The sequence below is a fragment of the Eublepharis macularius genome, chromosome 12 (assembly GCF_028583425.1).
Source record: "Eublepharis macularius isolate TG4126 chromosome 12, MPM_Emac_v1.0, whole genome shotgun sequence".
NCBI lineage: Eukaryota > Metazoa > Chordata > Lepidosauria > Squamata > Eublepharidae > Eublepharis > Eublepharis macularius.
The window spans coordinates 14,281,904-14,425,266 of NC_072801.1; the positions used below are offsets into that span (position 1 = coordinate 14,281,904).

At 47.3% G+C, this 143,363-nt stretch overlaps 1 protein-coding gene across 1 annotated transcript; it reads left to right on the forward strand.

Annotated features, from left to right (window-relative positions):
- The first annotated feature begins 3,822 nt into the window (after nucleotides 1–3,822).
- On the forward strand, nucleotides 3,823–114,332 carry CAPN15 (calpain 15). The gene is made up of 12 exons (XM_054994942.1): nucleotides 3,823–3,880; nucleotides 77,878–79,327; nucleotides 85,268–85,476; nucleotides 89,004–89,187; nucleotides 91,597–91,820; nucleotides 93,876–94,001; nucleotides 94,188–94,340; nucleotides 103,761–103,922; nucleotides 104,724–104,953; nucleotides 106,042–106,208; nucleotides 107,715–107,893; nucleotides 110,295–114,332. The coding sequence occupies exons 2-12, from the start codon at nucleotides 77,900–77,902 to the stop codon at nucleotides 110,470–110,472; spliced, it is 3,240 nt and encodes a 1,079-aa protein (XP_054850917.1). The 5' UTR covers nucleotides 3,823–3,880; nucleotides 77,878–77,899; the 3' UTR covers nucleotides 110,473–114,332.
- Nucleotides 114,333–143,363: the final 29,031 nt, after the last annotated feature.

Here is a 143,363-nt window from a genome sequence, read left to right on the forward strand (position 1 = left end):
CTAGCTGGACAGATTGGGCTATATTCTGTAGATGGAGAGTGGTAGAGTGGTAAGCACTACAGCAGTTGGTAGAGTGGTAAGCACTACAGCAGTTGGGGCAATTCTGTTTTTGGGATCGAAGAGAGAGAATGTAGCATTGGTTCCAACATTCTGGCACTGAGTAGGCAGGAGCACTTGAATGCTGGCACCTGGGTTTGTTGCAGAAAGAAGAGGAAAAACCTGCTTCCTATCTGGTGCCCAAGTTCTGCAAGCCTTTTCCCACCCCAGCACATGTGATAAATGAGTAGTATGTGCAAATAATATGTGCCTAAGTATTTATGTGTGAGTAACGTGAATGGGGCTGTGCAGGTATATGCTGGAATGTTGGAGAGCTTGAATTTGTCGATTTACATGTGGAATGCCCTTTGTTTTAACCATGGTTTTTTTCTTCAAATGTGTACTGAAGGTGCTGCCCTAAGCTCCTACCACTTAATTGCATTTACTGGAAGACTCAAGTTTTCTGAAGTGCTCTAATTAATTTTGGGGTCATATAGCAAAAGAACATACCAACATTATAACAGAGGCAAACCCATCAAGAAATGCATGGAGTTGACTTGGGGATCTCCAGGAGATAAAACACTATGGTGAGATAATTTTACAGCAGCTTTCCACATTAAAATTCAGTTATGTTTTCTGTTTTCTCTTTGGCTGAACCAGTGCTGTGGAATGAATAGGCTGCTCAAGGATGTGATGTTTTGGAGGCTCTGGAAAGATCTCTTTTGTTAGGTCCTGGAGTAAAAGTTCTGACTTGCTTCCTTTTCTTTGTATTTCTGTTGATGGGGGAACATTGGATTTGTTTCTAATTTAATGTATGTCACTTGAGTTTTGTTGATCAGAAGAAAAGCAAGATACAAACTTTTAAAACAAATTTAGATCCTCTGTTGCAATTTTTAAAATTGTATTTTATATGTCACAATGCTGATGGAGCTTGAAATTGTTAATTATTGGAAGTCATATCCTCTTCCCAAAATATTGTCTAAAAAATTTGTAATAAATGTATAGTTTTATGCAGGGCTTTTTTTCAGAGGGAACGTGGTGGAATGGAGTTCTGGCACCTCTTGAAAATGGTCACATGGCTGGTGGCCCCGCCCCTTGAATTCCAGACTAAGGGGAGTTTAGATTGCTCTCTGCGCCAGTGCGGAGGGCAATCGAAACTCCCCTCTGTCTGGAGATCAGGGGGCGGGGCCACCGGCCATGTGACCATTTTTGCTGAGGGTGATTTAAACTTTTAAAAACTCCCTTGTTCCAGCTGACCCAAAGTGACGTCATTGTACAGTCCTGAGTTCCACTACTGAGTTCCACCACCTCTTTTCCCAGAAAAAAGCTCTGGTTTTATATATGGTGTGTATTGTTTAGGGGGGAGGTCCTCAAATGCAGTTTAGTACATAAACATGATGGATTAATTGGTTAAATGCCAAGGTGGATGGATGCTGTAATCAGTTGACAGCCTGGGGAACTGCCACTTTAAAGGCTGATTGAGCGCCATTATTTCAGCATCCCAACACTTTGCAGCTTTCCCTCTGATCAGGCACATCAAAAGCTTTTTCTTCATTAAAGCTATTTAAACAACGTTGTTGGCAACTGTGATAAACAGATTGAAAGTTGCAAACTCGGAGCTGTTTGAAATCAAAGGAAAGCTCCTAGTAGGAATCCTCTAGCCTTCCTGGATTAACTGGGATCAGAAGATGAACAAACATTAAGGCAAACCTTGCAAATATACTGGAACGTGCAAGAAGACAGTAGTCTGCTGCCTTAATTTAAGACAGTAGCTAGCAATCCCCAAATCCTTGGATGTATTCTTGTTGGCTTTTAATGCTTTTTTGTTAGGAGCACAATATGATATGGATGAATCCAGACCATTAGAATAACTAGATGACTTTTAGCATGCTGATGTTGGGAAAATAAGACAAAGTGGGTAAACATCTGCCCCTTTGGATTTTCCAGTATTGTCAGAATGTATTATGATAACTTCTTCTCCCTGGGGGGAACAAGGTTAGCATTTCTGTTCCCCCCTCCATTACTGCATGATTTGGTGCTGTCCAAAAAGTATTGCGGGGGGAGGGGGGCGTAGTTTGGCATAGATCAGGTTGAGGGATGCATAGAACTTAGGACTGTAAGTTGTTTACACATTGCATTGAAAAGTGTTCAAAATCCTTCACCCAGAGTACCCAGTATTCTTCACAACATTCATTTAAAGGAGACTGGTAAAATTGTCCCTGTATCCCAGAGCCCTTGTAGCAGAGGAACTCCTTCAAGTTTTTTCTCCTAAAGTCACTTGTTCCGATGGTTGTGGAAGAGAAACAATGTCAGATTTAACTTAATGGAGTGTGCCTCGCTCCAGCCCCTTGAGAAGGCAGCATCAGATGCTGCTAGGCTCTGTCCATTTTTTTTTTTAGCTCAGCACAAGTGATACAGTGGGCTGCACATGCTAGGTAAGAGCATACCCAGTGGGACTCTGCTACTTGTGCAGACCAGGCCACATTGCAGAAAGATTTAAGTGTTGTAAAGGACAAATAATGTGGGTAACGTGTCAGTTACACAAGTAGGGCACTCTGAGACTCTCCCTCACCTGGATTACATAGCTTCTTTAAAAGGACAACCAGACAGCTACCGAATGTGCTGTGCCAAAAGAACATTAGTGCAGCTCCTGCGTGCCGGTGGTTTTGCAGTTCTTATCTCCGAGGATTTTCTCACACTGCTCATAGGCTTGTAACAGTGCGTCCTATGCAGATAGGTTTCAATGGACTGGACTTGTTTTTTCATTCTTTCATGAGCTGGCTCCTCTGAAGGCGCCTGTACATTTTCCAGAAGGCAACTCTGAGCAACAAAGCATGTGCACGCACCTAAGGAGACTGCACAGGTGTGGTGTAGCACCACATCCAGCGCAGTTCCACATTTCCCTTCCAGCCAAACCTTGCCTGATTCCACCCGCGCCCTTTTTATCTCCTGCCTGTCGTTCCGGTTCTGCCCTTCTGGGTTGTCATCGTGGGTTTGACAGCTGCCCGTGGCCGTAGCGCTGATTTGCACGGGTCTGCCCCTTGCCCTGCTACCTTCGCAACGAACGTGGTTTTGGCCCCTGGGGGCGGGGGAGGCGACTGCACCAAGCGCGAGCGCAGCCCGCAGCTCGCCCCTCGCTTGGCACCAGGCAGAGCCCCGCCCCCGCCTCCAGCTGCGCCCCAGGTGAGCCCTGCCCCCGCTCCACAGCAGCCGGGCGAGTTGGAAGCGCAAAGGGTCATGGGGACTGTAGTGCCACACGTACCGCCCTTTCCCCTGGAAAGACGCCACTGACACGCTCCTGGCGAGCACCGCAGAAGTCCCCGCTTCATTCTTCCCCCACCACCGACCCCCTCCGCCAGCACCCGCAAACTGATCTTTATGATCCCAATCAGGCCTCGAGGAGCGGAAGACCCTCTCCCCCAATAAAACCACAACTCCCAAGATGCTTCTCTCCCCCTTCTGAGCCACATCCGCTTTTTTTTCCTCTCACCCTCGCCGGGCCGTCTGGTCCTTGTAGTCTCCTTGAGGTATTCACGACGGCCTTTACGCTGTCGGAGGCGGCTGCTGCAGAGGAGGCTATGCTACGTGAATGGCGTAAGGCGGCCGGTTTCTGGACTCTGGACGGAACGGATCGACTCCGCTTTGGGGGGGCTGAGGCAGAAAGAGGAAACGGTTTCCTCGAGCAGTCGGGAACCGGGCGGGGAGGGAGGCGGGAGGGTGGGGGTCAAAGTTAGTCAGCCGCCCGAGGCGGGGCGACGGGGAAGAAGTGTCGGCGCTGAGGCGAGAGAGGGAGCGCGCGCGCGCCCGCCTCAGTCAATCAACCGCCGCCGCTGCCTCAGCAACGGTCAGTGAGCGCGCGACCCGCGGGGGGTGGGGAAGGAACGTTGGCGAGTGCGGCGGGGGGGGGGGCGGAGGGCGAGAGCGCGCGCCCGGGGAGTGGAAGGGCGCGCGGGGCTGTGCGCGCGCCGCTCTGAAGGGGGCGGCGGGGTCTCCGGATCCCGCCCAAGGAGGGGGCCGCGTAGGGAGGGGGCGGTGTGGGGGGCGGACCGGGCGAGGGAAGAGGGCGCAGCCCGGCCTCGGGGCCAGGAGCTCGGGGGGTCCCCTTCAGCGCAGCGGGGAGCTAAGGTGGATCTCCCGGCCCCGCTTTGGGGCTGCCCCCGAGCCCTGGACGGCGGGGCGCCTCAGCCTCTGCCTCAGGGCTAGAGCTCAGGGGCGGGCCTTTCGAGCCTTCCCCGCTTTGCCCCCGGGGCAACTTTCAGCCCTGAAGTAGGGCTGGGGGCGGCCTGGGTCCCCTCTGCTCCGCCTGCCCCCAATGCCTTCGCCTCCCTTCGCCTGCGATCCCTAGATTGCCTCCTACAGCCCCCCCTCCCCACTGCTGGTTTGGGGACGGTTTCGTTTTTCTTTCCAGCATGGCATGACTTACCTTGGTGGTTCTTCTGTCATGGAACGGGACTGGGAGTGTGTGGGATTCCCCTGGTGGTCTCCCGTTCTGTCCAGTCAACTGGGCACACCTCGGCTGGCTTCGATCCAGGAGGTGGCAATATGGGTGCCTTTCAGCAATACTTGGGTATTACAGCTGTACCTCACCTTTTTCCATTATAGAATTCAAGGTGATTCATGGTGGGGGGATTCCAATCCAGGGGCCAGCCTTCGCCAGACCACGTAACTTCAGTGGGGTGGGTTTGCAAGGTGCCACCAACCACCCCTGGATGATTATGCTCATACCCGCTTTTCTTCCATTGGGGAGCTTACGGCTTCCCACAGGGTTCCATCTAAGTGCTCATCCGAGCCTGATCTCTTTGGCTCCAGCAAGGGGACAGTATTCCAATTGTGTCTGGGTGGTGGAGTTCGTACCTGCCTTTTCCCGTAAAGGCAGCATGAGACCAAGTCCTATGAGGAAAGGTTGAAGGAGCACCGCATGTTTAGCCTGGAGAGGAGATGACTGAGATGTGATATAACCATCTTCAAGTACTTGAAGGGCTGTTATTTAGAGGATGGCGTGGAGTTATTTTCTGTTGCCCCAGAAGGTCGGACCAGAACCAACGGGTTGAAATTAAATCAAAAGAGTTTACTGCTAAACATTAGGAAGAATTTCCTGACGGTTAGAGTGATCCCTCAGTGGAATGGGCTTCCTTGGGAGATGGTGGGCTCTCCTTCTTTGGAGGTTTTTAAGCAGAGGCTAGATGGCCACCTGGCAGCAGCGCTGATTCTGTGAACCTAGGCAGATCATGAGAGTGGGGGGCAGGAAGGGTTACATCAGTGCTTAGTTCTCGTGGCCCCTTCGTACACACCCAGGGTAATGCTGATTGCTACTTTGGGATCAGGAAGCAATTTTCCTCAGGCCAGTTTGGCTTGGGATCCTGATGGTGTTTACCCATTTCCTGGGCATGGAGCAGGGGCCACTGGGAGTGTGTGTATGTGGGAAATTCTTAATTTCCTGCATTGTGCTGGGGGTTTGACTAGATGACCCTAGATGTTTCTTCCAAACCTATGATTCTATAGGATTCCCAGAGATCCCATCCAAGCTCTGCAAGGACCCAGATTTCCTTAGCTTCCGCAAGGTGGAATTCTAAAGTGCCCTGCAACTGTATCTAGATGATTACATTGGTATCTTGCTGGTTGTCAAACATGGTGCTGAAAGTAGCATATGGAGGATTCCCAGAAGTCTCATGCACGTGTTTACCAGACCTTCCTGTCACAGGTATCCTCCAGCTGTATTCTGGGTTGTGCATGGAGATCTGTTCATGGAGATGAAGACTCTTTTGGGGGTTTGCTGTAAGCATTTGCAGGCACCATTGAATGGTGGCAGGAACAGAAGAGTGCAGTCCAAGAGAGCGCCCCAGAGTTTTGACAGGCGGTGTCTCACTTTATATGGGCTAGCGTATGCATTGATGCAATCTGAGAGAGCTGTGTTGGGTAGACTTCAAAAGAGTTCAATTTCTTTTCTGCTTTCCTCTCTTTAACATGCTGTGGGCTAGTCATCGCTGTTTTATACTCCTTTATGCTCCAGCACTTGACCTCTCCCACTGCTTCCATCCTTCTGGAGTGTCCTGCATGAATTGTGGCATAGAACCATGTAAACAACTTTGAGGGTCCCCATTGGCAAGGAGGAGACAGGGTATAAAGGAAGTAAATAGATCCTTTCCTGGAGTATTTTCTATGCCCCTTTTTGCAAGGAGGTGGGTGGGTGGGAATCCTGGAGAATCTTGGAGAGAGAAACTTTGCTGACAGCCTTTCCTGGACACCTGCATGAAGTGTGAGCAAAGAAGAGTCCCCTTCCTGGCATTTGAGCCTTGGCAAATGCCTGATCCTGCCAACCACTAGATCCACCTGTGCCTTGGAGCCAAACCCCTTTGCACATTTTTGCACAACTGCTCTTTCACTTGCTCAGATAAGTAGAGTTGAGAAACAGTGCGGAAATAGATCCAGAGGAGTTAGCCGTGTTAGTCTGTAGTAACAAAATCAAAAAGAGTCCAGTAGCACCTTTAAGACTAACCAATTTTATTGTAGGTTCTCGAAAGCTTACGCTACAATAAAATTGGTTAGTCTTAAAGGTGCTACTGGACTCTCTTTGAGTGAGGAAATAGAATGTCCTGACGGCCCCGATAAACCCCAGTAAGAGGAAAAGAAAGCTTAGAAGCAGCAAGTCCTGCTAAATATGCTGCTGTCTGCTCGGCATTGGTGCGCCTGCGTGTAATGCGTTCTTGTCAAGTTGAGACTTCACACCTGCCCTTTTAAAGACTGGGGGAGATGTGGACAGTATTTATATTGTGCATGACGTTACCAAACATTGTATACATTAAAAGGCAAAGATAAACAGTTCTTTTTTTAAAAATAACCTTTCAATAAGTCATTGTACTACCCTGTAACAAACATTATTGTTGTACCACAGCAGAATTGAGTGTTGTTATTACTTTGGATGAGTGTGGCTGTTCCCAAGCAGGGCTGAACAGAGCCCCTTAAACCTTGCTTGGAGGTTCGGAAGTGTTATTGGCACCAATAGAACAGGGAGAAACAGGAATGCCAAAATGAAGCAGAGCTCATAGTCGCAAGCAGAGCCAAGAACACTCTGGTTCCTGGCTGCCTGATCTGGATTCTCCTGCTTAGATTCTTTGGGCTGTATGAGGGCAGATTTAGGCCCTCAAGTTGGATTTAATGGTTATACGTGTTTTTTTCCTTTTTTTTACTCTTAAGCTTTGTTAGCTGTGGTAGCTGTTTTTCATATCTTTACATGCTACTGCAGAATAAATAATAGTAAAAAAAAAACGACTTCTGTGAGGAAGTTAACAGTTGAGATGTGTGATAACAGTACTTTGTAAGAGCGTATGGTTTCTTTTTCAAGGTTTCAAGTGATGCAAACCCTCATATTTCATTCGGTGTGCGTGTGCACATGTGCCCACACACACACACACCTATATGCAGAGCTGCTTTTGCATCCAGGCTTGTTGAAATTAAACACACGTAGAGTATGTGTTCACGTCGAACTGTGTTCTTAACGTGCTTTTGTTGTACTTGCGACAATTAAAAGCTACGCTGTTCATGTTTTTTACAGTTTATTTTACAGGCAGCTGTTGTCTGGGATGTAGCCAGTCAGTGACTTTTTGAAAATATGCTTGTGCCGCTTCTATCATGAGTGTCTTTTTGCGAATGTTGGGAAATCATGAGGGACTACTTGAAATCAAACTGCTTGCAGATCAAGAAGCGCACACAGTCTCTCTCAATCATTTCTCCCCTTATCCAGGCAGTTGTGTGTTCCCTGAAGATTACGCTTCTCAGAAAGCATTGCTTTCCACCTTTCTGAGGGGCCAACTCTTACCAATTTATTGTGCTCTTTTGAGGTTTTACTTGTGTTAAGGTACGTTACTGTATTTTTCTTTTTCTGTGTGGTGATTTTCTGTAAATAATGCCCTTAAGACTATAAGTAACATAAAGTAAGTTATGGACATGATTGGTCTCGTTGACAAATATTGTGAAACGGTGGTTCTGCCAGTAAAATTTCTGTTGCTCATTGGTATAATCCATTTATTTATAGTTGTTTTACTTGATTGAGAGAATCAAGAGTCCTGGACTGCTGTGAATTAGTGGACAATAATATCTTGTTTCTCAACACTGTACTTTCTTTGTGCACTTATAAGAATATGGTGACGTGTGTCTTCCAAGTGTATTTGGAAGGAGCAATTTACCGTATACCAGTGATTTGTTGATTCACTGTAGAGTAATGGATGCTGTTGACTTGGGACCCAAGGGACCTGGGTTTCAATCCCTGCTCCTTGACGAAGCCCACTGGGTGGGCTGACCTTCTGTTGATTACTCTGTCTCAGCTAGACCTATCCCGCAGTATTTATTGTGAGGGCAAAGCAGTTGCCTTCATGTATGTTACCTCAAAAGAAGGACGGCTGACCAATGTGACAAATAATAAGCTTATGTAAGGGAACACAGCGTGTCTCTGGTCTGTCCAAAATCAAAACAGGAGGGGTTGGCCGTACTGAGACTTCACCTGTGGGAAGTGGCTGAGGTGCACGACTGACTTAGGATGCTACCCACATGTAGTTGGCATGGGAACAGGTGCCTTAAATGCTGCATTGTGTTTGCTATTCTAGTATAGCGTGGTTATCTCCTCTGCCAACTGTGGTTCTTGTCCTGGAGCAGGTTTTAAATCTGACCCCCGCAATGTTATTTGTGCTTCATGTTGTACTATATATTTCCTAATGGGAATACTCTTGTTTTTTGTCTTCTAAAAAGGGCTTGGGTTTAGCTAACCTTTCCCCCCATCTCTCATAATTCTTTTTTGGTTCCTTCCACAGCTCTTCCCACTAGGTATCTTTCTTTTATGTCTCTTATCTAGCTGCAGTCCTATGAGACCCAGTGAGCCAATCCGCTGGGTTTTGTGTGTGATTTTTTTTTTATAACAAACCAGAGACGTTTCTGCCAGGTTGTTTTTGGCCAGAGTCTGTGTTCTCCCAAATTCTTTAATCATCCATGTTGCTCCTCGACGAGTAATTTGGGAGCTATGTTCTAAACGTGATTCATTCTTCTTTTCTTTTTCAAAGACTTCCTTATAAGAACCTAGATGTAGAAAAGTTCTGTGTCTGGCCCATATTTTAAACTGGTCAAAAAGCGGTTCATGACCTAGAACACAGTGGCTTATAAGGAGTGTTTAAGCGTAAAGCATATTGCTAATTTGTGGAGGCCTGCTTGTTTTTTTTTTAAAGGGGCTGCAAACCCTATGTTTCCTTTTCTTGGAAGTAAATTCTGTCAAGCACAGTGGAACTTCCAAATGAACTAGCATAGGAGAGGAGCTTTTAAAGCTCAGCTCTTCCTCCAAGGAGAGCAAGTTGAAATACGCAAGGGACCATTTATTGAAGGAAAGAGCTCCAGCTGTTTGGGCTAACTTCCTCTTCCCATTAAATAACAAGTGATGCCCACCTGAAGCTGCTTTAGATTAAATCAGGCCATTGGTCCATCATGGTCAGCATTGCCTGCTCAGACTGGCAGCGGCTCTCCGGTGCCTCAGGTGGAGTTCTTTCCCATCACCTTCCACCTGCTCTTTTTAGCTGGAGATGTCGGGGATTGAACCTGGGAGCTTCTGCATGCCTCGCAGATGTTCTGCCATTGAGTCACAGCCGCTCCTTTTGTTGTGAGTTCCAGAGCAACATGAGATGGAGTTAAAGAATGTTTTAGCACACAAGGTTAAAGTGGTTCCTGTCATGGTTGTAAAACCTACTTTGATTGCCATATATGTTTTATTTCTCTTCTGAATTCTTTCTTCCACACAAACAGAACCCTTAATGTGATGCAAAGGATGTTGACATGTTTGTAAAACTCTTGTGTGGTGCTTAGATCTGGTGCTGAAAAGAGCTTGTACCTGTCTCCTGATAAGTGTACAAGTGTAGGATGGCTAGGGGGTGAAAGAGACAAAAATTTCATTCCAATCCTGTCTCTCTTGTGGGATGGGGGAGGGATAGAAGAACAGAGGTGCCTCTCTGGCCTGTTTCTAATCACTGCCCTGTACTGACTTTCTTTAACCAGGTAGCCCTTCTTGGGAGTAAATTAAACTTGCTTTCAGATAGCTATGTTTGTTTCCTTGGCTGCCCTTAACCAGCTCTTCTCACTGAGATCCCAGTAAGCCTCCCCTGTGTTGTTCTAATGCGCGCGCGTGCGTGTATGTGATTTGCAACTTTTGAGTCACATTAGAAGTGTTTAAGCTGTCTGCGTGTGTCTCTTTTTATCAGATCGCAAGGGGACCAGTTCCTGATATTTAGCCCCATGTATAACAAGAATATTTGTGTCTTGTCTGCTTTCATAATGGCTTGCTTGATGTTAGGCCATTGTTGAAGAGACAAAGGGGAAAGAGGATGTAGTCTTCTCCCCCTTCTCAGTGCTGCCATTTATTGGAAGCAGGTTGAAGGGAAAATGCCAAATGCTAAAAGAATTCTTTATTGCCATGGGGAAGGGATGTGCGAAGTGCTGCTGCAGCTTTTCTTAAACCAACATAAGATGGTAGGTGAGGGGAGATGAGTCAAGACCAGATTACATTACAACTCCTTATTTCTCCCCATGCCCCCATGAGCCTTGCCCAATGCAAGACTGCTGTCCTTTCAGTGGAGTGCCAGGACTTGACAGCTCAGATAATTCATTTTTAGCAAAGTAATTAGGAGGACTGCGGATTTGATGTCTGGCTCAGGGGGCAGCATGTGCTTTCTGCTTTAAATCCAGCTAACATCACAGTAGGGGTTGAGGAGCTGCTTCAGTTTGGCAGAAGGGAGGCTGTGTGGTTTTCCCAGGGTGCTCTGGGCTCACAGACATCTTTCCTGTGTTATTCCGCCTTATTGCTTAGGGTCTTGGGCACATGCCAGTTATTGCTGCTTGTTGACTTTAACCAGAATTATGAAGCTATTCTAGTTATGCTAAGGTTCTTCTATGTATATGTGTGTGTGTGTATGTGTGCCTGTCTATCTCTTGATAGTTAATTTTTGAAACAGGAAGCTTCATATTTTTAATGCATTGTCATCCAGATGGCTCCAAAGCATTTTTGCAGAAATAGGAGTTTGTGTGTATTTGGCTACTTAGTGAAACATCACCTTCTGAATGCGTGAAGCTGCTTGATTTTGGACCATTGCTGTTTCTAGCCAATGCTGTCTCCTCCTGTGACTGGTGGCTTCTCTCCAGCGTCTCAGTCAGTGATATTTACATACAACCTCTGATCCTTTAACGGGAGGAGCTAGGGATAAATCCCTAGCTTTGGTATGCAAAAACTAGTCTTTTAAGTTTTAGGTGCCGGATGAAAATGCCTTGGCTCTTTGCCAGGGCATCTTATTAATTGGTTTTGTGCAATATGTGTTCTGCCTGGCATAACTTCTGTTAGTTTTTAGACTGCCTTGCTGTGCTGTATCTGTCTGCTGAAGTTGTTTGACCTTGTTTTTTATGCTTCTGTGTTACTCTTTCTGTTATATTGGGTATTTTTTGTTGATTGTAAAATATTTTTGTGTTGTAATCCACTTCAAACATAGTTTATGGAGAAGCAGCTAAGAAATAATTAAAATAAATAAAGTACATGCTCTGCCACTGGACAATGGCCATAGCAGATGGAACTGCTTACAAAGAAACCCAAGCATCAGTGCATGTTTTCTAGTAAATACATTTTATGTTAAAAACAAGTCGTGTTTTTGGCCTAGGAAAATGCTCTGATAGCACTTGAAGTAGTCCTGTCTCTGAAACTTAAGTAGGTCTGCCAAGACCAGGGTGGAGTGATGGTTGATTAGCCCCATGTTCCCTGGACTGAGATCAGAAGAGAAAAGATACAATGGTAATTATTCCGTGCTAGACTTGGAGAATCTTGGACAGAGCTTTCAGGCATCAGAAACAAGCCAGAGTTTGTTTGGCAGGCAAGAACCTAGTTAATTGCTAGGCTCACACACTGCCTCTATTGCCTCCCCCCCCCCATCCCATGTGCCAAAACTAAAACCTCCTAATCATTCCAATGAGTTGTGACATCTGAAAACCGGTGCCTTAATAAACCAAGGTTAGTAAGAGTTCTATCTCCATATAAGGGAAGGAGAGTAGGAACGTGCAAGTCTGGAAAGGGTTTGGTTTGTTCATAATGTCTGAATTAAGTTTGAGTCAAATTATAGCATTCAGACAATGACCAACCAAATTTTATGGCTTACTCTTTTCATGTTTTTTGTATCCAGGACCTTTCAAAACCACTATAGTATAATCCTTAACAAAAACCCTGTAAAGTCATTGATACTAAATAAATGTTGAGGTTTGGAGGGAGATGGATAGTCTGGGACTGCCCAGTGAATTTCTGGCTAGTTTGAGCACAGATTTGCAATGGGGGCTCATGTTCTGTGCTGCTGCACCACATCCTCTCTTTAGACGGCAGGCGATCAGAAGCTTCATCTTGTCCAGAGAGCTTCATTCTCGCTAAAGCCGTCTCCCACACCACTGCCTTTCCCCACGGAGGTCTCCCTTCTAATTACTAGCCTGGCCCCAACCTTATCTCTGAAAAAGATAGCAGTGGGCTTCACCGCACCATTTTCCGGCTGTAGAAAAGAGTGTCTGTCCTCATAAAATAAGGCTCACTGTGAAGGTAAATCTTTAGAATACTCTGCCAGGTGACACATTAACTAACTGATGTGTGTTTAAGAGCTCTGACGATATGAATCTGTATGTACAGGCTAAATATTATTCCTCTCAAGGGGAGGGGGGGAGGATGCAATGGAGAGAAATTGCTTGTGCTTGCAGACACAGTTTTCTCTCCAAGCAATAAGTGGATCGAAATGGTCAGGGATCTCGCTCTCGACCCTTGTCTGTGTCAGTCTTTTGCTGCTTATAGGTTGGAATAGTGCATCCTGGCCGGTAAATTGAGAGTGTGCCGAGACATGTTCTGCTGAGTCATGAGAGATGGGGCTAATGTTACTTTTAGGGTTCTTTTCGGCAAGCTGAAAATGAATCTACCTTAGACTGACTCAGACTATTGGTCCGTCAAAATCAGTGTTGTTGACTCAGACTAGCAGGAGCTCTCCAGGGTCTCAGGCAGAGGTCTATTGCATCACTTGATCCTTTTCGCTGGAGATACCATGCCCCCCCCCATGCCTGTTTGTACCTTGAGACAAGCAGTTTCTATTGGGGGAAGATGGGTGGGTTCATTATAATTGCATGTTTGGACTTACAGTGCTTACTGAAGACCCCCCAAACGCATCTTCGACTAAGGAATAAAGTTCTGAACCTTTTTGAGATGGGGCTGGTAACCAGAGCATACAACAGAAAATGGGACCGTTCACTTCCTGAGAGAGATGCCAAAATGTAAGGGAATTCTAGAACAAAGCCGTTGACATCCAGTAGAAATCAAAGCATTATAGTATAAAGTGTCGAATACCACGTGTTGTCTTGATTATTAGGTAACATTAAGCAAGGGGAAATCAATATAAAATGCAATACGACAGTATAAAATATGTTGTTTCTAGCCCAGAGATTTAAAAACAGTGAAATAAAAGTGACATGAAAAGGCCCTCAAATAGCCAGTCTTCCCTGCCCCGGATGGGTTTATGTATGTTCCTGCGCTGCTGTCATATCTCCAACAGCTGGGAGTTGCTATATTACATCTATCCCGATAAGACTTTAAGGGGTGTGTGTGTCATATTTCTTGAATCCCAACAGTGCAGCAGTGACAAGAAAAAAAACCCACACCTGTTGTGTAGTGTCCTCCTCCTGAGATCTTGAAAGAAGCAAAAGGCATGATCTGGGCGGATTCTGGCATAGCGGTTATTCTAAGGACCAGCAGTCCTTTGGGCCAGCTGCTCGTGTGCTGGCATTCCCCCCATATATGCACACACAACCTCTTGTTGTTTTAAATCGTCAGTGCCTTGTGAGCAGCTGCAGGCATGTTTGACTGCATACAAATTTGGCTGTGAGGAAGTTGATACTCCTCCTTTCTTTTAGGATGGGACCCTCTTGGGAACAAGGAACCGTGCTGTAGTGAGCTGCCTAAAATGGAACAGGGATTACCACTCGTTCGGATTTCTAGTGGTTCTTGCTCATTAAGACCCCATGAATTCTTTCAACTGAACATAATGTGTCTTGTTCACCATTAAACCCTTTAATTGGTTTCAAAATCTGATCTTCCGCCATTTGTTTGCATTGTGACACTTTTCCACGGATATTTTAAACATATGCACGAAATGTACAGCGGCACAACCAGAGCCACCTTTTAAAGTTATGATAAGAGTTTAGATAGGAAGGCTGAAAGTTTTTGTTTGGGTCTCAAGCAGCAGCCCACTAATCTGTTCATGGCCAGAAACATTCCTTAGAATGTATGAAATGCTTAAAAGGACACTTTTTATTGATCCAGTCGTTGATGATGGTGAAAAGCCAGCCCAGTTAGTCTGGGAGAGCTGAAAATGTGAGGGGAAGCATCATGGTCTGGTAGAGTGTCTGCTTGGCTTGCCCAAGGTCCCAGGTTCAATCCCCAGCATTGCCAGTGACAGGACTCAGATAGCAGCTGATATGAAAGACTTCTGCCTGAGCTCCCTGAGAGGTGCTGCTGCTCAGAGCGGACAGTACTGACTGTGATAGACCAGCGTGTGGCACAGCTTCATGGGTGAGGAGAAAACTCTCCATAGGTGACCAGAAGCAAAACTCCGTGGCTAGCCTGAACCTCACCAAAGAAAACTGAAATGTCTTTCAGGATTTTGCAGTCAGGCCAGGATTTCCTTCATAGCCTGTGCATTTAGGCTGAAATCTTTCCCAGAGAGGAGACAGAAGTCATCCTTAACCACTGTCTCAAAATACCTGGCTTCATCTTTGTGGCTTCTGTGAAATCCCACACTGGGACTGCACACATGCAGGCCAGCCACAGAGATCTCTCACAGGACAGCTGCTTCTGTGACATCCTGTCTTCCTCCTGTAGGTGTACCTGTTCTCCGCTTTGCTTTTCACCACAATTCTCTGCTGACTGGCGTGTGGTGACTGACTACAGCTCTACTCCTTGTGCTGCTGTCAAGACCAGAGTGTTGCTATGGGAGCAAATTAGAGCCTTAGGGAGCAACCAACCCATGCAAGAAACCTCCAGTTTTGTAAGTTTGAAATAACTGGTCATGTAAAGGGAGGAGCGGCGAGTTCTGCTTGCAGCTTTTCTTCTCTTAGGTGGAAAGGTTTGTGATGTGATCTTAAAATGAAATTCTGGAATTCACTGCCAGTGGACGTAATTATGGCCACCACCACAGTTGGCTTTAAAAGGGGACTAGACAGATTCATGGAAGACGCATCCATTGGGTGCTGCTAAAGGGAACCTGCACATCCCAAAGTAATTAATTCTGAATCCCAGTGCTAGGAGATAGCATCAGGGAAAAGCCTTGGCTCCTGTGCCCCATTTTTTGGTCCTCTTGGGCAGCTGGTCGGCTGTTGGGAGAAACAGAAGCTGGTCTGATCCAGCAAGGCTCTTTACATTCTCATAAGAGAGAAGAAAAGCAGCTGAATGGCTCTGTTACTTTTGCCGTACCTCCTAGCCAAACGTGGGCCCTTCCATCACCTGGCAGCTTAACTCCCTCAATGAAAGCTGACATGCTGAGTTAGTGATGATTTGGGACTTGTTCACTGTGATCTTGTGCTGTCGGGAACAGTCCTGGATTTTAGGAAATGTCCCTTTTCTGCTCGCTTTGCTTTCCAGAGTAATGAGTGTAAATTTGCTGGGCGTGAGCTCTCCCGTTGCAGTGAGTTTGGTACACCTCTGGGCCTTGCGTTTGGAAGACTTTGCCCTTCAAGCTGCCCTCCAGCCACCACTCATCTTGGCTGTCATGGAAGCAAGCCGAGTCTTGTGGATGAAACCCAGAGCTTTGAGAACAAGAGCCACAACTGAACGGGGAACTAATGGAGCATGAGGGAGCTCTGAACCAAGTTCATTCGCCTGAAAGAGCTCGTGGCCTGTGGGGAGAATCTTATGTGTGACCTTGGCTTCCAGCCTCGGATGAAGAAGGAAGGTGTTGGTGGCAGGTCCTTTTCTAGCAGCCATGGTGGGAATCTGCTACATTCTGAATTTCATGGGGAACTGGCTACTGCTGGCGTCTTCATGAATGTTCTCGAAGGAGAAAGCAATGGACTTCCTTCAGTGTCTTTGTTGCTCACACTTAGTGACGTGATCTAGTGTTGGTGTGTTTGTCTGGTCCCTGCCACCGTTTTCTTTGATGAATGTGGTTTGCATTTTGCAACTTTCAAACCTATCTGGGAGTAATTTGGTTGGGCAAGAGCAACCCATTGCTCTCCTTGATGCCTGTAACTGCCACCCAAAAGAATGCACGATTGATTTGTTCAAAATATCGGTATCCTGCCCTTGCACAATGCCCAAGGCAGCTTACAAAATATAAATGTACACAATGAGTGACATAGTTAAATACATTAATTAAAATACATCAAATTAAACATGCAACATTGTCCCTACCGGCTGCTGTTAGTTATTTCTTCTAAAGGCGCTTTCTGAATAGTTCTGCCTTGCACCTTTTATGGAGTGTAGAAGCTTTCTATAAATCTGGCAGGTTGTTCCAAAGTGTTGGCGAAGCCATTAAAAATGACCATGCTTGGCCTGTAGCTGAAAAACCAGCCTCTCAAATAGAGGGGACCATGAAAAGTGATTGTGGTGTTTTCTTGGCCAAGTATGCGTCAGGCAGTCAGGTACAGCATTCAGGGATTGAGACTCCTACTACACCTGTCTCATGGAATAGTGGTTACCCCACTTTGTTTTTCTAGAATCCCATACAGACTTCTGGGCATGGAGGGACATGTGAGCAACCTATCTAAGAACTCTGTGGTTAGATCTCTCCGATGGTGGACTGGACAGTGCACTTATTGCAGTCTGGGACTTGGATGGTGAGGCGGAGGGGCTGAGGCTCAAGGGCAGAGCATCTGCTTTGCATTCCAGAGCTCCCAGGTTCAATCCCCCGACATCTCCAGTTGAAAGGATCAGGTGTAAGTGATGAGAAAGATGTTTACTGGAGACCCTGCTGCCAGTTGAAATGGACAAGAATGACTTTGGTGGACCGTGTTCTGACCCCGTATAAGGCAGCTTCTTGTGTTCTCTTAAATACGGGATCCAGCTCCTGCTGTTTGCCCTTCTCTTGTTATAGACTGGGGCGGGGGGGGGGGGGATTTTTCACTGGCAAGGGCGCCCCTGGCTGATGGGGGCTGCATTCGCTTATCTGGCTTTGCCATAGACTTGGTTGTTTCAGTGAGGGGGAATTGAGTATCTTTTCAGCTGACTCTTGCCACACTGTGGTTGTAGACTCATTCTTCCAGCCTTCCGGTAGTGGGAGTGGTAAAGTGTAGCATACATTGGATCACTTAGTAGTTTGTATAGGCTCTGCTGCTCTGATGATGTCTTGGAGGCATGAGGGTTGCTCAAGATACGTCTCTTGTGTGGCAGCAGGTACGGCAAGTTGCTCAGGAGCTTGACCTTGCATCAGGCATCAGAAGAGCGATAATGCCAGCAGTGGTGCTTGTGGAATTTGACTTCCCTGCACTGAAGGGCACCGATGAAGGTGTGACAGCAGAATTTCTTTTTGCAATTGAAGTTTGGCTGAGCTGTGAAGTCTGGGCTGCAGTTCTTGCCAACCTTTCTATATATTCTTAGATTCAAAACGAAGTATCACACACCCTGGCATTGGCTTTAACTCCTGTTTTTGCTTGTCCCTCTGACTTTTGGGAGGGTCGGGGTGGGGAGCAGTTCCCAGCACATTCACAGCTGCATCCTTCTGAGCTACAATGCCCCTGTGATGGGGAGGAAAAGAGACAGGGCCAGGGGTGGGGTGGGGGCTCCTCTGTTGCACCTCCCGCTTCTCATATCTGTTTTTGATGAAAATGCTGTCTCCCTGTGACATTCGTTCATGCTGCCTCTCTGCCAGCCGCAGGCCACCTTGGAGATGCCAGTTCTCTCAAATCTAGGACAGCAGGTAGGAAATCAGGACAAAGTAAATGATTTGAGCAGGGAAATGGCAAATGATGTTGAAACCCTTGGGGCCAGAAGGAAGGCTGCTGCATGTTGCCAATTATCTCCTAGAACCTACTTTAAAATCGACAGGGTCTCTCCACCAAATGGATGCAAAGGTACCGGTGAACCAGCGTGGTCCAGCAGATCTAGGTTTGTTGTGAGTCTGCCTTTCAGCCTCTGTGTTGGCATCTGTGAAATGGGAGTTTTTTGTGGCCTGTTTGATAGGATAGTTGAAGTCAAGATGACAAAGCACAGAATGCAGAAATGCTAATGAAGGATTTATGTGAACCATGGTATTTGCTTTGTAAACAGGCCAAAAGTACATTACTATCTCTTTCCTGGTCTTGCTTCATTTGTACAAATTTAAGAGACTACCAGACGCCAAATGCTGACAAACTACCGGGAAGGATGGTGCTTGATTTTTGTGTAATTTGTGTTGTGAATCCAGCGCTACAAAATTAAGGTCTTGTTTTTTGTGGCAGCCTGTGCTTTCGGACTGCTTTCTTGGTACGTGGTTAATACACTTTTGGAAAAATTGGCATTGCCTGTCTCTTCTCTGTATCTGCTTTAGGTGTTGGCATGCTGGTCAGTCGACAGACCAAATATTCCACCGAGACAAGAATGTTGATGGCACCTTACATTTACATTTCATTTCATTATTTTATATATAGCACAGCTACTACTTTTAATAACAGGCTTTTGTTTTGTTTTTTTAGAATTTGCTGTTTATTTCTGTTTTTAATTTCATTTTCTTAAAAAAAAATCTCACTGTACGCTGACCCTGGTGGTCCAGGATAAAAGCCAAGAGGAACAGGCCAATGAATTGCTTATTGAAATCTTACTTGACATTGTTTGAAGTCTTAATACCGTGATTAAAAAGATGTTAATTTCATGGCTTCATGATAACTGATTTTTATAATTATCCTAAGTCTCAGAGTCGTTGATGATTAAAGTATCTTTTTGTTCTAATAAAGATGTTTTAAAAATGTGTTCAGCAGTGTTTGACTAGTCCACTGGCTTGTAGCTGTTTCCCCTAAGCATGCCACCCCCCAACCCACGAGCCAGTAAAATTCAATTTAAACATATAGCTCGTCCCTGGCTTTGGGTTGAACAATAATAGATTTTGTAGGGCGAGGTAAGGGGAGTGAATGTGCAAGTCAGGAGTCAGGAAGGTAGCAGCAAATGAAATGATCCGTTTGGTAGAGTATTTGCATTGCAAGATCTCTAGTTCCACTCCAGCATCTCCAATTAAAAGGCACAGGTTGTAGGAGGTGTGAAAAAAACCTAGAGAACCCTTGCCAATACTGACCTTGATAGGCCAGTGGCGTGACTCAGTATAAGGTAAATCCTTGTAGTCATGTTATTGGCTCTGAAGAGGGAATTGATCGTGTGCGTGTCTGTGTTTGGGGCAGGTGGTGAAAAGCTGTTTCGAGGTCTTCATGCCACCCTTGCCTAAGAGCAGGGCATATCCTAGTAAGCACGCAGGTAGACACCTGGATGCAAGACATTCTGAAGAGGACGTTTTTAGCCGTTGCACTGGCCAAGGTTCCCATCTAGTGTGTCTTTTTAAAATTTTCTTTTCTCATATGAATTTGGCATGTTGCTATTCTATCAGTGGGTTAGCGTTGTCCTCAAGAGATGCCCACTGCTTCCCTGTCAGGCCCCTACTCTGTAACATTGGCTCCTCACAGCAAATCTGAACAAACCTGGCACAGAACTTGGGTCCAAACTTCCTTGGCCACTGTAGAACAATGCATTGTGATTCATGTGCTGCTGCAGCAGGGGTTTTGTATTATGGTTGCCAACGCCTGGTAGAGCTTAAATGAATTCTGGGGAAGAAATTCTCGCATCACATTTAACACTGCATATAATAGAAAGCGGCTGAGCCCTGTGCCAATGGAAAAAGTAGCAAAACCAGCCCCTTCCCAGGCTCAGATGGGATCTCTACGAGCAGAACCACAAGTGACAAAAGGCACAGGTTGGACACTTGCCAGCTTCCCTCAAGTTTTGATGGGAAATGTAGGCAGCTTGGCGGAATGTTGGACAAGTGACAGTTGAAAAGTCCATTGGACAGCAGACGGAGAGCCAAGCTGCGAGACCAGGACGCCTACATTTCCCATCAAAACTTGAGGGAAGCTGACAAGTGTCCAGTCTGTGCCTTTTGTCACTTGTAGTTCCGCTCTACATCCTCAGGACTAGAGTTCTCCATTCCCTCCCAGGTCTGCAAAGAAACATAATTTTGTAAAATAACTGAAAGAAAAGATTCCTTCCCCTACTAAAAAAACCCTAGCTGGTCCAAATGAGGACGGAGTCTGCTTCAGGAGCGGAGAACGTAAAGAGCCGTCAAGTTTGTTAAAGGAAGAATAAATGGCAGTGATCCAGAATTTAAAAAACTACATGAACAGAACAAACTGTATGTGAAGGAGATTAATAATAGTAAATAGTCAATCAGATATATGAAACTACTAAATGATAATTTGTTTAAATACAATGAAAATGGAAAGTCACAAAAACCAGTCAAAGACGTGTTCAAAGCATACATTCATACAAATAAAGCCGTTCCAAGAAATCAAAAGTGAAGTCTAATCCAGCAAAAGCAAGTCCAGGAGTAAACAGCACAATAAGAGAAAATCTCAATCAATGTAAATCAACACAAATAGGTCTTTCTGTTTCTTCAACAGGTGTGAGGAGTGTTGCAGAAAGCAAACGTCCCAAAGATGTATCTGTGTGGCACAGAAACCTCTTATACATTGTAGTGATCCAGAATTAGCCTTCTGAAGCTCTTGTGTATCTTATAACATCTTAGAGAGGGAGATTTGGGGGGGGGGTGCTAAATTGTCCCCTCCCCTTGCCATGATTCTTCATGGGCCTCTCTTAATTCGGAATATTTTTCAGCATTCCTAATTATGGATATTTTTGGCTTTGGGAGATTTGCGTGGTTGGTGGGTGTGTACTGAATACCTGGCAAGTCGATTTTGAACGTGCCCTGAACTCTTCCTTTCCTATTAGCATTTAGGCAGCAACCATAGTGGCTCTTTTTGGGAAAAGGTTTGCGATCCCTTGCTGGGCATTACAGCTGCTGCTTGTGGTATGTGGATTTGGTTTATATTTTGGTTCTTGGTTGACTTTTTCTAAGCTACCGAGAAGATTTCAGTTGAAAGGTGGAGAATAAATATTTTAATAAAATATACCTTCAAGTCCTCTTGCAAGATTGATTTTTTATTGTTAAAATATGAATCCCTGTTCAAATGTCAAAAGCAATATTTGACGTAAAGTTTAATGTTTTAATTCTGACTCCCCCCACCTTTGTTAGATTTTGAGTTTGTGGAGGATTTCTTTTTCACCCACAGCCTCTCTTTCTAAAGAGGTTTTCTACGAAGTTGGCCTCTGAGCAGTTAAGTTACGTGGCCAGTTAAGTTTTCAAGTCTTGCTCTTTGAGCTTGTGCTTCACAATAATAACGCTTGTGATTCATTGCATTCTTATCCTGCCTTTGCTCCAAGAAGCAAAGGGCAGCGTGCCTCTTGATTCTCACAAAGATAGGCCAAGAAGTACTGGCTGACCCAAGGCAATCTAATTTGCTTCCACAAAAGAAGCTAGCATTTCTGAGAAAGGGGGTTCTAGCCTAGAGATCTCCCTGATAACTAGCTTTCTGTGTGCAGGGAATGTTTCCACTTGGAGGAGCACTTACTCCTGTGGGCACCACCTGCACTCTGAACTGACATAGGCCATGCACAGGTCGGCCACCTTATTGAGGCCTGCAGGTGGCCACCTTATTGAGGCCTCATTGAGACTACAGCGCGAGGCTCTCCTTGCTTTAGAAATACTGTGCAAGTTAAGTTCTGCCAATCACTGTACGACTGAGGACCAAACCGCGGAGCTGAATTGCCTATCTGTGTTCGTAAGACTGAAAAGTAGCTCCAGGTAGGGACATCATATCTTCACTGGGATTGGCACTAGAGAGGGACGATGAATCCTTCTCCGATCACATTTCTTTTTTTATCTTTTCACGTTTATTCCACTCCTCCTCCAAGAAACTCAGGACAAGAGTAACCCATTCCCCATTTTTTGTCTTCCACAACCTCCCTGTGAAGGAGGCTAGGCTGAAAGGGAGGGAGTGGTCCAAGATTGCCTTCTTGGCACAGCAGGAATTTGGATCTAGGTATTCCCAGTTCTAGTCTGACACTTTGAACCACGATGCTATATGCTATCTCCTGCACCATCTCCCCAAGAGAAATCATCCCCCTAGCTGTTGGTGACCACTGAAAGGGGAAAAGACAGATACTGAACATATCCATTCAGTTTTTCCCCTGTGAATAATAGCGATCACTTTGCCTTCAAAGCTGGTACTGGGGAAAGGATACAGATCATCTCCCCCCTCCCCCCCCCCGCAATGTGAGAGATCCAATCCAACCTCCTTCCTCTTTAAGACTCTCCCCAGACCAACTTCATAGATCTCTTAAGTAACAAGGAGCGGGATGCTGAGACAGGGCATTCTTCTTTTCTTAGATCTGCTTGGTTCCGCTCACCAGGCTAACCCCAAAGTGTACAAACTTCAGCCGTCAACATCAATTTTGGTCACACTTGCCCTTGGTGTATGTCTCACATTTCTGATTTGACTGTCGTAGTGTACTGAGCATCAGAAACAATCCTCGAGTGCTGAATCATGAGTGCCCTGTGGAGCAGATACTAGCAGGAGCAACTGTGCCACTGCCTTGCTTTTAGTCATGCTTTATCTCTTGGCTGGAAACATGCAGGAACAACAATGCCTCTCTGAACAGGCTGGCACAGCCTCGCACAGGAAGATCTGTGGCTTGCCCAACTGACTCCCAGCTGTGGCAGAAAGGGGGAACTTGCGCTCTTGCTGGAGAGCAGAGCAGGCCTGCTTGTTTGAAGATTGTTGTCAAACCTGAAAACGTTGATGAAAACATGAATAAGCAAACTGAAATGGCTCAATACTTGCTCACCGTTGGCTTCCCCTAGGAGGAATGTGTTGTGAGACATTTCTGGAAGATGCTCAAGTCGCAGGGAAAGGAGTTCCACAGTTGGTTGCACATCCCTGGGGTTATGTTACGCTGACACTCTACACAAGAGGCAAGTTGGCCAATATTTGGGTGGAAAATGTGATAGAACAGAAGGCAGAAAAGGGTAGCCATAACTTAGTTAGAAAGAAAAAATTGGAAACATGACAGTAGGTGTACAAATGTCTCCCTGTTACCTTCCCTTCCACATCTCCAGAGGGATTTCCCCACAGCCAACCTATGCCTTGTAACCTGGACCTGACCAGGTGCAATTATGTCTCATCTGTCTGCAGTTGTGTGGGGAAGGATGGCACAGCTTTCCCCCTCAAGGCAGTGGCCTGTTCTCCCTTATCTCTTTTATACTGCTTCCAGACTTTCAGGCATGTTCTTCTTCGTCACAGTCTCTGACATGGAGCTCTGTATCTTGTTTAGCTGAGTTCTTGTGTCTTATCATCACAAATGAGTGTGTGCGTGCACACACAGCTGTCAACCTTCAGCTGGTTACCATTTGGTTGCCTAGATTACTGGCTGGTCACCGCCTGATATTTCATTCTTTACATATTGCGCATTACACTGTGTTAGGCTTCTCAATACCCTGGTGGGGGCAAAGGATCCACAGCCTCTGCCCCCCCCCATCTGTCATCTGGATGTTGGGGGTGAAAAGCCACGGGAATACAGTGGTAAGGGTGAAGTTGTGCTCCTCTGTGCTCCGGAGCACTCCTGTGTTGCATTGGAATGACATCATTCCTGGCGCATTGCAGAAGTAATGAGTCATGCCGGGGGGCCAATTGAGTAAAAATCAGTACCCAGTTTAGTGTTTGGGGCCAATTTTTACTTAATTGATCCCTGGAATAACCCATTACTCCCCCTGGCCGACCCACTCCCCACTTTTGCCCCCCAGTGTAGGCACTCCTGCACTGTGTTCAGATAAACATATTGTAGTAGGGTAGCCACAGGGTTTTTTTTCAGCTGGAACGCGGTGGAACGGCAATCTAAACTCCCCTCTGCCTGGAGATCAGGGGGCGGGGCCACCGGCCATGTGACCATTTTCGACAAGGGCGATTTAAACTTTAAAAAACTCCCCCCTTGTTCCCGCTGACCCAAAGTGATGTCATCGTGCGGTCCTGAGTTCCACCACTGAGTTTCACCACCTCTTTTCCCAGAAAAAAAGCCCTAGGTAGCCACAATAATCTGTAGCAAAAAAAAGTATAAAAATTTAAAAGATTGATTGTGGCATTTGTGAGCTAGAGTCTATTTCAGCAGATGCATGAAGTGAAACCTCAGACTATATGTATGTGAGTGTGAGTCTCTATCTCCTTATACCTATATCTACCTGTCTGTCTGTCTGTATTAGGGGGGGTTACTAGTCACAAAATGGTAAAAGTATAATTGTGACATTTCTGTGGAAACCAACAGATGACAGACAAGCTTTTATTTATTTTTTAGTGTTTATAAGTTGTATTTTTTTCTTCTGCAGCCTGTAAACAAAGATAAGAACAGTTGCGATTCCCAGCGGCTGTAATTGACTGTAACACAAGTCTCCTGTGTCCAATTAAGCAGTGGTGGCTTAAAAAGGTGGTGTTACAAGTTTAAGCCCAGGTTAATGCATTTAAATCCATCAATAAATTCTTCCGAAATTTAGTGACGCAGTTACCTGTTGATACCAATCTGTGGGCAAGTAGTGAACCAAAGCTTGTCAGAACACCAGATGCCCCAACAAATTGTGTTTCGACTGAAGGCCCCTCTTAACTAAGGACGTGTTCAGTCTTTGTCCTGGGCACAAGGGGTAGTGACGGAAGGGGTGAATCTGGAAACCTGAGAATAAAGTCAACATGCTCTTGTAATGAACAAACTCTGGGTCTGTGTTTAATGCCTAAATCGGGCCCAAGGGGCTGCTGCACCTTGAGAATTAAAGTGGGGAACGCTGCCAAGGTGGAACTCCGATTTGATTGCAGTGAACAAAGGGGCAGAGACAGCAAGACTTCTGCTGCCCGCTGTTCTATTTGGGGCAATTCCTGGCTAGCTGAGGGGCACATTAACCTCAGCTTAATGTGTTCAGTTTTAGAATTGTGCGTTTGATTTTGACAGCTTAAGAAACAGTAATGGCTGCAGAAGTTATTTTGGGCCTTTTGCCTCTTTGGGCACAGAGAGATGGTAACGGACCTTAAGAGAGGAAAGCCTGAAAGGTCTTGGGGGTGGGGAGCTGATGCCAAATGTTTGATGAGTCTATACAACATGGCCCTCTCCGGTTTCATCACACACACACACTTTGTGTGTGTATCGTTTGGGGGAGAAGCTGCTTATGTTGTTGCGATGTTGCTAATGAGCCAGAGCCGGCCCACATACGTTTTGGTTCACACTTCCCAACCAGAAATCCATTCACAATTGGCTAATAAAGTGGAAAATATGAATAGCTTCCTTGCACCTCATTGAAACAACATTAATTGGCTCAGCAGGCTTATAAATCAGTCGGAGGGGGATATCTGCTTTGAAATGAGTTGTAATTATATATGTAAAAAAAAATCAACTCTTCCCCCAACAACGGATTTTCTATAGATTTTAATTGGGATTTCTTTTTTTATTGCTATTTGAAACAGTTTTATTGCTATTTGAAACAGTTAGGCAATCTAAGTTGGAAGGGTGCTGAAACCCCTTCCTGCCCAACTGTTGGGTTTTGAGGGGCATCACTGAGTGTGGACTAGAATTTCATGCCTGTGTCAGCCATGGAGCTGTCCCAGCTGTCAAGCATACTTGAACAGTAGATGTTTCCTTTCTTTTGTGAGGTGTAATTTTGTGAGGTTGTAATTCTCCTTGTTGAAGACGGATACCGCTCCTCCTGAATGTTTGTAAAGCATAAGTGGTGATTCACAGGGCTCTTAATAGTTCTTGAGGTTTTTTCCCTCCCTTGGTTTGCGATGATACCACATACAGCTCCCCAGAGAATTCTGAAGTGCTGCCAGCGATTGGCAGAGTATCTAGAAATTGGTGCTAAAGAACCTCAATTCAGCTTCCTCGGCTCTCTCAGGCTGTCACCCGGACGTTTCTCAACGGTGTCTGTTATGGGCCCGTCTCTCCAGCAGATTGCCTTTTCTTTCAGACTAACAGTAATTGACTCCTACAGCCAGCCCTGAAGTGTGGGCTACCCTTGAGCCGAAGCCTTAGCCGAAACAAAGTGGCGGATACCACATAATGGATCCCAAGGGTTTTTTGAAAAAGAGGCTAAGTCTCATTTATTTCTCAAAGTCACGCTGTCTGCTCTTGAGCTCTATCTGTTTTTATCCCATGTTTCCTTCAAGGAGCTTTGGGAGGCGCATGTGGTTTTCGTCACAACAATCCTGTTGTTTAAGATAGGTCAAGAGGGGTAGCCATGTTAGTCAGTTTGTAGCAGTAGAAAAGAGCAGGAATCCAGTAGCACCTATAAGATTAACAAAATTAGTGGTAGGGTAGGAGCTTTTGTGAGCCACAGCTCACTTCTTCAGAGACAGCTAGAGTGTGAGTCCATCTTTCCTTACATCTTGGAGAGTGGAGTGATTGCAGAAGCAGACTGATAAGAGCTGGTGAATGACAATGGCAGGCGTGATTGAATAGGGTGGGGTATGCGGAGGGGAAGTGGGTGTGGATAAATCAGCATTGGTAATGAGATAGGAAGCCTTTGTCTCGATTCAGTCCAGGTGGATGCATTGTCTTGAGCTTTGTTATCAGTTGCAGTTCAGCCGTCTCTCTTTCTAATCGCCCTGTTGTTTAAATTAGGTTGAGCGAGGACTTCATGGCTGAGTGAACATTCAAACCTGGAACTCTTTTGTATAAGTCCAACTCTGGGCACCATATTGGCTCCATAATAGGTCCTGATCCATATCCTCTAGTAGGCCACAAGAAGCAGCACAGGCTCAACTGTACCTTCACCCCGGTTCTGCACCCCAAGAGAGCAGTTTACATCACCAGAGGGAACCAGCAATCCCTCTAGCTTTTAGAGGACGAACAGAAAGCAGATTTTAACCGATCTCAGTTGCATTTTCCATTTGCAACAGGAAGGGATGTGACTTGGGTGAAATACACCGCCCTGCTGTGTGTGATTGGCTGGTGTGCTGGGGCTAGGCTGTGAGATGCCCCTCCCGTTTTTGCCATGCACTGTAAAGGCAAACTGCTTTCTCTTCACTTGGTCTTCGTCTCTGCAACTACAAGGCAAGCAAATCAGGCAATGCATTTTGTTCAACAAGTGCTTTTTAAGCTGATGCAGTGTGAATCCCAGCAGAATTGGAGCCTTGCGGGGTTTGTTTCCTGTTCAGTCTTGATGGCTCATTGAAGGGGTGGCTGCTGCCCCCTGGTTTTTGGAAGAGGGGAGGTCCGGCAGGAGGGACCCGGTATGTTCCCACTGTGGATACTGTCTTGGATCTAGGAAGAAAGAAGGGGAGAAATACCTGCATGGGTCCAGGGAACGTTCCTCTTGACCTCCTGTCTCTGACGGCTGTAAGTGCTTTGAGGGGGAAGGGAGGGAGGGAGGGTGGAAATGGATTGGAGAATAGGAAGGAGTAAATTGCTTCATAATACAATTGGTTTATTTGTTCCAGAAACACTGTTGCAGGCATAATTAACTGTAACACTTGAAATGTAGTAATTATGCGTTTGAAAACCAGAAAAGGAAGTTTAAAAAGGTACTTCGCTATTTGTTTCTATTAGTTAAATTCCCCATTTGTCTTCTCTCCACTTTATTGCTGTGGTGCTGGACCTCCCCAATTAGATTAAATCCAAGCAGCAGTTTGTTTATTTATGATGTGGGGGGAGAGTTAATTGTGTCCCTTTCCCCATTTCCAAGCGTGGGGGAGTAGCTGGTTTAATAATAACAAAAAGCAGGTTTTCTGTAGTTCCCGTTAGCTCTGCTTTAGTATTTGGCAAATGACGTTTGCCACACACGCACCCTGCGAATTTCACAAGCCACTGAACTCAGGACTTTGAATAATGCTCAGCACTCTTTGGGCACTTTTCATCTTTGCGGCCCCGAGCAAATGATAAATCAACAGACAAACTCCAGCGAGACAAGCATGTAATTACCTAGAGCGTCTATTACTTTACCTGTTGTTCTTTTCTTCAGCCAAAGATAAGTTGTGATTAAAACGTCACCTGGGCGGACACAACCCTAATTTTGCGTTTGCAGGCTGGCACAGAATCTGTGAATGGCAGTGATGGTGAATTCTCTAGTGTGCCCTCCATTTTTAAGGACTGTTAGTGGTACCTATATATGTTTTCCTACCAGCCAGTCAGGGAAGGGCAGACTTCTCTCTCTCTCTCTCTCTCTCTCTCTCTCTCTCTCTCTCTCTCTCTCTCACGCACACGCACACGCACACGCACATGCACACGCATGCACGCACAGACACACACACCATGATTCTGTATGCAAAGTGGGAAATCCATCCAGGGTCTCATTTCCTTGGGGTCTACTTATGCAGGAGGAAATTGGCTGCTGTTCCCATTTTACAGGGAGGGAATGCAGCCATGCAGATGGACATCGATGATCCGGTCCCTTTTTAACTACACTTAAGGGGTGAAGCCATGAACCAGCATGCTCCCTTCCCCCTTCATCAGCCTTGATCGTGACCAAGGATTATTTTATTTGCTAGTGATGCTGAATTGCACGCCACAGGGTTTTTAACCAGCTTAACACCCTGGTTAATTTCTAGTTAGTGATAACTGTTAGCAGAAGCAGCAACTTAATTCTGCTAGGATTCACACCCGTCTCCCACCCACCCCCTTCCACCTTTGGATTCTCCCAATCCTATGCTAGCCTTTTTTCTTTACAATGGAATTCAACTTAAAACTGACTGCTGCCTTGAAGCTTTTCTCATGAGTTAAACGCTGTAAATAAGTTTGTATTCTTTAATCATTTTAATCAGTAGAGGGCCATCTTTTTAGAGATGACTCTTGAAGCTGTCAAAGGGGGCCGAGAACTTAACATTTTAATAAGCTCGAATTAATTTCTGTTTAGGAGAAGCCCACAGAGAGAAGGTCAGATACTAAGATGAAGGCCTGGCCTTCCTCTGCCTTCCTCCAGTGTTGAGTTAGATCAGCTATTCTTGAAACTGCAAGGTTTGACCTGTGGATTAGGCGCATCTGCCGGGTGGAGGGAGAGAGAACTTCTTCCTGACCTTCAGAGCTGCTTCTCGCTTTCGTTTTCAGCAGGGCTTTTTTTCTGGGAAAAGAGGTGGTGGAACTCAGTGGGTTGCCAGCACAGGGAGCAACTCCTGGCAGGAGGTGGTGCCCCTGGTACTACATGCGCGTGCGCAAAGTGTGTGCACGCTCCCAGGACCGCACAATGACATCACTTTGGGTCAACTGGAACAAGGAGGGAAATTTTAAAAAGTTTAAACCGCACTTGGCGAAAATGGTCACATGGCCAGTGGCCCCGCTGCCTGATCTCCAGACAGAGGGGAGTTTAGATTGCACCAGTGGCGCAGAGGGCAATCTCAACTCCCCTCTGTCTGGAGATCGGGGGGCGGGGCCACTGGCCATGTGACCATTTTCAGGAGGTGCCGGAACTCCATTCCACTGCGTTCCAGCTGAAAAAAGCCCTGGCTTTCAGTATTCTTTTATTTATTTACTTCATTTATAGCCTACCTTTTTCACTGAAAGTCAAGGTAGTTTACAAAATAACTTAAAGTATCATCAGGACACTGAGAGATCTCTGTCTTTTGGTGCTACACCTCTGAAGATGCCAGCCACAGCTGCTGGCGAAACGTCAGGAACTACAATGCCAAGACCACGGCAATACAGCCCGGAAAACCCACAACAACCTATCATCAGGTCATTTGCTGAGTAGCTACAGTTTGCTTCCTGTTGAGTGCATATTCCGGGGCCAGCCCTGATTGGACACAATGTAGTGGGGCTAGCTCCGAATATGTTTTTTCACTGAGTGAGCCTTTGTTTCTGCTCCAAATCCACCAAGAAAAGCAAAATTTTCACTACATGTGGTAACTGAAAGTAAGCAGATTGGCCAGCTGCATTCCTTGTATTGGAAGGCACATGACAGATCAAAACAATCCTTTGGCCCGCTTGGAAATTAAGCTTGGGGTAAGCTTGAGCTTTTCCCCCCAGACAAGCAGTCATTTCATTAATCTTCTCCTGACGCCCGTTGGGAGAGATTTCCAGCACATTACCCTAATGTAGAGGCCTGCAGTGTCACAGCTTGAAGGACTCCCCCCTCTCCCGTCAGTGCAGTTCCTCAGATGCCAACACTTTTTGGTTTCCACTAGGTTCCTGGTCTAGAAAGTAGTCCTGTGTGACTTGAAGAGTATTTGGATTTGGTTTTGACCTATAAAGCCCTTAGCGGACTGGGACCAGCATACCTCCGGGACCGCCTCTTGCCGTATGTACCCCAGAGAGTGCTTAGATCAGCTGATAAACATCTACTGGTGGTCCCTGGCCACAGGGAGGCTCGACTGGCCTCGACCAGAGCCAGGGCTTTTTTGGTCCTGGCTCCACCCTGGTGGAACTCTCTGTCTGTAGATACTCAGGCCCGCCAAGATCTTTTACCCTTTTGGCAGGCCTGTAAGACAGAGATGTTCCACCGGTCATATGGTTGAGGCCAGTCTTGTATCCATCTAATGAGCCTCCCTACCGGTCTCCTGTCAGTGGGGGGGGGGGACTGTATAGTCATCTTGCCCCCCCCCCCACATCAGTTATAGTGTGATCAAGAAGGCTGTTCCTGCCTCTTCCCTTCCACCCTGTGCATCATTGGCAGGGGTGGATGGTATGGGCTGCTATCTGAAGAACTGCATTTTATTGTAATGTATGGTTATGATGATGATGTGGTTTTATTCTGGTTTTAAATGTATTTTATATCCTGTTGTAACCCGCCCTGAGCCCGCTTGCAGGGCGGGCGGGCGGGCTAGAAGTTGAATAAATAAAATTTGAGACTCAGCTTAGCAGGTAGTTTCAGGTGGGTTCATGATGTTCTGCCATCAAAGAGCAAGATCCAGGTCCAATAGCACCTTAAAGACCTGCTTGATTTCCAAGGTAGAGTCAAAGCTAGCCTCTGCTTATTTGTAGATCTCCTCTCGCACCCAGGTCTCTCATTCCTGGAGCTTTTTCTGAGTAACGTGCTGTCAGGTTTGACTCTGCAGCAGAATCCAATTTGTGTTTCACGGATGGGGGAAGTCCAGCAGCCCTAGCCTCGAAGGACTATGTGTACCATTTCTGTCTTAGTCAAATCCACAACGCACCAACTGGCACAGCTGCTTGGTTCTTTTTTTAAAAAAAAGAAGACGGGTGAATTGCTTTGTCTTTTCAGCTCCGGTGGAGTGCCCAGGGAATTGTGAAAGTGTCTCCAAAGAGTTAGTTGGGACTATTTTTACCTGGCTGAACATCTCTGAGCTTGGAGAGGCTTTTAAACATGGTTCAGACTGTCTCTTCTCCCTTTAGCTTGCTAAATATTGAGTGGCTGCCTTCCTGGGCATTCTATTCTTCCTTTGTTTTTTAGAAGGGGTGGGGGCATCTCGGTGCTTGGCAAATCCTCTGTTAGCCCAGTGGTTAAAAAAAAACCCAAATCTGAAGGCTATTTTCAACAGTAGATAAGGGGCAAAAAACTGTACAGTCCGCTCTGGGCTACATTCATAAAATCGCAAAACAACGCCCCCCCCCCCCAGTGCACTGAGTATATTTGGTAGTTATTTTCTTCTCTTCATAATTACAGCAGTGTTAGGAATAAGAATCCCCCACCCCCATTTTTGAAAGAATTTGTGCTTTTGGCATATGTTTCTAGGACATAGGTCTGTTCAGGGCTTTTTTTCTGGGAAAAGTGGTGGTGGAACTCAGTGATGGAACTCAGGACCGCACAATGACATCACTTTGGGTCAGCTGGAACAAGGGGGGAGTTTTTTAAAGTTTCAATAGCCCTCGGTGAAAATGGTCACATGGCCGGTGGCCCCGCCCCCTGATCTCCAGACAAAGGGAAGTTTAGATTGCCCACTGCGCCACTGGCGCGGAGGGCAATCTCAACTCCCCTCTGTCTGGAGATCGGGGTGGGGCCACTGGCTATGTGACCGTTTTCAAGAGGCGCCGGAACTCCGTTCCACCGCGTTCCAGCTGAAAAAAAGCCCTGGATCTGTTTAATAGTTTGTAGTCATGGCAGTAGTAAGTTGATTAGAAATAGGTTCCTAAGGAATAATCACTTGCAATCTGAAACCCAAGAAGGGATGGGTACGCCACTGACTCTCCCCATAGCTTTAAATGAAATCACACCCCTGCTTGCTTTGCAGTGCAGTTGGGCTAGGATCTGAGAGACCTGGGTTCGAATCCCCACTCTGCCATGGAAGCTTGCTGGGTGTCTTTGGGCCACTCACACCTTTCAGCCTAAACTGCCTCACGGGGGGGATGTTGTGAGGATAAAATAGCGGTGGGGAGAGTACTGTTGTAAATTGCTTTGGGGAGAACAGCGGGCTATAAATATCTGCACAAATAAATAAGTTCAGCTTAGTGGTATTGCTGGGCTATGCCATACAATCCATTTATTCACTATATTTTTATCTTCCATTTTGGTCCAAATTAGCTGCATTTTTCCAAAATCCTACATGTCACAGGATGAAACACTCAGTACAAATGGCATTAACATGGCAATCCAGGTTACTTGAGGAGGGGGTTCAGACATGGAACCAGGCAAGATGGACAGGGCAGCTGCTCTCCACTTTCCTTCCAGTAATACCATTGATAACAACTAGGAGGAGGAGGAAAGTGAGTGCCCTGGACTGCGCTGTGTGCAGGCCAGTGGATGGCTTAGGCCTGGGGTTGCCTGCCCGTTTCCTCTTCCATCTGGCAACTGTAGTGTGTGTGTGTGGGGGGGGGGATGTCACAGGAGCAACTGCCAGGTGCTGACTTGTAGAGTCCCAGTGTGTTTAAATAAGGAGTGGTTTTTTACTTCGCAGTCGTCCTGCCTCCTATAATGATTCTTGCCCAGTGAGCGGGATGGTAAAGAAATGAGCTCACTGCTCTTGTTTATGTAAAGATCCAGAGGAGTTAGCCGTGTTAGTCTGTAGTAGCAAAATCAAAAAGAGTCCAGTAGCACCTTTAAGACTAACCAATTTTATTGTAGCATAAGCTTTCGAGAATCAAGTTCTCTTCTTCAGATGCATGATCCGAACTGGTCAAATACAGAAGAGGAGGGATGAGAGGGGAGAAAGAAGGGGACATATATCACAAGGAGACAGAATGCAATTAGCGTGGAGGCAGTCAAAACATTCCTTTGCTTGGAAATGTAAACATCTCCTTTTGGTGTGCAGTCCTCTTCTGTATTTGACCAGTTCGGATCATGCATCTGACGAAGAGAACTTGATTCTCGAAAGCTTATGCTACAATAAAATTGGTTAGTCTTAAAGTTGCTACTGGACTCTTTTTGTTTATGTAAAGAAATCAGTGAAAATGTATCCCCTCCCCTATAGTGGGCACAATAGCCACGCTGCCCTTCTGCTCCATTGGTTTTCTTGCTGTACGCTTGTTACCGTCCTTCCCATATGAAAATTTTTCTTAGTTATAAAACTTTTAAGCTGATTCTCTCTCTCTGTCTCTCTGTGATTTAAGAAATCACCAAGTAAAGGTCAAGGTAGTCCCATGTGCAAGCACCGAGTCATTACTGACCTATGGGGGGACGTCACATCACGACGTTTTCTTGGCAGACTTGTTACGGGGTGGTTTGGCATTGCCTTCCCCAGTCATCTACACCTTACCCCAGGAAACTGGGTACTCAATTTACCGACCTCGGAAGGATGGAAGGCTGAGTCAACCTTGAGTCAGCTACCTGAACCCAGCTTCTGCTGGGATCGAACTCAGGTCGTGAGCAGAGCTTGGGCTGCAGTACTGCAGCTTACCACTCTGCGCCACAGGGCAGTATGCAGAAATTAAAAACCTGTGAGTTAATAAAATAAATTTTGGTGGCAGAATCTTGTTACAGAGCTGGTTGGCAGGTATTTTAACGCAGGTTCACAAAGCCAGGACCAGTATTTTGGCTGGGCTACTGGGGCTGTCACATCTAAGGCCATATTTGTCGTGTTCATGAGCACCCTCCGCTGATAAGTAGGCTGTGTGTCATAGACATGTTTGCGTTCTTATGGGTCAGGGAACAGGAGCAGCCGGATTGTTACCGATCTTATATTATGGGCAGACAGAGAAAACGCTCTTAACTTCTTTTTATCTGTTTAGTGTATTTTAAACCCACATATTCTCCAAGGAGCTCAAAAGTGGCACGCGTCGTTTCCGCCTCTGCAGCAACGATAGGAGGGGGGGTTAGAAAGAGCAAGAGTGTGTAACTGGCCCAAGGTCACCCAGCAAGCTTCATGGCAGCTTGGGGGATTTGAACCCATGATCTCCTGGATCCCAATCTGAATCCCTAACCACTGTACCACACTGGATTGCATTAAATGAAGTCTGTTCATTGCAAGCTACAGCGATGTCCACTGCACCACCTATGGAATTTGACTCACTATAGAACTGAACTGCTTGCTTGATTCCTTTCCACAGGGGTCTCTTTGAAGGCCCTCAGGAGCTGTCTTGGAGTTCAGATTGCTTGTTTGAGTCATTCTTCCAGCCACTTTTCTTGCATTAACTTGCTGTATTCCCCCCCCCCTTTTTTTTTTTTACAGTTCATTTCTCTTGCTCTCCAAAGCCTGGTAGGTAATTGAATAAGTCCAACGGTGGCAATTTCTTTTTCTCCTCCTTTGCTCCTTTATTTTTACTGTGCTAATTGCTCCCTTGATCTTTCTGCTGGTCCAGCACAAATCCAGACAGTAAGAGGTGTATCTCCCTCTCCTCCATTTAAACAAAGGCATGTGCTTTTTCTCACACACCTGTCTAATCCCTAAAGTCAACCTTATTTTGGATTTTACCCTGAGGGATGTGCTTCAGGCAACTGGAAGCTACCCAGAAGCTGTTTTGAAAAGCTTCCTGCAAGGTGCTTGTAGCAAAGAGTGTAGGGGTGTGGGAAGGCTTGTTTAAAAACCCCTGCTGTGCTGCCAATATTAGGAGAAGGGGACTTTTATGAAAATCCCGCCTCTGCTGTTCCCCTGTGCTCAAGAATTATCTTCCTGGACAAAAAAAAAAAATCACTATTAAAAATAATTTTGTTTATATAGGTAACCTCTGTATTAGATGCAGCCTTATATTCTGTTGCCGCTATTTACCCTGGAAGGGGTGTGTATGTTATGTGCCATCAAGTCGCTTCCGAATGAATTAGTCGGAATCCTATGAATTAATGATCTCCAAACCGTCCCATCATTAACAGCCTTGCTCAGGTCTTGCAAACTGAAGGCTGTGGCTTCTTCTATTCAGTCAACCCATCCCCTGTTGGGTTTCCTCTTTTCTGGTAGCTTGTTATGTGTTAGGGCTATAATAGACAGAGGCCAGGGATAACAGTCTGTCCACTACATCACACTGGCTCTCATATAAGCATGTGGATTCAATCATTAATTGCTCAATTAGTAACGAAAGATTGAATAATGTGGTTGCTTAACTGGGCATTTGTAATGCAGATGCACCTTCTTGCTCATCTTTTTTAAAGTTACTGGCTTGTCCCACTGCTCTGCTCAGTCAGATTGGAAGCCTTCATCCCCTCAAAGAGGCTCTTATGCAGAAGGAGCAGCATGTTGAAAGCCATTTTTAATCAAGGCAGATGGCAGTCCTTGTGCTAATTCATACCAATTAAATTCCAATAGCCAGTCTGCTGTAGGGGTTGATTTGGGGGGATGTATGGCTGTGCATGAGAGAGTAGGGGAAAGATGCCACCCCAATCCTTTTCTCATCAGCATATTAATTCTAGAATGATTCTTTGTTCAGGCTTTTATGATGTTAGATTGACTAAAATACTTTAGAAGCTAATAGATTAACAAGATAAAAGCCTTTCCACATTGGAATTTATTTTTTCCGTTGAGGAAGCCCTGCTGATTTACTGTGGGAATCCCTGGATGTTATAGAGCACTGTGGGATTTTTTATGGAACATGAGCCTGGCTGACACAATACACTTGCCTGGTGTGTTGTGGGTGTGCATGAGCTAAATGTGATGATGTTCCACAACGTACCCTGAAACAGCAGTATTTCAGGGGAGGTTCAGATGCCGTTAGCAAGCAGTTATGCAGGCAAAGTTTCCGTGCTGTTTAAAATTCTTCTCCTACAATCTTTGAGACGTTCTGGGGTCCCTCTGAACACAGTCTGGAAAACTTCTGAATTTCCTTGTTCTTGCATGCCTATCCCCAGCACTGCTCAACTGAACTGCAGTGTGACAAGAGGAGCTAAAATCTAACCCCTCTATAACTTGGAAACTGGCCATTTTACACTCTGTGACTGTTCTCCCTCATCTAAAATTGAATAATTTAAGTGAAGTGTAACACACTGGTAATCTCTGGCACCATCCCCATCTTAGAAATGTCACTTCATTGTTTTTTTTTTTAAAAAAAAACATCTTATTTCTTTCTTTTGTCTTTCCTCTTCCCCTTTGCCTCTTGTCTCTCTCTCTCTTTTTTGGTGTGTGTGTTTTTCCCCCCAATCAGCATCCGCCTCTCTTTCGCCAGTGTTGGAAACCTTTACGCCAATCCATGCTGCAGTTCTGCACCTTTTCTGACCGACCACTCGTGCCGCTGGCTTGGACCTAACTGAGGATAAATCTCAGCCCAGCCAGGGTTGGGGGGAGCAATGGGCAGCTCGGCCTCCTCGCTGGCCGCTGAGACAGAGTCGGACCGTGGCTTCAGCGGGCCAGCCTATCCAGGGCACTTGGCTGCCAGTTGGTGTAGAAGTAGCCACGGTGGCCCGGTTTGGGAAAGTGCCCTTATAACACGGCAGCAGCAGCACGTGAATCCCCGGGCACGAAGGTAAGAAAGCGGGGGGAGGAGCTTGCTCTCATACCTCTCAGCTCTGTCCTAGACACACATCCACCCACCGTAGAGGCTGAATTGCTAACCTTTGTCCTTGCATGTTGGAGCCACAGTCCTGTGGAAGACAGCGACACATGTTTGTTTCCTCGTAGCCAGCTGTGCTTTAGGAAAGAGCTTCCTCCACCCAAATTCACTCGTCCCATTCCGATCAGCAACAGATTACAATCACCCACTTGAAGTCTGAGGTCTCAGAAAGGCTAGATTAGTATTTCAACCACTTTAGAAGCCAGCATCCATTTTTAGGAGCCATTATCAAACTTCTTGGTGCCTCTTTGGGGCAAGGATGGAGACGAGTATTTCAGAGTCCTAGGTGACAGCAAGCCTGAATTTTTCCAACCAGGAGTTCCAGTGCCTCTTAAATAGATCACTCTTTATTTGCTTTTATAGGAACTTATTTGCAAGCTTCTGACTTCTTGCTATAAAATCAGTCACTATCCCTCACATAGGGTTTTCCGTAGTAGGGCTAGACCTTGCATTCAGATGGGATGACAAACCTTAGACTGCCTTGGACTTGCACAAACAGGGGATGACTGAGAGGAAAAAACAGCCCTGGAAAAGGAGGGAGAAAAGAGCCTGCCCAGCCAGCTCTGTGCCACGCGTGGCTTGGCCTGGTTCCTCGTTCACCTTGCAGGGCAAGGCAAGGGGCACCATCTTAGGGCAGATTGCGCCTGCCCTATGGGGCGAGGGCTGCCCCTTGCTTGAGATTGGGGTGGTCCCTGGGAGGGGGCAGTCCCCCAAGCCAACAGCCCACCTGGACTTTCCCAGTGGCCTTAAGTCCCCTGCACAGCTCGTTCTTGCGCTTCTGCCTCCCCTCAGGCACAGATGGCAATGGAAAAGCTTCCAAGTTGGGAACCCTTCAGTCCAACTCCAGTTTGCTAGAACACCTGAATGCAGGCAACTTTGCCAAATTACTAAGGGTTTTGTCTTCTCCCCATCGGCTGGAGTTGTAAAAGCATAGGTTGATCCCAGTTTAGAATAGTAGCTTGTGAGGATGAAAAGATCCACCAGGCACCTGCATTCCTTGATATCTCCATTCCTAGCATCTTAGGTAACAAGTATTGGGAAATCTCTCTCTGCAGCTCTCTGAGCTGCAGAACATGCTGGCTGCCATCTAGGTTTGGGTACAGCCGCTCATGGCTCTGCTTTAACCCTGAACTGATTTCCGCTTCACGGTAGGCAAGGAATGCGTCTCCTGGCTTCTCTCCATTAGAGATGCCTGCTTACAAGGGACTGTATGTGGCAATAGAGGACGGAAGCATTTCTACCCGAAGTAGGCCTCAAGATCAATTGTCATGGAGAGAATTTTTGCTACACCTTGTCGTGATTTCCTCTCCGATGAAACGTCCCACTCAGACAGCTGGTTAATTAATGTGCAGCCCTGTTCAGCCCCCTCCCTCATCCCGCCCACCTGCACATTGCTTCGCCCCACAGTTGAAATCAGCCTCCCCGAGGATGTTGGTATCCTGCCTTGGGTCTCTGGCAGGTTGAGAGGTATGTCGAAAGCAGCTAAGAATGTGCTATCCGGGAGTGTGTGCGTGGCGGGGGGGCACCTTGGCTTTGGAAAGCTTGCCGTGTTGAGCGCTAAGAATATTGAAGCCTCTGATTAGTGCTGCTTTTTATAGCTTTATGTGTGTGTGCGCGCGCACGTGTGCACGCCTGTGCCCTTCTTAGCCTGTATGGAAATTGCTGCTTGTCTAAAAACAGCAGTTTGTCTGCAAACCGGCTTGGACTGTGTTCGCTGTGTATATATTTGTGGTACACGCTTTCCCCCTCTTGCCTGTTGCTGTGAGCCCCAAGGGGTTTATCGCTTGCAGCTTCTACAGCCTGGGCTTTGGGGGGGGGGCCTCACCCCGTGGCAAATTAATCTGCTTTTTGTTTCTCTCTTTCAGCTTGCCCTTGAATTTCTGATCAGATTTTTCAGTGGTGGCAACCCGAGTGGTTTTTGTGTCTTGTGATCAGGCCGTCGGAAATGCTGAAAAGGAAGTTTCATATCCCTTCTGGGAGTTTTGTATAAGCCCTGCCACTTCGGGGTCACGTGCCCCTGTTTTTGAGTTGCATTCCCCCCCTCCCCCACACCTTTTCCTTTTGACTGAGTTTTCAGAAACTTCCCATGACAAAGAGGAAGTGGCATAACGCAGATAAAGGGATGTCTCCTGCAGATCAAATTGTGGGTATTGGGGCTCGGGAAGCAGAGTGTATGGATTGCAGGCGGTTGGCTAACAGGCTTGCAAGGAGTGATATGCATGTAGCAAGATTCTGGGAGATTAGCTCTTCCTGCGCCCCACAACCATTTTGGCATCTGCTGATTGGCGCCTGCTAACAATTTCCACATATCTAGTCTTTTTGTGCATTAAAAAAGGGGGAAAAAACCTTGGTAGAGAAGTGGTGCATCGTGGGATGGCAGAGCTTGGACTTTGAAGGAGAGTGAGGAGGTAGGTAGTGATCTACTTGTCGGTGGGCTGCGGGTACCAGGAAGGCTGAAATCTGGTGAAGAAGGTTTGTTTGGGGATGTGTGCGGTAGAGAGAGAGAGAGGAGCCAGGGCTCATTTCGAGGGGGAACACGCAGGAACGCAGTTCCGGCAGTTCCCCAAAGAGGTCACATGTCAGGTGGCCCTGCCCACCTGACTCTCGGCCATTTTGGGCCCATTTCGTCCTGGATTGGGGACAAAACGGCCCGGATCGGGCCTCTGACGGATGGTGGATTACTCTCCTGTTCAGCAGTGGCCCAATTTCAGTCCTGAATGGCCAGGATTGGGTCCAAAACAGCCAGGATAGGTGATGTCAGGGGGTGTGGCATATGCAAATCAGTTACGCTAATGACACATTTCTAGTGCTCTTAAGGGGCGTGGGCATATGCTAATGAGTTATGCTAATGAGCTCCTCCAGCTCTTTTTCTACAAAATGACCCCTGGAGAGAGCTATTCTGCAGTAGCGGCTCACCAAAGCACTGCTGCTGAAGGCAACATGAATTTTATCTGCACATGGAATTGCTTGGGTATCACAGCCCTGGTCGCTACCATTTTGACTCCTCCTCTGAAGGAGCTGGGGAGGGAAGGGTAGGTCCTATCATATTTCTCCTTGCACCAATTCTGTCCAGCCACTTAGCCTAGGACTCAGCTGCTTATCCCAAGGCCATTCAGAGAGCTTTGTGGATCTTCTGCAGAGATTTGAACTTGGGCCTCCTTGATGCAATAACTTCCAGTTGATGTGAGCAGAGCTGAGCTGAGCCGTGTCTGGGTGGCTGCCGGTCCCTCTGTTTGGGGCAAGCCTGTGTCCTGGTCTGCACATGGTTTGCAGTTTGGCTTGTGTTCCTGTTTGCTTGACAGAGGGGCAGCCCTGCGAGTTTGCTTATGCAACCTTTTTGAAGCTTTCCTGAAAACTCTTTTTTGCAAGAAGTTCCCCCTCCCCCTAAGAAGCTGACATTGAAAAATGGCAGATGTAACTAGCCAGCAGGGCCGGCCTGGTTGTAACCTGAATACTTTCCAACGGATCAAAAAAAGAAAAGAAAAGTGTGTGTTAAAAGTAAAGGAAGGAGCCCAGATAAAAGGGAAAATGCATTCCCCACCTGCTCTATGTATACTTGCAGAGTTTTTGATCTGGAGACATGTTGCATAGGAAATGTGTAAGGGCCTTGAAGAAAGAGCCATTTGAGGTCTGCCAAGAAAAATCGAATGGGACGACAGTGTCTCTTTTAAGGCATCGGCAGAGAGGAATAATTCAGAAGTCTCAGTAGAGCTGCTGGCACCTTTTCAATCAGAAGAGTGCTTTACAGTTTGCATTTCAAGGCAGATGGCATGACGGCGTGGGGCAAAGGCTGTGGAATCAGTATCCTGATCAAGGTGTATAAACAGTGTTGAGTTTTCTTTCTCTTCTTTTTTCCTTAACTTAATAGCAGAGCAAACAAACTTGAGCGCAGGGAGTTTGCCTTCTGCCAGCTTTTGTTAGCCCGGCTTTTGAATGCACTGTTTCAAAGAGCCGTCGCCCGATAGGAAGCAAATCTGGCGCTGCACCGAGAATCTGAGGCTGGCAGTCAACTTGGCTTTCCCTCTTATCAGTAAAGCCAGCCTGTGAATTCAATCAGTAGGCCTGCAAAAGGCATCTCTGCTGATTGTGTTTCGCCGGACCAGCACGGGGCCAAGGTTTTTCCAGGCCGAGCCTGCGAAAGCGAGGCAGGCGCCTTCCATTTTGTGTTTGTCCAGGAGAATGCAGGAGCTGTTGAGAGACTCTTGGGAAGGCGGCAGAGGAAGCATGCGGCCAAGAGGGTTGTGGCCGATTTGCTTTTGTGTTGCAACGTGATTTGCGTAGATTGTCTGTAATTGCAAACACACACACAAACACACCAGCAGGGCCCCTTGTGTTGGCTTGATTCATGCTATGTGTCTGACGATGTGGCCTCCTTAGACTGTGTATTTGATAGGATGTGTCTTCCAGACAGCTCTTACTTTACTTCAAACCTTGTGGCACAGGTTTATTGTGGAATACGCTGTTTTGGTACAATCTGCTTCATCAGCCTGCATGAGGTGGTAGATGGAGAGGGGGGGAGGATTGTAAATGTCAGGATCAAAGAGTCCTAGATTTGGAAGCGGCCATCCAGTCCAATCTCCTGCTTGGTGCAGGAAATCCATGGCCCGAGCATCCTCAACAGATGGACCTCCAACCCCTCCTTGAAAACATCCAGTGGGAGAGAGCCTTTCCCACCCCGTGGGAGGAACTTCCCTCCAATGTTCCATTGAGATGTATCTTAAGTCCATTAAATCTAGTCTTCTCCTCTGGAGCAGCCGACAGCAAGTCAAACCGTGAAACACGAGAATTGCAAGACCGTGCCATTTTGATGTAAAAATCAAAGGAGTGGGATTTAATTTGTTAAGCATACAATCATATTTGTGCCCTGACCCAACTTGATTTATGTTATTGCTTTTGTACTCCCCCTTCCTGCCACTGTGGAACTCAAAACTGCATACGTGGCGTTCCTGGGAGGCCATCCTAGATCCAGTCCTGTTTAGCTTCAGCAAAGGTTGCTTGGTCAAACTCCATTGAGTTGTGTCATTTGAATGCAGATCACGACCACCAAACCAACTACGCTTTGGAGCTAGCTGGTGATTGACAATATGCACTATTTATTTATTGCATTTCTAGACTGCCCTACCCGTCAGATGGGCTCAGGGCGGTGTGACAACATACAATTAATAACATAGTTTAAAAACAATAAAAACATTAAAACACTATTCCATATACAATAAAAATTTCTCAATTGGCGGATATAAATATTAAAATACAGCATTTTAGGCGCAGGGCTTGGCTCTTACATCAAGCCCTGCGTCACACTTATGAGCTCCTGCATGAGCTCATGAGCTCCACTAATTGTGGTTGGCTGTGACTTCTGCATTTATTAGCCACAGTTGAACTTGCACCTCCCTTTGTGGCTGCCTGATCTCAGAGGTGGCAGTTACGGTACTTTGCAGGGAGCAGGAAAATTGTAGTGTCCTCACAACCCAGGATTTGGTACTCACGGGATGGGTTAAGGCTCAGCGGCAGAGCATCTGCTTTGCCTACAGAGGTTCCCTGGTGCCAGCCCGGCATTTCCACTTTAGAGGATTAGATGGTAGGTGGTGTGAAAGACCTTTCATGTAGACCCTGGATAGCAACCGCCAGTCAAAGTAGACAAGACTGACCATGATAGAGCAATGGTCTTAATATAAAGCACTTCATGTGTTCGTCGGCTGGCTGAACAGTATTGGCACAAGGCCCAGGTTATTCTGTTGTCTGAATTCAGCCTTGTTCTGAAACTAGACAATGGGAAAACATGAGACAGGCTTGGAAAATATTTATTATGTATGTTTTGAAAACGGTGATGGAAAAAATGTGGGCTTTTCTCCTTGTTTATGTATGTATGTATGTATAGACAGCCTTTCTCACTGAGACTCAAGGCGGATTACATAGTGAGATTAGTGCAATCATTATTGGGGACATTTCCATAAACAATGCATAGGGTAAATAAATACAAGTTTACAAAGACATAGCATTAGCAAGGATCCAATAGAGAATTGAAGAAATGCTGAAACAGAACATAATCAATTCTAGGACATGAAGTACATGGAGTATATAGGTTTTGCACCTATAAGGACTAGAAAGCTGTTTTTTTTTTAAATGAAAGATACAGTTCTCAGGTGTCTTTTCTCCCACCCCTACACCTCTGAGTGCTAAGAGGAAAAAGGCTAGATGGAATGCTCTATTGCAGGGGTGGGCAAATTGCAGCCCGCGGGCCACATGCAGCCCGCTACAGAGATTTTTGTGGCCCGCCAAGACAGTCAGAAAAATCCATCTTGAACCGAGATTTCCTTCCCGTGCACGATATGAAATTAGCACAATAAATAAATTGAATAAAACTACCACTATTTTATTTAATTTATATTTATTGATTTTTATGATACAATTTATACCTTTTCTGAAATGCAAAGTTAACTAATGAATGCAATCATTTTAAAAGGTGCGGCCCTCCGCTAACCTCCGCTCCCACAAAGTGGCCCCCGAGCCAAAACAATTGCCCACCCCTGCTCTATTGGAGAGAGGAAATGTGTGTGTGGGTGGGGGGGGAGTGGTTTATTCCCCTGAACATTTATCATCTGCCTTACTCCTGGTCCTCCTCACACATGGCTAAATATCCGACTTCTGCAAAGGTGCTTTGCCCAGGGCCTTATTCTCCTCAAGTAAATTGTATTGTGCCCTTATCTGCTTTAGTAATCCATTTGTTTTAAACAGCACATAGCCCAGTACGTGCTCCAACTCAGGAAATGCTGTTGCTGACTCTGTCGGGAAAGGATTTCCTTCCATCCCAAATTTCTGAATACTTGAGTGAATCTGTCCACATCTTTACAAATGCCAACTGCAACACAGGCACGTGCAAGGGGATTTTGCAAATCTCTGGGGATGTGCTGTAATTGGCACATCGCTTCTACCTCTCCCAGCAAAGAGTCGGACAAATGCAGGGATGGAGGATGATCTGAATTGAGTTTGACACACTCCACACCCGAGCGGCGCTGAGTAATGCTGCTACTTTTTGATGTGCTAAATGTGAAGAAAAATGGCCTGGAAGTTTTCCTCCTTCGATAACGCAAAGAGATGGTTGGGCTGTGTACAGTAGATCACAAGTGGAGCCACTGGTAACCTGGCTGTCGTTATTTGGAGACTGGAGGTGAAAATCTCTGGGTGGTTCTCCTACAATACGTTTCAGCCTGCCCCGGCCGACCCAAGGCAGAGCTCCCTTGTAGAATGCAAACTTTTGATACCCTTCAAAAATTAAAAAATAGAGTGTGGCTGTTGTTCAAAAAGCTTTTACAAAGATGATCAGTTATGTGATTCATGCAATAATGTTTCATGTTCATCTCCCTCCAAACAAGGCTGCATCCACACATTAATGAATATAGTGCCATTGATTAAATATAGTAGTTATTCTCTTCCTGGACTGGCTTGCCTTCACAGGAAAATCCAGTTGGAAATGATTGTTATCGGGCCGCAGTAGCACAATACCCAAGCATGCGCCAATGCACACTGAGTGGATGCTTACAGCCACAGCTTAGAGTTACTCACCGGTCAGTGTCTTCCTCCCTTCTCCTGGCGGTGTGCTGCTCTTCACTCTTTGGAGAAGAGGGCAACATTCATGTTACTTTTCTGCATGCTGAGTTCCCAGAGGGGAGGGCAGGACGATGCCCTAAACTCCACAGTGTGCAACCAGTCTTAAAACATTTCGTGCTTGGGATTCTGTCAAGTTGGAGGGGGGAAGTCAGGCAGGTGTGAGCGTGGCTTCTCAAAGGGGCTGTAGCAGCAGAACCCTCAGGTTACCGAATGTGTGCTGCAGGATGCGCTTGACCGAGAGGTTCTTTTTGCCTTGTTTTGGAGAAAACAGGTTGCATTCCCCTCCTGACTCCTCCTGGTTTGGGATTTGCTGCAGACTTGCTGGGCAAAGTTGAGACGCCCAGCTGGTTCATGCAACTGACATGAGACACTTTAGGAGCCCTAAGATGCTGCGGCATTTATCTGGCTTTTGCTTTCAGGCTTCAGGTGTCCTGGGAAAACTAGTCTCTCTCTTTTTCTTCTCCACGGAGGCTTTCTATGCTCCTGCTATGGTACTGCACCAGGTTTGTGTGACACATTCTGGCCACTGCAGATGTGGCAGTTGAGCAGGGGGGATTAGGGTGGGATAGACCGAAGTTGCACTTGTTATTTTTGAGCATGCCTTGGGGGTGAACATTAAGGAGATGCTCCAGGTGGTTCTGGTGTTTGAAGGAACCCCTTAGGCGCCTCTGCCTTCTCCTCTTCATAAGTAATGAATTATATCTCTCGTTGTTGTCATGTGTGTCTATATATGTATGTATGTGTGTGCGTGTGTGTGTAAAACTGACCTTCCAGCTTGTGAAGTTTGAATGCTGCAGGCAGAGCAACTGAGACATACAGGAAGGTCAAGAATCTTATGCTAAATTTTCATTATGGCTCTTTTTGTCTTTGATCTATGCCAGCAGCCTCGACTGCCGTGTATCCACCCAACTAAAGGTCAAGTCTGTTTGTGTTAGTAATGAGAAAAAGGATCCAAAAGCAGCTCCACTTGTGTTTAAACATACATATGTATGTATATCTATATCTGTATTTATATCTATATCGCTGTAGGCGAGCAGTCAGGCCACATGGGGTTCACTGGGTGTGGATGTTCCACACCGGATTAAAGCACAGCTAATTTTTCCGTTCATTTGTACAGCCCGAGGTGCCCGGCCGCTCTGTGACTCTGCTGTTCCTGGGCAAGGCCATTAACTGGATTGCAAACGGTTCGGTTTGCTCAATGAAAGGTGCTGTATTTTTTGTCCTGTGTGTCTTCTGCATTACAGTGGAAGCAGCCTCCTGGTTGCCTTAAGTAATGATTACTTCAGATTTCTTTCCTGCCCTAGTGTAGGATGTCGGAGTGAATGATTTTGTTCTCCAAACAGCCTCCGTGGCGAGGGTCTGTGGGCTCAGTAACATGCTCAAGAGATTCCAAGTGTGCTTTCCCGGGGTTGCTCGCTGCAGATAAGCAGTTCCAGATTGCTTTGACCTGTGTGTCGCCCATCTTCACAGATCACAGTGGTTTCTCAGTGGCATCATGAACTCCCATCTGGCAGGCTCAATCTGGCTGCTGTTTGTGATCATTCAGGCCAATGACAAAGATAAGGAGGTCTTGAGGGTCTCTGCTCTTGCCAAGGGGTGTTGGTTTTCCTCCTGAAGCCTCAGGAACTGATGATTGCAAGGAATTAATATCTGGGAGCTGGTCTGCACAGGCCTCCAGCTCAGTGCTGCAAGCGCCAGGCAGGGGAAAGAAATCCAGCTGAATTCTGGATCTTTCCCCTTTATTTATGCCCCATTTTTATCTCCATTTTGGGTCCCAAAGTCGTTTACAACATTGTTCTCCCCTCCTCCTTGCAACAACAAACCTGTGAGGCAGGTCAGGTAGAGAGAGTGAATCTGGCCCAAGGACACCCACCTAGCTCCAGTGATCGAGGAGAGGTTTAAACTGGAGTCTCCCAGATCCTAGTCCAACACTCTTAACACAATGACCCCACTGTGGCACCCATGGGTGCTATAGCATCCGCCAGCACCTTTGCTGGCACCTGCAAATGGGTAGAGCCTAACGGGGCTTTTGCCCAGCCGGGCTTCCGATTGACCTTTGGAGATCTGATTGGCTGTGCAGATTTTTAAAATGTTGCTTTGGCAGCAGACGCCACTGCAGCTTCCCTGCGTGACTGAAGGTAAGCTGTTTGCATGCAAGAATATATTGTAAAACAGTATGTTTGTTTTAAAAGGCATCCTATTAAGCAGAGCTTCTGTCTGAAACGTTGAAGACTTACTATTAGAGCAATGCATAACCCTCACATTTTGTGGTTGGTTCTGCCTTCTGCAGCAGCTGTTTGGTGGCAACCACCACCATCCTGTGCCTGAATTCCAAAAGTCCCCACAGCCTCAAAAAGGTTGGGGACCCCTGCTCTAACCATTGTACCTCAACGGCTTTGTTTTGGAAGATTATGGAGAAGTGCTTGGTTTGGCTGTGATTCATCCAGGGACCCCCAGACCCCATAAATGAAGCACTGCCTGTAGATCGTACATATAACCTCCAGACTGAGCTGCAGTAATGTGCTCAACTTGCTTTTGAGGACATCTCTGAAGATTCAGTTGGTACAATGCAGCGGTGAGTTTCCTGTCTGGATGGGATGAGTCGCTTGGAACACACAACTCTGGTGCTGCATTGACTGCACCGGTTACCTGTTTGCACCTGGGCCCAATTCAAAGTACTGGTTATTAATCCGAAAACCTTTCATGGCCTCAGGCCCTTGTGCTTATGGACCCACGTCTCCTGTGCCAGCTGTGCCCTTTGAACAGCCGTCTTCTAGTGGTGTGCTCTCTTCGGACTGTCTGTTGAGCAACGGTTGGGTCACAAACTCTTGCTTTGATGGTGCAGAGAGTGCTTAACATTTTCTGCATTCAGGAAGGTGCGTAAAGCAGCTTTATTCCAAAGGGCTTTGGTGAAGGATAAATAGCTTTCCTGATCTGGATTGTGCTTTTAAAAAATCTTGTGTGTTGTTATCTAGATTGTTTTTTACGTGTTTGCATCTTGTTGCTTTCTTAGCCGCCTTGAGTCTAAGAAGATGCAGTGAGATAGAAATATTTTAATTAACTAAATAAATGTGGTGGAGCTGGCTTTCCGCTTGCACACACAGACCTCGGTCTGTATGAAAGGCTTTAACATGTTTGGGAGGCTGTTGAAGCCTAGGGATTCCTCCGCACCCCGTGGAGTGTGTGACGATGTGAAAGAGAATCCCCCAAAGCCCCTTGTGGAATTTGAACTGGGGGCCTCCTGTGGAGAGCACTTGCCCATCAGACAGTGTCTAGAAAGAGGTGCAGATCTCTAGGGATTTGTCCAGGGGACATGTATGACTGGTGCAGGATGGTGGCACGCCCTACGGAGGGATCTCTTGCACATGTTATGTTTGCTTCCTGGGTCATTCCATTCTAGAGCAGAGACTTTCAAACTGGAATCTGCAATGTCTGTTGAGTATTCCTTGTTGAGGAGCTCCCTAACGCTGAACTTGCCTATTGCTGTCTGAGCGTGCGTCTTGCTGTCTGTTTTCCCCTGCTGTTTGCAGTCAGCGGTTTGGGTATGAGTCGGGTCACAGCTTTAACTTCAAGTGAGGCAGTGGTGAAGCCCAACCGGTGCCTCACATGAACTCAGTGCGCGCGTGTGTGCGTGCCATAGAATGTGCCGTAGAATCCTTTGTAGCATCTGTGGCAAGATGTTCCGTGGTAGCTGACTTTCTGCAGAAAGAATTCTCCAAAGATGGAAAGTTTGAGAGCAGTTTCTCTGTTGGGAGTGGGGAGAGCTCAGTCGAATGGCTTTCTTGGCAGGGTGAGCAATTTATTTCTGCCTGCAGGCTTATTTCGGCCTGCCCGTTGCATTGCTAAATGTGTGCACTGGAAGCAAAACCGGGGATGTTTCAGAGCGGCATTGCCAAAGCAGTCAGATTTTAGTCCCCTCCTTTCCCCCCTCCCCCCAATCAAAGCTATATGCAACTTCTGCCGGGTGTCAGGCCGAGTCCAACCCTCCTCTTCCCCCTCTGGCCCTTTTCCTTACTGGAACACCCACCAAGTCAAAGGCAGATTGTGTTGTTTTTCACCTCTCGAGCCCAAAAAAGTTACCTACCCCTTGGTGGAAGGCTATGAGGAATAAACCCAAATGCCTAAAAGCGTGGGGATATTTGGGTGGGGGGCTGTAACCGTCAATGTGTCCCCAACGTGTGTGGCAAGGAGCACAGAATGCTTAGAAAGAACCTCTCTGCCGTGCCAAAAGGAAACTCTGTTTTGAACACAGCACTGTTGCCATTGGTTGGCATGTAAACAACTTGCCTCTGTTGGAAGCCTTTTGAGCCGTTTCAGTTAAAGCTCTTTTCCAGGCAGTTGTAAGCTAGGATGGGAGATAATCTTATTTTTTTAATTCATTTATTTAGGTGTTTATTCAGTGGAGGATCCAACGTAGTTTATAGCATTACCCCCCACTCCTGAATTTTATCCTTGCAACAAGAGCCAGTTTGGTGTAGTGGTTAAGACCGCGGGGCTCTAATATGGAGAGCCGGGTTTGATTCCCCACTCCTCCACTTGAAGCCAGCTGGGTGGCCTTGGGCTAGTCACAGCTCTCTCAGAGCTCTCTCAGCCCCACCCACCTCACAGAGTGTTTTGTTGTGGGGATAATAATGACATACTTTGTAAACTGCTCTGAGAGGGCATTAAGTTGTCCTGAAGGGGGGTATATAAATCGAATGTTGTTGTTGTTGTTGTTGTTGTTGTTGTTGTTATTAACAGTCCTGTGAGATAGGTTAGGCTGAGAGAGTGTGACTGGCCCAGGAACACCCAGGGAGCTTTCATGGCACAGATGGGATTTGAACCCAGGACTCCCAGACCCTAGTCCAGCGCTCTAACCAATACACAACACTGCCTCTGTTAAAGATGGTGCCATCTTCAAATGCTCCCCGACTCCAGAATCATTCTGATGGGAATCAGAGAAAGGGAGTGTTTCTCAGTGGCTAGAGTGTTAACCGAGGTCTGGGTTCAGATCCTCACTCTGCCAGGAAACTCATGGGGTGACAATGGGCCAGTGGTGCAGCCTACCTCAGAGGGTTGTTGTGAAGGTAAAACAAAGAAAGGGAGAAGCATGTCAGCCACCCTGAGCTCCTTGGAAAGAAAGGCAGGATAAAAACATACTAACCAGACAGAAAGGGAGTTCAGGAGATGATGCCTCTGTGGCATTCTTTAGTGGGCGCCTGTTTCTGTCCAACACACATCAATTTCTTCTGGGCTGAAACAATATTGCTAGGCATGAGCAGTAGATTTTTGGGTAGCTGGCGTCAGATTTCTTGGCTGCTGGGTGCCTTGGTCTTTTCCCAGCAAAACCGTCTCCTCTCCTTGGTCTCTTCGATCTCCAGGCTTTTATTTGCATAATGTTCATATGGAGGGTGGGGGTTGCCCTCATCCCAGGAGTATACTTTAAAAATATTGACACCAGTTCCCATCACCACCCCTGCATAATTTGCGTAATTCATGCCGCTGGTGAAGCCAGGCCAGCTGTGACACCTCCTGGCCTCATCCTACTCTCCCCTGCCAGTGAAATTAATGTGCCGCCCCATTCAGCCAGCACTGAAATCAACACTCGGAGTGAAGTAAAATCTGTTATGCTGAAACTGCTGGAAAGAGTTTGCAGGCCCTTAGCTTTGCAAGCAAACGTCACATGGTGCATGCCTGTGACTGGGCAGTGGGCACCCCAGTGAAGCCTTTGGCATTTGTAGAGCAAGAGGCTGAGCGGAGCGTTTACCTGGCATTGAAGGGGCAACATCTGCCTGACCCCAGATTGAGAGAGTGTGCTGGGCTGCTTTTGCCAGTAGCATAAAAAAGAGAGCCCAGCTCTCAGCCTGTAGCGCTTCAGCCAGCGGTGCACACTGCAGCAGCCGATGTGGCTCCCCCGAGCAAAGCTGCCGTGTTAATTGCCGTCTTGTCACTGAAGGTGATGAAAATTCATTCTGAGCAAATGTATCGCCCTCCTCCTAAGCAGATTTGCTTCGTGAGAGGCCCAGAACGATAATCATGTGCGTAGCATGGTGTGGTGGATAGAGTGTCAGATTAGGAGCTGGGCCAAGCTTGTGCCATCTTAAAATAGACTGCGAAGGGATCCTCTCCCCCCAGTATAAACATGATTGCCTACAGCAGGTTTATATGGAGGTCTTTGAGTATGGTAAGGCAATTATCAGTCAGAAATGCCTCGGGTCCAGGCATGTTGTGGCATGGATGCAAGGTGGCTTCAGGCAAACCTGTCGAGGTTTTTTTCATTCTTAGACTGCATGCACAGTTAGATGCTGGTTTGCCCAGAGATTGAGTCCGGTGCCCATTACTTACAGGCACCAGTGCCTGTGATAAGGTGGCATAAAGGTCACCCTGGCTAATCCGCCCATCCATCCAGTGCAGCACTAAGCCTCATGCTGGCAGAACACTGGCTCTCCTTCATCTGTCACCCATTGGCCTGGCTGCACGTGGCTGGGCTCTGCCTTCCTGTCCCCGAGCAGGTGTGCTGGCTAGTGCCAAGGTGTCTAACAAGGGGGTTTGTTTGCAAGACCCTTTTCCTGGGACCTGAGCTTTGGCCCGCCTCTGATCTTTACTGCTACTGCATTGCTGACCTTGTCTGTATCCCAGGAATGCAGAGAGTGAAGGAAATTATGCGGCTAATGGTCGATGGGAAAGAATTAGAACAGGTTGAGTGGACAAGGATCCCTCAGTGTAAATGGGGAATGCAGAAGATAGCTGGAAGGGAAGGACAGGGGGGAAACAAACCTGCCTGCCCATGGGGGTGGGGGCTAGCAGCAGAACCTGGGGACTTCTTAGTGTGGAATTCCAGGTGCCAGGGCAACAGGTTGCAGGCGACATATCCCATGTCCATAAAATGATCTTTTCTCTGCAAAGAATTTTCTCAAGACTGGCGAGCAACGGGGCAGATCAGATTTCCTGCGCTAATTTCAGTGCCTTGAGCTCTTTGCACAGCTTTGGCCAGAGGAGGATTTGCAAATCCAAGCTGCGTTTCCATTTCTCCTTGCTCGAATGGCGGTTTAGCATCCCTTGGCTGAATGGATGAGGTTGGGTCTGTTTATTTTTGCACTGGCCATGCTGGCCCTTAAAGTATCTGATCACCGAGCTATTCTGGGAGCTACTGTGAAAGGACGTTGAATGGACACTGGGAAGAGACACTATGGAGGAAAGAGGCTGCCACTTGGAAGCTGTGCATAAGCTACTCTAAGAAATGGCTTTTGAAGGTTATTTGCTTTATAGAATTTTCAGAACTGAAATGGGAGTAAAAAGAGACATTCCCCCAGTCCAAAGAGAGCTCAATAAATAACCTGTATAGGACAGCTGTGGACTTCCTGTATCTAAAGCTTCTCTGCAGATAGGTTATTTTCTGACCTTGCAAGCTTAAGTCGGATTTTCCTGGAGCACCAGAGCTTCCTGTTTTCTCCGGAACGGAGATGTAAAGCCTGTCCCCTACCTAATAGGACTTACAGCTCTCGGCAAGAGTTCATAGATGTGAACAAAACCACCTGGGTCATAATGTTGGTTCTCAGGCAAGTGTGCTTGAGAATATTTAAAGCAGATTAATGACCCCCCACACACACACACACACACACTGTCGCTCCTTACTTGGGGTGGTTAAAGGATGATAAAAGCGTGCAAACCCCCCCCCCCCCAAATTGCGGAATGTGGATTCTAACTGATCTTTTTGATCTCGTGCCTGAAACTAAATCGATTAAGTAATGATGGCATGCGAGGTATGAGCTTGTGTCTACCCACTGACCTGGTTCGTTTGGTCATGTGCTTTTTATACGGCAATGGCATCAGTCACTCTAGAGCTTACGAGTCCCCGGCCGGTAACTCAGTGAGCCACCAGAAGGTCTTCGGCTAGGGTAGTTTGTGCAACTCCTAGAAAACCCAGGAAAAGATCGCAATGCAAATGCTGTAGGCTCCACCCCCTCCACACACCCCAACAAAGATTTTGTTTCAGAGGACTTTTCTCTGTGCTGCTTAGCTGATAGCTTCATTTGTGGTGCTCTTTTTAGGATGAAACCAAACTTCTGTAGCTTGTGTGTGTGTGTGGGGGGGGGGGGGTGGCTCACAATATTTTGAAGTAGCTCTTATTTAAAAGGGAGGGAGGTGGCAACCTCTGGCATAGATCATCAGTGGATTAGCTGTTGTACATTCTCTTCCTTTTTGGAGTTTTAAAGAGGTGAGGGAATCCTTGTTTCTGCATTATGTACCAAACCTGCTGCGGAATTAATCTTCTTTCTTTTGTCTTCTCCCCCACCCCCACTTCTCTGTCTGGTATGCAGAGATCCTGTGTAAAGATTATGGGGCAAGAACCTGATTGGTTTGTCTAATCTCCCCTCCTGGATAAGTGCTAAATCCCCCCCTTACATTGTGGTCTCCAGGGATTTTCAACATGAGAAGCGGGGCCTCTGAGAGTTGTATCCTGCCAACTTTTTCAGCAAGTGTGGCCAAATTTCCCCTTCCCATCCCACATGGCCTTTGCACAGGCAGGTTCCATGATCAGAGGCCTGCCTCCTGGGACTCTGGAGCTATATGTGGTTCAATACAGAACCATATATGGGTCTTTAAAAAGGAAAATGACCTCTTTTGAGATATATTGATGGGGGGTAGGTACAATGCCAGAATAACCAGTATGTGAAGGGAATGGCTAGCAAAGATTTTTTTTAATAGCACTTAAAGGGCTTTGTAGAGATGCTTCACCAAAAAGCAAAGGAGAGAAGTAAAGAGATAGCAGGAATCCAAAGGTGAACCGTGCACAGATTTATTATCCCCTTGGACTCAAGCGAGTCCCACCCATGGCGGCAACAAGGCGGCTTCCAAGATAAGTGATAGGTGCATGTCTTGCACATGAGAGTGCATTGAGCATGGGAGGCTGGAGTGCAGCAGTTGGCAATACCCTGATGATGTATGCAACGGAAATGTGAATGATCCAAGCAGACAGCTTCTCTGACCCGTTTCCCCCTCCGCCCTTTTTCTCTCGACTTTATTTACTGGCGCTACAGATTGCTGTGTAAAGCCCTGCTGAATTGCAATCAAGGTATATAGTTGCTAGCAAAACTCTACTTTACTTCCCTTGCAAGCCAGGGTTGTTGGGCAAAGAGTATACAAAGCTGCCTTCTATCTTGTTCAATACTCAGTTATTCCAGTATGACTCTCAGGAGTGAGAATGGATGGATTGAGAAATTGCCTGTTGGCTGAGTCTTTTGTGGAGATAGCAAGGCTTGAACCCAGATCCTTCTGGTCGAGAAACGCGATCAACCACTGAGCTGTCACCCAGCAACTTCTTTGGGCAGCCAGGATGTTTGTTTCATGTGCCGATTTGTGGGCCATGCCACTTCCATGGGAGACCCTTCCCCCCCCGTCATGTACTTTTTGCACCAAAATTCTAGCTCCTTTGTGTGGAAGCAGTTTTTATGTTGGGGGTAAGATCCTGGCCACAGATCACACTCATCTTACGAAGCAGCTTCGTGAAAGACAGGCTGTGATTGTGGAGAATTCTGAAATCTCTCCCGGTGAGAGAGAGACAGTTGAAGGAGATTGTGCAGGCTCCGGCTGCCTTCCTCCGCCTGCATCCATGCTTGTCTGTCTGATTTATATAAGGATTGAGATGATCCCTTTGTCACTTCTCTGTCAACATTGAAAGGCATTTAAAAGCAGTAAGCCCATCATCTGAATAAACAAGGCAGAGCTAGAATGGCAGCATTAAGAATACAGAGAGAATACTCAACAGTGTACTTCCATGGCAATAAATGTGACACAACTGGTGCAGAAAACCTGAAGCAGAAAAACCCGGGTGTGTGAAAACGTTTCCATCTAGTGCTTAAGATGACTAAGAGGCAGGCAAGTCTTCGTGGGGAAAGCTCCCCAGTCTCTGAGAAAACCGACCCGTCTCAGGTCACCCCTTCAAAAACTGGCGGTGCACGGAGCAGAACAGGAGGTGGTAACCTTAAGTGGCTGGTAGGGCAATATGAGAAAACCCTGGGGGGAAAGTAGCACTTTGAATTGTGCCCAGCAAACCAATTGGCAGCCAGGGTGGCTCTTTCAAGGCTGGCTTGATGGATTCTCTCCAGCTAACACCGGCTGATAACTTCATTCCGTGTTTTATACCATTTGATATTTCTGGATGGTCTTCAAAGGCATTTTCTTCTCTATCTCCTTTCGCAGCCAGTCACCCCTGAATATTGAGTAGCCAAGAGCTCCCCCCTCCTGCAAATGAAAAGAAATATGTAAAACATGTCCGGCCCCAGCTACAGTTCTGTAAATCTAGGGTTAAGAACTGGCATTCCAATACATCCATTTGGTAAACTCTCTCTCTCTCTCTCTCTCTCTCTGTGTGTGTGTGTGTGTGTGTGTGTGAGAGAGAGAGAGAGAGAGAGAGAGAGAACCTCCATAACCTTAATGTTGTGCAGACGTTCCTCCCCCATCTGAAAGAATTTGCGCAAGTGTTGAAGGAGAGAGGGCAGCATAGGTGGGCAGATTTCCCCTCTCCCCAAATCTTTGCAGGTGATCATGTTAGTTTTAATAGTAGGCAGAGTGGCTTATGCCGACCACATAGGCAAGATAGGGTTTCTAATGCCCTGAGGCCTCTCTAGGTTTGCAGAAGCAATATGACCTTGCTAATAAATGGAAAACTCCCTACGACCTCCACCGTGATCTGATCTGATGAGGACTGAGCAGGCTCCTGGAAGCATGAGTAAAAGAGGTGGTGCAGAGGAAAGGAAACGAGGCCTCTTGATCTTCAGAGAGCTGGCAGAACTCAGAAAGTATCCATTTCCATATTATCTTATCTTCCAGGCAATTCCTTATGGACACCCAACTTGTCTTTCCTTAACAGCATACTTGGTGACGCGCTGCTGACGCAGCAGTCCTGAAATGGGGTCATCCCTGGACAAAGGAACTGCCTTCCTTCTTGAGGGATTCCTCAGATACACACAAGAAACCCCCCAAGTGTTCCAGCAAGGGCTGCACATGCAGAAAGGCCTCTTTTGGCCGCAAGACTTTCATAAAGCTGTGATGATACCAAGGTGGTGGGGTCTGGCTTCTCACCTGGTGGGCCTTGTGCTGAATTGGAAAAGAGATGCAAACTGCTGCTTCAGAGATTGTTCCATGGAGCTAAGAGGTGCCTTTTGTGCTCTGGAACAGAGTTGAAAACATATTATTTTTTTCTTTTCCATGGTGAGTGTGGCCTTATTTGTGTTCCATAGAAAGGGACTGCTTTGTGGCAGTGCTGCTGCCACACTAAGAGGGAGTCAGCAGGGAGTTTTCTGTACTGACAGGTGCCCACCCTGCTGTTTGCAGGGAGGTCCTCTGAAAGAGCTGCCAGCTTTCTCTTCTAGGTGCCTCTAACTCAATGTCTTTCTATGCTGCAAGAGGCTGACTGGTTCGTGGCGCAGGATTTCTTAGGGAGGGCTGGAAGGTATCTAAAACCTCTAGCGGGATGTGTGCAAATCAAAGCCCCTCGGCTGCTGTCCAGGAGGATGCTCGGAGGTGATGCCAGCTCCTTGAACAAAGTGGTTCACTCTTCCGCTCCTTGAAGACTCTTTCTTCCTTTAATTGCTGTAATAAACCATATGCCAGGATGGGTTAAATGAAATAAGTAAGAGTTAGGGAGGCTGCTCGGAAGCATTTGGAACGTTGCAGCCTGCGGAAAAACAAGCAATCTGCAGAGTGCTTTGAGGAGGGAAGCGAATGGAAGCTGCTCTGGTGGATCTTAGAATGCACCCACCAAAGCATCTTCCGTCTTCCGGCCTTTTTTTTTTTTTGAGCTGTCCTAGAGTTTGTGGCCATCTCAGTTCCCTCGTGTTCATGCCTGGAGTTCAGGATGTGTCTAGATTTGGTGGAGTTGTCAATTGGAGCCTTCAGCCATGCACTCCCAGTTTGACCCTTGGCCAAACAATGCTGTTTCAGTAGCATTGAAAGATTTCTCTTGCATTGAGCCATCACCAACTGATGCTCCATCAAGAAGGTCTACCATATGGCATGCTATTCTGTCTCCACCATCCAATAGGCATAGTCTTTATTTATGTTTTTTATACCCTTCCTTTTTTCCAACAGGGGCCCCAAGCAGTGTTCAGCATTCTCTTATTCTTCACTGTATCCTCACAACAACCCTGTGAGGTAGCTTAGGCTGAATGTATACCGTTGGCCAAAGGTCACCCAGCGAGCTTCCATGGCAAAGGTGGGATTTGAACCAGACTATTTACATGCTAGCCCAAGTGGTGCTGTTATGCCTGTGGTCTTCAACCCAGGATCTGCTTTGTTAAACCCTTGGCAACAGGCATGCCATAGAGCAAGCATGTGACATCTAGGTCATGTGATAAGAAAAAGAGGAGCCAGAGTTATGACCCTCACTAGTGTCAAGGCTAGGACAGTGGGCTGAGAGAAGAGGGGACAGGAAATGTTCCAGGTCAGCACCAGGAGTTAAACCATGATGAAGAACCAGGCAAGGGCAAGGGTGTGTGCCGTGGAGGAATTCTCTCCACCCTTGAATGCCCTTCCCCATCCTCTTGGCACGCATGGAAAAAGAAGCAAGAAGTGTCGCACCTTCACTGCCGATGCATGTGCAGTAGCGCACATTCCAAAACACCTTGCAGCTTCATAGAGGCTGGGCTTTGTGACTGACCTGAATGTCCTAACGTTTGAAGTCTGTTGCACTAAGCAAGGGAAAAACGGGGGTGAGGAGAATGCTACATGATACGGAATATTGTTGCTCTTGAATGGACATACCTACAGGGTATATCAATCAGTCAATCAGTCAATCAATCAATCAATACTTTATTGCTTCAGCACAGCCATAGCAAATAACAAGAAAAGTACAATATTATTAATACAAATTACTACATCATAAAATTTAAACTGAAATTGACAAAACTCCATCAAGATCTTTAATACAGGGTATATCTGCCGGTCTGTACACTGCTATACATCCAAAACCTATTGATGGTGGAAGCCACCTTCCTAAGCATGCATTTTTCTCTGAGTAACACCCCCCTCCCCAATTCCTGCCGCCTCTGCTACCTCCAGTCTCAGTTGCCTGTCGGAGCAGGTGCGCTTGCTAAATGGCACTGCAAAGCAGCTGACGAGAGCAGGCAATTAAGGACACTGTTGCGGTTTTCTTTCCTCCGGGGACGTGGCGTTCCCTCCCTGCTTGTAACAGGTAAGCTGGACCCGCTTATGTCATTATGACTGATTCTCTTCTCTCCAGCCCCCCACTGTGCCGTTTGCAAATTGCTTTATGATAACTAGTGCTGAACTACTGTTAGCAATTTTTGCCCCCTTCTCTGAGTGGCGTGCAACCGTTGTGGGGTTTGGCCAATTGAGGAATTGTTTTCTGCTGCCTGGTGGGTGGAGGGATGCTCCACGCACACATTCTAGCCAGCATCTGTAACAACTGCGTGCCTCTCCCCCAGTCCCAAGTGGAAGGCGGAGGCTGACAGCCAGCTGCAGTGTGGCAGCAGGCCACAGCTCTCTGCACACCCCCTCTCTCGGGCACCAGCTAATTTTGTGCGTGATTGCGCTCGTCCACAACGCCTAAGAGCTCCTAGGGAGAGGGAGTTGCAAGAGATGGGGAAAGGGGGGTTGTGTGAGGTTAATAGAAGACATGGCTCCTAAAAATAGTTAAACTATCTCTGAACTCTTTCTGGGGGTATGGAGATGTATCCCTCTCCTCCCAGCAAATGATTCATGCTTGTCCTTCAGGGCTGGAGTCCTGATTTGGGGGATTCCCTATCAAATGGTAGAGAGCATCAGCAAGCGACCTCGTTTCATTGGCTTCCGTGGCAGTAAGCTGAGCACTTTGTTACTCTTGACCAGATAAGCAGGAATTGTATGTTCTGGGGCTAAGAACCAAAGTGCTCTCAGACATTGGCTTTTCGTTGCACCAGAAGGTCTTGGTGCTGGGTCTCAAATCACACAGTTGAGGCTCAGGTCTGTTACGGAAGAGCCTTGCTGTCCCTCGTTGGGTGAATCCACAAAGAACCCCGGAGGTAAGAATCACTCAGGCTCCAAGCCTACAAGACTTAACTACTAATATTACAATTTTTTAAAGATTATTTAGATATATATATCAAAGTGCAAAGTGCTAATAATGTGCAAAAGTTTTGAATATATTTAAAGAAGTAGCAAGTCCCTCTAAATCCAATATAAATAGGCATACAAATTCAATAAACCAGCATAATCAATAAATAGTACAATCAATAAATAGTTATAAATAATTCCTATAAAAGTCCAACTGGTGAGAAGTTCATGAATCAATAAATATTCATTTGTTCCTTAATAGGTGATGTTTTCTGTTATGCAAAATTCCTGAGAGTGACCACCAATCACGTTGAAAAGAACGAGCTGAATGTTTCTTCAAACAATCAGCCAACGGGTTTTTGCCAGCATATTTCCAATTCCTGTTTCGTAGTGTTACTTCCTCATAGGCATTATTTTTATAAATGATCACTGGCAGGGCTTTTTTTCTGGGAAAAGAGGTGGTGGAACTCAGTGGGTTGCCCTTGGAGAAAATGGTCACATGGCTGGTGGCCCCTCCCCCTGATCTCCAGACATAGGGGAGTTGAGATTGCCCTCGAGCAATCTCAACTCCCCTCTGTCTGGAGATCAGGGGGCGGGGCCACCAGCCATGTGACCATTTTCAAGCGGTTCCGGAACTCCATTCCACCACGTTCCAGCTGAAAAAAGCCCTGGTCACCGGTAATACTATAGCTCATCACCAAATCAGTTAATGCAGACTTACTACTTACGTAAATACGTTCAAAACTTTTGCACATTATTTGCACTTTGATACATATGTAAATAATCTTTAAAAAATTGTGATATTAGTAGTTAAGTCTTGTAGGCTTGGAGTCTGAGTGATTCTTACCTCCGGAGTTCTTTGTGGTTGCTCTTTCCGGGGGAGCCCTTTTGGATCGGTATCGTCCCACGTTGGGTGGCTGCTGTTCAAGATCAGGAAGCCCTCCACCTCCGTCCGTGTCTGGGACTGCACAAGCGTCATGCAGGATCCTACTTTACTGGACTTGAGTATTTTTAATAGGTACTGTTAGCAAGCAGCCCTGTCCCTTACACATGCCGGTGGCTGTGGCTGTGCCCCCATGCAAGCAGGGTCTCCTGGTGGAATCCTCTGAGCCTCCTTCTGGTAGCAGCGTGACCTGTCCAGTTGGAAGAGGAAAGCAATGCAGGGGGGGAGTGCATCCAAGCCAATACAACTGTAGAAACTACGTGACCTCTCTGGCCTATTAGTGCTTACTGCTGTCTGGGAGGGCTGGTGAGACTAGAACCGGGAACCTTTCATTCTGTGTAGCGCTGCCCCATGCAGGGTGTTTCCTCAATCATGAAATATCCTCAGCCGGGCCAGCCAGTGGCTCCCCCCTGGCCCAAATGTCCAGGGCAGGCTGGATTTTTGCCGGTGCTCGGTCCACTGGGTATGGTGTCTGCCTTGTGACTGGGGAATCTGGGCTGTCACTCAGTGGCTGCCTTCCCTTCCCTGGGTTAGAACTAGGGGGCTTAATCTCCTTGCCTGGCGTCCTTGTTCAAAGCAAGGCACATTTGAATGCAGAAAGCTCTCCTGTACTGCCAGGCCATGGACGAGTCTAGCTGAGCACGATCGGCGCTGGTGGGCAGCTGCTCTCCATGCTGTTCGAGGATGGCCTTTTCCAATACCTGCTGCCCAAGATCCATTGCAATTGCAGTGTTTGAGCCCCAAGTTTAAATTCCCACTTAGCCACGAAGCTTACTGGGTAGCCCTTTATCTCATGGCCTAGCCTACTTTGCAGGGTTGTTGTGAAGACGCCATGGAGGAGGGGAGAACCACGCAGGCACACTGCTCAGAGCTTGCAGGAAGGGCAAGATTTTTTTAAAAAAAGTAGTAGTAATATATAATAATTGAAGATATTGCAGATTCATCTTCGGGCTTTCTGTCCACAAAGTGGATACTCTACCTTTGAGCCGTGGCCTCTCCTCACCAACTCAGTCCCATAAAGATTGGAGATACCCTCAGTAGCCAGATGTTGCCGCTGGCATCCCCTCCCTCCAGAGGTCTAGTAAAACTGAACATCTTCCAGAGGCCGCTCAGGCAAGTTTGTGGCTGACAGAAGGAAGGATGCTTTAAATGCTACGTGCTTTTTAAAACATTTAGTGTTGGTTTCCTCTTTTCAAACATCACCTCCCTTGCCCCCGGCCCTTGGGGATTCGGCAAGCTCAGCGCATAAACATACTTTGTCAGTGTACATGTCTGGTCAAAGACTGCGCACCAGAGGAGTGTTTTCTCAGCGCCGGGATCCTCCGATGACAGCCTGTCGGCCTCTGCGGCTGTGTTTTAAAACAAATCCCCCATAGAGTGTTGTGCTGGAACACTGAGCTAGTGTGGTATGGTGATTCGAGGGTTGGAGTAGGCTCCAGAAGACCCAGGTTCGAATGCCCACTCTGCCATGGGAACTTGCTGGGAACCTTGGGCCGGCCATACTCTCTTGGCCTAACCTGCGTGCTGAGAGTGTAAAATGGAAGAGAGGAGAATCATGTGGGCCACTTTGGATCTCCGTAGGGGAGAAAGGCATGGTATAAAGTGGAGATAAATAAACGAGAGCCAAGCTACAAGTGACGCCTGACGCAGGTTGGACACGTGTCAGCTTCCCTCAAGTTTTGATGGGAAATGTAGGCATCCTGGCCTTGCAGCTTGGCTCTCCATTTAATTGAAAAGAGTCCAGTAGCACCTTTAAGACGAACCAATTTTATTGTAGCATAAGCTTTCGAGGACCACGTTCTCTTCGTCAGATGCATGGAGGGCAGAAGGAAACTGGCCAAATATAGAGGAGGAGAGGGGGAGGGATGTAAACAACTCCTTTGATATGGAGATGCAGACAGCTCCTTTTGGTGTGGGGATCAGTTTGCTTGTGTAAAGATTCAAAGGAGTTGATCCCCACACCAAAAGGAGCTGCCTGCATCTCCATATCAAAGGAGTTGTTTACATCCCCCCTCTCCTCCTTCCCCCCTTCCTCCCCTCTATATTTGGCCAGTTTCCTTCTGCCCTCCATGCATCTGACGAAGAGAACGTGGTTCTCGAAAGCTTATGCTACAATAAAATTGGTTCGTCTTAAAGGTGCTACTGGACTCTTTTTGATTTTGCTACTACAGACTAACACGGCTAACTCCTCTGGATCTATAACTATTTAATTGAAGTTTACAGAAACCCACACACACACACAGCGGAGGGGAAGGGGGGCACCCGGCAAGAACCCGACGCCTGCACTCCCCTCCCGACCACATGTTCTCCCTCCCATAGACTGCCGCTCTGTAAACTTCAATTAAATGGAGAGCCAAGCTGCAAGACCAGGATGCCTACATTTCCCATCAAAACTTGAGGGAAGCTGACAAGTGTCCAACCTGTGTCAGGCGTCACTTGTAGCTTGGCTCTGAGAGGTGGTGAGGATGTAGTGGTTGGGGTGCTGGACTTAGGAATGGGGAAACCCGGGTGGTCACAGGCTGCAGTCATTCTTGGCCTAACCTACCTTATAGTGTGGTGAAGGTGAACCAAAAGGAAGGGGGCTGGGATGAACCACTGAGACCACCTTGAGCTCCTTGGAAGAAGGGGGTGATAAAAACACAGGAAGTAAGATGGATGGAGGTGGGATGCCTAAGCCTGTCTGCTTTTTGTTGTTGGGAGGGGGTATTGGCTATTTGGGGGTGGGTGGGAAGAATTTCTGTAATGCTGGCCAGGCAGGTATAAGGAGGTGGCAGAATCTTATGAAGGAGCAACAGGGCTGGGTTGATGGGGAGAGATCAGCGCAGAACACGCCTGTAGAAACTTGGGAAAGGCTTTTGGGCAAGTAGGTGAGGGCTCTGGTGTCTCCCCCCGCCCCCCGAATTGCCATTGTCTTCTGCACTGAATCCATGATCCCCTCTCCCTGTTTTTTGGGGGGGGCGGGGTAGAGCTATTTTCTAAGCAATACAGAGAGGACCTCAAAGCGCTAGGGAGCGTGCACATTCTCATCTAACCGCCAATGCACGGGTGGAAAATCAGTAAATGGAAGCAGGTGGGTGGCCCCTTTTTAAAAAAAAACCTTGAGTCCGGATGGATTGGAGTAGAAAGAGAGAAGGTGATTAGCATTTCCTCTGCTTTGGGTATGATAAAGCTTTGCGCCCGCCTAGTAGGGTAGCTGCACTCAGCGGGGTCCTCTCTTGAAGACTGTCAGATGCTGTTTGATCCTTTCAGATTCTGTATGTGCCTGTCTTTCTTTCTTCTAGCCTCAAAGGCAGATGAGGGCAGTTCATTTCCATTGCTAGAAATTGAGCACAAATATTCTTTTTTTCTTTTTGTGACAGCCCCCCTCCCCCAACTAGAGCTCTTAAATTATTAGCATTATTTTGGCAACATTAGCGCTGGCCAGGTTCTCCACATTCCATTAGATATCTTTGCGAATCCATCTCAGGCCTGAAGTCATTTCATTTGACCTTTGCCAATCTTAATTCATTTGAGTATTCCCCAAGCATTTTGAAGCATATCTTTGTAACTGTAAGGGCTAGAAACTTTATATTTAAATGAAAGCTGAGATACTATAGCAACCGTGATTATGATTTCCTGTGCTGTTAGTTTGGTGCTGCAGTGCTGAGTATATGGGAAGCATCTCAAGGGAAGGGGTCCCAGTGCCAATGACATGTCAGACTAGCTTGCCTTACTTCTTTGTCTGGGGTTGGGGGTCTGCCCCAGAGCTCTTTGTCTGTGCAATAAAAAGGAGGCATTTTTGCCAAGAGTTCCGGCAGCAATCTACTCTCCCGCGGCTGTGCTGTTTGTCAGTTAAGGAGCTGTTCAGGTTTTTACTTAGTGCTTGAGCAGCTGCAATCAGACACCCCTTCAGCACTCCCAGTTCATGCTGGGAGCTCTGGAATTACAGTGTTTGCAAATGGAGTGGCCTCCCACCTGCCCACCCTCTGAGCCCTCCATGAAGCATTTGAGGCGCAGGAATCTGGACACCCTCAGAGCATTGTGCAATTGCAGCTGAGGCCAAGTGCCTGCCTTTGGGACGCCTCTGCTGGTAGCCCATTTTGTTCCTCCATTTGGAGCAGGCGGTGGCGGTGGCATGGGCCAAGCAGAAGCCGCTCCGAACACTAGCAGAGACCTGTAGGTGTGTCTCTTTCTCTAATTTGGCACCAGAGCCATCTTGAAACAGCGGCAGATGTTCCGTTTAGAGTGGGCCGGCAGGCTGCTGGCAGCTCCAGGCCGGGCAGTCTCCCAGCAAAGATTGTGGCGGCATCTTGCGTGCGTTTGGAAGGTCCACCGTCGGCCCCTGCCAGATGCCAGTGAGGGTTGCAGCGAAGCAGAAGCCTCAGCGCGCATGCGTGGCAGATGGGGCGCTCTGCAGACAGTGTGATGCTCCTTCCCGGAGAGGACTTGTTTATATATTTGTTTTTGGTTTATTGTCGAGAAATAATAGAGCCTGGTGGCCAAAAATATGAGTAACGAGCTGGGAAGTCTGTGGTTCAGATCTTGCCCCCATCACAAATTCAGCAGTAGACCTTAAGAAAGTCACTGCTCTCTTGACTCTCCTTTTGCAATGTTGAGATCATAGCACTGACTTTCCTTACAAGGACCAGTTCTCCAGTCAAGCCATTCAAGCAACCGCTTGGGCAGTGAAGTCGGGCGCAGATATTTCCCAGCCATCAACGGCACAGGAAGTGGCAGAGATCGCTTCCTGGGGCTGTTCTGCCCCAGCATGTGCTCAGCTTGGATGAATGGTGCTGTCCCAGGAGGTGTTGAATGGACCTTGCTTGAGTTGCTGAAATGGCTTGAACCAGCTCTGTAAACATGACTCAGACCTGCTTTGTACAGGCAAGAGAATGTGGCAGAACTTGGGTGGCAGAATGGATTGTATTGTGTCAGTCTACAGGTGGAGGATTACATGTTGAAATGCTCCCTGTATAAAAAAAGAAACCTCCCTGCCAATAGAAAACTAGCACAGCAAGCAACGTTATCCTTAATGTGCTAGCTTTCTACCAGTGTAGAGTTTTTGTTTTGTTTTTTAAATATGTGCAGAGGCATTCAGAACTGAAATCCACCATCTGCAGTCTGAAGTGATGCACCTCATTCTGCCAACTCATTAGATGATCCCTGGATGGTCTCCTCTGAATGGCAGCGGCTCTCCAGGGTCTTGAGAAGACATCGTTTCCATTGCCTTATAGCTGAGAAACTTTAACTGGAGATTGATCCTGGGACCTTCTGTGTGCAAAGAAGAAGCTCTTGGCCACTAACCATAAATAGAAAAACCTACAGTCCAAACAACTAGGGCTTTTTTCAGCTGGAACATGGTGGAACGGAGTTCCGGAACCTCTTGAAAATGGTCACATGGCTGGTGGCCCCGCCCCCTGATCTCCAGACAGAGGGGAGTTTAGATCGCCCTTCGCGCTGCTCGGCAATCTCAACTCCCCTCTGTCTGGAGATCAGGGGGCGGGGCCACCAGCCATGTGACCATTTTCGCCAAGGGTGATTTAAACTTTTAAAAACTCCTCCCTTGTTCCAGCTGACCCAAGGTGACATCATTGGTCCTGGGAGCATGCATGCGCTTTGCACTCGCACATGTGGTACCAGGGGCACCACCTCCCACCAAGAGTTGCCCCCTGTGCTGGCGACCCACTGAGTTCCACCACCTCTTTTCCCAGAAAAAAAGCCCTGCAAACAACTAATGCTTGGGCCTGATGAACACCCAACGGCTGCTATCCAATCCATCCAAGTAGGAGCGCGTGCTGGGTATCAAGGGTGGTAACAAGGGATATCTTTAAAACCAATTTGTATCAGGGATGCCTCAGAGGTGAGGCAGACAGCTCCTATAAAATGTTACACAGCAGTGCTGCTATTAAAGAAAGATGTGCTGTACAGGGCGGGAAGATGATCATCTTACTTGCCACAGGAGCATGATTGTCAGCAGAAAGCTTAGATGAAAAATGTGGCATTTTAAAAAAAGAACTGAACTAAGCATCAAACCCCCATAGAACAGTCTTTGCATGGGGTCTCCTTTGTACAGTGGTCGTAGTGTACGAGGAGGTGCAGTGACTAGTGGGAAAATCTACAGGAGGTTTACCTTAAGAGCAAGCCACGTTCTCCCAGGTTCATGAATGAAACCAGATGGTTCTCAAGCTCGTGCGCTTCTTCTCTTTGAACACTGCTTGATAATTAGGTAGCTCTGGCTTAGTGTCAGACCGAAGTTGCTTCTTGCTTTGCAGAGAGAGCTCCAACTGTAGTTTGCTGGTTTTGGCATACTGGAAAACTTCAGTTTGCCCCCAAAATGGACATCTGTAAATAGGAGAGGGGCTGTGGCCCAGTGGTAGAGCAGCTTTGTATGCCAAAGGGTCTCACATTCAGTCCATGGAATCTCCAAGTGGAAAGGCTTGAATAGCAGGGGATGGGAAAGACCTGAGACCCTGGAGACACAAAACTGACTTTTATCTACAAAGGAGCTGATTCAGTCAAAGGCAGTTCTGTGTGTGTTCAGTTAGTGGTCCCTGATTTGACAAGTGGAAGGAGTGTTGTGTGTGCATACACACAAGGATCCCCAGATTTGTTTGCGTAGCTGTAAAGCACCGCTTTGCTGTTGCATCTCTCCCAATATCCAGTCTTCCTACCCCTGTTTCTTTTACCGTATCCCAATATAGCCAGCAAGGAATTGGGGTGGGGCGGGGCTACACTTTATTCAGAGCAGGAGGGGCATGCAAACAGAGGATCTTCACTGTTGGGACCATTCTGGGTGGCAAAAGGAGAACAACCTTTGTGCTGGATCAGAAGGCCAGTGCTGGCAGGGAGAGGGTTAGGGTGTCTCGCCAAATGCATGACCTGGTCATCCCTGGGAGCTGGCCAGTCCTGCTTCATCTCATTCAAAGGATGGCTCTTTAGGGGCGGGGGGGGGGGGCATTTTCAGCCATAAGCAAGCTTCCAGGGAGTGCTCCGTAACTCACCCTTTGCTGCTGATGGCACCTGACAACTGCTGGTGCATGGTCAGGAAGATTTGGGTGAAGGGCTTCAGGTTTAAAGGACACCCAATTCTCTTTCCATCTGGGATTCATCTCGGTAGGGTTTTCCTTTGTGTTGTAACCAGAAGTGACTTTGTAAGGACAGACAAGAGAGGAGAAGTGTAGTCTTGTACTAAAAATACTATCACTGTTACAATTTCATCCTGTCTTTCCTCCAGAGAACATAAGCCAGTGTACAAATCTCTCCCATCCTCGCCATTTTATCCCCACAACGACCCTTTAAGGTAGGCTTTGCTGAGAGAGGCTGGCTCAGAATCACCCCACCAGCTTATCATGGCAGAGTGGGGATCTGAACTTGTGGCTCCCAGGTCTTAGTCCGGCACTCTAACCACTCTATTGGACTGCCTCACTTGATCTTACCCATTTTGGAAGAGATCTGGGGATCAGAATCCTAAGAGCACTTTGGGTTGGTTTCAGCTAGAGCAGAGGACTTCTTGTGTGGCTTGCAAGGCAGGTGCAGGGAGGCTGGTGACATCACAATGTGGCCTCCTCCTGCTGGCCTTGCTGTCCCCTGTGCTTGAGGGACAGGTCCAGTCAAGAAAGAGGTTCCCCCAGGCCCTGCAGCTCAACCAGCGCATCATGACGAGCTGCGGTCAAGGGGTTGCGCAGACTAGTGATTGATCTCAGGTTGACCGGAGCAAATAAGCAAAGAGGTGATTTGGGAGCAGGGGTGAAAAAGGGGAAAATAGGGCAAGTTTGGCGGGGAGGGGAGTTACTGTCTTTATATATCTGGTCTTTCTGGTATAGCCATAGTTCAGTGGTAGAGTCACTGCTTTGCATGCTGAATAGCCCAGGTTCTGTCCCTGGCATCTCCAGTTAAGATGAGCACGTAGCAAGGTGATGGGGAAGTTCTCAGTCAGAGACCTGCTGTCAATCAGAGTAGACAAGACTGACTTTAATAGAAGGGAGGTTCTTGTGGAAGCTCCCCAAATAATGGCAGGTAAGGTCAGGACTGTTTATATTCTGTACTTTAAACAACCCAAACACCAAAATATGGAAAGTGGAATTTTGGGGATTTACTTACAACACGCAAATGAAGCATCTTTGCATATGTTTCTCTGCTCCAAGAAGCCACGGGGAAGGACGGACAGCTATGTGGGGGAATATCGGAGTCCCACCACTGGCTACAGCAAATCCTGTCGGGCCGCTTCGTCTTGTGCGGAGACTTTTTCAGGCGTCGTTCAGTCTCATATGAACGTTAAGGACTAGACGCTCGCTGGGGCTCATGGAATATTTTTTTACCCTTGATCACAGTGCCATTTATTGGATAAATGCATGCAAGGAGGTTTTCACGAAAAGCCTAGTCTTTTTCATAAGATATCTGGCATGTGTTAAGATCCAGGGTTCAAGTTTTAGAGATGCACAAGGCTGAGTATCAAGCGGAATGTCCAAGAATCTTTTTCCTTTGTTGAACCATGAGAGTTTACTTGGCTGTCTGCCTGAAAAGTGTTTTTCCAGCCCAAAGCTAAGGGAGAAAGTTTGGGCAGACACTTAGATTACAGACGGGACATCCTGGAAGGTTTCGAATTTCTCGCTGTCCCTTCCCAGGCAAAACAGTAAATAAAATATAAACGTTCCCTTTGGGAACATGGCCAGTAAACAAGCATGCTGAGTATTTTTAGCATTTTTCAGAACTCTGTTGGAAGGCAGCGCGATGGAGGCATGAAAAACATAACAGTTGTTACATGAATCAACTTGAAAATTTAATTCTGAGACAACTCAAAGCCAGATTGGGTGGCATTGCCTAGTGGCAAGTAAGCTTTTTAAGTTGCACAGAACTACTTCTTGGTAAGTGATTTTCAGGCAAGGCAAAAGCAGGCAAGCATTTTTGAATCCCTTTGTATAAACAGAGGAGCAATGACAACTTCTTGGAGTAGAGTTTTTAGTGCCAGGTCAAGATGCTGTTGTTATCGTAGTGCTTTGGTGATAGGTTATAAGTTTTCCTTCCTCTGTTAACAATAACAGGGTGCTTATATACTGCCCTTCTGGACAGATTAGTGCCACACTAATAGCTGGGGCTGCCAGCTCCAAGTTAGGAAATTCCTAGAGATCTGGGGGGTGAGAAATCTGGAGAAAGTGGGGTTTGGGGAGGGAAAGGACCTTTGGCATGGCATAATTCCATAGAGTCCACCCCCCAAAATAGACATTTTCTCCAGGTGAACCGATCTCTGTGGCCTGGAGACCAGTTGTAATTCCAGGAGATCTCCAGCCACTACCTGGAGGCTGGCACCCCTACTAATAGCAGTGAAAAACAATCAGTGTTATTGTTATCCCCACAATACAGCTGGGGAGCTGGGGCTGAGAGGAGTGGCTGACCCAAGGCCATCTCCAGAGTTTGTGGCGGTAGTGGGAGTTGAACCAGCTGAATGCTGATTCGCAGCCCAGCTACTTAACCAGCTTCCATCTTCTGTTTTTGTTTGAATGTTACAGTTATGTTGTCTTGCTCTGAGCTGTTCAAATTGAGCATGGATCGTATTTTATTGGATTTTCATTGTGAGCATTCTGGAAAACCTTCAATATGAGCTAGCACAAGAATCAGATAAAATAGAATTCTAGGGGTGGGGGTAGGAAGAGTAACTTTTAGACGTGACTTTTAAAAGATGGTTGTGTGGACTTTCTGGCACGGTCGAAACTTAACGCTCAGCTTTTACATTAAGAGCATCACAAGGCGCTCTTTCATTGCTGTTTTTGATGTATGTTGCTTGTTCTGAGAAAGATCACTGAAAATATCCGGGGTGTGAACCTATCTGCTTTCCCCAGTTAAGGGAGGAATAGCTCTCTTTTTTGGCTTTTAACAATTGGAGGTTTTAACACAGAAGTCTCTTCTTTCCTAACACATCCCTCCCTAAACTTACAAACTGGAGTAGTGATTCTTCTCTGGGGCCATACAGATTGAGGTGCATTCTACTAGTCTATGGAGGAGTGGGGGGGGGGTCTGGATTTTAGGCAGCTCTTTCCCCCATTTACACTTACGGCTTCTGACAGGCAATCATAGATGTGCTCTGTCTTCAGGATTTTGTAAATTGTTTTGTAGAATTATTGTGAGACGTGAACTGTATATTGAATTATCACTTAATGTATTGTATGCCCCTTGCACTTTATCAGTATAATGATATATTTTTGAATTTTGTGAATTAATTGCCTCTGCACGGTGCACTTTAAGAATTATACTGTTAGAGCCCTGCAGGAGATCTTTGATCTTTTTTCTGACAGGCAGTGGCAGAGAGATGTTTTGGACCCAGAAAATAGGACTAAAACCTAATACAAAGGTGGACAGTTCTCAGGCGCGAGAGTCTTGGTTGGAGGTATGCCTGAGATATCTCCGTTGTGTGCATTTAGCACACGCATACATAATTAAGATAATTTTCCCTTGTCCAGAGCTTTGGTTTTACTTACTGATTTACTTACTTATTTACTTCATTTCAGGGTTTTTTTTCTGGGAAAAGAGATGGTGGAACTCAGTGGTGGAACTCAGGACCGCACAATGACATCATTTTGGGTCAGCTGGAAAAGGAGGGGGTTAAAGTTTAAATCGTCCTCGGCGAAAATGGTCACATGGTCGGTGGCCCGCCCCCGATCTCCAGACAGAGGGGAGTTGAGATTGCCCTCCGCGCCAGGCGCGGAGGGCAATCTCAACTCCCCTCTGTCTGGAGATCAGGGGGCGGGGCCAACAGCCATGTGACCATTTTCAAGAGGTGCTGGAACTCCGTTCCCCCGCGTTCCCACTGAAAAAAAGCCCTGCTTCATTTATAAACATTTCTCCTCGGTGGGGACCAAAGCAGCTTACATTGTTTTTCTCTCCTCCATTTTATCTTCACAATAGCCCTCCGAGGTAGGCCGGGTGAAGAATATGTGACTGGCCTGAGATCACCCAGCAAGTTTCCGTGGCAGAGTAGAGAGTCCAGCCTGGTGTTCCTGGTCCTAGTCTGACACTGTGACCGCCACGCCATGCTGGCTTTTAATTTTGTTTCATGGGGAGCATTCAATGATGGTGTTGTATACGTGGTGGGTGGTAATGGGTAACTAGATATTTGTCTTGCAGATTCCTGAGCAGCAGTCATGAAAAGCCTCCTGATACAAGGGTTTTGCTGCAGATCTATGTAAACAGAGTATGCTAAAATGTGGAGAGCAGGGTTCTTGAGTGCCGTTTGCTAGCCGTTCGGACGGACCTCCAAAATGATAGTTTTGAAGGGTCATCGTGAACAAGTTGCCAGTGCTGATTTTCCCGTTCTCCACCGCTTGTAGATGACATTCCTCTGGGAGTCTTCTGCAGTGAATCCATATTGAACAAGTGGAATTTGAGATTAGCTGCCCCAAATCAGAGATTGTGTTTTGAAATAGGTTTCTGATTCTGGTTTGGGGGTGCGGGGAGCATAGCTTGAAGGGTGGTATAGGGAGAGGAAACCGTGTCTTCCGCTTCCCTTGGCTGTTGCCCCCAATCCCCCTTTCTTACCTGTTCATACCGAGTGCATAGTAGGGAGAAACGTAGGGAATGCAAAACAGCCGATCTTGGAGGATTTAGTTACTTGTTTGAAAGAAAAAACAGCGCTGAGAGCACCGCCGAACAGGATTTGGCTGGGATGTATTATCTGTTGGAGAATTCCAGCCTTTATACCTTGTTAACAAGAACAATTGATTTTTATTTTTATTTTTTTAGCGGTAGAGCAAAACAAGGCAATGAGAGTTTAAGGGCTTTATGAGTTTTGCACACGGGGGGAATTTTTTTTCCCTCAGGAGAGAAGGGGGGAGTGCATCGCTCAGATCTGAGAATTGTTGATGTGTAAATCTGTCCAAGCAGTGTGGTCTGAAGGCAGGTATCGAGTAGGCTCTGTTTATCAATGGATAAGGCAGGTATCGAGTAGGCCCTGTTTATCAAAGCTTGGCTCCCAACTGGCACCAGAGCTTGAAAGATCCCTGGGGCTTAAAAAACAGCACCTGACATTTCTTCTGTTATGGTACCCCCGCCACATTTTTTACTCTGGAATTGATATCCAGAACAGTGAGAGAGGAGATGTCCCTTGAAAAATGATGCAGGATTGGTTTAAAAGTAAAGCCAAGCTGAGCTACAGTCTTGAAAGAGTTCTGCCTTTGGGACAGTAGTTTAAGCAGACAAGATTTTTTATGGTGGACTTTCCCATTTTGGTGCATTGGTTATTGTGTGTGAGTTCTGTTTAGTGTGTCCTTCTGATAAGTTTTATTGCTGTTTGGAATCGTATCTTGAGTTTTAGTTCTGTACTCGTCCCTGAGAACTATTACCGAGCTATAAATTTTCTAAAACAAATGAGATTCCAGTTTGCTTAAGGACCTAATAACAACCTTAGAGAGCTCAAAAGTCTGTCTGGGCTAGCATCGCGTTTCTCATGATGGTCAGTCAATGCCCTAAAAGACCTGCAAGCAGCACATTCCTTAAAGAGGAACATTTTCCTTGGGTTTGTGTTACTTAAATGTTTTTGCTGCACTGCTCTTGAAGAGCTTCTGCACACATGGGTCTCCCCGTTCCATGCAACAAACCACGGTATGCCTGTGTGCCGTTTGCACTGGAGTGGATTGGAAAACTAGGGAGTGCACTGGAGACCCTAAACCTGCAAAAGACGGGCGTGTAGAGCCTCTACACAGACAGGGTTAGGGAACAAATCAGTCTGTGGGCTTCTTTTAGTGTCTTGTTAATAAAGGAAAGTGTCTTCTGAACTGCATTCAAAATAACAGGCAAGTCTCTAGCTCTCATGGCCTCTGCACTATTTATTAAAAATGCAATGATAAAACAAGGCAACCCTTGCCAACAGAAGCCCAAATTTACAGTGTCTCTTTGGCTTCTGCAATTTGTCAAGGGCTGACTCATAATTTTTCACATTTGCGACAGGCGAGCTTTCCTGAATATAAATGTTGTCAAACAAATGCCAGGCCATCCACCAATTGCTGGCTTCCATCTGCCATGTCAATGGGAATGCTATGCAAATTGTGTTAATTACACGCTGCTGAAAATGTGCAAATCAGCTGTGCTTGTTGGCTAGCATAATACAGTCCCCCCCCCCCCCTTTGTGGACCTTGGTGGCACGTTAACCCCAACCTGGATACCCTTCTGGGAATCCTCTAGTGATGAATTTCTGGTACACGTGTTGTTGCAAGAGGCAAAGCTTTCTTTTGAGAATCTGCATAGTATTTCTTGTGCCTTTTTCATTTCGTTTTGTTTCCGGGCATCTCCTAAGCCTGCTGTTTAAATTTTGGGACTGCTCTCCCCTGGCTTTCCAATTTCATGGAACCATGAGCAGGAAGGACCAAAAAAACCATCCCTGCGGCAGCCGTGATACCATTTAAGAGCCCTGCTGGATCAGACCTCTCCAGCGTTCTCTGCTTCAGCAGCTCAGGGCATGCTTTGGGAAACGTACAGTCAGAGCATGCAATGGACACAGTGTCCCTCTTTTCACTGGTCCCCAGAGAAGGGCTACCTGGTTTCATTTCATGCTCATGATAAATAGGCAGGGTTTAAGATTCTCTTTGTTGCAAAGCAGCTACAACTAGGAGAAAGAGGTTAGAATGCCCCCCTTCCCACCCAGATCCAGGTAATGATACTTTCTTCATATGTTGGTCAGCTGTTTATTCCGCCCTTTCTTCAAGGAGCTCGGGGTGGGGGGGATACATAGTTCTCCCTTGTCTCCTTTGGGGAGGGATTGCGGCTCCATTGAAGAGCATCAAATGCTGTGCATGCAGAAGGTCCTAGGTTCAATCCCCGGCATCTCCAGTTCAAAACGTCCACTTTAGGGGCTGTGGGAAGGACCTCCACCTGAGACCCTGGAGGCCTCATTGCCAGTCAGAGTATATAGAACTGCTGCCCCTGAGAGACCAAAACTGTGACTCAGTCCAAGGTGGCTTTCCATATTGATTATCACAATGATACTGTCATGGAGGCTAGGCTGCAAGTGAATGACCAGGGAAAGATCCAGAGGAGTTAGCCATGTTAGTCTGTAGTAGCAAAATCGAAAAGAGTCCAGTAGCACCTTGAAGACAAACCAACTTTACTGTAGCATAACCTTTTGAGAATCACAGTTCTCGAAAGCTCCCGCTTTCTGACGAAGAGAGCTGTGATTCTCGAAAGCTTATGCCACAGTAAAGTTGGTTAGTCTTCAAGGTGGTACGGGACTCTTTTCGGTTTTGACCAGGGAACGTTACCCAGTGAGCTTTGTGACAGGGTTTTTGAACCGTGGTCTCTCCAGTCCGATACTTTAACCACCACCCCATGCTGGTGCTCTCTTAGATGATGGTGGACCCCCACCTCTTCCATCCGACAAAAACTCTGTCAAAGGAGATCAGGCTGAGTGATAATGACGGGCCTGAAGTCACTCAATTAGGATTGTGGCCCAACAGGCATCGGAACCCAGGTCTTCCATGGTTCTTTTTCATTGCTATAAAAAGGGAGCTTTCTGTGATATTCCTGTGATCGTCTTTAGCCTCCTCCTTCCCCACTTGCTGTGCAGTGCCAGATCCAACTCTGCAGTCTTGAAGGACTCATAATAGGGAAGTTGCCGGAAGGACAGTGCTCTGTTTTCTGAAACGGGAGGAAGTCTCACCGCAGCCGGTTGACAGAAAATACTTTGGGAGGGCTTGCAGGTTCCAGGAAATCGTCCCACCTCCAGGAATGCTGAAGTGAAAACACTGGGTACCTCTTTGGTGTTATTCTTAGTTTCTTGTTTTCTGAGTTCCTGCAGCAGGAAACGTAACACGGAGGCCACAGGAAAACAGTTTGCTTTAAATCTCTGACGCGTGTGGGCTTCTGTTCATCATGGGCGTGGGTAGGGTTTTCTGCACATTTGAAACTCAAAGCAGAAGGAGCCCGTGGCTTGTATGAATACTTGACTCGTGGGAGGAGGGTGGCGCAGGAGCTGAGAGCTTATGAGCAGTCCCAATTCCTCTTCTGTGGCCTTGGAAATTCCAGGTTCTCATTTTCCCAAATCACCTACTGATGTAGCTGTTGTGACCCCCCACCCCACCCCAGGCAGAACCAGGAGTGGATTCCTTATCCAAGGAAAACTGGAGCAAACCAGAGACCCTCCTGGGGGATGATCAAGTTTCATAGTGCCAGATTCCACCAGTCCCCTCCCAGGTTCTCTCCCCACCATGCAGGAGTAGCAGAGGTGGCAAGCCCACAAGGAGGCAGCTCAACAGTGGAGAAGCATCAGGCTAGCGACCCGTATTCCAGCTACTGAACCAGATCACTGCATGAGATCCTATAGCGGGGCTTCTCCCAATGAACCCTGGGCTAAGGAGAGAACTTTGCTCATTCTGTTTCACGTGGCCGGTACACTTCTGCGGTAACGGTGCTCCTGGACCGAACTGTGCCCAGAGCTCAGAACCCCTTGGTTGACCAGATCCTGCTCCCAGTTATCCTTGTTCCTGAGGAGTCTGGAGACTGTTTTAAGCCCTGCAGTCAATGAGAGAATGGTGGCGTTGGAACTAACTTGGGAAAGCTCTTGAGGTTTTGGGATGCTGTGTGTCTATTAATACTCATCTCTGTGGCTGTTGACGATGTTTGCATACAAATTCAGAAATCTTACCATATGGACACTACCTGAGGGTCAGGTCAGCTGAATTGCAAGGACAGCCTTGATCACTAAGCCGCTGGAAACTGCAAGTTTTACTTTGGGTTCAAGAGAGGCTTTGCCTAGTTGGGAAACTTAAGCATCAGAAAAATAGCCTGTACTTGGAAAACGCAGTCTGTTGTCCTTGATCTTTTTGACAAATGAAACCAGGCCTTTTTTTCTGGGAAAAGAGGTGGTGGAACTCAGTGGGTTGCCCTTGGAGAAAATGGTCACATGGCTGGTAGCCCCACCCCCTGATCTCCAGACAGAGGGGAGTTGAGATTGCCCTCCGCACATGGCGCGGAGGGCAATCTAAACTCCCCTCTCTCTGGAGATCAGGGGGTGGGGCCACCGGCCATGTGGCCATTTTCAAGAGGTGCCGGAACTCCGTTCCACTGCGTTCCAGCTGAAAAAAGCCCTGAATAAAACCATAGTGTGCACCCTCTTTCCATTCTTTCCTTCCATCTTATTATTAATAATAACAACAGCAACAACAACATTCAATTTTATGCACCACCCTTCAGGACAACTTAAGGCCCACTCAGAGCGGTTTACAAAGTATGTTGTTATTATCCCCACAACAAACACCTTGTGAGGTGGGTGGGGCTGAGAGAGCTCCAGAGAGCTGTGACTAGCCCAAGGTCACCCAGCTGGCTTCAAGTGGAGGAGTGGGGAATCAAACCTGGCTCTCCAGATTAGAGTCCCACACTCTTAGCCACTACGCCAAACTGGCTCTCTTAGGGCCAAACTACAAGTGACAAATGACAGGTTGGACACTTGTCAGCTTCCCTCAAGTTTTGATGGGAAATGTAGGCAGCTTGGCGAAATGTTGGATAACTGACAGTTGAAACGTCCATTGGACAGCAGTCGGAGAGCCAAGCTGCAAGACCAGGACGCCTACATTTCCCATCCAAACTTGAGGGAAGCTGACAAGCGTCCAACCTGTGTCATTCATCACTTGTAGCTTGGCCCTTAGGGTGCAACACATGTCCGTAAGATGGCTTGTATGGATTTCAGAAAATAAGGGGCATTTGACGCAGGCCTTCCCAGGCCAGTTGCAGCTTGCAAAATGCAACCGTAAGGTACATTATCCTGAAGTTACCCTGAGAGGAGCAGGCAATACTCCATTCTGGCCACCATTGATGTGAGAGGTGCCAAAGCAATAGATGCTGAGAGGCAAACCCACTGACAAGCTCTTGTGTGGTTGTGCTCAGCACTCTGTGGCTTTCCAGTGTGGGGCGGACCTGTTTGGCTGCATGCAAGCTAGGCTGAGGATGCTACCAGGCCTGGGTCCCTCCACAACCAGGGAGGACCACCCAGGGGTTTTCCTGCTGTTTCTTTGCAGACAGCAGGCAGGGTGCACTGGGCAATGTCCTTACAACTAGGACAACTGCATCCCAAGGGTTTGAAATAATTGGGCAGCTGGAGATGGGAGAGGAAGGAGGAGATGTGGGAATACAATGACAAGGAGAATGACGAGGGGTACATCCGTGCCAGGAAACAGGCTACATGGGGCAATCTCAAGCACACGGCTGGTCCCAATCGGCCACGCTTGAGGCAGGGAAGCTTAGAGCTATCGCTAGCTCTGATTAGAACCAGAATTCCCTTTTTGTCTTCCCCTCCCTCCAACGAATCCAATTAAAACTCCTTTCTTATGGTTCTGGGGACACAGTTCATCCACACACCCTGGAGCTGTTGGCAGGACACAGAACTGTAGTTTGACGATGCCGCGCTGCCCAGCGAACCTTACGGCAGTGCTGCTGCCTGAACAGTTCAGTCACTTGCTGAAACTGGGCCGTAGGCAACTGTCTAGGTTCTCCTTTCCTTTCGGGGGTGATGGGTGGGTGTGTATTGGGGAGGGGACAGTCTGGCAAAGTAAGGTGGAACAGCATCCAACCCTTTCCTTCGGATATCTGAACTCAATTCGGCCTGGTGGTTTTGTTTGCCTGTAAGAAATGTTTTTTTTCCATTTGGGTGTGGGATTGGCAACCGGCAGACCATAGGCTAAATCTGTCCACTAAAGGGTTTGAGCCCTTCCTTGTCAACCCTTTCCCTCCATCCCTGCTGAAAAAACTACAGAGGGAAGCAGATTAGAGCAGAGGGAGAGATTTTTGTTTCTATTGGAAATATTTGTTCGGCTCAGTGCTGTTTTAGCTCCTAAAAATTTGATGCTGGCTTCTAGGAACGTGGAATCCTCCTCCAACCGTGGCTCTTTTTCTTCACAGCGGAATGAGTAAGTGGCGGGTGGGGAGCCGAACAGCAGTAGCTTAATTGTCCCTGGGAGCAGTGTCTCCTGGATGGGTTCACAGAAGAGAAAATAGCCTGCTGTTTGAGGGAGCCAATCCACCAGGTGAAAAGAGCAACTCCGAACGGGAAGGGGCAATTTGTTGCCCAACTGGCGAGGCAGAAAGCCAGCTCAGAAAGTAGGTAGGAGTTCTCGTTTCAGACGTAAACCTGAGATTCTTGTAGGCAATTCCCTGAATCTTAGCTTCAGACACACTGCCCACCTCACCCCGCCCTAGCAGCAATATAGAGGCAATAATGCTGGCAGACTCTTTTTGCAAGGGGTGATGCACATGAAGCACGGCGAGCATTTTAAAAGGAATCTGCACGAATGCTCAGATTTGTTAACCCAGCAACACAGGCCTCTTTGTCTCCGCCTGCCCTCGCTGTGTGTAGTAATGGCCTTTTTCTTCCTTGCAGCCACACCCACTCTTCTGGTTCTATGGCCACTGTGCGGGAATGGTCCTGCACGCGCTGCACGTTCCTGAACCCCGTGGGCCAGCGCCAGTGCTCCATCTGTGAGGCCCCCCGCCAGAAGCCTGACCTCAACCACATCTTGCGCCTCAGCGTGGAGGAGCAGAAATGGGCCTGCGCCCGCTGCACATTCCGGAACTACCTGGGCAAAGAGACCTGCGAGGTGTGTGGCTTCACCCCGGAGCCAGGCCCCGGGGGCTCCCCGCTGCCCGTTATCAACGGAGTCTTGCCCAAGCCCACTATCTTGGCGGAGCCCAAGGGGACATGTAAGGAGGAGATTTCCAAAGCGGAAAGTGGCAGCGAGGACTCTGGGGGAAAGAGCCCAGAGGAGGCGGCCCTGGAGGATGGCTGGGCTTGCCAGCGCTGCACCCTCCACAACACCCCTGTGGCCAGCTCCTGCTCTGCCTGTGGGGGGCCCCGCAAGCTCTCGCTGCCCAAGATCCCTCCAGAGGCGCTGGTCGTCCCTGAAGTCATCGCTCCAGCTGGCTTCCACATAACTCCCACCGCCCCTCAGCCCAGCTCCGCTATGGAGACCACAGAGAGCCATCCCATTGCCAACCCGGGTGCCACCGCCCTAGAGCAGGACAGCCAGAAGATGCCAAGCTTTAGCCTTTTCTCCCCTGGCCTCCAAAACAACCCTGTTCCCCGCAGCCGCCGAGAGGTGCCCCCACAGTTGCAACCACCAGCCCCCGATACCTCCCAGCCCGCCTCCCCACCCGCGCCCGTGCAGAAGGCCATCCGCTTCCAAGAGCTGATGGCGACCAAGCGGCTAAGCGCGCTGGAGGAAGAAATGGACGTGAGCCCCTCGCACTGGAAATGCAACTCCTGCTCCCTTCTCAACGCATCAGGGACCAGCACATGTGGCGCCTGTAACAACCAGAAGGGCAGCGACACCATTGACCTGACCGGGGACACTGTGCGCTTCACTCCCTGCGGCCCATCCAGCCCTGACTTCACCACCTGGTCATGTTCGAAATGCACCTTGAAGAACCCCACTGCCTCTCAGAAGTGCAAGGTGTGTGGCTCCTCAAAGCTTCACGGCTTCCAAGAACACGAGCTGGCCACCAAGTGCCCAGAGTGCGGCTCAGACAAGGGTACCTGCCCAGCATGCAGCTCCAAAGCCCCTTCGGCACGCAAAGTGGCCCGCCTCTTCCCCTTGCAGCTGCCAGCGACCCCGGAGACACTCAGCCAGTGGCCCTGCCCAGCCTGCACCCTGCTGAATGAGCTCAAGGCCAAGCACTGTGTTGCCTGCCACACACCCCAGGGCTACATGGCGCAACACAAGGGTGCCAAGCTGCTCAGACGCCGCGAGAGCATGCACGTGGAGAAGCGGCGTCAGACCGATGAGGGCGAGGCCAAGGCACTCTGGGAAAATATTGTCTCCTTCTGTCAAGAGGTGAGTTCCTGGCACTTGGGGTTGTGTGTGTTAAGATGGCATGATTTTTTAAAAATGCAAGTTTCTAGTCCATATTGCTGCAAGGCTAGGCAGGGAAATGGACCAGCAGTGCTACTGATATTGTAGAAGTCAGATAGATGGCAGGGAGGGGCTGCACAAAAGTCATTGTTGGCCAAGGGTGGTCCATCCCTCCCCCAGGACTCATAAGAGCAGACTTCATTACGCAAAGCACATTATGCAAATCTGCTGGTTTTCCATGATGTCCTCTGGTTGCAGGATTTGCCTTTTTAAGTGTTGCGCTCGCTTAGTGAGATTTGCTTGATTATGACTTCCCCTGTTGCTGTGGTCACAAATGTACACTGTGCTCTCCTTGCAAACATTTGAGTTTGGCGTAGAAATGTCGCAGCCTCTTGCTGCCTTTTGACCTCACCATTTACGGGTTTTTTCTTCTCCGCCTGTGTGTGTGCATACATGTATCTGCCAACCAAGGATGCTCTTCATGCATCTGATGAAGTAGTCTCAATGTCACGAAAGCTTGGCTTCTACCATAATAAATAGGTTTAGTCTTTAAAGTGCTACAAGATTCTTTCTGGAGTTTGCTGTAAGAGCCCCAACACAGCGACTCTTCTAGTTTTATAGTAACAGTGAAGAGGCCAAGCTCTGTAGCGGGAGGCCCCCCATTCAACATTCAAACATTGCCTCTGCAAGGAAATCACTCGGTGGCCTTAGGCAACCCACCAGTCTTCTGGTATCAGCCCTCCACCTGCAGTATTGAGGAGATAGTAACAGATCAACCAGCCCCTGTAGCTTGTAATGCTGTTGAATTAAAATGTTGCACTCTGACCAGAGAGCAGAACTGTTGCCAGGTGGTTGTACAGTTGCACAAATCATCTGTCTTGGAGTCCTTTTGAACTCAAGACTCTGGCGATGTGAGGGTCATAAGCGCAACTTCTGTGGCCCCATTAACATCACCCAACTGAGTTGATTGGCGTAGCAATCAATTCTGGTCTTGATTGCTTCTGCAGGTCTGTTGGGAAATCTCAGTGTTCTAGGAAATCCATGTTAACAGGAAGTGTCCCAAAGAATACCGGTTGTGTGGGGTGGGGACGGACAAGGAGACCCTCGTCCCCAGCTATATCCTTTCCCAGACATTTGGTTTTAGCCACTGTGGGAAACTCAGTGCTGGATTAGATGGACCTTTGTCTGATCTTAATAGATTTTTATCTCCAATTCCAAAGAGCTCAGGACAACATACGTGGTTCTCTTTCTTGCTCCCTCTCTTCTTTATCGTCATGACACCCCTGGAAGATAGTCTAACCTGTGTGATGGAGACTGGCCTGAGGGCACCCAGTGAGCTTCCACACACAATCTGGTTTGAACTGGGAACTTCCTTCCTTCCTTCCTTTCACATTTTTTGCCACCTCTACAGGTAGCCTGTCAGAGGCAGCTTGCAAATTTAAAACAATAGATCATCGAGCTGTTTAGATGAACAGTTTTTGAACTAAATGTCTTCTGCTACACCACACTGGTTCGTTTGTGTTTTTCCTTAATTATCTGAGCTCATTTAAGGAACCTTGTGTACCATCTTTGTTTATTGCACATTTCTCCTTGGACGTTCATTTATAGAAAATGAACACTGCAGGTCCCCTTCTATGCTTCTTGTCTCTCTTTTGCTTTTCCAGTGCTGTGCTATTGCATTTCAGAGGAGAAAGGGGGGTAAGAAAGCGTGGCGTGCTCCCCAAAAGTGCTTTCTTCCCCCACTTCCAGTTAAGCAAAGTAATCAGTTTCTTTTGTGCTCTTGCGACCTTAGAACTGGAGAGGTCTTAATGCAAGGGGCGGTGGACATCCCTCCCCATCTTTATGGGAAAAGCTCCCTCTGGCAGGGCCCTGGGGATCGATGCTCACCAAGACCAAAGCAGACATTTCTCTTCCCTTCCCCCTTCCCTTATCCCCCACTAAGGACCTGATCCTATAGGTTCAATCAGGGCTTTTTTTCTGGGAAAAGAGGTGGTGGAACTCAAGACCCCACAATGACATCACTTTGGGTCAGCTGGAACAAGCGGGGAGTTTTTTAACATTTAAATCACCCTCGGCGAAAATGGTCACATGGCCGGTGGCCCCAACCCCTGATCTCCAGGCAGAGGGGAGTTTAGATTTCCCTCCACACTGCACCATGCGGAGGGTGATCTAATCTGGAGACCAGGGGGCGGGGCCACCAGCCATGTGACCATTTTCAAGAGGTGCTGGAACTCCGTTCCACCGCGCTCCAGCTGAAAAAAAGCCCTAGGTCCAATATGGCATAATGTCGGTACAAATGTTGAGCCAAGGTATCTGTAATTAGCACTCTATAATTAGCAGAGGAAGGTGCCCTGTTGGTCCCTTTTGGCATTCTGCAGAAAAGGGCGCTCCCGGGGGGTAACAAACCATGAGTAACAAACCAGGCGCAATGGCATTAATTACCGAGCGCGGTTTGATTTCATTGCTGGCCTGCAGTGATTAAAGTCCGAAGCCAAATCAAGCCGATCTCGTAAATGAAAGTTAACCCTTCTGGACTCCAGAGGCAGTGTGGTGCAGTGCCAGCAGGCTGCCTTCTTACAAGGCACTGTTACGCCTCGCTAAGCAGAAGAGGTCCTGTATGTTGGGGGGCATTCTCTTCCAGGACCTTCTCCAAACCCCAGTTCCCACAGGACCCCAAGGTCTCTTTCGAGACTGGAAGAGATTGGAAGGGTTCAAGCCACATCGCTGGCGGGAAGAAGGGATGGCCGTCATGCAGCTGAAGTTCGTGTGCTCTTAGGTACACAATGAACGCTAAGGACAGCCCAATGGGAGAGGAACTCTTTGTGGGGGGGGGGGGATGGCGTTCCAGGAAAATGCCAGAGGGGGGAGTTTGAAGGACTGCTGCTGCCTGGGCATTAAAGTACAGGCAGACACCAGAAGGGTAGGGGCAATCCGTGTATGTTTGTTATGGAGCAAGCCCCAAGGGGGGAACTTACTCCTGGGTAAGTTTGCAGAAAGTTCCTCCGTGCATCGACACAGCAGCTGGTCCCTTTGTGCGTCAGCGAAGCAGGAGGCCATCAGCAGACCAGCATTGCAGCCTTACAGAGAGAGAGGGTCGCTGCTTCTTTGGAAGCTCAGTACAAATGATAGAATTAACAAGAAACAGGATTGTCTTTGCCCGGGGTTCTTTGGTGTTTCGTCCGGCGCCAGCACCAGCCTTCGGAACCCGCCCCCCCTCCAATGCTCCCCACCCCAACAGCTCCGTGCTGGGGTACTCACCCAGCTGCAGAAGAGCCCCGGGGGACAAGGAAGGCTGCAGCAGCCTGCAGCAGCAACAACCGAGCCAGCAGGAAGGCAGGGGAGGCCTCCATAGCAAGCAGCCAGGCAGGCTCGACTGGCACGGAAGCCGAAGCAAAGGGCGGTGTCCACTGGTTCCTAGACACCGCCATGTTCACAGCCCAGAGGCAGCCAGGAGCCCCAGAACAGAGGAAGGCTGCCACAGCCATCAGCCCAGCAGCAGCCAGGGGTCCGCTCCAAGGCAGGAAGGCCTGGGCCATCTCCCGCTGCAGTAGGAGAGCTGACATCCCTACTTCGACCTGTAGTGGGAATATGGATTAAATCACAATCTACTCTAGCTGTAAACATATATTCTAGCGCTGTATCTGAAGAAGTGATCTGTGGCTCACGAAAGCTCCTCCCCTACCACAAATGTTGTTAGTCTTACAGGTGTTCCTGGCCTCGTGTTCTTTTCTACTGCTACAAACAGCCTAACATGGCTACCCATCTACATATATTCTAGTGAACTTTGTATAAACTTCGGTGTTGTTTGTCAGCAGGTTGTGTGCTACACAGTTGTTCCTTTTATCTTTTGACAACCAATTAAAAGTAATCGGACAGTGGTCGATGAATGATTCTTTAATGACTAGAACGGACCAGTAACAATCTGCTCACTTAACTTTTTGTCGGCTTTTAAAGATTTATGAAGTTTATCATGCACTTGCATCATAGTATCCCATTTGGCTTTGGTAGAATGTCGCATGATTGAAAATCTGAAGAATCGGCTAAATCTAAGACCAATCATATCTTCATATTATTGTCACATGTGAAGGATCTTAATGATGTCTTTACGGATAGCTATATCAATTAGTATAAAAGATGTCGCCCAGATAAGAGATTAGGATTTTGATGAAGAAAATCTCATGAAGAAGATAATAGGTGAGAAATATTTGTATCTGTGTGTTTATTGAGCATCCAGTGCATTTCATAGTAGACTTGAGTATGATCTGATTTTTAAAATCATTACTAGTGTTGAGAGATGTTTAGTTTTTATTGCATGAATATGTTCGACGATTAGTGGTTTTGTTTTAATAAGCCTTTAGATTTTAGTATCTAGCTTAATTTAAAAAGTTAGAGTTTATTTTAATAAAGATTAAAGATTCAAATCTATAAGGAAGTCTCTGTGTGTCTTAGCAGAAAGAACTAACAAAAGGAATCCACAAAAAATTGTACTAAGAGGCAGTTTCACTACAAGAGAAAATATATGCTTCTAGCTCTCATTTGAGTTTCGGATATCACCAGATTTTGAAAAATATAAAGCTAAAGAACTGGACAGTCTTAGAGCTTTAATGAGGCGCAGATAATACATTCCGTCACAGCCCAGTCATTTTTCTCTCAGCCTACCTTATAGGGTAGTTGTGAAGATAAAATGGAGAAGGGGGGAATTACATATGATTCATTGTCCATCTTCCTGTGCAGTCCAACGTGGGATTGTGCATGTGCAGGCCTGCCGAACAGCGAGGTTTTACAGCTTTAAATCCACTAGGGGCGCATGTCTTCCCAGAGCACCTGCGCAGTGTTTTTCTCCCCAAAACTGAGCAACGATGCTCCCTCACCCTCAGGTGCAGAATTTTAGTTTCCTTGACTCAGGAGTTGCATTTTTTTCTCCTAGCACAAACAATACACATTCCCGATGTTCGTTTAGGCAGTCGACAGAACCAAACAATTTTAAAAGTTTTTTTTCTGGAACGTACCCGTTCGGCCCACGATTGGGAGGTGTATTTATTTATTTTATTTATTTATTTTGCGTCATTTATAGTCCGCCTTTCTCCCTGAGACTCGAGGCGGATTACACAGTATGAGGTTAATACAATCAGTATCAAGTAAGTACATTTCAATACAATACCATAAGGTAAAGATATACACGTTTAAAGACATAGCATTAGCAAGGATCCAAGACATAGCAGAGATACCGAAGCAAAACATAATCAATTCTAGGACTAACATTAGACAGCATGGAGCGATGGTTGTACATAGGAGTACATATTTAAAGCAGCAGATAATATACGAGGCAAAAATGGTGATGAAGTCTATGATCCCCAACTTGTCAGTGAAGCACCTGAGACCCCATCCCTACAATGCAGCCCTCCCATTTGAGTAAAATGTCGAAGCATTAAAAAAAAAAAAAACCAGCCCTGCAGATAGAAAACCAGAATTTCAGAGCAAGATTTGAGTGGCATCCTCCCCCCCCCCCATCCCCAGCATGCTAATTACTGTTGGCAGGGAGTGCTTTCATAGGGAGGGGGATTTTCAAGCATTAGGTTTCTCCGCCTGGAACCTTGACGCCCAGCAGTCCCTGGAGAAGCTGCATCGCTTCATTCTACTGATTTGTATCAACCAGCCGTCTGATGCAGAACTTGAATAGCTGGGCAAGTGCTGCCTGTCTCAGCTTAAGCGTTCCAAGTGAGGGGCAGCCTGTGTGACTTGCCTGCAGCCCTTAGTGCTGCTCTGGCCTCGTTAGAGATCCGGAATATGCTGACTGGGCGCAAGCGCTCCCAGCCACGCTCCAAGGTTCCTGCCGAAAGCCTCTCCTTTGGCGTAAAGCTGATTACCCACCGCAGTGGCGCTGTGATGCTGATGCCTTCCCCCCCCCCTTGATGTTCACAGAACAAGGTCAACTTCGTGGATGACAGTTTCCCACCTGGGCCCAAGTCGGTCGGCTTCCCTGAAGGGGACAGCGTCCAGCAGCGGGTCAAGCAGTGGCTGAGGCCTCATGAAATCAATTGCAGCATCTTCAAGGACCGTTCGGTCAAGTGGTCCGTCTTCCGGACGCCCCGGCCCTCTGACATCCTGCAAGGACTCTTAGGGAACTGCTGGTAAGGAGCCGTCGCTGTTCAGATGCCCTGGTGCTCACTGAGGGGCTGGATGTGGCAGAGCTCTGTGACTGAGAGCCATTGTGTACGAGCAGCGAGTAGGTTCTCTGTAGCCGCTTCCCCTGGGCACACGCAGGCTAGTGGCAGCAGCAGCAGATCCCCTTGCTTTGTGTTCAGTCTGCCCCACGGATCTCCCAAGCATCGTGGCATCCTAAGGCTCCTCTGTCTCCCCCGGACACTTTTGAGGTCATGTTCTGCTGATCTCCTGAAATCTGGACTGCTCCATCTTCGAGAGCATCCCTGCGTCTTCGATGGTGCTCCCTTTTTCACCCATACCCACTTCCACACTTGCCTTTGGGCCATTCCTGAGTCACGTTTTTCTTTGCAGCCGAGACCTGGTCCTTAACCTCATGAAAACCCGCTCCAGATAACACCTCATATTAGTTCTCATACTGAACCTGAATTAAACGATTAATAGGATTAGAAAATGCTTGCATCTGTCCATTATTTTGGCTTCTGGCTGCCTGGCTTGGCGTTGCAGAAAGTTAAAGGGACAGTAAGGAGAGAGCAAGTCAACCAAGATGGAAATGACCTGGATTCTTTTCCTCTTATCCAAAAGCCGCTCAGGTCTGACCCCTCAAAGAGGATGGTGCTGATAGGGCCCGCCTTTCCAAAGCACACCATTTGCTTGGCAGGAAGTGATGGCTGGGCATTTCCCCCCAGCCCTGCTCTAAGTCCAGAAGTGAGTCAGGCTGTGAGGAAAAGGACCACTAAGAAGTGGCCTTGTGCCAAGTCAGACCATTTGAATCAGGGATGTCTGCTGGGGCTGGCAATGGCTGTCCCAATGTCTCCAGGCCGAGAAAGGTCTTTCCCACGACCTGCTACCTGGGGGCCCTTTCCCTGGAGATGCCAAGGATTCAGTGCAGTGCTGGAGATGAATGTCAGATGATGCACTCAGGAAAAGCTTGGTCGGTTCGCTTTTCCCCAAGGGCATCGTCTGGAATTAATCTCAGTAGTTACTATCCTGATGACTGTTTGGCTTCTGTTTAGGCAACTGTTGGAATTGCTTCCCACTGAAGCCAGTGAAAACAGTTGAAGATTCAAAAAAGAAAATGAACTTGTGATGTTCTTGAGCACTTTGCAGAGTGCTCGGGCTGCTGACTGTTGACATAGGCTGCCCCCTAGTGCATTTATTGGGTTTGCATGCTGCTGTGTCCACAGGACCTGTAATGTGCCTCTATCAGTCAGTAGAGCAAGTCTGTTAATGATAGGACGTTTTTGAAGTTTTTTATTCATAGGGTCGCCATAGGTCGGAGGAAACTTGATAGCACATAACACACACACACACACACACACCAGTAAATAAACCCGTGTTCTGAGGAGGTTTCCAGCCTGCGATCTCTGCTTGGCTGAGGTTCACTTTTAGACATGGCACTGAACCGTAATTTGTACTGACCACAGCTGAGAACCCAAACGATGTTTTGACTTTCCAAATAAGGAGGCAAGCCACACTTAGGGCTGCTAGCTTTCGTTTTGCATCTGCTCAGCACTTCCAGTACTGTGGCAGTGGAGTCTCCAAAGGCAGAAGAATGGCAGCACAATGGCTTTTCAATACAGATAATCCCACACAACCAGAGTTTGCAAGTCCGCTTCAAGCTGTGGTTTGCTAACTAATCGCTAACCATGATATGTCAGTTCAGACTTTGTGCAATGCCGTAATTCAGCAGCCTGCAAATAGCCTTTTTTGGCTACTTGCCTGGCATTGAGCGAGTTGAGTTTAAAGACAAAACATTTTATCCAGGCCTCCTCATGAATCAAATATTGTTTGATCCCTCACTTTTTCTCTGGCTTTGTATATTGATTTTGAGGTGGGGGTAGTAATTTCATGCTATCTCCTGTGTACGTGGTTGGGCTTATCTTTGATCTGCCTTTATTGGTCTGTGCTTCCAACTGCCTTTTAAAATTGCTGTCTATCGGTTTTTTGGTTCCGGTGCTGCTTCTGTGTCAGGTGATGTTGTAGCCTTCTTGTTTTTATGGGATTCTTGTTAGCCACCTTGTGGATCAATAAACAGGAGGGCGTAGGATATAAATGCTTTGAATGGAAGTTTCCTTAGCCCCTGCTTGGTAAGAATTGACTCTCTCTCTCTCTGCAGCAGCATCCAGATGTCATAGCAATCCTCTGATCGTGTTGTGCATGAATGTGGTTTGTTTGCCGTGCTCATGCATTCCCTCCTCATTCCCTTGAGTATGTGCCATGATAAAAAGCCTCTTGGTCTGGGAAGTCTTGAATCAAATTGCAGTTCACCATGACATCTGATTTCAGGAGCCTGGGGGAAACGGGGGTTTGTTTCCTCTCCACAAACGGGGATTCTAAACAGAGTGGCATAGAATTCCAGCTTGTGCCAGCATTCCGTCATCACAACAATTTGGAATTTGATAGAAGGCTTTCCAGATGAAGAATTTTTTTCAGACACGCCACACATAAGGGGAGTGGGGGAAGTGAGGCACAAGGGAACACAGCAAATGGGGGAAGAACTGAGGCGCGGTGGTGGAGCGTCTGTTTGGCATGCAGGAAGAGCCCCTGTTCAGTCTCCAGCTCCTCCAACTAAGAGACTCCCCCTGAGACCCCAGAGAGCTGCAGCCGGTGAGAGGAGTCAATGCTGACCTTGATAGACCTAGGCTGTCGCTCAGGGTAAGGTAGTTTCACGGGCTCATGAGGTATGTTATGGGAGGAGCTGTGACTCAGTGGCAGAGCATCTGTTTCACGTGCAGAAGGTCCCAGGTTTAGTTCCCGGTATGCCCAGTTAAAAAGGAGCAGGTAGTGGATGCTGTGAAGGGCCTCTGCCTGAGACCCTCAAGAGTTGCCGCCAGTCAAAGTCAACAAGACCAACCTTGATAGACCGCAGGTTTGTGCCTATCATGACTTCCCACTGCAGCTGCATGTCCATTTCCAACCCCAACAGGCTTGTGGCCTGTTGGGGTTGGCCATGGTTGGCCATGGCCATGGTTGGCCATTTCCAACCATGTCCAACCCCAACAGGCTTGTGGCCGGCCTGTAACTCTAGATGAGAAGGAGCCTAAGTTCAGGACCTGAGAACCAAGTAATGAAATGTTGGGGTTCGCTGTCAGTGGATGTGGTGATAGCCGTGAATGTAGGTGGCTTTAAAGGGGTGATGGAAGAGAGCTCTTATCAATGACTAAAAGGAATCTCCATCTACCGAGGGAGCAAACCTCTGAATACTAGCATTAGAAGGTAGCAATGGAGGCGGCCTTGGCCTTTATGCCCTGTTTTGTTGACCCTCCAGTGCAGCTGATTGTCTACTGTTTGAAACGGGATGCTGGGCTGCATGGACCACTGGTCTGATCTGCCAGAATGGTTCTCACATTCTTAAGCTACCAGTATCCCTGCTCTTTCCAACTTGGCTGGGCCCTGACCAGCCATTGTGCCACAAAGGGTAGCTTTGGTTACTCACCTGGACTCTGTGGGACCTTCCCTTTAATTCACTGGTCTTCATCTGCCACCTGTTTAGGTTCCTGAGTGCTCTGGCAGTGCTGGCGGAGAGGCCCGAGTTGGTGGAGAGGGTCATGATCACTCGGACCATATGCCCAGAGGGGGCCTACCAGGTGCGGCTTTGTAAAGACGGCACCTGGACCACCGTGCTGGTGGACGACATGCTTCCCTGTGACGAGTGTGGCTACCTCCTCTTCTCTCAGGTGGGTCCTCAGATTTGATTTGGCTGTTGTTGAGAGCCAGTTTGGGGTAGTGGTTAAGAGCAGCAGGACTCTAATCTGGAGAGCCAGGTTTGATTCGCCACTCCTCCACTTGAAGCCAGCTGGGTGAGCTTAGGTCAGTCACAGCTCTATCGGATCTCTCTCCACCTCGCCCACCTCACAGGGTGATTGTTGTTGTAGGGATAATAATAACATACTTGTAAACCGCTCTGAGTGGGTTTTAAGTTGCCCTGAAGGGTAGTATATAAATTGAATGTTAGTATAAAAGTGCCTGAACATTGCTGGGTGTGCTTGAAATGGAAAGGGAATGAGGGCCCTGCCCTGCAGGTTACAACCGAGAGACCACTGGGAGGGTAGCAAGCGGGTCTTTCGGGGAAAGTCAGGGTGAACAGATGCATGTGAAGGAGCCTCTCTAATGCCAAAGGGGAGGAAAAGGAGTACTGTACTAAGTGGAAGAGGATTCTCCCTGTGCAGGGAGGTGCACAGAGAACGACTGCCAGCAGGGAACTGAGAGGGTAATCTTTGGTTCAACAAGAAATGGCAGAATGAAGGACCTAAGGAGGAATATAGAGCGATAGGTACAGACTGTGTACAGACTGTGAAGACATGTGACAGTAAGTGTGAGGATGAAGATGAGAAGAAGCCTGCAAAAAGAACGGGCAAAGTAGTGATATGATCAAGCCGAAAATACCAAGTGAGCAGTCATGTTTAAGAGAGGCTGAAATGTAGACGCTGGAGGAACGGTCCAACAATTGAGACTAAAATAGGGCATCATGGCATCTCAGGCAGCTTTGTTTGAGTGAGGGCAGGTGGTTGGGAGCGACAGAGCAGCCTGGCTGGATCATGCCAGGGCTCATTGCAGAGGCCCCCAGCGGAGGTGTGGCGAGCACAAGTCTGATGGATGACCCAGGCTTGCACATGCCCTTTCTCCTGTCCCTGTGCAGCATGCCAAGATCGGAGGCCTTCTGTCAAACCAGTTTGACAGAAGCTAATTTGAGAGGCAGTTTGGTGTAGTGGTTAAGAGCAGCAGGACTCCAATCTGGAGAACCGAGGAGTTTGATTCCCCACTCCTCCCATTGAAGCCAGCTGAGTGACCTTTGGGTCAGTCACACCTCTCCAGAGCTCTCTAAGACCTACCCACCTCACTGGGTGATTGTCGTCGGGATAATAATAACATACTTTGTAAACCTCTCTGAGTTAAGTTGTCCTGAAGGGCGGTATATAAATTGAATTTTTTTTTAAACACCTCCTGGTTGGTTACGACGCCCACATGCAGGTGCCCTTGCCAACTCTTTCCTAGGAACTGGGATTCTTGAACAGGGTTCAACTGCAGGTTCAGATTGGCAGTTGGCAGAAAAGGGAACAGACCAGTTGGCAGAAAAGGGAACAGATCCAGAGGTGCCCTCTGGATGTCATGACAGATTGGACTTATGCTGTAGGCCCCTGCTCCCAGTCTTCTCATGATAGAGAGAGGAGACAGGTGACCCTAGAGGTTAACCACATTTGTGCCCGTCTGATGCAAGCTGAGATTTTGTTTCTGATGTCTGAATGGAGTGCAAGTGGCCGGCTTAATCCAACTTGTTTTTCACAGTGGCCAACCAAGGCTATGGAGGTCCAAACCTCTCCCTGATGTTGGCCCCCCAAGCAAATGGTGTACAGAGGTACAATGCCTCTGAGCTTGAGGTCCCATTTAGCTCTCATTGCCAAAAGCCCTCAGTCACCCTTATCCTGCACAAATAGAGGAGAATGCATCTGCAGGCAAAGTAGAAAGCCACGTTCTGTGCAAGAGATCTTTTTCATACGTGTTTTGTAAACAATTTTTAAAAAAGCTTCCTAATAGCTTCAGTTTTCATATAGGGCTTGTGAAAGGAAGCACGGGATACTGTAGCGGGAGCAGTTTCTTGGGAATCTTTCCTTTAAAAAATAAAGTTGAATGAAGGGCTTGAGCCTTGACAGCTACATTTCATAGGGTTGCGAGCAGAGAGGTAGCTGGATAAGATAGTCAGCGATTGCAAGTTTCAGGGTCTTTCCCTTCTCATGACTGGCAAAGTCTGCATGAATTAGGCAAGCCAGACCAATTGGTGCCCGTGTGCTCAGTTTGCACAACAGGCACGTTGCAGCGTTCCAGTGGGGAGGGGATTTTTAGGTTGCCTCCGTCGGCACACAGTGTGAATCTTTTTGGCCTGAGTTCTGAGCTGCTCACCCGTGACACTCTTAGTGGTACTGACAGCTCGAGTTTGCACCGCGCCTGGTCCATTGTGTAAGATAACAGGTTAATTCACATATAATTAACTGCAGGGCCCAAAAGGCAGGTGCTTAATACTCAGCGACAGCATCTCAAGCCCTCTTGTTTGCAACGGCCTTTGTCTCTTCTCTGCCTTCCTTTTCCAGGCCCAGAGGAAGCAGCTGTGGGTGGCCCTTATTGAGAAGGCCCTGGCCAAACTCCACGGTTCGTACTTTGCCCTCCAGGCGGGGCGCGCCATCGAAGGCCTGGCTACGCTCACTGGCGCCCCCTGCGAGAGTCTGATGCTGCAGGTCAGCTCCACTAACCCTCGCGAGGAGTCCATTGACACTGACCTCATCTGGGCCAAAATGCTGAGTTCTAAGGAGGCTGGGTAAGACGAGGCAGGAGGGAGGGCTTTCCCCCTACGGCTGGGAGGAGCGTAGAGAACGGGAACAGCAGGCTAAAGGGGCAGCTCCCCTCGTCATACAGGAAAGGCTGGCTAGGAGGCCAGCAGTCTTGCATTCTGGGACCAGTTTCTCCTAGAAGCTGTCCAGTCAAACGGGTAGTTTTGATACCATTTTCACATGCTCCAACCTTGAGAAACACCCCATCAAGATTCAGCATATGTGCTGCCTGTGTTTGGCCAGGCCACACTAGACCAGGGGAAGAAGAAACACAGGGGAAATATAAAGAGTCCAGTAGCACCTTTAAGACTAACCAACTTTATTGTAGCATAAGCTTTTGAGAACCACAGCTCTCTTTGTCAGCAATGCATCTGACGAAGAGAGCTGTGGTTCTCGAAAGTTTATGCTACAATAAAGTTGGTTAGTCTTAAAGGTGCCACTGGACTCTTTACTATTTTGCAACTACAGACTAACACGGCTAACTCCTTTGGATCTATGGACAGGGGAATTGGTATGTCAAGCAGACAAATATGGTCCATTGCTGTAAAGTGCAGTTCTTGGTCCTTCTCCAGTCTTTACAAGCTATGGTGGGTAATGGAGACTACAAGCCCCAGCATGCATTTCTTTGGCAACATACCCTTGGAGTGCCTAGTTCCCATGTAATGTCTTCTGCACTGGTCCAAATAGCCATTGTGGCCTGTGCATCGGCCCCTGGGAAAACGGAAAATGAGCCGCAGGCCTGCTTGTATGCCAGGCCAGGCTTCTGGCAGACAGTTCCCTGCATTCTCAGCCAGGTTCTATCTGTTCTAACCTGGTCTGGGGACCTGCTTTTAGCAGCTGGTTCTGCGGGTGACGATGGTTTTTTCCACTCTGTGGGAAGTTCATTCTCCTGCTCTTCCTGTACATTGGCATCTGTGGAAAGAACACACCTTGCTGTTTTCCCGTTCCCTTTATTTCTGTTCAATGGGCAATCCAAGCAGCAGTATGAACTGAGAAAGAGGTCCTTTGAAACTGAATTCCAAGCCTTTATATAGATTGGGTCACTTGGCCATGCTGAGCCTTTCCAGGCTTGGTGCATCTTTGCTCTAGTTCTAATACACACACACACACACACACACACTCTGAATGCTCCATCTATGAGCGTGTCAGGCTTGCCTGTCTACGGCTTGGCTCGACTGGCATGCCATGCCCCTTTTCATGCTGTTAGTGTCATTAGATCCCCCCCCCCCAATTCTAGTAACACAGAAAAAGGAGGAGAATTTTTCACTTTCTCCCACTGTTTTCACAAATTTGTAAACCTATCCCTTAGTTTTTTTCCTTCCTCAACCCCTAATTTTAAAAAGTCCCCAATACTGTGTCCTTTACTTGTAGGGAAAATCCATATTGTTCCCGTTCTGTCCATTACAGAGGATAGGAATTGTGGAGCCAGATTGTGTGTAGTCCACACAGAAGAAGGAGCAACCTGCACAGAACCAAATTTCCCCATCAGTCTCCGTTAATCTTCCCACGCTTGTGTTCACCATTAGAGCCAGGAACTGGAAGCCACGCCCACCCCACGCAGAAAATCAAAGGACTTAGGAAGGGCGAGGATAGCAGGCTTGATGTGCTTCTCGCTTACCCTTTTAAGCAGGACTTCTTTCAGATCCTCTCTGCAGCTGATCTCATGCACATACATTTTGGCAGCAGTTTTTGTGGGCACAACATGAAAATCAGGGCTCAGAACCTCTAGTGGTTCCTGCTTCTGCAATCAGTCCTTTCTGTGTAATGTTCCAGGAAGTGTTGTGGGGCGAGGAGGATCTTACTGTCATTGTGGTTTTGTTGCGAATCGTCTTGACAAGACCAGACAGGAAATGTTTTAAATTAACTAAATAATTCCCCAGTCAGTTTTCTTCAATGGACCCCTAATGTGGTACAGATCTTTGTGTTCACTCCCTTTGTCTCTGCTTCTCTCTCTCTCTTTGCCTGTTTGTGTGTGTGTGTGTGTGTGTGTGTGTCTCTGCCCTCCTCATTCCCTCTCCTCCACACATACACACACGCTTCAGTTTTCTGATGGGTGCATCTTGCGGAGGGGGCAACATGAAGGTGGATGATGCAGCCTACGAGAGCATGGGTCTTCGCCCGCGGCATGCGTACTCCATATTGGACGTACGAGATGTACAAGGATGCAGGTAAGGAGAAGCATAACTCATTGAAATTGCATTATCAAATGATGTTGAAATCAACATGATAAAAAATGGATTGCTGTGATGGTTGTGCGAGTGATGTCAGACAGAGTCGACTCTTGGCAGCACCGATCTGGCTTGGGCTAGATTCAGTACTCGGGATCCATTTCTGCCTTCTTTCCATCCTCCCAGGCTGCTGCGACTCCGCAACCCCTGGGGTCGTTTTTCCTGGAACGGCAGCTGGTCTGACGAATGGCCCCACTGGCCTGTGCACTTGCGGCATGAACTGATGCCCCATGGGAGCAGCGAAGGAGTCTTCTGGATGGAGTACAGTGACTTTATCAGGTATGCATATGCCCCTTGTCTCCTGGAGTTCCCGGATTTGCCTCCCTTGGAAATTTTCATTTGTTTGCTCTGTGTTCTGAGTAGCAATTAAATTTTTGGGGAAAGACATTTCTTTGGTCCGGTGCTCACCTAGAACTGGCTCCCACTCAACCGTGGTTTGCAGACTGGGAATCAGTCTTGAGAATGTATGTTAGAATATATGTTAACCCTTCCCTTTATGGAAAAAGCTCCCCGCCCTTCCCAGGACTGTGCATTCCACGTGCTCTTATGCTGTGTTTGAAGTTATCCAGATTTCTCAATAACTGGCTGTTCAACCCATTTCAAACCATGGTCTCAATTTCTGATTTGTGAGAGAACCAGGTGTAACAGAATGATTTATCCACGCCTCGTTAAAGTACTAAGCTGTCCAGTTCCCGAGATTTATATCTCAAATTCTGGTGAGCTAGGAAGCTTCAGATGAGACCCAGAAGCAGAATTCTCTCTCTTAGAGAAGCTGCCTCTTAGTACAATTCATTTTTTAACCCTTTTCACCAAGGCATACAGAAACTTCCTTTTATTTAGGATTTAATCTTTCTACTTTTTCAAATAAGCTCTACTCTTTTTAACTAAACAAGATACTAACATTTAAAGGCTTATTTAAGTAAAACCAATAATTGATGAACATATATATGCATGCAATAAAAAAGCAAATCTCTTAACATCTCTCAATTAATGCTAGTAATGATTTTTAAATCAGATCATTCTCAAATCTACTATGAAATGCATTGGATTCTCAATAGACACACACTTAGATACAAATATTCCTCACCTCAATCTTCCTCATGAGGTTTCCTTCATCAAAATCCTAATTTCTTATCTGGGTGACATCTTTCAAAATAATTGACATGGCTGGTTGTTGTGGGTTTTCCGGGCTGTATTGCCGTGGTCTTGGCAGCCCGGAAAACCCACAACAACCATTGTTCTCCGGCCGTGAAAGCCTTCAACAATACAATTGACATGGCTGTCTGTACAGACATCTCTCAGATCCTTCACATGTGACAATAATACGAAATATGATTGGTTTTAGATTTAGCTGATTCTTCAGATTTTCAATCATGTGACATTCTACCAAAGCCAAATGTGATGCTATGATGCAGGTGCATGGTAAATTTCATAAATCTATAGAAGCTGACAAAAAGATAAGTGAACAGATTATTATTGGTCCATTCTAGCAATTAAAGAACCATTCATCTACCATTGTTCAACTACGTTTGAAGGGTTGTCAGAGATCAAAGGAACAACTGAATTATTACAGGAACAACTGTATTGCTAGCCACCTGCTAGCAAATTACACTGAAGTTTATACAAAGTTCACTAGAATACATGTATATAACTAGAGTATATTGTGATTTAATCCATATTCCTGCGACACAGTGTTAATGTTAATGGCTTACATCAGCGCTCATACAATACAAATCTGTGGATGACACTGAAAATGCAGGGTGGGCTGGGGGTGAGTGGGATAAGGAAAGTCACTGTGGGAGGAGGGGATATATGTTCCAAAGATTGGCTTCCAGCTTGCCAGCCCTGGTTTGTGCAGCATTACATCTGCGCCAGCCTAGTGGGCCACTTGTTGGGAAAATGACTGTTTTTCTCTAGGCCTTTATGTTTTACTGTAGACCTTCCTTGCACAATTAAACATGCATTTGTTTCTCATGAACTGCTCTCAGTTGGACTCCAGAGTTGCCTTCTACATGGGGAGTGGGGCTCATTCTCTGAGCTCTCCCAAGTGCGCTGTTCATCACAGCTGTAAAAAGGATCCCCGTTGCTCCATCCCTCATCAGCACCTTAATTGCCGGTGTGATGTTCCAAGAATTTCAGGCAGTGGTGGGGCGTTTCCCATGTGCAGCAACAAGCCACCTCTTTTCCCACAAGCCAGCTTCCAGTTGGTGCGCACACATCTAATTTCAGATGCTGTGCCTCCCTGCTGTGTGGTTCCAGCTTGGGAACTCACTCATCACACAATGTTTACTTTTTTAAAAGTGGAGAAAGAAAAGTACTGTGTTCCTATTCTTACTGAGTCCCCTGGCCCTGTTGTGAGCCATTTGTTTTAATTTATCATCCTTCGGTGGCTGTGTATTCCCCTTCTAAAGTGCTGGAGTGCCTAGTGTGTTTAGAAAACACTGGGCAAGGGTGGAGACATCATAATAGCACTGGGGGGTGGGGGGCATGGCTTCGCTGCAAAGCGAGATGGCCACATAATTTTGAGTTCCGTTCCCACTCCAAGCCTAAAAGCCCTAAACCTCATGTGTATAACAATAATATAAGCAAACAGAGCAACAGGGGGAAAAAACCCTGCAAATAGAGTCTCCAGAAATCTCCAAGATTATTATTTACCAACACAACAATCAGCAGTGCAAAACATTGTCGGAGAAGACATGGTAAAGATGGTAGCAGAGAGAAAAAATGCAGACAAAAAAGTGCCCTCTCCTGACACCCTGGAGTTCCCAAACTTATTGCAAGCAATGGAGAGAAATATCTTAGAGTAAATGTCTAATTTACTCAAACAACTGACTGATCAGATCACATAAGTGAAAGTGGATGCTAATAAAGTCATCCAGAAAGCGGACTGTGCATTAGACCCCAACATAACTATGCAAAATGAGATTCAAAACTTACAAAAGGAAAACGAATTAATGCAAGACAGAATTTTAAGCCTGGAATTATCAGTACGGCAACAGAATCTCAAATTTAGAGGTCTGGAGGAATCTATTACAGCTAATGAAGATCTACCAATCTTTCTGATGAACTGGCTTGCTAAATGTTTAAATTTAGAAGAAGGAATTGTACCAACACTTTCCAGAGCATATAGAATTGGAGTACCAAATTATCCTAAGAGGAAGAGTTCAAGATACATACTGGCCATCTTTCCGGACTGGAGGACACGCAGGAAGATTTTGGAAGTTGCAAGAAATCAACATAACTTTCTTTTTGATGGTGCACTTCTCGCTGTTTTCGCTAATCTCCCAAAGGAAATCTTGAACAATAGAAAATCTCTTAAAGTGATCACTGACTCACTAAGGCAAGCAGGCATCCCCTATAGTTGAGTAAACTATATTAAGCTTCAGGTGAGATATAAAGAAAAAACATATTCAGCAGTGGATCAAGAAGCAGGCATAAGACTTCTCCAAGACCTTAACATTACTGTCCCAGTGGAGTTTAAATGCACATTGCTCAAAAGAAAACTATCAATCACTTATACCTCAAAAGGGAAGCCAGATTCCAGTCAGAATCAACAAATAACTTTGTACTTCTCTTCCCTTTCTTTATTTCTATCTTGCTCATAGGAAATAGCTAACCAATTGGATCCTTCAAAGAGGTTTCATTGTTTATCAATATAATATTTGTCGTGCTTAAGAAGTTCGGGGGGTGGGAGTGTAGGGAATTAATAATTAAAGTTAGCCCCTAAAGAAATATAGCCCTTCTGTTTTGGATAAAGTATTCAAATAACCCAAGAGTGAAATATCTACTTGGGTAATTGAGGGATAAACAGAATAGTAGTTTATTCTTATATATAGTGGTGTTTACAGTTAAATTATAATCCTTGTATTTATTATAACAGAAATTGCATTTAAGGTAGGGTGAAATCAATCATAATTCCTTAAACATCTCTATTCGCATTTGCGCTTTTTTCTTATTTTTGGAGGAGGATATTGTTGCTCAGTATAAATAACTAAGCAATGTTAAACCAACTGAACTTCATAGAAGAAATCCTGACCAAATTATCACATTTTCCAGAAGGTGGTTTACTTGCAGTTGGTGATTTGAATTATATAATTAATTATAAATTGGCTAGATGGAGATATAACAAGAAAATATGCAAAAGAAGAAACCAAAAAACTAGATTAGCATTAATAATAGAAAATCACGAATTAATCGACATCTGGAGACAATTACATAACAATGAAAAAGACTTTACTTATTTTTCTCCAAAACACAACATTTATACAAGAATTGACTACATTTTTATCGCAGAACCTATTGCTAATAAAGTGATCGGCTAAGAATAAGTAATACAACTTGCTCTGCCTATGTCTGGGTCAATTGTACAATTTCCACTAATTCACAACAGTATAAGGGAAAACACTGGACATTAAATAAAGCCCTGATACTCAATCAAAACACTGTCAATGAAATTGAAAAAATTATCAAGCTAGTTATCTCAGATAATACTTCAGGTGAAATCAAACCTAACATTTTTGGGATGCCCTAGAAGTGGTAATGAGAGGTCACTTAATAGCATTGTCGGCAAGCAAAAATAAGGAAAAGAAAGCTCAAAAACAAGAATTAAGTGATAGAATAAAAACCTTAGAAGCTTTACATTAAAAAAAGGTAGCAAAAAGATATACTGTAACTTAATGACTGAGCGTAAGCTATTAGAAGCTATGGAAACAGATAATATTCAAAGAAATATTTTATATGTAAAACAAAAATATTGGTTTAACTTCCCTAGATTGCTTCGACTTTTATCGAACAAAATAAAAAAGCAGCCACAAATATCAAAATACCATTGAATTTTCCAGTCACTTAAAAACATCAAGAAATTAGAAGAAAACCACCGACTATCTCTAGATAATCCAATTACACAACAAGAAGTGTTAGAGTTAATAAAATATCTTTAAAATAATAAAACTTAAGGTCTGGATGGCTACCCATCAGAATTTTATAAGAAGTTTGCAACTATACTCAGCTAACCATTAACACAAGCTTGTAGCTCAATTTTGGAATCAGGAAATACACCTCCTTCTTGGACTAGGGCAACTGTCACTGTTATTCCTAAACAAAGTAAAGATCCTATGCAAACAGCTTCATGCCGTCCAATATCTCTACTTAACCAAGACCATAAAATCTTTACATCAATCATAGCAAGACAAATCAATTCATTTATTTCCAATTACATTCACCAAGATCAAACTAGTTTCATTCCTAAAAGAGATATAACTGATAATATTGATAAAACTCTAAAAATTACAAGCAACAAAATATAGAAGCAGCTTTCTTATCACTTGATATAGAGAAAACCTTGGACTCAATAGAAATTTCTTTTCTTTATAAAACACTTCAACATATGGGCTGTGGAAATAATTTTCTTAGAATAATTGAGACAATTTATTCACAGCTGTCGGCAAATATTAAAATAAATGGCATAACTTCAGAAAAGATTCCAGTTCATAGAGGTATGAGGCAAGGTTGTCCACTTTCCCCTATTTTGTTTGCAATAGCATTAGACCTTCTAGCACTAGCAATTAGAGAAAATGAGCATATACAGGGTATTACAATTGGCCTTCATACCTATAAGTTGAGCATGTTTGCAGATGATACGTTAATTTATATCACCAAACCAATATCATCTCTCTATCACCTTCAATCAACTCTCTCAGAATTTGGCCAGATTTCTGGTCTAGTAGTTAACCAAGCAAAATCACAGCTTCTCCCTATTAACATCAAAGGTAACATGGATAAGCAAATTAACCAACTCTAAAAGTTTCATTGGTCACTAAAACAAATTGATTATTTGGGCATCACAATCCCATCTGACTTTAATCATTTGATGGAGCTAAACCATCTTAAAATAATAACACAAATAAAAGCAGAAATGTTCAATTGGAACAAGTTAAACCTTACATGGTTTGAAAGATTTCAGCTGATAAAATCATTTATCTTACCCAAATTGTGTTTTCTTTTTAGAGCTATTCCAATTACGATACCACTTAACCTACTAAGGCAATGGCAAGGTATTTTAAATAATTTTTTATGGCTGAAAAAAATCCATGTATCATATTTTCTATACTTAAACTAAAAAGCACACACAGTGGCTTTAACTATATCAAGATAACATTGATAAGACTAACAAATATACTCCAAATGCTTCTATCTAATGACTCTCATAATTGGATAACGATTTTTTAACCTTTACATAATCAGACTGCAATTCAGAATATAATTTGGAATAATCCCAGTTTCTGTCCACCTGACATCAAGAATAATATCTTCTTAGCTTCCGTCTTAAAAGTTTGGGACCAGAACAGAAGTAAAATTTTACCTGAGATATCTAGATTTAATTCATTTATTTCACAAAAATGGTTCCCTCCTGGCCAAACCAAAGCCTAAATTTAGTACAAAATGGAGACAACAAAATTACTCACCTAATCGATATAGCAACAAAAAAAGGTATATCAGAGAAATCAGAACTGGAAAAAAAATGCATCAAAATATTCAACGGGTTGCATATTTGCAACTCAATCATATGGCTAATCAACTAAATTTAAGAAAAATCACGAATACCCCCAAACCAGATTTTGAGCAATTGTTAGATATCTCATTGTTTGTCTGAAAAGGTTTAATTTCTAAAGTATATAATATCTTACTGGCTATAACAAAAATCAAGACTACTAGTTATCAAAAAAGTGGTATCAAGATTGTAATATTGAACTGACAACAGATCAATGGAACAATATACGGTCATCGAGTATATTCAACTCTTCAAATACATTAATTAAATTACAATCATACAAAATAATGAACCGATGGCACCTCATGCCAAAAAAATTATTATTGATTTCATCATTAATTTTTCCATTATGCTGGAAAGAATGCAGAGAGGTGGGCACATTCGCACACTGCTGGTGATGTCAATATATTGAAAAATTCCAGAGAGATGTGCTAAGGCAAGTAAAGGATATAACAGGTTACAATCAAGGCTGGTGCCTGAGGTGAGATACCTACTTGCGCCCCGTGCACATGCGCACTCCTGCCCTGTGTGATGACATCACTTGTGACGCCATTGCACAGGAACATCCCCCTCACCTGAGGCAGGTGGCAGCAGCGAAGGGGCAACAAGGCGGCCCACTACTCCGCTCGCTGCCTGGGCACCCGGCTCACTAAGAGCTGAGCTGAGGCAGGCGGCAACAGCGGAGGGGCGGAGAGGTGAGCAGGGACGAGGCCCGCTTCCGGGTCAGGGGGGTTCATCGGGAGCCAGCACAGCGCCTCCTTTAGAGTTCAGCGCTCGAGGTGGATACCGGCACCACCTCCATGGACGCGCCGGGCCTGGTTACAATGTCCCCTTGGTACCAGAAATATTATTTTTTGACCAGTGGAATAATATTTCAGTTCCTCGGATCAGACAGGATCTTATTAATAATTTATGAGTTGCTGCTAAAAGTGTAATTGCAGCAAATTGGAAATCACATAATCCACCAACATCAGATAAATGGTTTATAAAAATTTGGGATCATTTTATTTCAGAAAAAATAAATGACAAAATATATCAGGCCAAACATTTTCCAAATACAAAGAGAGAGCCAGTTTGGTGTAGTTGTTAAGAGCACGGGACTCTAATCTGGAGAACTGAGTTTGATGTGTGGCTGCTGCTCCAGCGGATTTGTTTTGTTGCTAAAATACTTCTTTTATCTTTGTTATTTCTTTAAATATTTACAGGCTCTCTCGAGGCTCTAGTTCTTAGTATTTTTAATCTTTTGTTTTGTTTTGATAGCAGCTGACCTTGCTGGGCTTGAGCAATTATTCCTCATTCCCCACCCTTTCTGAGACGCTGAATCATGCCTCATTTTCTAGGCTGACTAGTAGGGAGGGAGATTGATTCCTTTATTTTAGGGGGCAAACCTGTGTTTCTTTGCTGTCTCTCACCAGTCTCTGTATCAGGCATCTGACGAAGAGAACTTGATTCTCGAAAGCTTATGCTACAAAAAAATTGGTTAGTCTTAAAGATGCTACTGGACTCTTTTTGATTTTGCTACCACAGACTAACACGGCTAACTCCTCTGCATCTCTTCCAACTGGCTCCTTCTGTTCTTTGCTATTCTATTTTTATCTCTGCTCTGCTGCCTAGACAGCTGGTGTCCTTAGTGGTCACTCCAGACTGCTGCTGGATGTGTGAGTTTTGCCCCCTGCTTTAGAGGACGTTTTGTTCCCTTTCCTCAGCTTGGTCATGGGTTTTTTTATTTTATTACATTTTATATTATTTATTTTATTTACTCTACTCTTTGATTCTGATTGGGTAGGTGGAGGGGCAAGGGAAAGAAGAGGACAAGAACAACAGGGTGTAACTACTCTAATTAGTAAGACGTTGCATCCCAACTACACAGCTGATAGCACTATCCAGCTACATCTGTTTTCATAGCTGTATTGTGACAACTCTAGGAAGCTGAATCTTAGGCTACCACTGTGCCATTACAATATACTTAACTTGTCTTTAAAGCACTGTTTTTGAAACCACCAAGATTAAGAACTGTTCTGAAACCAAACTCTACAACCATCATGCTTATGTACCTATAAATAAATCCTACTGTTTAAGAGGAGCCCCTCTTAAGGAGCCCCTCAAAGAGCCCCGTGGCACAGAGTGGTAAGTGGCAGTACTGCAGCCCAAGCTCTGCTCACTACCTGAGTTCGATGCTGGCGGAAGCCGAGTTCAGGTAGTCAGTTCAAGGTTGACTCAGCCTTCCATCCTTCTGATGTCAATAAAATGAGTACCCAGTTTCGTGGGGTAAAGTGTAGATGACTGGATAAGGCAATGGCAAACCACCCCGTAACAAAAGTCTGCCAAGAAAACATCGTGATGCGACATCCCCCCGTGGGTCAGTAACGACTCGGTGCTTTACCTTTACTGTTTAAGAAAAAAAAAATCCCTTTTTTCCTCACAATCACCCTCACATGCTGACCATTCTGTTAAACTATGATCTATAACAAGCCATCCTATATTACCAGTTAAACTGAGGAGGTCTAAGGCAAAAGCCTTTGATGGCAGCGAAAACCTTTTGAGAGAGTCAGGGAGGCAGCAATATACAGGTCACGCAAACAAAAAAGGGGAAGGTATTCTCGAAACAAAAGCCTGCGTAAAGTGGAGAACACCTGAAGCTCTGTGAGGGGGGGCGGGGGGAAAGTGTTGGTTGTGACCAGGGGTCTCCTGAGATGTAAGTTTAAGGTAACATAAGGAGGAGCTGGATTGTAGGTCCAAAGGTTTTAAGGCTATAGAAAAAAAAAACAAGCAAATCATTACTCTGCCGTATTGTCCATTTTCTCTCCTGAGGTTCCTTACAATTGCTACTCAAATGGCTTTTGAAAGAGTACAAGTCTGCCGAGAGATCCCATCCTTCAGATGGGAGAAGGATCTTCTTCAAGTAGCTCTGTCTGCCATCCATGGGTTGCTCTTTCTGCACTCTTTATTGCAGATCTTGTACTGTCTGATTGAATTGTTGTATGTATTTTGTAATCTGTCTTGAGTATCAAAAAGTCAGGCTATAAAATAATAATAATATATACCTCACAGAGGAGAAATGTACAAGAGCATTGTAACTTTGGGGGGATTAACCTAACTTTGGCAGTGGTATCTGCAGTGACTGATGGCCATCTGTTTACCCTTCCCAGGTACTTTGACTCAGTGGACATCTGCAAGCTCCATTCGGACTGGCACGAGGTCCGCGTTCAGGGTACCTTCCCCAACAGGGCCAGTGGGCCTGTAACTGTCACCTCGTTGACCGTGCTGGAGCGTGCAACCTTGGAGTTCGCCCTTTTCCAGGAAGGCAGTCGGTAAGGTGGTGAGAGAGCACATTCATAGGGTGCTCTTGTGTTCTGTGTTAAAGGCACTGCTGCCCCCTGGTCCCACCCTTACCTTTACTCGTAGACAGGCTGCTTAGAATATTTGTAAAAAAAAACACCCTCTTTTCTCCAAGGAGCTTCCAGGGGCATACCTGGCTCTCCCTTCCTCTTTAGTATCTTGTAGAGACAAGCAGGGAGGGCCTTCTTGGTGGTGGTTCTCCGTTTGCACAGCCCCCTTCCTAGGCAGAGCCTTCCAAACAGATATGTTCACCAGTCACATTCATCATTCCCACACCTGATTGAGACCCTTTTTTCAGCCTCCCAAGTCCTTTAAATAGTGGATCTTGTTTTTAAAAAAAACTATTTTAAATTTTAATAATGTTCTTCAGTATAGTCACAAATCGTATTACTTCATTGTTAGTCCTGCCCCTGCCTGCACTAGCCCTAAGATAAGAGCGGGCAGAAACTGTGTTCACCGCCTCATGTGGACATAAGAAGAGCCCTGCTGGATCAGAGCAGCTGGATGGACCATTACAATGGAGGGCCAATAACCAGGGCCTTTCCCTGAAGTTGCCTCTGGACACTGCGATCCAGAGATTTACAGCATCTGAACCTTGAGGTTCCCGCTAGTCACAATAGCTAGTCGCCACTAGCTAGTCGCCTATTTCCCGTGATGCTATCTAGTCCCTTTTTAAAGCTGCATATGCTTGTTGCTGTCACTTCGTCCTCTGGCAGGGCTTTGACCCCACTTGTCCTCCTCTCCTCCCCCCACCCCCACCCCCACCCCGGCAGGCGCTCAGATGCAGTGGACAGCCATTTGCTGGATCTGTGCATCATGGTCTTCCGAGCCACTTTCACCAACGGCAACAAGCTGAGCCTCGGCCGCCTGATGGCGCACAGCAAGCGTGCTGTCAAGAAATTCGTCAACTGCGATGTTATGCTGGAGCCGGGCGAGTATGCCGTAGTGTGCTGCGCTTTCAACCACTGGAACACACCCGTCTCAGGCACCTCTGCTGGCCAAGGTAACACAGCCCTGTTCTTAAGGTGCAAGCACAAAGGCGCTCCTGGTATACAGCACTACAACAACAAACAGGTAGAAAATCCCACCAAGACAGGCATAAAACTCACAAGACTACAAATCCTTTTAAAGTGACATTATTGAAGTGCAAAATGCTACTACAATAAATACAATAATGCTGTACATATAATACAATAATACAATGAAAATGTTGTCCACTTCCTCCTTCTTGGGGGAAGAAGAAGTACCGGGAAAAGAGTCCAACAGGTAAATGACAGAAGGAGAAATATTTCCAAAAGTTAATCGTTTCTCTCTCAGTCTGTATTCTCTTATTCTTTAGCAGAATATTTCTCCTCCTGTTGTTTGAAGGACTTACCTGTTGGACTCTTTTCCCGGTACTACTTCTTCCCCCAAGAAGGAGGGGGTGGACAACATTTTCATTGTATTATTGTATTACATGTACAGCATTAGTGTATTTATTGTAGTAGTATTTTGCACTTCAATAATGTCACTTTAAAAGGATTTGTAGTCTTGTGAGTAGAGATGGGCACGAACTGGGGAAAAAACAAACCATGTGGTTCGTGGTTCATCAAATTTCACTAGCCACGAACTTTCACGAACCTGCCCCTGGTTCGTGAACCAGTTCGTTTGTTTCGTGAAAATGTCACATCCAGGTCAGAAAATCATCAGTTCTGGGGTCAGCAGAAGTTCACTTCCCGGTCAGCAGAAGGTCTGCAGGAAGTCCATCCCCTGTTGCCTAGGAAACCGATTGATTGGCATCAGGCTGTCTGCAGTGAGGAAACAAAAAACGAACCAAATGCACCAGCCTAAAGTTCATGGCGGTTCGTCAGAAATGGGATCTGACGAACCGTGGTTCGTGAACCACAAACCGGCCTGGTTCGTGCTTAATTTTGGTTCATATTTTGGTTCGTGCCCATCTCTAATTGTGAGTTATATGCCCATCCTGGTGGAATTTTCTCCCTGTTTGTTGTTGTAGTGCTGTTCTTAAGGTGGCCATATCAGGGACTGCCAGAGTTTCAGGGGAAGGGGCTGTGCAGCCTGCCACTGACTCATCTGTCCCCCCTCCAACAGTGTCCAGTCCCACCACTGGCAGTGGATGCCCCACTGCCGACCTGTCCAGCTACATCTTGGCCATCTACAGCTCCCGCTTGGTGATGGTGGAGCAGATTGAAGCCCAGTCAACCACACTGGCCGACGCCATCATTCTCCTGACAGAGAACAAGGGTGAGCGACACGAGGTGAGTGCAGAGCTTACGGGGCTTGGCCTCTTGCAGTCCAGGTGGCTTTATAGGAAGGCTGCTATTGGAAGCTCTCCACTTTCTGGTCTGCTTATTGCTTGTGCAAATCAAGCCCTTTATTTTGGCACTGCTTTCTGCTTCTGCATGCTGAATTTTTCCCATAAGAGATTCTACCTACCTTGCTCTCCAAACTTAGAACCAGTTGAAAACATCACCATTTCCTTCCAAATAATTCTTGGAATCGGTGAAGGAGCAGAAGATTATCCATTAGAGGTCCCTACCCCACCAGCTCTCCCTGGGGAGAGGAAATGAGTATTAAACTGGTTCAGGTCTGTAGTGGTTTCAAACACACAATGAAAAAGAGCTCCTCCAGAAACAAGACTCTCTAGTTTCTCACCTGTCATCTGCTTGTGAACACTAGAGGGCAGACTTGAACCAGAGTACAAAATACCATCCTTTTTTCAAGCAATATTGTGTTGCCTCTAGAAATTACTCTAGCCTTTTGGCTGTTTTCTCAAATGATACACATACACACACCAATCTCCAGTACAGAAATTTTTGTAGTTGTGTTCTGAACCATAGCCACCATTGAGCTAGAGTCCTGACGTTTACCTTTTTCTGATGCTCTGTGGAGCTTTGGACCATTTTAGAGGCACAGTTACTGTAACCAGGGCTTTTTTTCAGCTGGAAGGTGGTGGAACGGAGTTCTGGCACCTCTTAAAAATGGTCACATGGCTGGTGGCCCCGCCCCCTGATCTCCAGACAGAGGGGAGTTTAGATTGCCCTCTGCGCCAAGTGGCGCGGAGGGCAATCTAAACTCCCCTCTGGAGATCAGGGGGCGGGGCCACCGGCCATGTGACCATTTTCACAGAGGGCGATTTAAACTTTTAAAAACTCCCCCCTTGTTCCAGCTGACCCAAAGTGACATCATTGTGCGGTCCTGAGTTCCACCACCTCTTTTCCCAGAAAAAAAGCTCTGACTGTAACCTTTGCTTGTAAGAGTTTGGTTTGTGTTCTCTCTGAAATGCCAGGGCTGAAGCTGAGAGATCTTTAGCAATACTCCCCCGCACTGAGTTCAGGTTTCAACCAAGGGGCTCAGTCCTGGAAGTCCCTTTGCTACGCCACTTCTGCAGGAAGGTCCGAGTCCAGTAGCACCTTTAAAGAACAACAAGATTAAATACCAGCAAGGTGCTACTGGACTCAAATCTTACTATTCTACTACAGACCAACATGGTACCCACCTGAAACTATTGCTGCATGTTTTTAAAGCAGATATCTATTTTGTCCTCGTAGATTTTGTACACATATTGTCTTTTGAGGAAGTAGCTTATGGGAAGCAAAACTGCAGGCCCTAGGAAAATGGATAAAGATGGGCTGCCCTAGACCCCGATTGTTGCGAGAATTCCCTGTTGCTGCTTGTAGGTGGTGGAGGGAGAGGTGACTGGCTCTCCATCACCATCCATGACTGATTTTTAGGAGGATGAACCAGCTTGGTTTGTTCTGCAGGGGCGTGAAGGGATGACATGTTACTACCTGACTCATGGCTGGGCAGGTCTCATAGTCGTGGTGGAAAACCGACATCCCAAATCTTACCTGCACGTCCAGTGCGACTGCACAGACAGCTTCAATGTGGTGTCGACGCGGGGCAGCTTGAAGACGCAAGACAGCGTGCCCCCACTGCACAGGTGAGAGAGGAGTGTGGCTCCGATGTGCAGACCTACGGAGCGTTTGGACGTGACCTGTTGTCGTCTTCCGTGTGTGTGAAGCCATGTGTGTTGGTCAGAAACCGGGATGCGGTAGCCCATTCGCATTGTGAGCAGGCCAGCTGAGCTGCAGTGTAAGGGCCAGTTCACCCCACACAAACGGACTGTGGACATATAAAGATGCCTTAACACCCACTGCCGGCACCAGGGTTTCTGGCGCCTGCAACCAACCCCCCGCACGTGCGCCACAGACTGCGTGGTGATGTCATCACGCAATGACGTCATCATGCAGCGCTAGCCAGGAGCATTGGCCGGCGGATGGCTGGGGTGGCGGGCGGAGGCTGCTCCACGCTCTGCACGCCGCTCCAGCAGCGGCTTGCAGTAGCACGGGGCTGGCTGGCTGCAGCAGCTGCGACCCAGCCATGCCAGCTCTGCGGCGTACGCCTCTGCCCCCAACACCCCCTCCGGCGTCCCTCTATTGCCCTCGCACGCTGAGGCCACCGCCTACCTGGCCTCAATGGGCGCGCCGGCCCTGTTAACACCCCAAAAAAGATCAGAGCTTAATAGCTTCAAATTGAAAAATGCTTAAATTGCCTTCAGTAGATGATTGGTTGGAGAAAATATGGGATTATTATATACAAGATAAAATATATGATAGGATATTTCAAGCAGAGCACTACCCGAAAGAAACTAATTTTATAGCAAAATGGTTACCGTTCCTTGATTGTGACCAAAAAAACAGGCAACCGCCTAAAAGCTTATTTTTTATCACTCTAGATCAATGAAACAAAACAATTTGACCACAAGGAAAAGAGTTTATTATATCTATTATATCGGTTAATTTGACTATTGTACAGTTGCTTACAAAACTTGTACAGAATTAATAAGCATTTATACACAGGTTATGTATACTTATCGTCAGGGCTTTTTTTCTGGGAAACGAGGTGGTGGAACTCAGTGGGTTGCCCTCAGAGAAAATGGTCACATGGCTGGTGGCTCCGCCCCCTGATCTCCAGACAGAGGGGGGTTTAGATTGCCCTCCACACCACTTCAGCAGTGCGGAGGGCGATCTCAACCCCCCTCTGTCTGGAGATCAGGGGGCGGGGCCACCAGCCATGTGACCATTTTCAAGAGGTTCCGGAACTCCGTTCCACCGCGTTTCCCCTGAAAAAAAACCCTGCTTATCGTTACTTTCTAATTATGTATAATGATCCTGCATTAATAAAAATTTATTTAAAAAAAAAGATCAGAGGAAGGGGAGGGGGTGGAAAGACGAAGCCTGGACTTTTAAAAATCCTGTCCATTCTCACTGTGCTGTGAGTGCTTCTCCTCACAACAGCCCTGTGAGGTAGGTTAGGCTGAGGGAGGTGGACTGGCTGAAGGGCACATGTCATTTCCCAAGAGGCTGCTGGCCTATGCGTGCATGTGACCCCACAGTAAGCCGACTGTCTGTGTTGCCCTGGCCAAGAGGAGACTGTAGGAGACTTGCACATAAATGTCAGCTTAGAAATTCCTGGTTTTGTTTCCTATCCAAAAGCTCAGTTCAGGAAGTGGGTAAGAGATTTGGTGCCTGGTCAGCCAAGCTGCACCACTTGGTGGCGTTGGTGGCGTGGGCCCAACCTGCTTGGGGGGCATGTTGGTCCGTAAAGCAGGCTCTACGGCAAGCGTCCCGCATACTGTGGGTTCCAAGGGCAACACTTTTTGGCAGAACCACAGAGCCTTGGTGCCAGTGTGGGGTTCACAGTGTCTGGAAGAGGTCAGGAACATGGCCAGAGTTTTATTTATTTTTATTTTACTTTATTTATACCTCAATGGGGACCCAAGGTGGCTTACATAATTCTCCTCTCCTCTATTTTATCCTCACAACAACCTTGTTAGGTAGGAAGGTGAGAGTGTACAACTGGCCCAAGGTCAGCCAGTGGCAGCGGGGAGATTTAAACCTGGGTCTCCCTGATCTTGGTCTGACACTCTAACTGCTACACCATGCTGCCTGTCTGGTTGCAGAGACCATTTGTGCATTGAAATGTTTCAGAAAACTCAGCACATCTCTATGTGGCTGATCATATGGGACCAGCCCAGGTGAGCCTGATCTCGTCTGATCTCAGAAGCTAAGCAGGGTCGGCCTTGTGAAGGCCAAGGTTGCAGAGGCAGGCAATGGCAAGCCACCTCTGTTAGTCTCTTGCCATGAGAACCCGACCAGGGGTCGCCATATGTCAACTCTGACTTGAGGGCACTCTCCACCACCATATGGGGCTCTGCTGGGACCACATCCCTGCTGTTAGTTTCTGGGCCTTGCTAGGGGAAGTGTTTGTGTGTGGTTTGATGCCTCTGTTGTTCACTCTTCACACTCTTATTTATTTATTTGTTTGTTTTTGTCCTCCAGACAGGTACTGGTGATTTTGTCTCAGCTGGAAGGCAATGCCGGCTTCTCCATCACCCACCGCCTGGCCCACCGCAAAGCCACTCAGGCCTTCCTGAACGACTGGATGTCAACCAAGGGGACGCACAACCCGCCACTCACTCCTGATGTGGCGGGCCTCCATGGGCCCCGGCCGCTATGACAAACGGCCCCGCCCCCCCTGCCGCTCTTCCGCTTCTGCCTTTTTTCAGGACCCATCTGCCTCGGGTATTGCCCGAGCCGCCGTTACTGAGCCGTCAGGGTTGAGGAGGAGGAGGAGGATGACATTGGACTGGGTGTCTCAAGCCAAGCACCTTTCCTCCTCCCCCCTAGGAGTCAGGCAGGGAGCTGCTCAGGTTCCCCCTTCCCTTACAAGCCCCCTCTCCCCTCCCCTCCCCACAGATCATGCACTTTATCCAGAGCTGCTGTCAAGATAGGAGACCAAGGGAATTTCACAGTCTCGAAGAGGGCGAGTCCCACCGCGTGGATGCTCCTGGACAACAGAATCCCGGGGCTGGCCCTCCCTGCAGCCACCAGAAGCCCCTGTGGCTGCAACAATATACCTCTGGCCACTGTATCTCTGTGCACATGTGTGTGTGTCTGCCTCGCCCCACTGTTAATTGTGTTGGCTGGGTCCTGCAGTGGGGTGGGCTGAAGTCAGGGGAGGGGGGATATGTAGCCCCTTCTCTCTCTCCCTCTCCCTCTCTCTCTCGGATTGCCATAGACAGCAAGGCACTGATTTCCCCAAGCTGGGTCTCCTTTCCGTTCTAGCGCTAGTTAGCAACAAACATTTGGGGCATCCATTGAAAAGACCATAGTGCTGTTCAGACCGACATACCTGTATTTGCCTCCCTCTCCCTGGGACAGTGGAGTCGCAAAGCAGGCTTGTGCAACATGGGCTCAAGCCATCCATATGGTTGGCTTACTCACCTAGGGTGAGCAGCAGTTCTTGCTGGGCGAGTCGCAGGCTCAACTCAGAACACTCCTGCTGTCTTGCCGTGCACATGGTGGGGGGAAGGTGAGCTTTTGAAAAAGCTTGCATGGGCTGATAACTTTTTTTTAATGTAATTCTGTGCACAGCTGGCCTCAGTATGTGCAATGGACTTGTTTAACTATGTAGGGCTATGGACAAGGATCCCTTTTCCTACGTCCTTGGTTTCTGTCCATAAGAAGGCTTATGTAAAGAAAGGCAGGTGGGCAGTGAGGCAGAAGAAACATCCCTTTCCGTGCCAGCTAAAAGCCATTTCTCTCAATCCACATGAGGCACAGCTGGAGGCTTGTGCCTCTGGGACTTAAATGTAGTATTCTGTTTCTGCAATGGGCAAGAGATTTGCCTGTTCGGGGCGGGGGGCACTCTGGTGTGTGCTGTAGTCTCCAAGGACAGAGCTGCTTGGATCTTGCACAAGGGCTACGGAGTTCATTTATATGGCACTTACAAGCCATATAGTAGGGAGATGTCGGGGCACTAGCCATTTCTATTCCCAGCAGTCCACTGGCCATAGGGGAGCTGCGACACAGCTTGGAAGTGGGGGACCAGGAGGCAGCCATCTTCACCAAGGGTGCCTTGCAGTTGAGCACTAATTCGAAAGCCAGCGGGACAAGTGTGCCGCAAAACGTTCCCACCTTGGTTCAGAAACAGCCTTTTTTGCTCTTTACCCATCCGGTTTGGCGTTGGATGCTCCACTCTCCCTCCTCTGATCTTTGCAAACAACGCTTGTTTTTAACCCTTCTGTCACGATAGCCTCCCACCCAACCTGAGGAGAGAAGCCTTGCGCTGGGAAGGGACCGGCCGAGGCAGTGGGACAGAGATGCCCTGTGGAGCCTGAGGGTCACGTGTCGGTCCTTGGCTGAGAGGGGATGGGTGTGATGGGTATGGCTACTGGTGGCCTGGGGACTCGGTAACAGGGTATCAAGGACAGGGTTTCGGGTCCACACGGTGGGCTCGGGCACAGGGTCACCGGGGGAGGGGAGGGTGGCGTTTTCTTGCTCACTTAATCGATTCGGGCACAGGGTTGATGGTGCGCATCCCGGGAAGAGTTTGAGGCTCATGTGCAGCAGGGTCTCCCCCCGTTCTGTGGCTCTCCGTGCCCGGCATCAGACCGATCCCTGTTCCTTGGTAGGAGCCGACATGCACAAAAAGAGTTCATTCAGCTCCCTCCCTGCACACGCATACAATGCGCTGACCTGTGGGTTTGTAGTGCGTTAGAGGGTGAGCGGAAAGGCAAAAAGAGTTTTGGACAGCGGTTCCAGACCTCTTCCGAAAATCTCTGCAGGTGACTTAGTTTGGATTGAACCTACCCCGATCCCCCCTACCTCTCATTCAGTTCTGCAGGTTGGTGGGAACAGACAACACCTGTGGCCGGACCTGACTGTTAGCACTTCCCACGGTGGAGTTCCGTGGCTCTCTTTTTGGCTTCACGGGGCTCCAGCACAGGTGGGAATGCTGCCATTTATTTGGGGTGAGGGGAAAGACCACCAAAGTCAAAGAGCACCCTAGAGATACGCCAGGCCGAGAGAGCAGCTCTTCCCTTTCTGCGCGGTGCTCTTGCTTGGCCAAAAGGCGGCTCTCGGTCGGAACTGTTCTTTCAGAACTGTGCATCGTGTTTTCTAGATTTCTAGTTTTTCAGGCAGGAGATGGACCCTCATGGCTCACCAGGGTGAAGCCCCCATCCCTGAAGGTGGAAGTAGGGGACGTCTCTGGGCACCCTCAGCACTGGCAAGGGAATGGTGTGTCTGCATGTCTGCCTCCCTTGAGCCAAGTTTCAGTTTATCTTCCAAGGATGGTTTCCCTTTTCCCCCAGCAGAGCTCCTGTTCTTTTAATAGCTGCATGGCAGGCAGAAATTCCACAGGGGAAGGTTCCCCCACCACACACAAATAAAGTGGTTCATTTGTGCCTGCCGTGTAACTGCTTAAGGCTTAGGTGCCTTGCCTGGAGAAGGCAGCAACTTCCTCTTTCTTCCAGTGGAGGCTAGCAAGTTTGCACTAGGGGTCGTCTTGCAGTGTCTTCTGGGAAATGTAGTTCTTTGTAGTTTTAAGGCAGGGGCACCTGAAACCTGCTACTGTGTTGCGGGAGGGGAGGGGTTGGAGGGGACAGGGTTGTCTCATGTGCATGCTCTTTCTCAAAGGGGATGGGTGCCTGCCAGTTCTTTGAGAGGCAGCCAGCACCCAGTGTCATCAGAGGTCCAGTAACGCAGGGAGAGGTGGTTGGGCGGAAGGGGCCGAACTGCAGCCGGGCCTCTGAAAGCACCTGCCTCCTGGTTGCCTCTGCACTGCGCACCGAAACAGGTTTTCTACTTGTTCCCCTCTGTCCCGGAGAGCCTTGGCAGGATAAGGATCTTGGAACAGAGAATTCTCCGCTGTTTCACAAAGCCCACCTCCCCACCAGGATTCAGGGCAGGAGGGTAGAGAAAGGACATTTCTGCCTGGTCTGGAACCACTCCATTTGTAGCACAGAAGAGGATCTTTCTCCCGGGAAGCAGATGTTGATTGAACTCTTGGGCAGCTGCTGAGCTGGCTTCCGGAGCCTAAAGAAGGGCAGAGTTGAGGGCTTAAACTGGACTTTTGGGGTACAGCATCGCAGTGCTGTATCGTACTAGGAAATCCCCCCATCACCCAATTTCCATTTCCTCTCCATCTTAATCAGGTAGCAATGAGCAAGAAGTTTCTTTCGTTGGTCCCTTCGGTGCCCGCCCTCCCACATCCTCATCTCTCGTTCATCTGGTTTCCACCTTTCCCCGGAAGGGCTCCTTGAGGCCAGGGGGTGGCCCAGCCTGTCTTTGTTTTGACTCTGTTGAAATGTCTTTCCCCTTCCAATGTGTCTCGTCTTTTTGTTCCCTCTCCGAGCTGTGAATAATTTTTAACCATGTAAATATTGTCCAGCTCTTAAGAAAACATAGGATATTTTATCAATTGTAAATTGATACCTGTAATCGGTTCCCTGTATAATATGAAATATCCCATGGGTGGTTTTCAAACTCAGGTTCCAAAGGACCAAATAATAAAAAGAAAGTTTTGTTTTTTAAGTATGCCTGCCTATTTGCTCTCTGGGTTTGCTACCCTTGCTTTTGGGATGGAGTATTCTTGCCTGGATCGACACTGTAGGAAGGGGGCAAAATTTGGTGGCAGAGTTTGTCCCAGAGAGAACGTGGCCAGAAGAGGGAAGGTGCTTGTTCCTACTCCATCCCTAAGAGGAGCAACTACACACCTTCCAGTGTGACGAAGTGATGGAAACATCAAACCGATCCTCAGTCTGTGTTTTGGATTTCGATCCAGAGATTCCTCCACGGAAAACAAGACAACAAGGATCGTCCTTCCTATTTTTCTACTAACTTTGTAGTATCCCAGTGAGGTGTTTAAGGGATGGAAGTGAGTGATTGGCTATTGTCGCAGTGCAGGTTGGGGAGCAGATCTCCCCAGTCCTAGACTGCTATTTTTACCATGATTTTTAAAGTGTCGCATGGCTTGATAGTTTCTCTCGTGCGTGGTGTTTGTAAACACGTAGCTCAGTTTCTATTCTGGTCCTTCCCAAAGAGTGCCAGTTTGTAAAGTCTTACTGCTTATGCCGAAAAAGCACCCAGGCACAGATTTTCTTCCTGGTATGCTTTTATCCCCCTTTTCATCCGTAGATCTCCGGATGCCATGCTGATGAATGGTGCGATGCTGTGATTAATTGCTTCTGTGGGTGCAGCCGCACACATGGAATTCTGGCTTGAAAGACCTGTGCATTTATTACTGCAAATGTCCAGCAGGTGGCAGCATAATCTAAAGGCTTTGGCCATTTCAACTGCAACCTTGAAAGGAGGTGGGGACGCGGAAGAGTCTCTGCTTTGCGTGCACAAGGTCGTAAGTTCAACCCCCAACATCTCCAGTAGGAGGTGATGTGAAAGACCTCTGCCTGAGACCTTGGAGAGTCGCTACCAATTCTGACCTTGCTGAACCAAGGGCCTGATTCAGTATAAGGCAGCTGCATGTCAGTAAACCTTTAATGGGAATTTTTACGAGGCAGTTTGGTGTGTATATGTGTGTTTACCTCAAGCAATCAGCTCATATATGACTGAGGAACAGAAGCATGTTACAAGAAGAGAAGAGGAAAAGGAGAGAATCAATATGCCAGAGTGCTGAGGTTCTGGGCAAGGACTGTACCACTTCAAACGGCAGGGGAGGGATAACATTTTTCAAACTTCCCCATCTCTTACTGACGTCCCCTGACTCAGAACCTTGTCCTCAGCATGTTATTGATTATAGAGATTTTTTATGTGGGATGTATGATAAAATTGTGATATATTTCCCCCCCCCCCCACACACACACACTCCAACCTGAAATAGAGCAGGTTGTGGCTCAGTGGTAGATCGCCTGCTTTGTACACTGCCAGGTTCAATCCCCAGCATCTCCTGTTAAAAAAAGGATTGGGTGATGTGAAAAGTCTCCATCTGAGGTCCCAGAGAGCAGCTGCCAGTCTGAGTAGGCGATACTGACCCTGATAGACCAAGAGGCTGACTCAGTATACAGCAGCTTCATGTGTTCTTGTAGAACAAACCCATTCTAGCACAGCATCTTACGCCTACAGCATCCCCATGATCTACTTGGCTAGTAACACAAGACGTTTCCGGCAGGTTTTGTGTCTTGAGACGTCCTTGCTGGCATTTGCTGGGCTTTGTAATTGCTTTTGAATCTGTACCGGTATCTTCCCTACTATCAAATTTTGAATGACCGGTCTAGTTTTCCGGATCCAGATTTTCAGAAGATCGGGACAAAATTCACATGAATTTAGTCGCATGCTAACTCACCCACCCTCCGGGATTCCCCAGAGGTTCTGAGAGTACATCAGCACATTCCTTTGGCTGGACCATTCCCTGGTTCCTTCCAGGGTGAGCTTTCATAAGCAAAGAGTCCACTTTGCGAGACGCGGGCCTCAGTTTGCTTGAGTTGGTTTGGGAGAGACGTGCTGTGCTGCTGGGAGAAAGCTGCAGCTGTCCTCGGCCCTTCGCTCTGCTTCTCCAGGCCCCTTGCGTGGAAACGCAGCCCATGAGCCAAGATGGGGACAGTCTACCAATAACAGCAGAGCAAGAAAATAACTCCTGCTACTCACTTATTGCTGTGACAGCCTGTCAATCCCTAGTGGCACCTTTGCAGGCCATCTGGTGCCAAGCGGTGTGTGTGTGCGCGCGCACACACACGTTTGGCTGTTCCTGCATTGTGAAATGGTTTCCTTCAAGCTTGCGACTTGACTATCCTGCCTCTTAAAAGTTGGAAGGGAGCACAGCAGTTCATACAGCATGGCTTATGTTGACCGTTGGATTCTCAGGTGATAACCCAATGGCTAGAGGTTCTTATTTCCCTCCCTGCCTCTTCTCACACACAACAGATGTAGTGGCAAAACTTCCTGGTCTGTTAGGACTGCAGATGACATGACTAAATGTCCTGACCACAGGACAACTAAATGACTGCAGAAGTGGTCTAACCTAGCCACCTCTGCTAGATTCTTCGGTGCAAGGTTGTTGTTTTTTAACATGCGGTCTTAAGATACTGCCACCTTATCAGTGAGTTGGACTTCTCTTGGGGGAGGCGTGTGTTTAGATCCCTGCTTGTCATGAAAATTCTCTAGGTGATTTAGGCTACTCTCTCTGCCTAGCCTCACTTGTAGGAGTGCTGTGAGAATAAAACGGGGGCGGGAAGAATCATGCCTGAAGCTCCCTGGAGGAAGAGTGGGATACCTAGGACACAGGACAGAGGCGTGCATCAAAGGGACTATAATCCTGCTCATATCCTGCTGGACTTGGGCTCCTTGAGACCGCATTCATTTCACATGCTAGTTATACCTGGGGGACTGAAGAGTGCTTAACTCTGGCTGGATCGTGCCCTTAGCATCATCCATGAAGCTGGCTGGAAGCACCAAGTGCTGGGGGGTGCCGGATGTGGGAGGGATGTGCTCCAATGGCTCAGAAGTTGCTGAGGCTCCCAGCTGAGTTTTCTAGCTGAGTAGAGTCAGCAGCCTGTTTGCCCGTGCTGGGCACAGTCTCCCTGCCTTGCCTGAGGTGGACACCTAGAGAGACCAGCTCGGTGAGACAGAAGGAGAGGATTTCTGTCTGTCTTAGAGCAACTTGTAATAGATTTTCTGGGCAAAACAGCTTTGTGTTCAGGAGGCCCTGTCAGAAGCCATCAGCCTCAGCCGCAGAGGAACAGATGGAGAGTTAATTTGGGAAGGGGAATGGAAGGGGGAGCTTGCAGAAGAAGCAATTCTCCTGCACCTCTCTCTTCTCTGTCTTCGTTCTGTGCCGTTTTTCTGTTATGGAAGTGAAATCTCAGAAAATGAGGTGTGAGTAGTTGAATGCCTCAGTAGCTGCCTGGGCTTCCCAAATTGAGAGATTTACCAGCCTTCCGTGTGTGGTGTCTGTGCTAGGGTAGTCAATTGGTAACGCTGTCTGGCCTTACCAAAACTCCTTACTAACTGGTAAGAAATAGCAATTCTGGAGTTGATGTTACGGCCCGCTTTTGGATGTTACGTGGAAGATGTAAATGTACATGTTTTCAAGTAACAAGCTGACCCCGAGCACATGCATTGCGTAATTGTGACGCTCTTTCTGCTGCAGTTGATGCTGTCAGCTTCAGTATGGAGCTGTCCACTTCCAAACCTTGTGTTGCCGGGCAGAGCAACTGGTCAACTTCGGTTTGTGCCAAAAAACATACAAGGTGAAGTTGCATATTCTTCATCCACCACTTCTTGGCAGCAACGCTCTGTACGTTTCTGGGATTTAAGGGTGCGTGCAGTTATTTTCAGCAGCGAACTAACTGGAGAAGTGCATTCACTGTATACCTGATTGGCTGGTCTTCGTGTCAATCACAAAGCTGCCTCCCCCTCTCAGAGCAGTTTTCAAAGCATACCAAAATAACCTGGGGGGGGGGGCTTTTTTAAAAAAAGTGGGGAGAAAATTTTGAAGCAGATAACACTAGATGTTGGGAAGTCGGAAACAGACAACCTGCCAAAATATGCTAAAAGGGCACCATTTGGTACAGTCAGGGCTTTTTTTCTGGGAAAAGAGGTGGTGGAACTCAGTGGGTTGCCAGCACAGGGGGCAACTCTTGGTGGGAGGTGGTGCCCCTGGTACCACATGTGCATGCGCAAAGTTCACACATGCTCCCAAGGTCAATGACGTCACTTTGGGTCAGCTGGAACAAGGGGGGAGTTTTTAAAAGTTTAAATTGCCCTTGATGAAAACGGTCACATGGCTGGTGGCCCCACCCCCTGATCTCCAGACAGAGGGGAGTTTAGATTGCCCTCCGCGCCACATGGCGCGGAGGGCAATCTAAACTCCCCTCTGTCTGGAGATCAGGGGGCGGGGCCACCAGCCATGTGACCGTTTTCAAGAGGTTCTGGAACTCCACGGAGGGCAATCTCAACTCCCCTCTGTCTGGAGATCAGGGGGCGGGGCCACCAGCCATGTGACCATTTTCAAGCAGTGCCGGAACTTCATTCCTCTGCGTTCCAGCTGAAAAAAAGCCCTGGGTACAGTGAGTCATCCTGTTTTGTTACGAAAAGTGACCATCTGGACTTTGATTTTATGGGCTTTGAAGGGGAGGAGTGAACAATTAATGTGGCTGCAGCAGAGCCCATTCCTTCCAGGGTTCTGGTACATGCTTGATGACAAACGCAGCTACCACGATGGCTGGGTTGAAACTTCTCTTGCTTGGCCTTGCAAATTGTAAACAGGAAATGAGGGGCAAAAGGGCGTTGCTGGTGGGTTACTGGTTGCGTTGGCCCTAGCACTCCTTGGCTTCGCGCTTGCTTTGTGTCCTCATGTTGATTATTGGAAAGGAAGAGGCCATCTGGATTTGGCAGGCATAGCATTGGATAACTAGATCTCCAGTCGGTTTTTGAGCATGCGCCAATCATTTGGGCATAATCGATAAGAGACTTTTTTGAAGTTTCTGTTCAATTTTACTTGGTGTCAGAATGGGGTAACCTACCAGGTTATGCCAGGAGCGGAGAAACTTTTCCATGACTGCAAGCTTTCAGGCAAATCTGCTATTCCCAGGTTATGTATTTCTTATCAGTAACGAAACCTCTTGGGGATACAGAAGCAGATGTGTAAATAACGGCTGCAAGATGGATTTGGAGATGCATTTTCCGGCAACATGCATAATACAAGCCCCGCTGATGCTTTTGGAAGGGTTACAACTCTGCAGCTCCTTCAGGTTCAGGCTTGCTTTCTGCACTTGGCGAGCCTGTGTGCAAATTCTTGGAGCAATCCACACTCTCTCCCTGGCAGTCTGTACTGTGTCCCCTCAGGAATCAACCCCTGGCCAGCCATCGGGGAGATTGGATGTGTTCTCTCCTTATCTCTTTTGTGTGGGCTTCTGCCTCCCACCGCCTTGCTATGTTCCTGGAACATGGCCACGGCTGGGGAGCTTGTACCGTTTACCCCATTATGGAAAGCACCGAGGTGGAGGGGGGAAGTGTCGGTGTAGCCTCAGCCTTTCTCTCGCTCACTCGGCCTGCCTGATTTGCTTTGACTAAAATGGGAGCTGCTGGTGAATATTTGATGGATCCCAAAGGGCAGATAGAACATATTGTGCATTTTACAACACAACTTTCCGCCTAGAGACACGGCAAGGCTGCAAAAGAACCAGGCAGACATTTTCTCAGAGGAAGAGGGTGGGAAAGAAGTGTGTGGGGAGCAAGCCGCCCTTCAAAAGGAGACAAATTTCCCCCTCCCGATCGACGAGGCAGTGCCAGAAGGGTGCCCTGGTGCAAAAGTGGAACACTTCCTCCCTCTGCCAGCGAATTCCACCTTCAACATGCAGTTCATTCACTTATGGAAAGAAAGACCTAGAGCGTGGGGATGGCCAGTAGCTTTCGCTGGCTTTTTAGAAAAGGATTAGCCCAAATCCTTTATAAGAGAGGTTCATCAATAGCTGCTAGCTAAGCATCTCTCTAGACACGCAGGTTTTTAAAGAGTTGGGTCTGGGTTCCCCGCAGCCACACAGCAGCTTTGGGGAATGGCTGTTAAAAAATAAAGGAGAGCCCAAACAGTCTCAGAATGCCACTGCGGCGGGGAGGAAGGGCTCCTGCCTCCCTACCAAGCAGTTCCCCATGTTAAAATAGCCACCAGGGAGGCATTTCCCTGTTTTTACTGCTCAGCGTGCCCAGGATACTCCATGTGGAACAGCAAAAAGAGAAACACCCCCCACACACTATTTTGGAAAATGGCTTGGGGGGAGCAGGAGCTCTTCCTTCCCCTGTGGTGGTATTTTGAGGCCATTTGGGCTCTCCTTTATTTTTTAACAGCATTCCCTGCCGCTGCTGTGTGGCTGTGGGAACCCAAGTTGGGTCTGAGGAACCCGGACCCAGCTCTTCAAAAACCTGCATGTCTAGAGAGACCCTAAGTGTGTATGCATGCACACAAAACTCTTATCTTATTCCTGCTTGGCCTAGCTCCTCCGGTATCCTTTTCAGAAAGAGTGGAATCTAGTTCATCCAGAAAGCAGTGTGTGTGCTGCAAAACTAGCGTAAAGTTGCCATAAAATGTTCCACAGGAAAATGTGCCATGTCCCTCTGCTTGCCAGATGCTACAGGCAAACCACAGGGGAAGGCTGTCATTTTCATGCCTTACTTATACCTGGTTGGAGAATGGAAGAGCTTTACTAGAACACATCTTCTAATCCGGCCCATCGTCCTCTTTCCCACTGTGGCAAATTTGACAGCCTCAGCATACGTACCAAACGAATGCAGATACCTATGCCTCCCTCTGTTACTGAGTCCCAACCGATGGTGGTTTAATAAAATTGTCACCACTGATACACCTGCCCTCCATGAATGTATCTCCTCTCCTTTTAAAGTCATCTAATCTAATGACAGAAGGAAGGGGACATGATATAGCCCAATCTTGTCGGATCTCAGACACTAAGCCGTGTTGGTGCTTGGATGGGGGGGGCACCAAGGATGACTCTGCAGAGGAAGGCAAAGGTACACCATCTCTGCTTCTCAGTTGTCTTGAAAGCCCCTGGCTGGGATGCCATAAATCAGTTGTGATTTGATGGTGCCTGCATTCATAAGCTAGCGGTCCCGGGGCAGTGAGTCCTGCAAGAAGCATTTCCTTTTGTCAGTCTTGAGTCAGCTGCTGGTTGATTTCGTTGGAGGTCTCCTCTCTCTCCCCGTCCCAAGTTGGGAAATTCCTGGAGATCTGGGGGGAGAAACCTGGAGAAAGTGGGGTTTGGGGAGGAAAGGACCTTGGCGTGGCATAATTCCATAGAGTCCACCCCCAAAAGTAGCCATTTTCTCCAGGTGAACTGATCTCTGTGGCCTGGAGACCAGTTATAATTCCGGGGGATCCCCAGCCACTACCTGGAGGCTGGCAACCCTAAAAGGCAGAGGTGTGCTGGAGCAGTGAGGAACAGTCCAAGTAGATCCTATGTTGAGAAAGAGGTGAGAGGAGGAATGGGGTTGGAGAATATGGTCCATTCGAAACTTTGCAATAGTTCTTAAAGGAGAAGTTGGGAAGTGTTGCCAAGTCTCCCTATGAGTACCGACCATTCTTGTTTTCTTCTAACACAAATAGCCCGGTTAGGCCTCAATATGGATCAGGGCTGTGCAGGGGGGTGAAATAGACAAGGGGGGTAAGTTTTGAACCCTCCACCCACCCACCCCGCACAGTTTTCTCAGTCAACACTGACCCCTCCCCACCACTGTGTTGCTGTTCACTCTGGGAAGAAAAAAGGCTCAACTTTTTGTTTTGATTGTAATGCAACATGGGGGTGGAAGAGGCAGACTCCCCCTCCCCTCCCCTTAGCGCCGATCTGAATCAGGGCCCTGCACAGCTGCTATTTCTTTTTTAAGACAACACCAGGAAGAGCCAATCCCGGGCTTCCCAGAATCTCGTCTGTGGTCAGAGGCCTTTGCTTCTGATTTCTGCTGCGACCAGGAGTCAGACCCTTGGTTTATCTCCTTTACGGCTGGGTCTGCTCGGATAGGCAGTGGCTCTCCGGGCTCTCGAAAAGGCGTCCTACTCTGGATGGTCCTTTTAACTGGAGATGGGACCTTCAGCTTGCAAGGAGATGCTGTTCCTGCAACTTTTTCTGTGTTCCCCACACTGGGTGAGCATTTTGGCCCATTGGTGGAGGAGAACACCAGATGTGTCCTGGATTAGCTGCCCTTCCATCGTCAAGCAGGATAAATTTAATCAAATGCCAGATTCAGATGGCTCGACAGGCTACAAAAGCTCCTCTGGTCCTCCTCCGCCAGGGTGTTGTCCCGCGGCTTTGTGGAGCGAGCCGAGTGCTTTGCCTGGGGCCCGCCCCGTGTTGGTGGTTGCGGTGCAATGCCCTCGTCAATAATGCAGGCTCCAGCTAATGGGCCTGCAGGGTAGGCGCTCCTGAGAGCAGCTCACCCAAGTTTGGAGATTTTTGCTGATGTTTTCTCTGAAGTCTGCCTTTGCACAGCTTGACTTTATGGAAGTGTGGATGAGCTGACCCTGGTTTTGCTTTGGACGCATTTTGGGATGCTTGACTGCTTGCTGTATCCCCCACACACTTTGTTCAGACAGACCTGCCAAGCCGTTTTAGCTCTGGGCATTCTGCTTGAGCAGTGGTGTTCCCATGTTCTAGAAAATGCAAGGTTTCTTTGAATAGTTACTTAACGAAGAGTTCAACCATGTTAGACAAGGGTGGTTAGTGTGTCGGCCTGGGATCTGGGAGACCCAGGTTCGATCCCAACTCTAGCCCACAGTAACCCAAAGTTTCCATGGCAGTCATTCCCTCTCAGCCTACTTCAAAAGGTTGTTGCTGTCAAGATAAAATAGAGGGAGTATAACGTTGAAAGCAGCTTTGGGCCCTTGCTAGGGAGAGAAGGAGGGTATGGATAGCTACAGGGGTCACTTCGTAGAAAAAGAGCTGGAGGAACTCATTAGCATAACTCATTAGCATATGCCACGCCCCTTGGCATCACCAGAAGTGTGTCATTAGCATAACTGATTTGCATATGCCACTGTTTGGGAAGGATTTACACAATTAGGGTCCATGGCAAAACGGCAGAGATTCTGCTTGGCATGCAGAATATGCCAGGTTCAGTCCCTGGCATCTCCAATGAAAAGGACCGGGTAGCTGGTAATAAGCTTCTGCCGGTCCGAATAGATTGTCCTGCCCTTGATAGACCAATGGTCAGATTTGGTTCAAGGCAGCTGTATGAGTGAGATGGAAGTTTGAAAGCCTCCCTCCTGCATATATGTGTCCCATGTTGAAACAGGAAGTTGGACCAGAAGTGCCTTTGATCCAGTCCACTTCTGTTCCTACCAAGTACCAAAAAGAAAAAAAAGGTAGCAGTGGAAAGAAGGGGGCAAGCCTACCCAAACTGGCTTAAGATCCATATTTGAGTGTAGGCAGGGCTTTTTTTCTGGGAAAAGAGGTGGTAGAACTCAGTGGGTTGCCCTCGGAGAAAATGGTCACATGGCTGGTGGCCCCGCCCCCTGATCTCCAGACAGAGGGGAGTTGAGATGGCTGAGAGCAATCTCTGCGCAGCGGCGCGGAGGGCAATGTAAACTCTCCTCTGCCTGGAGATCAGGGGGCGGGGCCACCGACCATGTGACCATTTTCAAGAGGTTCCGGAACACCGTTCCACCACATTCCAGCTGAAAAAAAGCCGAGTGTAGGGGCACCTTTTTCTTTCTTCTTTAAAATGTCTATTGCCTTTTCCCCATCCCCTCCCGCATCATAGGAGGAAAGTGGCTTTTGAAGAGGGATGTGAGAATGGTGGCATCACGTTCTGGACGGCAGATGCTGTTATGGGGGGGAAGGACAGAACCTCTTTGTCCTCTAAGATGAAGGCAGCCTCCATTCACCTTCCAGCCATATTCCTGTGTTTGTTTGTTTCTTCCTTAGAGAGATTCCGGTCCAGCAAGAAATGTCCGGGCAAAGAGGAGGAAAGGGAGCCAGCTTGGCCTTGGTAGCAGGCTACGGCTCTGTGCTCTCACCAGCTCCCATTCCCAGCTCCCAATGCTGGGTTTCCCAGCACTCTCTCTAATGGAGTTTCTTTCTAGCCTGCCAGGGCGGCTGCCGGCTGCATGTCTAATGGATCCCTGACTGCTAAGTGTGCAAACATGCTCGAGGGGCAATCTGTCCCTCCTGGCTGGGAACCGCAGTGCTGAGTTCAACCAAGTACAAAGCATCTCTCTGGCGCTGGGAGCTCTTAGTATCTTTTGTGGGATGCCACAGCTGTGGTCTGGCAAACCGTACTGGTTACAGGAGAGGGTTACAGTAGCCCACTGCAACTGAGGGTGCGGCTCCTGTGCCGTGTCAGGACTGCAGCTTGTCCTCCAAAGAGGACCAAACTTGCCCTCGTACTTCCTGAACCAGCTGTTGTTTGTGTTATTCTGAAGATTTAAATCCTCCTTCCCCCCTCCCCATCAAAGAGGACTGAAAGCCCCAATGAATGGTGCAAGCTTCCTGTTGACCTTGAAAGTGAGAGCAGCCTCTAAGGGCCAAGCTACAAGTGACGAATGACACTTGAACGGCAAGTGGGTTTAGTGGAGGGCAAGTGAACAGGGAGAAATACACTTGCCGTTCAAGTGTCATTCGTCACTTTTAGCTTGGCCCTGAGAGTCACAAATTGCAATATTTCTCGGGGGGGTTGTTGGTGCAGTCTAGGAACTGTAGTTACACGAAGGACAGTATAGGATGTCAAACAGAGAATCCTCAGTTGTCCCACTAAACTACAATTCCCAGCATTGTTTGGGGAAAGGGGGAATCATGACCATTAAACCCATATAAAACTGCTATGGTTGTGTACTGCATATGTTGAATCCAGGTCTATAAATAAGCTCTCATTTTCAATGTTGATCAACTTGCAGACACACCAGAGAAATCTTCCATACCCTGTTTCTCTCTGGACACTGCCGGGACAGTTGCTCCAAATAATGCTTCTTTCCTTTAATTCTATTGTATTTATTTAAAATATAGATAGCCTCACCTTTCTCTTTAGCATCTCAGGAGGGTAACAACAATATAAAAACAATCTGGTAAAGCAAACACTAAAACCAGGGCTTTTTTTCAGCAGGAACATGGTGGAACGGAGTTCCGGCACGTCTTGAAAATGGTCACATGGCTGGTGGCCCCGCCCCCTGATCTCCAGACAGAGGGGAGTTGAGATTGCCCTCCGCACTGCAGTGGCGCGGAGGGCAATCTAAACTCTCTTCTGTCTGGAGATCGGGGGCGGGGCCACCGGCCCTGTGACCATTTTCGCCGAGGGCTATTTAAACGTTAAAAAACTCCCCCCTTGTTCCAGCTGACCCAAACTGATGTCATTGTGCGGTCATGAGTTCCACCACTGAGTTCCACCACCTCTTTTCCCAGAAACCACCCCCCTGGTTAAAACAAACATCTACAAAACGAAAGAAGTCTTAAATCACCCCTCATGCCCCTGCAAACAGACTTTGCCCCAAGCTCAGGTGGTCCCAAAAGCTCTTGTGAATAAATACGGGGTATGTTTTTTGCCACGTTGACGTTTGCCTGTAGTCAGTCACTAATTCTATGCTGACTCTTAAAGGCAGAAGAGCAGAGCAAGTTTTCTTCTGGTCAGTTGGCAACCCAAGTCAAAGTGGAGTAGGGGCCCAGCTGTGACCTAAGGAGATTGGCTGCCTCAGTTGGAGGATTTGAGGTGCCATTAAAGGAGAAGAAGAGACTGATGCCCAGCAGGCCTTCCCAAACAGGAGTTAGGAAACACGGATCCGCTGCCCCAAATGCGCTGCTACGTCCTGCCCTAGAGTAAATCCTGCACATAGAATGTGATCCCAAGAAAAACCTTGGTGGCTCATCCCATAAGAGCATCTAGTCCGGCAGCCCCTGTCTCAAAGTGCTTGCTTACGAGGCCCTCCCAGACAGGGCTCAAAGCCAGCAGCCGTACCCTAATGGCTTTACCTCCCCCCTGTCTCTTTCCAAACACCCCCAAATAGCAACCTCTTTATAAGCTCCAGGACCATCCTGGAGCACCTGGCCCCCAAATAGTTTTGGGTCTAGAATTAAGCCCTCTCCTCCTTAACTACGCAGTTTCCTCGCCCATATAATGGGGAAAATTGACAGCAAGGTGGGATTGGAATGTTTGTTCTTTGCAGGCTTTTCCTGGCAGAGGGAGAAATCCTTTTGAAGGCCGGAAGCCCTGGAAACTCAGAGCGCCTTATATCTGGCTCTCAAAGGAGCCTGGGTCCGTTTGTCCTTTTTTTTTTTTCTTTCAAAGGCAGCCAGGAGAGGAGGAGATCCGGGGCCTCGATGTCCCCCCAGCTGAAGCGGGGACGGTTTGGTGGTGCAGCTGAGCGGCCTGGGCTGTCAAGAGCCGGGCTATCGAATCTGAAAGCAATTAAAGGCATCAGCAGTGCTTGCTCCAGGCAGGCTCCAGGCTGCAGGGAAACTGCCACAACGCATCACGCACTGGCGGCTGCTGTCCCCCGGACCCGGAGGCAGCCGGTGTGCTCCCTGCTTCCCACCTGCCTGGCAGGGACGGCCTGGCCTCGCCCAGCAATCCCTCTTCGCTGCTGGATAAGTGGTCTCCAAAACGGTCTGTCAGAACAATGTTCTGTAGCATGGCAACGGCTGGGCTGCGACAGGCTGGGCAGGCCGAGGCTGGTCTCCTCTGAGGGATGCGATCCAGGCCGGCAGTGGGCAGCCAGGGTGGTTCTGCTCCTGCACTTGAGCAAAGCTGGGCCAGTGACCCAAGTTGTTGGTGGGTTGGCTGCCTTTCCCCCTCCTTTGGGGCCCCCAGTATCAAAGATCCGGAGGCTAGGAAGTTAGCGGGGATCTGTAGTGTCTGTGCTTCCCCAAAGCAGCAGGATGTTCCAGAGGGCTTTTATGCAGTTTCTTAGGAGATTTGACTTTTTCGTGTAACATAAATTTGCTCAAGTCTGGGTGATGAGGACAGCCCCTTAACACTTTCCATGGTCATAGATCCAGAAGAGTTAGCTGTGTTAGTCTGCAGTTGCAAAATAGTAAAGAATCCAATAGCACCTTTAAGACTAACCAACTTTATTGTAGCATAAGCTTTCGAGAGCCACGGCTCTCTTCGTCAGATGCAACTTTATTGTAGCGTAAGCTTTCGAGAACCACAGCTCTCTTCGTCAGATGCATCGTCAGATGCATCTGACGAAGAGAGCTGTGGTTCTCGAAAGCTTATGCTACAATAAAGTTGCATCTGACGAAGAGAGCTGTGGTTCTCGAAAGCTTATGCTACAATAAAGTTGCATCTGACGAAGAGAGCTGTGGTTCTCGAAAGCTTATGCTACAATAAAGTTGCATCTGACGAAGAGAGCTGTGGTTCTCGAAAGCTTATGCTACAATAAAGTTGCATCTGACGAAGAGAGCTGAAGGGAGTCTCTCTTGAAAGCGCCTCTTCTGGCCCCCTCTGCCTTTTTTCTATGAAGTTCCTCTGTAAGCTCTCAAAGCAACTACAGCTCCCAGCATCCCCTGAGGCATACAAGTCCCATAGTTCAATGTATTGCCAAATATAGGGCAAGCTTGCTTTGGTATGTGAATGCTTAGTCGAGGAGATTCTCTTCCCCTGTCTGTGCGCTGCATGTTTTCAGTCCAAAGGGCCTTGACTGTAGACTGTAGGATGGCCAGGTGTCCTAGCAGCCAACCTCCCAGTCCCGATGGTGTTGCCAGCTGGCCTGCCCAGCCTCCTGCTCCACCACCTCCTCCCCCTACTTCCAGCCCACCCCGGAAAGTGGCAGGCCCCCTTGCCCACCCAAGCACCAGAGGAGCAACAGCCGGCTCGGTCTTCGGTCTTCTCCTGACGGCCATGGGAAGCGCCAGGCCCACTCGCCCGCCTGGCCTCCTGAGCATCAGGGGAGTGGCCAGTGATGATGTTGCTTCACAAGTGACATCATCATGCTGGGCCTGGGATGATTCATGTACAATTTGCGCATGAGGAAATCCAAGGTTTTCTAAAATTCAATCTGGCTAGGTGAAAGAGAGTGACTGGCCCAAAGTAACCCTGTGGACGTCCATACGAGAGTGAAGACTCAGAGCTGGGTCTCCCAGATCTAGGGTTGCCAGCTCCAACTTGGGAAATTCCTGGAGATCTGGGAGGTGAAACCTGGAGAAACCTGGAGAAAGTGGGGTTTGGGGAGGGAAAGGACCTTGGCATGGCATAATTCCATAGAGCCCCCCCCCCCAAAGTAGTCATTTTCTCCAGGTGAACAGATCTCTGTGGCCTGGAGACCAGTTGTAATTTCGGGAGATCTCCAGCCACTTCCTGGAGGCTGGCAACCCTACCCAGATCCTCGTTTAAACACTACACTTTGCTATTTCTCCTTAGGAAGCTCCTGCTCCAAAACTTCTAAGACCACCTTAGTCCAGTCGCTACCTCAGCATGTGCCTGGCCTGCCACCTTCCCCCTCCACCTGCAATGCCGGATTGACCTTAAAGCTGATCTACCTTGCAGGGGCGTCAGTGTGTGTAAGGCTCTTGAAATGCTCCCCAGTACTATACAGAATGCCAAGTATCACGGGAACTCGTCTCAGGGTTCTAACACCCCATTGCCAAAATCCACAATGTCTAGCCAAGGTGCTGATGTGTGGCTTCCGTGGGTTGTTTGTGTACAAACCTCCTCGAGATACGAAAGCTCAAGTTTGTTTTGATGGCCGTAAGAATTAGCAGAACATGAAGGGAGTCTCTCTTGAAAGTGCCTCTTCTGCCTTTTTTCTATGAAGTTCCTCTGTAAGCTCTCAAAGCAACTACAGCTCCCAGCATCCCCCGAGGCATGCAAGTCCCATAATTCAATGTATTACCAAGTATAGGGCAAGCTTGCTTCGGTATGTGGATGCTTAGTCAAGGAAATTCTCTTCCCCTGCCTGTGCGCTGCATGTTTTCAGTCCGAAGGGCCTTGACTGTCAGCTAATGTGGATCTGACCCACCTCTTCTCCAGTGTTGATGATCCCCAGTTGGGAGTGGCCACCACTGTTCCTTACACCCTTCTTGTAATGGAGTTCCTCCTCTATGGGAGGCCACGCGGCTTCAGTCAGAAGTGGAGCCCGCTGTGGTTTCCTAATTGTTACAGCTGTACGGTGACACATGCCTCCCCCCCTTCCCTCTCCCCTCCCTGCCTTCAAACCCCTTCCAGGAGTGTGCCGAAACCCTGGTTTCCTGACCTGCTATTTGCCTGTCCTACGTTTGCTCCATCAACACAGAACAACCCCCGCCCCTGTCAAATTAGTGAGTCAGAAGACGTAAGAGAGACCACCGCTGCTAATTTGTACATTAACTGGTTCTGACAGAAATATTTTACAAGTGAAAAAACAGAGAATGCGCCTCAAGAAAATGTGCAGCGTCCATACTGCCGTCTTCTGCTTAACTGTTTCATGAAAGCCAGGTTTGGGAGAGGTGGCTCAGGAGCACATCGGTGGCCCTCTGCTACCTTCTCCCATCCATCTGTGCCAGCAGCGTTTCATAAATTTCTGATAGGGAGCTAGAATTTGCTTGCAGACCTAGCTACCTGGACTCCGGCAGCAGCTTTTATAACATTTGCTGGTGGGATGGTAGAATGGGACCCACTCGGCTATGAAACTCACTGGGTGACTTGGGGCCAGTTGCTTAGCTTAGCCTACCCTACCTCATAAGGTTGTTTTGAGGGTGAAAAGGGAAGCTGAGAACCACAAAGGGAGGGATACAAATTAAATTGAAAATAGAAACCAATGGGGTGGGCCCACAGGAGGAGGAACTATTTGGAAATCCCTTAGGATTGTAGAAGAGTTTAGGGTCCTGGCAGGCTAATTGGTGGGGGTCCACATTGGAGTACATGAAGAGACCCCATGCATACACGGAACTAAAGATAAAATTTCTGAAAGAACCAAGTGTTTTCCATTAGGAGGTGGGATTTCAAACTGAGGCCATAGTAAGAGGACACGGACACAGAGAGAGAGAGAGAGCTTTCCCAGCACTGCAAAGTTATAGTAATTTAGAATCTTGTTTGAATTTTGAGGGTATTTGCTCCACTTTCCTTCACCCTCCAATTTTATCTGCAAGAAAGCTTTCTTTTAATATACTGTTCCTTGGCTCCAAGTAAGTAGTTGAGGTGAGCTGGTTAACTTGAAGGGGTGTCCCATGCTCTCTGGAAATGGTGTTCCTGTTATTCCCTCAGGGTTACCTTTAGAGTAGATAGGGTTGCCAGCTCCAAGTTGGGAAATTCCTGGAGATTTGGAGGGAGAAACCTGGAGAAAGTGGAGTTTGGGGAGGGAAAGGACCTTGGCATAGCATAATTCAATACAGTCCACCTCCCAAAGTAGCCATTTTCTCCAGGTGAACTGATCTCTGTGGCCTGGAGACCAGTTGTAATTCTGGGAGATCTCCAGCCAATACCTGGAGGATGGCAACCCTAGGAGTAGAGCCTAGGCCGATGGATGCCTCAAGGGGCCATCTTGTGCCTCAGAACAGGTGGAGTCCGATGAGACCAGTGTGTGTGTGTCGAAGATATGCCCACAATATGTCAGATTTGTCCGTAGTTACCTCACCCTTGGTATAATTGGTTTAGGTCATATTGAAATTGCTCTTTTGAATGTGTTTCATGTTACTTTCTCCCGTCCTAATCTTGTTGAGAGGGATTAAGGGTAAAATGGAGGAGAGGAGAGCAATGTAAGCTGCTTTGAATCACTAAGTTTACTTACTTACTTTACTTTGAAAAACATCCAGACAGCCACTGTAATAATTTGATTTCTGATCATTTGATTTCTCAAGTATAAAGGTAACCAGGAAGATAATTGAGCTCCAGAGCTGAAGTCTCAAGCTGTAGCGTAGTAAGGCAATTACATCGCGGAGTCTGTTATGTAATACTTTGCGAAGTGTACAATCCAGCTACAATTAGTTTTATTTATTTTATTTCCCCTGCCTAGCTTCCTCCAAAGTACAGAAGGTGAAATACATGATTCACCCAACTCCTGAAAAAAAATTATCCTCACAATAATACTGTGTGAGATAGGTGAGCTGAACTCAAGTCACACAGGTATCTGAAGAAGTGAGCTGTGGCTCGCAAAAGCTCCTACCCTACCACAAATGTTGTTAGTCTTACAGGTGCTACTGGACTCTTGCTTTTTTTTATTGCTACAGACTAACATGGCTACCCATTTTGATCAAGTCACACAATGAGCTTCATAGCTGTGAGGGGGATTTGAATGCAGGTCTTTGACATTCTATCCATTAGCCTGACTCAGTGTTAACTTACATTTAGCTTCGCTTAGCCTCAGGTACTCACAAGTCAAGCATTTCTACAACTTTTTGTGCTAGACCCTTGAGGGTTTGATGAAATTTCTGGGAGTCAAGAATTTACACATTTTATTTGTTTGTTTTAACTACTGTATAGTATTACTGAAAAGGTTAGTTGGCCATTTAATAAAGAGAGTGAGACTGCGTATCTATGTAAAAATATCAGTAAGTATAAAGTCATGTTTCAGGGCTCCAAAACTGCACCTTAATGGTTTGTGCAGTGGGGCTGTTGAAATCAAACCCTCTTTTTCGTGTGTTAGCTCCCTCTCACCAATAGATTTCCCGCCATTTTATAGGGGAAGGTAAGAAGGGTTTTAGCTGGCTATGCACGTGGAGCAGTTGCTGTCCCCTCTTTGGAGGAAGAAGGAAGCAGAGGGAAATTCAGTTTCTGCTCCGGATCATAAAAGAGGCTCCAAGTTTGAGATAGCTGAATTTAGTCACTTCTGAATTATGGTGCTGTTCTCACCTGCACTTATGAAAAAGCTACATCAGCCTGGTTATAAAATCAGGATATTATGACCCATCAGGGCTTTTTTTCAGCTGGAATGTGGTGGAACAGAGTTCCAGAACCTCTTGAAAATGGTCACATGGCTGGTGGCCCCGCCCCCTGATCTCCAGACAGAGGGGAGTTGAGATTGCCCTCCGCGCCAGGGCAATCTCAACTCCCCTCTGTCTGGAGATCAGGGGGCGGGGCCACCAGCCATGTGACCATTTTCTCCAAGGGCAACCCACTGAGTTCCACCACCTGTTTTCCCAGAAAAAAGCCCATTTTAAAAAATGGGCTTCTAGAATGGTTTTTATTTAGAAACATGGTGTATTGTGCTAATTATTGTGGTTGCTGTGGTAGTCTAATTGAAGCACTTCGAATGCAGAGAGCGGGAAAATAACCCTGGGGGCCTCCTCCTGCTGAAGGGCCCAAATGGACCAAGGCCTTCTGGGCTCTTGATTGTCTATGTCCTTCCCATATCGCACCCAGATAATTACATTTCTTTTAAGTCAGATCTTTTCTGAAGTTGCATTGAAGATTGCTTGTATTGGAGATTTTAGCCTCCAGTGCCCCTTTTGTATCGATCCCTATGTTCTGGGGGGTTTTTTTAACTGATTCTGGTTTGATCTGCAAATGGACTTTTAAAATTCTTATACAGATTTTATCATTGAGCTGCTGTTATTGTTTATGTTGCTGTGGCTATTTAACGTTTATGCTATTTGACTGAGTGATTTGATTTATTGTTGCCTCTCTCTGTGTTTAAACTATTGTGATTTTACTGTTTTCCTTAGATATTTATTGTGTTGTGCAAATTCCAGTGGGGTCGCTATGTTAGTTGGCTGCCATCCAAACAACAAGTGACCTTAAAAACTAATGGCTTTACACTGGCATAAGCTTTTATGAGCCAGAATCCTATTGTTTTTGACAAAGTGGCCTCCGAGGCAAGAAAACTTACGCCACGATCAAGTTGTTAGTCTTTAAGGTGCCAGGAAACTCTTGGTTGTGTTTGACAGTCAGTTTAGTATTATTGTGAGACTGAGATACTGTTAATCTGGGGCTTGACAAATCCCAAGGTGCCAGGTCACCATAGTAGCTAGAAATTTTATTGTGCTGCCTTTTTTGTGGTAGCAATAATTATTCTAAATAAGTTATTCTTGTTAAACTTGGGATATCACAACAAGGTGAAGAGGTAATCTTGAAGATGGGTGTTGGATATTTTTATAACCTGTTCATATGGTAGGTTATCCCATGATACCCATCAATGGTATTTTTCCGCTTCATATCTGCTCTGCCAATGTGTTAAAGGGGTTGAAATCAGAGTCTGAGGTAGTGACTCCTGGCAAGGTCAGGAGTTCATAATGGTTTTCTTGCTGTATTTTTATACTGCTGGGCAACCAGAATGGTTCTCAAAACAACCAACAATCAGAATAAAAACAACTGAACATATCAGTTAAACTAGTAATTAATCTAACAAATATGATGGACGGCTTGGCGACAACCATATAGAAAAAACTCTATAGAGAAGCCATATAGAGAAACTTTTGAATGGCCTTAGGTATTAGGGAAGGAAATGTGGCTAAAACAGCCCAAATCTTTGGTTTTTAGAAGATATGAGTAGGGTTGCTAGGTCCCGTTACCCTCCCAGTGCGAGGGGGCTGGCATTCACCTCTTCACTCTGGTGCCTGCATGATGACATCACTTCCTGGAAGTGACATCATTTTGCAGGCATGGGGGTGCATACTCACGCTTCTCAGCAGGCCAATTAGGCCTGATTAGGCCAGTTTGGGGCCCAAATCAGCCCACTGTGATGAACCAGAGCTCTCTCAGGGCAGCAAGATGATGTCATTCCTGGGAAGTGATGTCGTTGCACTGCCCTGGGATGCCGGTTCCCATGCCCCCCCCCCCGCAGGCTAGGTGAGTGGTGGCATTGGCTAGAAGGTGAGAGTGGGCGATCCCTCACCTCCACCCAGGGGCCTGGGGTCCCTAAGGGTTGGTTAAATCAGAGTAATAATCTCTGTTGGTTTTTTTGCATACTAATTTTTTGTTAGCAACTCCCCTAGACTGAAGTATTGAGCCATTTGATGATCAGAACTTAGGCTGGAAAGAGCCCTAGGAAGTCTCCATTCTTAGCAGGTGACTTTGGCCTAGCTGTTCTGCCTCTGCCTAAACTCCATCAGAGGACTGTTGAGAGGATAAAATGAAAGGCATCTTGACCTACCCAGGGCTTGTCAGAGGAGAGGCACGTTACAAACCTAAGAAATGAAATATACTAGTGAAACGTTTTCCATTACAATTCAGAAATAATGTCTGTGAATAGAATCAGTCCAGTGCTGTCTTTGGTTGGTTGATTTTTGCATAACAAATTGGTCATGTAGCTGAATGCATCCATCACAAGCATTTCCCAAGCACATGCTCGTGGTCTTCGAAAACCGACAATCCAGCGACCAGCATCCAACCAAGTAAACTCAGCCCCGGAGTTAAACTCCGTTCAGAACCATAATAAGGCAGAATGCTGACTGGAGGCAGGAGCTTGGTTGGACAGATGGGCATTGCATCATACCCTGAAGGTTGACAGATTTTGGCTATTAGATCATGGGGGATGGGTAGAGAGGAGAATCCCCAACTCAGAGATGTTGACCGAAAATGACAGAACGCATATAAACAGCTTCATATCAACGGATGTAGGGGTTTTGGGGTTTGTTGTTTTTTGCAAAAGGTCTCATGAGAGAAAAATGGGTAAACAGATCTACACAAAGTCATGGCCCTATTTTGTGCTCAGATATATGCAAATATATGCCCTTCATTTGCATAATGGATTTTTGACTGCAGTAGTTTGCACTGAAACTGGGGCATTTTGAGAACCTTGCAAGAGTTGTGGAGAAAAAAAGAGGGAGGAGGGCACCACCCAGGAAGAAATGGCCTGTGGAGGTCATACAAACTGACAAGGTTTAAGGAGTCCGCGGTTCAGTGAGGAGAGATCGTGTTTTTAGTACAGTCGGTGACATCTTCAGTTAAACAATGTCCAGGTAGAAGGAGAAAGTTAAGAAATATGAGATGAGGAATCCTGACACTTGGGGCTCAGGGGGTATAGTATTTGTAAGAGGATCACCCCTCATTTCCACAGGGAATATTATTTGTAAGGGGATTGCCCCTCTTTTCCACAGGGAATATTATTTGTAAGGGGATCACCCCTCACTTCTGCAGGGAATAGTATTCGTAAGGGGATCACCCCTCTTTTCCGCAGGGAATATTATTCGTAAGGGGATCACCCCTCTTTTTCCACAGGGAATAGTATTCATAAGGGGATCGCCCCTCTTTTCTGCAGGGAATAGTATTCGTAAGGGGATCGCCCCTCTTTTCCGCAGGGAATATTATTCGTAAGGGGATCGCCCCTCTTTTTCCATATGGAATAGTATTTGTAAGGGGATCTCCCCTCTTTTCCACAGGGAATAGTATTCGTAAGGGGATCTCCCCTCTTTTTCCACAGGGAATAGTATTCGTAAGGGGATCTCCCCTCTTTTCCACAGGGAATAGTATTCGTAAGGGGATCTCCCCTCTTTTCCACAGGGAATAGTATTCGTAAGGGGATCTCTCCTCTTTTCCACAGGGAATAGTATTCGTAAGGGGATCGCCCCTCTTTTCCACAGGGAATAGTATTCGTAAGGGTTCCACAGGGAATAGTATTCGTAAGGGGATCTCCCCTCTTTTCCACAGGGAATAGTATTCGTAAGGGGATCGCCCCTCTTTTCCACAGGGAATAGTATTCGTAAGGGTTCCACAGGGAATAGTATTCGTAAGGGGATCACCCCTCTTTTCCACAGGGAATAGTATTTGTAAGGGGATCTCCCCTCTTTTCCATAGGGAATAGTATTCGTAAGGGGATCTCCCCTCTTTTCCACAGGGAATAGTATTCGTAAGGGGATCGCCCCTCTTTTCCACAGGGAATAGTATTCGTAAGGGGATCGCCCCTCTTTTCCACAGGGAATAGTATTCGTAAGGGGATCTCCCCTCTTTTCCACAGGGAATAGTATTCGTAAGGGGATCGCCCCTCTTTTCCACAGGGAATAGTATTCGTAAGGGGATCGCCCCTCTTTTCCACAGGGAATAGTATTTGTAAGGGGATCGCCCCTTTTTTCCGCAGGGAATAATATTCGTAAGCGTTCCACAGGGAATAGTATTCGTAAGGGGATCGCCCCTCTTTTCCACAGGGAATAGTATTCGTAAGGAGATCGCCCCTCTTTTCCACAGGGAATAGTATTCGTATGCGTTCCACAGGGAATAGTATTCGTAAGGGGATCGCCCCTCTTTTCCACAGGGAATAGTATTTGTAAGGGGATCGCCCCTTTTTTCCGCAGGGAATAGTATTCGTAAGGGGATCTCCCCTCTTTTCCACAGGGAATAGTATTTGTAAGGGGATCGCCCCTTTTTTCCGCAGGGAATAGTATTCGTAAGGGGATCGCCCCTCTTTTCCACAGGGAATAGTATTCGTAAGGGGATCTCCCCTCTTTTCCACAGGGAATAATATTCGTAAGGGGATCGCCCCTCTTTTCCACAGGGAATAGTATTCGTAAGCGTTCCACAGGGAATAGTATTCGTAAGGGGATCGCCCCTCTTTTCCACAGGGAATAGTATTTGTAAGGGGATCACCCCTTTTTTCCGCAGGGAATAGTATTCGTAAGCGTTCCACAGGGAATAGTATTCGTAAGGGGATCGCCCCTCTTTTCCACAGGGAATAGTATTTGTAAGGGGATCTCCCCTCTTTTCCACAGGGAATAGTATTCGTAAGCGTTCCACAGGGAATAGTATTCGTAAGGGGATCGCCCCTCTTTTCCACAGGGAATAGTATTTGTAAGGGGATCGCCCCTTTTTTCCGCAGGGAATAGTATTCGTAAGGGGATCGCCCCTCTTTTCCACAGGGAATAGTATTTGTAAGGGGATCTCCCCTCTTTTCCACAGGGAATAGTATTCGTAAGCGTTCCACAGGGAATAGTATTCGTAAGGGGATCGCCCCTCTTTTCCGCAGGGAATAGTATTCGTAAGGGGATCGCCCCTCTTTTCCACAGGGAATAGTATTCGTAAGCGTTCCACAGGGAATAGTATTCGTAAGGGGATCGCCCCTCTTTTCCGCAGGGAATAGTATTCGTAAGGGGATCGCCCCTCTTTTCCACAGGGAATAGTATTCGTAAGGGGATCTCCCCTCTTTTCCACAGGGAATAGTATTTGTAAGGGGATCGCCCCTTTTTTCCGCAGGGAATAGTATTCATAAGGGGATCGCCCCTTTTTTCCGCAGGGAATAGTATTCGTAAGGGGATCGCCCCTCTTTTCCACAGGGAATAGTATTTGTAAGGGGATCGCCCTTCTTTTCCACAGGGAATAGTATTCGTAAGGGGATCGCCCCTCTTTTCCGCAGGGAATAGTATTCGTAAGGGGATCGCCCCTCTTTTCCACAGGGAATAGTATTCGTAAGGGGATCACCCCTCTTTTCCGCAGGGAATAGTATTTGTAAGGGGATCACCCCGCAGGGAAATAGTATTCTTTTCCACAGGGAATAGTATTCGTAAGGGGATCGCCCCTCTTTTCCGCAGGGAATAGTATTCGTAAGGGGATCGCCCCTCTTTTCCACAGGGAATAGTATTCGTAAGCGTTCCACAGGGGATTCGTAAGGGGATCGCCCCTCTTTTCCGCAGGGAAATAGTATTCGTAAGGGGATCGCCCCTCTTTTCCGCAGGGAATAGTATTCGTAAGGGGATCTCCCCTCTTTTCCACAGGGAATAGTATTCGTAAGCGTTCCACAGGGAATAGTATTCGTAAGGGGATCACCCCTCTTTTCCGCAGGGAATAGTATTTGTAAGGGGATCACCCCTCTTTTCCGCAGGGAATAGTATTCGTAAGGGGATCGCCCCTCTTTTCCACAGGGAATAGTATTTGTAAGGGGATTGCCCCTTTTTTCCGCAGGGAATAGTATTCATAAGGGTATCGCCCCTCCTTTCCTGTTTTGCACATTGTCTGGGAGACGACACAGAAAGCCCAAATTGTAAAAGAGTTGTAGAGATGAGTGTGTGTTGTGGATGAGTTTCTCTCTGCCAGATAGAAAGAGAAGGCCCATTGTGGGACTGCATCATTGTGGGAAGGCAAAAAGGAAGGGGAACTCTCCGGTGTGACCATCCTCCTATTTCTTCTCCCCAAGCAAACTCACAGCACCTTCTAGTGCTCCCACACGTGTGCAGTAAAATTCTCAGACTGCTAGATCTGAGATTACCTGTCGAATGGGGAGGGTGGGGAGGCTAAGGCAGGTTCCTGATGTTTAGTGAATACTTTTCAAAGCCTCCCAGAAGAAGGGAGCAAATGTCTTTCAAGAGCAGCCTGTGTGCAGGAGGAGAAGATCTGAGCTTCTGGGATCTGGCATTCAGCCTCTCTCTGTCTTTGGCGCTTCCTTTTATCAAGCGCTGCAGGTTTTCCAGCACTCCCTGCAGAGGAGGTATCGAGAGACCAGTGGAGCTGAGGATCATAAAAAGGGAGGCATTTAGCCAGGGGTTGGCCCTGCTTCTGAGTATCGGGAAGGTGTGTGTAGGTCAGGCTTGTTTGGTTCTGGTGTTGCACCTTCTTTAGAGGAGTCACTGCTGAGCGTGTGTGTGCTCATGAAGCTGCATTTGGATTGCTCTGCTAAATTGGTGGATGTAATTCTCACCTTTTCTCTTCCTCCTCCTTTGAGGAATGCTGGGAGTGTTGGTGTAAAACAAATGTGTAAGATCCATCAGCATGGTGGAATTGTCTAGGAGCACCGGTTGCTCTGTAGCATTGTGGAAGCAGATTCAGGCCTTAGTAGCACCTTTAAGACGTACCAACTTTAGTGTAGCATAAGCTTTTGAGAACTACAGCTCTCTTTGTCAGATGCATCTTGGTTCTCAAAAGCTTATGCTACACTAAAGTTGGTTAGTCTTAAAGGTGCTACTGGACTCTTTACTATTTTGCAACTACAGACTAACACAGCTAACTCCTCTGGATCTAGGACCTTAGTAGGAAACCAGTACAGGGAGGCTCCATGAAGCCATTCCATAGCGTCTACCCCTCCAAAGTAGCCATTTTCTCCAGGGGAACTGATCTCTGTGGCCCGGAGACGAGTTGTAATTCCGGGAGATCTCCAGCCGCTACCTGGAGGCTGGCAACCCTACACCTAAATGCTTCATTTATACGCCACCTTCCCCTCCAGTGGTGACCCAAAGCAGCTAACGTCATTCTCCTCTCCTCCAGTTTTTCCTCACAACAACCCTGTGAAGCAGGTTAGGCTGAGAGTGTGTATGACTGGCCTGAAATCACCCAACAGGTTTCCGTGCAGATTTGGAATTCGAACCTGAACCTCCCAGAACCTAGTTTGACCCTCCAATCATCACACTGCACTAGATTACCTTGGATCATGTTCATCACCGTCTCAGCCTACCTTACTTGACAGGGCTGGTGAGAGAATAAAATGGGCAAAGGTGATCCATGTACGCTGCTCTGAGCTTCTTCGAAGAATGGCAGGAAGGGTTACCAACCTCCAGCTGGGGGCTGGAGTTGCAACTGATCTCTGGACTACTGAGATGAGTTCTCCTGGAGGAAATGGCAACTTTGGAAGGTAGTCCCTGTGGCATCAGATCCCCGTTGAACTTCCTCCCCAAACTCTGCCCTTCCCAGCCACTATCCCCAAATCTCCAGGAGTTCCCTCACTGGATTTGGCAACCCTAATGGGGACTATAAAAATGTGCTATAGGCATATTCTTTTGGTTTACAAACGCACAGAGGAAAGGGCGCTGTGCAGTCTTTGCAGGCCTCCACAGTACAGAAGAGTCACCAACAGCCAAGTCCCAGATTCCAAGCCCTCCGTCTTCGGCTTCCTGAGACCTCAGAGAGTCGCTGTCACAGATTAGGGAAGACTGGGCTCGATAGGGGGATTCAGGGCAAGCTAGGGTTGCCGGCCTCCAGGTGGTGGCTGGAGATCTCCCGGAATCACAACTGATATCCAGGAGACAGAGATCAGTCCCCCAGTTGGGCTGTTGTAAGAATTTCTGAGCTGAACGCATGTGAAAAGTGGCTTGGGCTACATATTATCATGTATTAGTTATATCTAAGTATTATTATCATTTTAACTTGGAGGTTAGTGGGGGGGGCGGATGTTTTCAGTGCAGGCACTGAGGTGCTCAGCATCTCCCCTCTCCGCAACCCTGTGAAAGGGAAAGTCCTTTGGAGAAATAGGATGATTCAGGGAACAGCTAGTTCCATGCCAGTCAGGCAGTGAAAATCGACTGTGACAAGCCCCACAAAGGCTGAGCCCGGGGGGTGCAGAAAAAGACAAGTTCGTTTCCTTCCTCTCGCCATATGGTCCCTTTCATCTGTGCGCTGTGATCATTATTACTAACCACTCGGCTGGTTTGGATTGGCAGGCAGGCAGCCAGAGTTGTGGCTAAGCCCCCTGTTCTGCAGCACAAGGAACCTCTGCTGGCATGGGTACTTCTGTACTTTAATTTCCCTCCGCCCCTTCCAGCGGATTGCAGGTGCACCCTTCAAGCAGGTTCTCTCCCTCGGGGAGCATCTTAGGAACATCCTGGGAGTCAGAGCTGACCTCTTTTGTTTTGAAGAAGGCCTTTTCAGAGAACTAAACCATTCAGCTAAAGATAACACAGCTCCACCCATTGTCCCCTACTGCCCCTTACAGGGGCAACCTCCTCTTGAATGGTGGTTCTCCATGTATTCCCTGAAGCTCCTGGCCTTTGGAACGACCTCACCCAGGCCAGTCACTGACTTTCCAGATCAGGCTGGGGTTTTGCTTGGGCAGCAACAGCATTCACTGCGGTCTGGATTCTGAGTTCTTGACTCCTGGCTCTCGCTCGGTGGCTATCTATGGCCTATCACTAACCTATTAACTCTTCTGTTACAGTTCCTCTTGTCTCATTCCAGTCTGGGTGAGGTTTGTGGAAGTTCTAGGCGAGTCCCCAATACTATTACTATTACTATTACTATTACTATTACTATTACTATTACTATTACTATTACTATTACTATTACTATTACTATTACTATTACTATTACTATTATTTATAGTCCACCTTTCTCACTGAGACCCAAGGCAGATTACACAGTGAAAGTGAAATATAATATAATAAATAGCTAGGATAATTTACTGAGCAAAGTATACTCATGAACAACAGTAAGGCCATTTGGTGAGCAGATACAATAGGGTAGGGTAGCAGAAAATTTGAAAACATGCTTAAAACTGAACACAAATGATATCTTTCTGAAACAAAGAGTAACTAATTAACATGGCATGTTTAGCAATGTGGACACTCCCTAGCAGGAGCATATCTCCATCAGCAGACAGTACCCAATAGTACAGTCTATAGTCCATGTCCCTACCAAGGCATGAGCCATTTCTTATGACACAGCCCTCTGATCTGGGTAGAAAGCCCTCTTGAATAATTCAGTTTTGCAGTTTGCAGAAAGCCAGGACAGTGAGAGCTTTCCTGACCTTCTCAAGCAGGTTATTCCATAAGGTGAGGGCTACCACAGAGAAGCCACATGTGCAGGCAGCTGTTGATTTGGTATCTGCAGAAGGCCCTGACTAGATGAGCGAAGCTACCATGGTGAAACGGGGAGAGGTGGTTGCACAGATATGAGGGGCCATGGCCATGAAGGGCTTTGAATGTGATAGTCATGATGACCTTGAATTGTGCCTGATAACTGATGGGAAGCCAATGGAGTGACTGCAGAATGGGAATTATATGCATGCTCTGTCTAGCTCTTGAGAATAAACTGCAGCGTTCTTCTCTTCAGGACATGGGACAGTTCCCAAGGTACACACACGTTGCACTAAAGAGACTTTAAGTACTGGCTGGTAGCCAATAACTACCAAACCTCAGCTTTAAGCCAAAGTAGTCTTAAAGGGAGGCACTCTACCTTGGGGTGTATTGTTGCAGTGCTGTGGTGTGTAAGTATATGTTGGACTTCACAGGGCAGGAATGTAGGGCATTTTGTGGTGCTGGTAAAGAAATGGATTCAGGCTCCATGCTTCAGTGGCTAGACCTACAGCCTCAGGGAGAGCTTCAAGTATCAACATCTTCAGGATAGCTCATAGTTTGCTCTCCCTTAGATTGCGTCTGCATCACGCTTTTGGCAATGCAGGCATTTTGGCAGGTGGTGTCATCTGCATCTGTATAAGCTAGAACAGGGGTCCTCAAACTTCTTGAGTCTACCGGCACCTTTGGAATTTTAAGGCAAGTTGGTAGACAGCACTTCAAAATGGCTGCTGCAGAAGGCAGAGCCACACACACACAAGGATAGGGATCTGGGGTCCAGTCACAAACAGAGAAGAAGCAGCCCAAGGGGGGCGGGTAACACACATCTGCAGAGAAGAAGGTGATGATGATGATCAGCGAGTGAAAGGATAAAACACATGCACAAAGAAGACCACTAGGGAGGGAAAGTGGGGATAACACACACAGATACATAAACACGCAGAAAAGATGACCAAGGTGAAAAGCCTCTTTATTTGTATGAAGGCAGCCAACCACTGGTCCTGCCTTCCCAATGGCCCTGCCTACTTTCCCACATGGTGGGTGCTTGAGGAAGTGCCCACAGGCACCATGTTGGGGAACTCTGAGCTAGAAATTATGCATCCTTTTTAAAAAAATGATATGCTCCCCATTATCTGATGGGGTAATTCCTGATCCCGAAGCTGCAAGATGCAAATAATTAATCACTGCTATTTGTAGTTATGTGTCTGCACTCTGTCTTCTGGCATACCTGGTGCCTAGATCTGATGGCAGAGTAACATAGTTTGGAAAACCAAGGCCACACAAATTGAGGTGGGTGGGTGGGCAGAGCTTTTGTGAAATCAGTGGTCCCTGTTGCTCCAGTCGGTAGCTCTGGACCTGCCCCAGTCCCTACCTGATGCATGAGGCTGTGTGCCTTGTATCACCGGAGCAAGAAGGAAACGGGCTTCCCCACACCTCTTCCCCACGCACTGCTTTCCTGCAACATCCCTTGGAGATGCTGCCAGTGCCTTGTCAGTGACCTGCCTGCCGATTGGTCCCACTTAGGCAGCGGAGTGAATCACTGACTCCTTAAACTGGTTCTGCGGCTAAGGACTTAATCGCGTCACTGCACTGGGGCCGAGGATGCTGATGTGATGTGACAGCAGCCCCACACACCTCCCCGAACGCAGCTGCTCGGGGCAGTGGCCAGCGTGCTCCTGGATAGCGAGGGGCCAGCTTGTTGAGCCATGGCTTTCCAGTCAGCTTCAAGCCGTTCTCCACCCAGATGGAAAGACGGATGTGGACAATCTTCCCCTTCCCCTCCACC

Excerpts from the sequence above, each read along its gene's own strand:
- CAPN15 (XM_054994942.1), top strand. The coding sequence starts at position 77,900 with ATGGCCACTGTGCGGGAATGGTCCTGCACGCGCTGCACGTTCCTGAAC. Across the intron at positions 106,209-107,714 it reads ACAAGGGTGAGCGACACGAG|GGGCGTGAAGGGATGACATG; the intron begins GTGAGTGCAGAG and ends TTTGTTCTGCAG. Across the intron at positions 107,894-110,294 it reads AGCGTGCCCCCACTGCACAG|ACAGGTACTGGTGATTTTGT; the intron begins GTGAGAGAGGAG and ends TTTGTCCTCCAG.